The sequence below is a fragment of the Netta rufina genome, assembly GCF_964035555.1.
Source record: "Netta rufina genome assembly, chromosome: 3".
Classification (NCBI taxonomy): Eukaryota; Metazoa; Chordata; class Aves; order Anseriformes; family Anatidae; genus Netta; species Netta rufina.
Window position 1 is genome coordinate 111,251,036 of NC_140125.1, and position 144,179 is coordinate 111,395,214.

Sequence of the window (144,179 nt, forward strand, 5' to 3'; positions counted from 1 at the left end):
TAATCAGAAGAGCAGATAATTAACAGAATACAATGTTATTAATTCTACCAGCACCAAGAGCTGAGCACAGCCAGCTCCCAATGTGCCTGTTACTTGGCTCCCCCATAGGCTTAACAGCACACAGCACCCTGCCAAGACGAGCAAACCTGACCAATTTGTGGAATTGCCCGTCCAAAGTGAATCCTTTGATCAGAGTGAGCAGCCGATTACCACAACTTGAGGATTTTTAGAAATGGATGGCCCATAATTCTTTTTTTAGAGAGTAAGCTCAGGGGAGGAGACACATATGTGCTGCCTCAGAGGAACTCTCTGTAACAGTACTTCGAGGTGGCTGTGGCACAAGCTCCTGGACACAGTGAAATGGGCATTAAAGTGAACGTGATGTGGGTGAGCTTGAGACATGACAGACCATCACATTCACTCTAACACATACCAGCACAGCTTCGCCAGCTCCTTAACAACACATGTTGTTGGAGAACACCCAACCCAGCTGGACCTCTTTTCTGATGAGAGCAAGGTGAGGAGGCCTCAGTACTGCTCTGCACACCGACTTGCCCCAAGCTGTCCATCCCACACACTGTTCCTCAATGCCCTGTTTCTGCAGATCCTTATGCCGGCCCCGTTCTGCTGGATGAGAAACTGGCGTCTCGCTGTGGCTATGTCCTCTCAGAAGATGTGTGGGGCAACCCCGTCTTCCGTGCATCGGTGCTTGGCTGCCACGTGGCCAATGAGGTAAGACCTAGAAATAGCCCAAAATCCACATCAGATGGTACAGCTCCTTCAACAAGGCCAGATAGAGATATTAGATGGCATTCCAATGGCATGTTTTGAGAACCCAAGAAACAGTGAACTTGAGTTAGCGTTGATGATGGTGTGTAGAAATGAATAGGCAATGGCTCTTCGGTATGTGGTTTGTTCAGTGTGACTGACATGGGATTTCCTCTCTCCATGAAATGACACTTAGCCTAATGCTGCTGACTAGCTGCCAGCTCTCAAGCATATCCTTATTGCTGCTGCTTTGCCAGAGAGTTTCTTGAAAGCCTCTCTGGAAAGAAGTAGGCATCTGCTTGAAAAAGCAACATTTGCAATGTGATTCTGGCAGATCTTTTCCTGGCTTAATTTGTGTGGTAATGTTCCTGTTAACACATGCCTAGGAACGTAGATCACACACATCTATTAGGCCCAAATTTGCCTCATGTAACTTTAGCCATCTGAAAGATAATGTCTGGTCTAAACTGGTTGTTTATGCTTCCACAATAGTCAATGGAGAGAAACAGGCATTTACCGGAAGGTGATTCACTTCTTCCTAAAATACGTGTAAAAGTTTAGCCTGGATTTCTAATTTCTAAATATTAGTTGAGATGAAATGAACCTAGAAACAGAATATATCAGAGCAGAACTTTCATCTGTTGTCCATGTTTAGTCTAGTTGATCCTGGAAGCCCCACAGAAGAAAAAGGAAAAAAAAGAAAAAAAAAAAAAAAAAAAGGTGAAGCTGTATGGGTAAATCTTATGCTGACGTGAACCCAGGGAGTACGCAGTGCTATGCAACAACCAGAATTTCCAGACTAGACATTTCTCTGGAAAAGTTTTGCCTTTGTTTGCTTTTCTGTAGATAAAAACACTTCTATGTCAGATAGAAGCACAGTCCATGGCTTCACATTTGGCTCCTGTAGAGCTGAAGGACCAAGAGGAGCTCTTATTGGAGTCAGTCAAGATGGACACTAAACAGCATTTTTAAGACAGACCTGAACTACCTACATCAAACCAAAATCTCTGGTACTTTGCCTCCATGAAGAGGCACACAGCAGTCATGAATGGGAAAAACACGAACCATACAGTGAGGAAGGTCAGATAATGTAACATAAAGTATCTTCCCCTGATTAGCTGCACCTGAATGCTGTGGGAAGAATATTGCAGGGATTTGACATGAGGCAAAGGCTCTAAGTACTGAGACAATGCCTCTGGCTCAGAAAGCCCCTCTGCATAAACCACTTAAGACAGGCTCATATTTTGGAGGAACTTTCACAACAGCTTTGTTCTCATCCTTGTAAACATGCTCTCAGTGCTCCTCCAACCACTTTGACCTCCTCCGAGCCCTCTTGGAAACAGGACACTGGGCTGGATGGTCCCGTGCAGCTGCTCCTGGCTGTGTATGAGCTGGACCTTCCACATGATCTGCTGAATTTCCTACTTTCCTTCCCAGGCAGATGAACTGTTTTCACTGACTGTGAACATCAAGGTCTCCTCATTTGCAAGCATGAGGGCAGCTGTGACCTACACCTACCCTATGTACTGCTCTTACTCCTCCTGGGCTCCAAGAGAAATTGTGTGTGAAGAAAACTACATGGAGGTAAAAGTTTTCCCACTGAAGGCTAAGCTCCATCTATGTTCCCTGCCAAGCACCGCAACCTCCACAAACTCCCATCAGAAGCTGTTTTTATAGCATGTACTGGGTGTGCATGCAGCTATTCAGCATAGAGTGCAACAGTAGATGTTTATTAATAATACACTTACCTGTGAACATAGGTATTTTGCATGCAGTGAAATTCAGTTAAGTGTACAGATGCTGTAAGTTAAGCCACTGCAAGCAAATCAGCAGCCAGGCAGACCAGCAGCCAACCTGTTTAGCTCAGGAGAATACCTCTGTGTTATGAAGTACTGCAGCACTCACAAGAGTGTTATCCTTCTATTTGAAATAACAAAACCTGGAGTTGGCAGAGCTGCACCCCTGCAGCATCAGACAACTCAGAGGAGTGAGACAGAACCTGCCTCCCACTGGGTGGTACTAGTTGAATGCTCAACCTGCTGCCAGCAGATATGGAGGTCCTACATTTTAGGGTATCTAGTCTGCATGTGAAGAGGGAACCAGTTCTGTTAAAGCCTGCTTCCCTATAACTTCTACAGAGATATCCTGATGCCCCTGAAAGTCTCCAGAGTGTGATCTAGTCTAGAGCTTCCCAGATAAGAAACAGGACCTGGTCATGCACAAAGACATTCCCTCTTCTGTACATACATTGCTGCAGATGCCATGGCTTTAACTTCCAGTGTAAGGTCACAGAACTTACCACAGTGAAGAACCTGTCTGGAAACACTTTATTACTTCCAGTGAATGCAACTTGCTAAATCCTGACAGACACTGGAGAAGAAATCTGAAAGCCTCTCTCTGCCTCTCTCTGAATCTCTCTCTCTGCTCCCCATGCCTGTAGTAAAGCTGAAGATTTGTCTGTTCCCAGACAATCTCATCTGTGTTTCCAGGTGTCCGTGAAGACTGATGTCCCTGCAGTTTCAAATGACTACACCGTCGCATGGATGTCAGCCCTGCCAGAGGTATGAAGGGGAGTCTTTCCTAGTAGCTCCCAGCCTGCCTCTGCTTGCTAACTTCATGAGTCCTTAACCTTGGGGAATAGCTCCACCTCTGTCATAAATGGGATACAGAAAAGTCATCAAGTACTGAAAAACCTCTCCAGTTTTCTTAGAGCTCTAGACTGCAGAAAGACATTTAGGTGGGAGAGTAGAGCCATATGCTTCTTATGCTGGTGGAAGCTGAGTACAAAACCAACAAAGGTAGGTGGTTCTTCTCACAATGTGTAGCAAATCAGTCAAATGCCTTGTCAAAAGATGTGGCTGCTAAAATCTTGCTTGGTCCCAAGGTTAGTCTGGAAAAGTTCACAGAAGAGAAATCCACTGCAAAATAATTCATGCAAAGTACAAAGAAGCTACAGATCGCTTAGGAGTCTGAGCTGAAGATTATTTGAGGCTAGAGGGGAAATACATACGCTTGGGGGAAATACATATGCTTATCCTATTTTTCTCATGTCTTGCCCATGTTTAGTCTCATGTTATGTTTCTTCTTATGCCCATTTTTCCTTTTGGTTATCCACTCATATAGTTATCATTTGAGAAGAAGACTGTTCTAGACCTGTACATACATTTCTCTCACCTCATCTTTGACACAATATGGCTCTATATGATAAAAGGTGGTCTGTCATTTGGACACTGGACTGTTCCAGAAATTGACAGACACAAAGGCAATCATTTTATTAACAATATAGGCATTTTGTCCAAGGAGTTTTGATCAAGACCACCAATCTAAGTTTCTTCCAGGGCAGTTATAAGGCTATCTCTAAAAACACTTTAAAAAGCTATAGAATTCCTTAGTTTTTTATATATTGATAGTGTTTCTTGCCTGGGTGGAATAGTACTGTCCAGTGCAACACCACCTACTAAAGATCCTAGTAGGAAGTAGATGATACAACATCACAGTTTTTAAGGGATTTTGGTAGACTTTGATCTGATGCAGGTCATCTCTCTCTTGCAGACTCAAAATGTTGCATACCAGCTATGGCAACTGATGTTTGTTTCTCCATCAGGGAGAAAGAGAATAATGGTAAGCGATGCAGCAAAACTGGGCTACAGCTTCAATAACACACTGTACCGCGTGTACCTCCGTGCACCCTACCACAGCAATGAGTCTGACATCAGCACAGTAAGTTGTTGTTCTCAATTGGACACAAAACTCTGCTGCTTCCACTACCTCCCTAGAACATCAGTTCACCTTTTTTTTTTTTCTGCATCCCAAAAGGTAAATGGTGTAAATATGAACTTGGTCACCTCCACTTCCATGTACAGGCAGCGGTGGCTGCTTATGCTGATTGACACAACTGTCTCCTGTCCTCTTGGTAAGGACTTCTTCCTTGTTCATCAAAATTAACTACTTAAGAAGCTAGTAGGAAAGACAGTCTCCCTACTTCCCTATGACTTACTCTGTAAGAGTTTTACAAGCTGCCCTCCAAGCAGCACAAGCTAACAGCCCATGGCTTTAGTGCCAGACAAATAGGTTCCTTGCTGTGACACTACATTACTTGTGTTCATGGTGCAGTTGTGCCTTTCTCTGCTTTCTCAAACCCCCAAGTTACATGCAGAAGGGCCAGGGAGCCTCCCCTGGTCTAACCCCACTGCTTTGTTTCTCTGCTGTCACATAACTCCGCACAGGGGTGCAGCTCTGTATTCTTGGAACTGACATGGTCTTCTTCTGTGGAAATGTGGAACTAGCCCAGCTTTTTGCAGAAAAAAATTCTCAGATCAATTTGAACAATTAATTTCATCAATTAATTTGATTAACTGATGAGGGAGGAGGAGGTCGTAAGCTGTCACAATCTTGAAACTGTTATTTCAAGGAAAAAAAATTCCAAATAAGTGGCTCCATGTCTCATTCCTTTGCCAACAAGACAAAATTCCTATGACCAGAAAGACAATACAACAGGTAAGGGGGAGCTCAACCGTCATTTCTTCTGAATATATTAATTACTCATCTGAAAATGGTGATTCAAGCCTACTTTGAGTGTCAGGGTTCCTGTGACAGAACAGCCATCAGTTGGTTAATAGACTACAAAGTGTTTCATTAGTGAAAGCTGTAGAGGTTCTGTGGTGGAAAGGAGTCAGGGAAAGACAACCATTGCAGGGTGAACTCACGGGAAACTCCAACTGCCTGGGGGCCTTGTGGGACTGTCTGTCTAACTCAACAGATGGTACCAGTTTCACTGACACTACGCTAACATGGACTGTGCCAAGTGTTATCCCAACGTTAGTGCTTCAAGAATCCACCTTTTTGTCAAAAAACATTGTAATGGGAGTCGATGGCCAAGTCATAGTAAACCCAGAGGAGAACAACTACTTACTGGAGCACAACAAGACACACATTGGAATAACGATCCCTATTGGAGCAGAAGGAGGCAAACTAAAGGTTAGTATGAACCTGTCTCTGACTAACATATTTTAGGGGATGCACCATGGAAGACGTTTCCAAACAGTGTTCCAAACAGTGCTTAAAATTGGTGCTTAAAATTCTTACATGCAAGAAATATCAGAAGAACTACATGCTGCCTTCTCTGTATCTCAAAAGCACTTATGCAGAAATTAAGTATCTCTAATCACAAAACATGCTAGACTGTTTTGTTTTGTTTCTTGATAATCTATACTAACTACACTAAGTTAGGAGGGAAGGGATTCCTGGGCACCACTGATCAGTCATGCATGCTCTTACATTATGAAACTGGTGCTGGCATACGTCTGGCCAGGGTTAATGAGCAACTTCCCAGACAATTTCCATGCAGACAGTATGAGTTAGCAAGGGACAGGGTTTACTTCCAGAACGTAGTTTGGATGCAGCCACCTGCTTTCAACACAGTATAATCTATGTCAATCTGTAGTTTACGAGCACAGAGACAATGTCCAAAGAAATGTTCAAGTAGAAGGGAGCTGGCAGGATTCACAGAAGGCTTTTTACCAGTTACAGTTATGAAGGTGATATTGATGCGACTTTGACTTGTCCCCTTCAGAAGTTCACTTTTTGGTACACCAGTGGGCACTTACACCACAGTGTGCACAGAAATACCAGACACACACAGTCTGAAGAACGGCTGGAAGCACTGACAAACTGTCCAAGTGAACTGAGACGTGACTGGTAGCCCAGTGACTGCAAAAAAACACATGCAAATATGGTTACTTACTAAACTTACAGAGGACCTCCCAACCCCAATACCTCCTTACTGAGAATCACAGCAGTATCTTAGTCAAACATGGACCAGACAAATGGATCAGGCAGAGAAACAAACAAGCTCCCCACCTAGCAAAATACATCCCAAATTGTCCTAAAATACCATTTGCTCTTTCTAGTGTATGAATTTTAACCTTATTCACTCTTTCCTCCATCAAGGCACTGAGTTTTAAAGCTTAACACAAATTTTACCTCCTAGAGCTCTGTATCTTGTGGTGTATATGGAATCATTTACAGTATTGACTTGTTCTTGGAGCACACGTGGACAGATGCAGACTGGCAAACCACTAAATATACCGTCATCAAAACCATTACTACCCCTTTCATGCCACAAATACCAACTGTTATCAACAGTAAGTCATTTTTCTCATTGACTTTTCCCAGTCTCTTCCTTGTGCTGCGATATACCCTGGTCCATCTGACCTCTGCCATATACCTTTATTCACCATAATGTTCTCAACTTCTGCTTCCAATTTTTTAGCCAACATCAAGATTCAAGGTATTATAAGACAAAATAAATGTTTAGCCTGAATTGATGTACCATCACCTGTCTTTATGAGATAAAATGAAAATTATGAGTTTCTGATAAAAACATGAACATTTCTGTCACTCTAGCCAACATATTTTTCCAGTAGACACTGGGCACTAGAATAAAGATGCTGCATTGTTTGCTTTTAATGACATTTTCCAATGCACTAAGACACTAGTCATCTTTGGAGCTAACTGGATAACTGATATAGGGGAAAAAAAAAAAAAAAAAAAAAAAAAAAAAAAACTCCTAGCATACATTATAGTTTTCCCATATTTTATGTGGCTGAACTAGATCCTAGATTTCATTATAGTGAAGGCACAGCATGTGGTAGTGCACCTCTAGAAAGTTACTGAACCCACTTTCTGTGATGTTGTATGTATTTGTTGTTAATCTCCTGCAGCTTGAAGCAATTCTCATGTACTCAGAGTATTTCAGATCTGACTAGAACACAAACAGTCATTAATCAGAGCCATTAAGGAGATGGCTGTTGGCGAAGTTTCCTGGAACATGAATGGGAGGCCACCCCAACTGTCTTAGTTACTTGATCCACATCAGCAGTAATTTGATGTTCTCTCCCTACAGATACTCTGCCAGAGGAAAGGATATTTAATATTGCATTTAGACACTTTCTTCCTGATGTCTCCCTGGTGTCAATCACAATAGGAAATGTGCCATTTACCCTCAGAGAAGCACAGCACCATGGATATAAGATTTATGAAACTTCTTTTTCAAATGGAACAAAAGGATTTATCCTGGAAGTCTCTTTTGATGACCCATATGTTCTAAAGGAGGTAAGGTACAGCAGGCCACTTTAGCAGCTGAGTGGAGGAGGTAGAGCAGTTCCTTTTCAGAACATCTGCCTGGCTTTTATTAACCAACAACCGTTCCTCGATCGTAAAGGTGTCAATAAGCCTAAACTCATCTGAGTTAAGATAAGAGGTTTGTATGTCCCCACCTTGCTCTCCTTAGGCCTCTAGGAGAAATGCAGCATCCAGTGTGATAAGATAGTATGAAGTATGACTTCCTTTAGTCTCTGTCAGCATGGCTAATTTTCAAGAGCAACGCCCAGCAGGAAGAAATCTCTGTTAAATGTTGTCCCTTGAAGCAGAAGAGTCTTCGAAAAATAAATCAATTACTGCAATCCTGCAAACAGCAGTTTCCACCATCCAGTAGTTCCAGAACCTACTGTTTATGCAGAGCCATTTGATCGCTGGCACAGGCCATGCACCTCACAAGCAGGTACAGGCTGACTTAGGTTATTCTGAACATATTTTGTTAAGCTACAGACCCTTTTCAATCTAAATATTTGTGAAAAGTGTAAACTCACTGAGGAAATTCAGCCTCTCATTTTAGCAGGAGGGCACTTAACTGCAAGTCCTCTACCCCTGTTTCAGCTAAATCACACAGAGCTTCAATGCTATTTTCTGTTACAAGGAACAACACTGTGAACACACAGAATCAGGACTTGCACAAATAATTTTCAGACAGCAGTCAAACCACAATTAAATTGCATTAAGGATCAAAGCAAGCCAAAAATGTTCAGCAAAGCTAAGTATTCCTTTCAGGTTGGATACCAAGTTTTGCTTTGAGAGCACTTTTACTGAAGTAAATAAGTATACTGAGAGATCTCTTGTAGCGGATCCTCATACCTTCCATCCTACTGATTACTCCTTGTCCCGGGTTCAGACCCCACTCTGAGTAAATAAGAGTAAGGATTTGGATCCAGACCTCCCTCTTCGGGCTCTTTCACCAGTGGACTACAGAGGAAACAGCACCGTGCTCACTTCTGCCTCCATTTTCTGAACAGGCACTACATTCTCCACATTTATGTTTAGCCAAAAGAGCTGTTGAATCCAGTCCAGTTTTCTGAGTAGTTTTAGGCCAACTGAAGCGATGTTTTTGGAGACAGAGTTATTTGCTAGGGAGCAGAGGGTGCTGGAATAATTATTTAGTGCTGCTCGGGATATACATTCCTGTCTGTGCTGGAATCCATTGCTACTGCAGCCTTACATTTTCTCTCTCTTTCAGTACGTGAATAGAAATGAAACAAAATATACCCTCCTTGTTAACTACACCCTAAGCGTGGGTCCAGAGATGGTGCTCTATTACCATTCTGCAGAGGTGGAATGTGTGATTGCTGATATCGGTAAGCTTTGCCCCAGTATTAACTGTTTTGCATCAACAGCATGGATTTCATTGAATTCAGTGAGAATGGAGTTAGGCAGAGGATGAGAGCTTTTGGGAAAACCCCACCCTTCGATAGCTCATTATTGGTACCATAGCCAACTTGCTGCTTTTCTGATGGCAGCTCTTCTGCATACTGGCAAGACAGTCTGCCCTCGAGACACTGAGAGCAATAAAAACCAGCGTGTAAAAGAAGTTGGCTAGCAAACTCAGTGAACAAGATGCCTCATAACTTGAACATATATCTACTGGCAAAACTTTCAGACATTGCTATGAGTTTCAGTTTGTCCTCAAATGCAATTCTGCCTCTGCGTCCAGGGCAAAACTCAACTGACTCAAATCGCTGTGAACTCCAAAGGCAGCATTTCCATAAAGAGAAAATTATCTGCTAAGAGCTGCACTTAACAGGTTATTGAAACTGCCATGAGGTCCAGTTGCTATTTCATCAAACATCTTAGATTTTGGATGCCACAAAGGTGACAGAGACTGCTCACTGTCCTGTTTTTATCTTGGAAGTAGCTCTGGGTTCAACCCAGAGGAGGCTGACAAAAAAATAAATATAAAAATTACATGCATGGTTCAGCTTGCATTACAGAAACAGGGAGCAATCCTGGAAGCAAGCTGGCAGGCCACTGCTAAAGCATGAGGATTCCCGATCCTGCCGAGTGCAGGCTGTTCCACCCACATCATGGCCAACGGAGCACAGGCGATGCCAGTACGCGCGTAGCGGCACTGCTGCGGTGCCAGTGCCACATTTACCCATGATGGAGACCCATACCAAACCCTCATTCATCGCTAACTCCTCATCCCACCTTCTTGCCACAGTAATACCAGAAGCAACTGGTTACTGCGATGAAGAAAACCTGTACCTAGCCATTCCCGTTTTTGGCCTGCACCAGTACTGGAACCTGTATCTTGGTGCCAAGCTTCTGAACCGGCACACAGCGCTCACAAATGGGTACCTTGCAGCTAGCAACTCGACCCACCTGGTCCTGCAAATACCTCTCTTTGCTGTGGGAGTTATCTATGAGGTACGTGAACTGCGTAACAGCCTTCTTTAAAGCACATAGGACTCTGCTCATAAAGGCACAGCCTTGCAGTCAGATTGTAGTGCTGCAGTATTACGTGTGCTGGAAAACCTCTAGGGGGAATGACTCTAAGCCAGTGCAAGAAGGACAAGACATAACAGACACAGACCCTTCTGGTAATGTCATATATTATGTAATCTGCAGCGCTGAGTTGTCTCTAAAAGATACGCACCAAGTCTTCAACAACAAATTCCTCTGTATTTTTAGTAAGATGAGGCAAAATGTCCCAAACCGAGCCAGAAACAGTATTTCAATACAGCTTTTATGAAAGAAACTCTTTTAAAGGAACGTTTTGTAGAAATGTTAAATTACGGCAGGGAAAATTGATGTAGTAATAAATATCTGAAGCATTCTACAATAATCAGCCAGAATTTATCTCTCTGTGACAGTAACCAATTAATTCATACCAGAAAACTCGTGTTCCCGTGCTGCATGAGGTTTGAGTTGTTACATTGACTTAACTCTCATGACTTGTTGGTGTTCAAGTGGCACAAGCTGAAGAGCAGAATCTTGTACATATTGATCATGTGCCTTAACAGGAGATCTCTTCCAACCCCTCCTTCACAGGAAGTGTCCTTTCAGAAAATTAAAGCAAGGTTCGATGTTGCCCTAAGGAAAGTGAGAACTATGGAGACCTTACAGATATTCTCCGTTAGCTGCAATTTTAATTCCTCAGCATTTATAAGTAAGTTATACAGACGATCAATCAACAAAAAGATCTGTAAGTCTTCCATTGAGTTTATAACCAACTCTCTGATTTCCTCAGTATGCCACCCAGATGGTACTATAATGATATCTGCTCAGATGAAGACAGTTCCTGCCATTGATATGAGTAAAACCAAACTAAGGGATAGCTCATGCAAGCCTAAAGAGTATAACAAAGGACATGCCTTCTTCATTTTCCATGTCACCACCTGTGGCACTTCAGTAAGGGTAAGCCCATGGCCAGAGCAAATACACCTGCTGGAAGTCTCTGTCTCTCCTGCATTTTCTCATTTGTTGCCCTGCCCCAGCTCCTGAGAAGATTCAGTTTTTAATGAGCTTCCCATATGCACAGTTTGAAGGTGATCACATTGTTTATGAAAATGAAATCTCTTACGAGAGAGAGACTCTTCCAGGCTGGGGCCAGCCGAAAATCACAAGAGATCCAGACTACAGGTAGGAGCAGCTTCTGCTCACTGATGACACTCACTTTGGTGCTGGAAAGTGAAAACAAAAATTGCCCTTTTTCCTATTATAGATTAACAGTCTCGTGCTACTACCGAGCAAAAGAGACCGTGATGCTGGGTGCCTTTGTTAGTGAGCCATCCACATCACGTCCTTTTGGCTCCGGTACAATGGTGCCAAGATCAAATATTGCAGGTAGGCAATTCTCTTTCTTCATTCCAAGACTCCTGTGACTTTTTCAGTTGTAAGCTGCCTCCTGCTAAAGAACCTCACCAACATTTCCTTTTCTGCAGTATACAGAAGGATAAGAAAAGCTCTGAATGTAGTTTCAAGAGTGTCCAAAAGTAGGTGTCCTTCAAAGAAAATTGTAACATTTCCAAACATGCTGTGATTTAAATCAAATTTTAACCAATAACAAAATCCCCTGATGTTTTCTTGAGATGAGTCTTTCATGGATTTCTATGAGCCTGATGAGGCGATACTCAAGCGACCCATGGAGTCTGTGTTTCTCGAGGTGGAGCTGAAAGATGAGAGCCCTGATGCTGAGTTATACCTGGACAACTGCTGGGTGATGGGGTCTCTAGACTTCAACAGCGCCCCAAGATGGAACATCACCATGGATGGGCAAGTAGTTATTGAAAAAACAACATTTTTATCAGAGAAACACTGATCTTCTACAAAGCTTTTGGTCTGTTCTCTCAAATAGGTGTGAGATTAAAAGCAGTGAGTATGTTGCAGAGTTCCTCTCAGTGGCTGCTAGCCCCAGAGTGAGACACCCTTCTCATTTTAAAAGGCTAGCAGTGAGGACCCTGACACATCAACTGGAACAGGTAAGATTTAGTGAAAGGCTCACCCACCATTTATGGACCCTACTCTATGTACTTCTGAAGATCACTTAAAAAAACAGCCAATGTAAACACCTCACAGGCTTAAGACCTAGCCAGCATCCAGCCCAAGTAGCCTGACTGGTGTGCAGCTTTAATTTAGTTCTCTTCTCAGATCTACTCTGCAATATGATTTCAGTAACTTGAAAGTGGACTGGCTGGAGGAAACAAAATGAAATTCTGGTATATAAACATGATTTTATATGGTGTTTCTGATTTTTTATAGGGGCATTTTCATAGCACTTCAGCTCAAAATGTCTAGAACAGAAAAGTCAACTTATGTACCATAGCATCCACATGAAGATCAGCTCTCTTGTCTCCCATCTGCCCAGCCACTCAGCCATCTCCTCAGACAGCAGCCCAGAGGGCAGGGAAACAGAGACATGTGGGTCTGGCCTTACACTTTTGAGGTTCTGTCTTCCTTTAACAGGTCTAAGAAGAGCAAAGAAAGCACCGGACAGTCACCTGAGGGTGCTGTGCTCCTGGTGCACCCAGTTGAGCCGATTCTAGCACACGTACTGAAACAAGCCATGGCAGTACCCCTGCCCAGGCAGCTTAAGTAACCACGATTTTTTGACTTGGCCTTTCATGAGCAGTTCAACTTGTGAACTTGCTAGAAATGAATATGATGCAATTCTGGCATGTGCAGCTTCCTAAATGGGCAGCTGCATCTAGCACGAGATTGAGTTTCTGTCTAGCTTTGATACATAGCCTCGCTGCAGCTCGTGAGGTTTTCGTTTCTCCTGTCTCAGCCTCTCAGTTACCAAACTGCCTGAGGGCTTCTTTGACACCAAAGTCGAAATTCAAGGCAGGTTCAGCTAGAATGTGTGCAGAATGCGCCATATGCAAGCATTCAGCCAGGCCTGAGTTTAATCAGCTGCAACTTCTGCAAAAGGGGAATGAAAGACAAAACTTTGCTCTGCAAAGGGGGATTTGATATGGACCAAGTGGTACTTTTCCTTCTTCTCAGGTGTATGTGCACTGTTTGGTGGCCGTCTGCTCTCCTGGCAGCCCCTGCAGAGGACAGTGTAGCCCAAGCAAGGAGAGGAAGGGTAAGTGCTCAGGAGGAGCCACTCCAAAGCACTCCTGGCATGATGTCTTTAAGGGATTTAGGACCCCTCGTTTTGGCATCTAAAATGCCTTGAAAACAGACCTGGTAACATTACCTTTAGCTCATACTTTAACACATTAACACTTACAGTGCAACATTTACGTGTTCTTGAAAAAACACAGATACCCTGTGTGTCATTCTCATCCTTTCCAGGTCACTGTTCAGCCAGCCTCCAGGGTTATGTACTTGCTGGACCAGTCCAGATTGTCGATCCAGATCTAAGATGAGGCACATAAACTGAATTTGGTAAGAACACCAGGCCCTGTGATTTCGCCTAGACAGGTCGCTATGTTTTGTGACACAAGCAATACATAGCCTGTCCTTTGAGACCTTAGGTTCTGGGACACTACCTCCATTTTGGTCTCCTCTCTTTTCAAAAGCATTTAGGGGCAGAGGCAAAAACTAGGGAACAGGCAGGGTTTGCAGTCTCCTGGTCTAAGCTTGACCCCTAGGAGAGGGAAAGAGGAGAGCTACCTGCCAAGTCAAACACAGGTGGTATGGCTCTGGAGAAGGTGCCAGCAGTGGAGCAGTGCAAGCTGGAGTTGGGCTATAGAAGGCAGTCTTAGAAACTTGGAAGATGTTATTTCATCAGATTTTCAACTGGACTGCCCCCAGCAGTCATCACGATTCAGCTGAAAGAAAATGGATCCAAAACTTTAGAAACAAGCACAAATTGCTGTCATATCCCAAATTCTTTCCAAGGGTCCAAATCCCACAGCCTGTTAGGGTTTACCCTATAGCTTCATCAGTCTTTGGAGGACCAGAGCTATTCAGCTGTGTACTCCAGCCTCACTCCTCTCTTCACCGTCTGTGTCCCCAACAGCACCTGAAGGCTCTGCTGTGCTGGCTGCTTTATAAATGTGCAGCTAGACATGGGAATTACCTTTTACAGTGATCACTAGGATTATCTTGCTTGAAGTGAAAAGTCCAGACTGTGGGACTCAAGACAGCTCTACAACACTGGAAAGTGCGAGGGTCTGCCAACAGGATTAGCCGATGTTGTAACCTGTTGCCTTTCTGAAGTGGCTACACAAGAAAACTTGCCAGAAAATAACCCAAAGCTTCAAAATAACACTTCTTGTTTCTTCCAGCTGTTGAAATATGGACTTGCAGATCACTAAAATTATTCCAATCCTGATTATGGCTGCTTCTTGTAATACTTCATAAAGTGACTGCCAATCCCCCCATATGAATGTCAAGTGCAAATCTGAAAAGTCAAATAAAAATACATACAAAGCAATGTAAGCGCAGAACATCTCCTTGCTAGCCTGCAACAGCAACCATCTGGTGTTCTAACATTGGCTCCAAAATGTCAAGCAATCTGCTACTTAGGGCCTCTTCCACATGCAACACAATGTCATACTGGTACATTTTTTTTCCATTAGTGCAGAATTTTTGTTAAAACGTTGCATTGACCTGAGCTTCTTGGAGAAGTGTTAGCTCTCTGCTTTCTTCTCACCTGCCCATGTGTGGAAAAAGCCTAACTCTACAAAATGGGAGAAGCCAGATGCTCTCACACATTTCACCTGGTGTGTATTTTTGTGTGTGTTCACAGAAAACATCTTGTTTAAGAGACTAAAAATTAGAAGGGTTACTTTCCAGAGGGGAAGGACAAACCAGATACATGACCACCTGTAAATCACCCTTGGGATTTTCCTATGCCAGCTGAAGGTGTGACTGCAGCGTCAATCAGCATCCAACAGCAGCAAAGATGGGGCAATTGCACCCATGCTAATTCGGGCTAATGTGTGCTGTGTCTGGTGGGTTTGCACAGCTCATGCAGCCTGAGTTTAGATTGCACAGACTGATTAGCTTCCCAAAATCTGCAGTCCTGCCTGCGATTGCTGAATAAATGTAGTCTTCAAGCTGTATGTATGAAGGACTAAGTGTTGTAGAAAGGATGCGGTCGGTGCTGAGCTCCCAGGACCCGACAGAGCAGCGGGGCGATGCCCTCCCCTCCCCTCCCCTCTGCTGTATGAGCAGTGCGCTCTGCTGTCCGCAGCCAGCACTGCACAGCCCAGCAGCCGCACCGCTCCCGCTTGTTTTCCAAGGAAATGCTTTCCCCAGTACTGATGCTAACACACTCACTGCTTTCTGTTAACCTAAAAAGCGTTTTGCAATCTGTAAACTAGGATGAAGGTTAAATACTGATGACTAAATCCAGGCTCTCCTTTTCCCAGTCCTCACGGGAGGCTCTCTTATTCGACACAGGTGCATATCCAGTCCCTATTGCATTGCTGAAGTTCACTCACTTTGCATCTTGCAGAGATTTCCCGAAAACACCTCTGCAGCAAGTAGAATATCCCAAATCTTTCCCTGTCGCCCTGAGAAGCCAGGAAGGTGTCCAGCAGGGTTCCCTACCCACCCACCACCTGACAGATGGGGAGACAATTCCCTCCTGGCAGGTTGGGAGGTGAAGGGAGGAGGTGAGACACACCTGCACTGCCATTTCCACAAGCATTTCAGGCTCCCACATGCTCACAGATCAGCCAGAGAAAGTCCATGTGCTTGGTTGCCTCCTCCTAGCTTGGTTGCTCTTCTTGACATACAAACTCTTTCATGGTCAGAGTGCATCTTGCCCACACTAGGACTTGGTCACACAGTTGCATGGCGCCTTGTTTTACATCTAGGTTATCCTGAGCTCACTCCCCCTCCTCAGGCACTGAAGATGGAACTTCAACAGCTAACTTCCAGGTTTTGGTTTTCAGGCCTATGGACTTAAACTCTTTTTTAGGCTAAGCCCTCAAAAATTATTTTGTTCACACTATTCTGGTTGAGCAAGCTTTCATTATTCAACCAGTGCAGAGAAAAGGCATTAGGGAGGTGCGAAACATGTTAAATGTGCAGTAACACACACACGGGAGCAACAGTACAAGCCTGGAAAGCACTGATCAGCTTTTTTCATAGAAAAAAAGGGGAACCTTACTTGAAATCTACTGTTGTGGTGTCCATGGCAAAGATGGAACAGCTTTTCCTCACTGGGATATGAAGATATCCTTCAGGTGCTTTTCACGTACAACACAAAGACAGGAATGATGAAAAAGCTGTTGACCATGGGCCGTAGGGAGTGATGCCATGGACTGCATCCAATCCCTGCTCATGGACAAAACGGTTCCTCCATGAAAATCTTCAGAAACGGATTGGATTTCAGCCAAAATGACTACAATGTGCTCCTAGGTGGGCCTCCACCTCGACCCGATCCCACAGCAAACTTTTTCATCAAAAGCAACCAGCCCTTCCATCACGCACGGAAGCCACAGGCTGAGGTTGAACCTTTTCTGCAGACCCATCTTCTGCCTCAGACCTACAATAATCTACTAACACAGACACACACTCACAAAATGTTATTTTTCTATTAGTAGTTTTACGTTTTGGATGCTGTTTTTGCCTCCTCCTGAACCTCGGCCTTTCTGAAAGGGGCCAGCAGAGCTGTGCAGCTGAGCTGGACTGACACGAAGGCATTCATTCCCCCATATAATACACCTTTCACTGCTAATTTTTAACCTACTAAATGGGACAGTGCATGGTGCAGTCCTCACTGTAACAGCCAAAGATTCTCAGCTTTTTAATGCTGACTTACCTCTGCTGTCCACACAGAAGCCTGTGAAAAATGAAATGTATTTCTTGCCCCTTGACAACCTAGCCCTTTTCCCCTCAATGGGCCACCACTTCCCTTTCAGAACGACTCTCCTTTTCTCCATGCTGCACCTCACATGCTAACTGTATCCAAAACACTTCCCAGATTGTTCTGTGCCCTGCTTTTGGCCCGTTAGCCTGGGCTGTGGTCATCTTTTCCTACTTGTCTGCAAATGCAAGGGAAAGGCCTTGCACCACTACAAAATAGGCGAGATTTGTGTCTCCTCCAGTGTACCACGAGAAGGAAAAATAGGGTACTAGGAAAAAGCACAGGATGATGATGCTATTCTTTCCCACGTTCTCCAAGCAAGTAAGATCTTAGAGGCTGTTCCAGGTGCTAAAGGAAAAAAACAGCCTGTAACACATCAAGGAAACCAAGTCATTTTTTTAAGCTTAGAGATAGCAAATCACTGGGTGAGAAGTGAGAGTGGGTTTATAGGTAGGAAACCTTGTGCAAGTGGCTGTGAATTATTCATGTCTGAAACATCTCTGGCCAGAGTGAAGAGCCAGTCAACATAAATAAGCAGCAGCATCCCGTTGGACTTACCAGTACTGCACCTTGGCCATGACTTGCGATCACTTCACAAGGGTGATGGAGTGGGCAGCCAGGAGTGACTCAGACACTGCAGAGGTTTGCAATTTTCAAGCAGAGACAGCCCCTAAAGCCTGGTGAAGGTGTAAAGCTACAGTACCTCTGTATTGTGAAGCATCCAAAGCACACAGCCTATGCTTCTTTTACAAGCTTTCTCTGAATTTCATATGGAACATTATATAAAAAAAAAAAAATACTGCTCTCAATTAGACTTTTAATTCTTAAAAGATTATGAACAAGAAACTTCACAGGTCAAGGAAAATCACATCAAGTTTTCTGGTATTAATGTTTTAAGATACCATTTCAACAGTCCTGAGCAACAGACCACCACACAGGACTATTTAATAATGTTGGAATGAACACCCTGATTAACCTTAAATGTGAAGGAAAGACAGAGAGCCAAGTGCATGCCTGTGAAGGGGAAAATGTGTGAGAATCTTTGTGGCTGAAACTACCTTGAAAGGATTCCAAGTTATGCCAAAATGTACCACAACAATTCATCCTTTAACCAGAAAATGAGAAAAAACGTGGAGAATCTGCTACACAATTGCTTCCAGTTCAGTGAAGTATTTCTGTGCCAACAGTGGATAAATTAGAAGTAACTGAACAACATTCACAAAGCAACAGGAGGTGGGAAACATAAGGGGATATTATTACTACTGTCCTTGATTTGTTTTCCAAAATATGTATTTACTATTAATCTTCTGATTTTTATCTGTATCCTCAAACTGTTCTGTGCAGGACCACACATGACCTCTCTCAGATAAACAGTTCAGATCATATTCAACTGTCTATATTGTGTTTTAATAATTTTCATGGCCTGGTATATCAAGAACAGGTTTAGTCTTAAACCTCAAGCTCACCTTTCTCACCATCAAACAAGAGCTGATATCACGTTGGTTTTGAGACTGAGGTGGCATGAAAAATGCAAATCCTTCAATGTTATTTTGGAGACAGAGCATCAAGATATAACAATGAAAGATGAGCACGTATTTTGTATATCCGGAGAAATCCAGAATTCATCTTTGTAGAACCTGGTCATAAATGTCTCAGAACCTACTTTCCAAATGTTTACACCATCAACTATGTGAGCTCCTGGATCATACGTGGAAAAAGCCACCATAAGCAGCAGAATCATCATCAGCATCATTTGTTAAAAATATATATATATAGCCTAATGCTAATTGAGGCAATCCAGGACTATTTCTTTTATTAAAACTTTTATTTCTATGTTCCTCATAAAACCTTTTTTGATTTCAGCAACCATCCACGTAACAAATGAATCTACCTGGGTATTCATAGCCAGTTGAATCAGACAACTTTCACATTGTGTACTTTGTGCCATTGACCTTTTTTAATAAAAAGGAGAAAGCCGTAATTCCTGTTGTGAATAGCCCAACTACATTCTTTACCAATAAGGTCTTTAAAGATATTGAGATTAAAAGTACATAATTGTTTTATTCATTCAGTTATTAATTTCTGACTGTTCAATACCTTTACAATGGGATTACAAAAAACAGGTACATCCTGTTCACACCTGTTTAGGTACTCCTTAAACTACCTCTAGAATGAATTTAAAAAGGACGGAATTCTTGTATCACATTCCTCATATAAGGACAGCTGCTGTCACCTAAAAAGGTCTTCTTTTTTAAGTTTTTTTTTTCTGTATGCAGGAACACTCTGAAGTGAAAAGAAAATAATTTACTATCACATTTCAAGGATAACACCTTGTAATTAACAATTGCACATTTGTAGCTTAAATCAAACTTACATTTAAATCCAGACAAACACTAAGATCATCATTATTAAATCACAGTGTCTTTCACAAATGCCAGTCTTAAGTACTTAAATGTTTTAGTTTGATTTTTCTCCGTGAAGGACATTTAAATTAATCTGTGAAAGAGTACTGAAACACAGCTTTAATGAGAGAACTACAGATTTCATTAGCTGTTACTGACCTTCCGACAGCTTTTTATGAACTGCTTCTGTACAAAATGACAAGTATCTCACATGGATCTAAAATCAGGCCTTTCTTCAACAATGACAACATAAAAAAATATATATATTTTGCAATAATAATACATTTTTAACTTATTTACCCAAGAATGAGTTTTCTTCAGTAGGGTATAACAGATGTAAGTGTTCTTGTTTCATCCATCAATGACAAAAAATCACATCAGTGTGCAGTAAAACATTTTCACACCATTAGCTGCATTTTCAATAACCCCGCTTTTGTTTTTCTTCTTTGTCAAGAATAGCCTGTTTTAGACTTAGTGCAGCATCTTCAAACTGAGGGTTTAACTCTAAAACTTTCCTGAAATCTTTTATGGCCTCATCAAAGCATCCTGTCCCAAAGAAAAGAAAAAAGAATTACCTTTCTGTTAACTACTCACTCATGAAATAAAACAGAAGGGCTCTTAGTGCTTTCACTAACACAATGTATCAACTAACTGTACCTAATGGATGCACTACATTTGGATGGTCCAGAGATCCAATGAGGAGCCAAAGGTCTTCAAAACAAAAGCCCAAGTGCCTATTTCTCAATCTAAAATGTGCTTAAGGATTAATTTAGGCAGTTTATTCCAAGAGAATGAGCCACAAGGCCCACGCTCAGGCAGCTAACTAATAGCCAGGCTGTGTTAATGCTGGAACACAGGCGCACTGCTTCCCAGCTGAGGCCAGGCTCCATCCTCCCTTAGGTCCTGAACTTTCTAGATCCTGATAATGCAATAGCCAGGCTCCAACAAAAATGACGGGGTGTAAATTTTCATACAGCATATTTAAAATTGATGGGCATCAATTCCCCCAATGATAGCTGACCGACAGCCTGCTGCAAATTGATGGGTGCACTCACTATGATTGTACCAACTCAAGGTATGTTTTAGGTTTAACAGAAATGTTTGGAACTGACTGGCTAATGACCACTAATGCAAATTTAAAAAAAAAAAAACTGCATTTTTACCTGATGGTTCCCTGAATAGTGTAACTTTAAATGATGCAGACACTATGTGTGAGCATACAGAGGGGACTTTCAGCTAACACACCCTGCGCTGCCTGGGGATAAAGCAGGTGCCTCTGCCCCCCTCCTGGTGCGACACCCATCCCCAGACGGTGCCAGGCGCTGCCTGTAGAACCGAGGGCTGCACTTTGCACAGCGTTGGGAGCACCTGGCCAGCCACAAGGCAGCGGTGCCAGCACCCTGTCCCCTCCCGCAGGGCCGAGCCGTGCCCTCGGGGCCGTGTCGCCCTGCCCCGGGTCAGCCCGGCCGGGTGCTGCCGTACCCATGCGGTAGAGCACCAGGCCCCTGTTGTAGTAGGGCACCTCGAAGCCGGGCTGGCTCTCGATGGCGGCCGCGTAGTCCTCCATGGCGGCGGCGAACTCCACCCGCAGGTACTTGATGTGCCCGCGGTTGTTGAAGGCGGTGGCGAGGTCTCGGCTGGCGCTGCTGAAGGGGAGAGAGAGAAGAGGCGAAGAAGCCGTGAAGCGCGGCGTGCGCCGTGTGTGTCCCCCTCATGAAACCCACCCCCGTTACCCCTGGGGGGCAGCCCGGGCGCAGCAGGCGATGTAGCGGCCGTACAGCTCCTCGGCCGCCGCCAGCTGCTGCGCCGCCAGCTCCGCGTGCGCCGCCGCCAGCAGCGCCGCCGCCTCCCGCTGCATGGCTGAGGGGCCACCGGGGCCCGAGGCCGCCTCAGAGGCTGCCGGGGCCGGCCGGGAGCCGAGCGGGGCTGAGGGGGAACGGAGGGAGGGAAGGGAATGGAGGGGAGGGCCGGGGATGGCGGCGCTGAGGGGAGGAGGAGCCCGGCCGGCAGCCGGCGGAAGGCGCCGCGCCCGCGTCAGCTGCCCTGAGGGCAGCCCTCAGGGACAGCGAGAGATACAACCCCACAGATCAGAATATGAAAATGTTTAATAAAGCGTATTTTAAATACAAAATGGGGTTTACCCTGACGTAGCGTGATGGTAACAGAAGACGTTTTACCTCAGGCCGAGCAAAAAAAAAGAACCTCACATAGCAAGATGTATAAAAAAATATTTAATAAAGCATATTCTAAATACAAAATGGGATTTATTCTTACATAGGATAGTGTTAACTGAAAGACATTTTTTCCCCAGGTGTTTTTTAGTGAGCCCTCGTCCCCTTTTATCAAAAACACAGTGAGCAGAGGTGAATTTTAATGCTTGCACCCTGCAAAGTGCTGACTCGTGGAGAAAGCTCGTCAAGTGGAGAAAGGGCCTGCAACATTTCCATACAACACTACCAAAGCCGTGGCTCAAAGCTAGCAATAAAAGAGAACAGCTCAGGTCTATGTAAAGCTATGTTCCTTGAACAGATTTCAAGAGCTGAACTGTCACCCTCCTTGGAGATGAAGGTTTAACAGATGGCAGCTGCTCCCTTCAAGGTACCTGCAGGTACAACGCAGCTCATTACCAGATTCCAGTTTCAAGGTTCACATCGGTTTCCTGCACTGATTAAACACAGCACCAGAGAAAGCTCGTGAACCCAAATGCAAACTGAAAGCACTGATTTCTAAAAGTAAGCAAGTCCTTTATTACAGCTCTGGATTTAATTTCACTTGGCAAAAGAACATAGCACAGGCGTGTAACTAAACTAGTAGTGTCGCTCTAATAAAACAGCTGTGATTTGTGAGTTTTAGGAAAAGCCAATTATTTTTATGTAATTATAAAAATGAAAAAAGTGGAGTTCACTCAAAGTAAGATGTGTTAAAACAAGCCTACATTCAGTTTGCATGGTTTAGAAATTAGGCTCAATTTACAATTCAAGAAGAATGCTGCTGGCTTAAACCTTTGTAAAAAAAAAAAAAAAAAAAGTTAAAATTTTTTTCACATAAATGGAACCATTAAAGTTCTTTTTTTTGGAAACAGTTCTGTAATAGTAGCATTATCTGTGACAACACAGTATAAAAAAACATATGTGAATAACATTTTAGACAGTATGTTTGGAGATGTAAGAGATACGAGGATACAGAGACCTCTCTCCTCTGCTATGCTGAACTGTGGCACAGAGGGCAGAAGTCATAATTGTTTCTTTCTTTGGCTTTCATACAGTGCTTACACACACTGCACATCCAGAATCGATACTCCAAGATAGGGTCTCCTGTTGCAACACATATAGGAAGTTTCTCATCTCCACTGTTTAGAGAGTAAATAGAAGTATAAAAACACAGTTTTTAAGTAGCAACAAAAACTTATTTTGTAGACATCTGCAAACCACATAATACATTTAACTATATCCTAATTGTGTGCTTACAACTACTTACAAAACTGGTGATGTTTGTCTGTAAAATATTGTTTCTCTAATCAGATGTGTGCTAATTCCTTATAAGTTATTACATTATAATTATTGCACAGTTAAAAGAGACAAGTATGTAAATCTTCACACAACAGAATACACATCCAGAGAACCATATAGTCAACAAATTAGGACAAGCAGATCCAAAGATCAAGTGAAAAACAGTGAAGGATATACAAAAGTAAGGCTCAATTGGCACCTGCACTTCTACTGCATTTATTCTTCTGAAGGGTCAACAGAAGTTATTAATGAGTTTTTGTGAAGTAAAAATCAAACAAGTTAAATTCCTGTTCATTAAAAATAAATCTGATTCACAGTTTCCATACTCATATGTTTAATGCTTTTAGCAGAAAAAGATGTCAAAGACACCATTTTGGGTACAACCACACCAAAGAACTACCCGTTACACCTGACCCTCACTTTGATTCTTTCACTTGATATATTCATCTTCTCACACTGTATAGATTTAAGTAATTCACAAGACACTGTAGGGATTAGTTAAACATTCACTCATTCCTATTTGCATCACACCACAATAGTAATGCAAACACAGTAACATGATTGCTAAGGTATCACATGCCGCTAAAGTGAAGGTCCTAAAACTCTTGTGCTTCACATGTACTTTAAATTAAGTTATAACCTGACTAGGTCCTTGAATACAGACAATCTCTATTCTCCCAGATTAGGTAATCTTGTGTAATCCTTTCTGTGAAAGGGCTAACACTGGCCTCATTCTTGCTCAGTATTTGGTTCAAGCAGCAAAGCATCTAACTTGGTCACACAAAAACTGCTCAAACACAAAATATAGATCACAGCAGCAAAGCAAACAAAACAACAACAACAAAAAGGTGATTTGTTATGGTATCATATAAATATAACCCACCTCTCAAGAACATCATCCAGATCAGATTTTTTGTTATTCTTAGGACAATGTCTTGTGAATATCTCTAGAGCAAGATCTTCATATTGTTGCCTCTGGTCTGAGCTAAGAGTTTCCAAGGATTCTAGTTTAACAAAGGCTTTTGAACACGTATCAAAAGCTCTATTTGCACATGCACAGAGAGCCAAAAGAGAATAGATCTCAACTGCAGGGATAATGTCTTCATAATCTCGCAAATGAAGAGCTAAGAAATAGAAAAGAAAAAAAAAACAAGGATATCATTACATGCTTTCTGAGAAATGCAAGCTTCTACAATAAATAGTTGCTATGAGTATATAGCATTAGTCTTGCCAGTAATTCCATTGGACAATACAAACCAAAGTCTCTTCATTGACATGGTTATGAAGCGTGCATGGCTCAACACATTTCCAAAATCAATTAAAAAAAAAAAATGAAAACCAAGGGGACTTGAATGACAACTGAAGGAGTTTTATTGATGCTGCGACACTTCTCTCCCTGTCCCTCCCTGTCCTTTTTTTTTTTTTTTTTTTTAAACATGCTAGAAGTATTTGAAATGGACCTCCATTTTACTTGGAGAAAGTAGAGGGCACTATTTGCTTAGCTAACTCCCACAGATTCTTTAAGAAGCTCTACAGTGAGGTCTGATGTGAGTTAAAGAAGAAACTTAAAGTCAGAAATAAAAACAGTTAACAGAACAGATAAAAAAGCTGCCCAATTTAACAGGTAATATTTGGCAAGTTGAATTTCCATTGTAACCAATAATGTACTTTCCAGGTATCTTGCCTACAGCTATTCTCAGTTCATTACATGGCTTTGTTTTAAATTCAAAGGATCTAGCAACAATAGGAAAATGTCAGCTATAAATGAAATTACATGCTGCACAAGCCTGTAAAATTAGAACAGTTTCTTTACATGCTTAAAAACAATATCCTACCTGTTTTAAGGGCTGCATCTACAGAACCTTTGTAAAGCTGTCTTTGTGCAAGTATGAAAAAGTGGTAAGCCTCAGCTCCTCGCCAAGCATTGTCTGCAAAGCGATTAGTTGAAGAAAGAACATCTTCTTCTAGCAAACCAGCCAACGCTGAAGCAGCCTGAAAACAAGCAGTATACCAAGTAATTTTTTATATGAAACAGATACAGAAGGAAACGGGGATCTTGGTGATCATACCAACTGTTTGTGTTAGCTAGGGAAAAATATAAATACATGGACCTAAAATGCATGTTGATAGGCATTTTACACAGTGCCTAAAAGGAACATACGGTGCAGATTTTCAAAGATAAATATCATAAACTTGTACAAATATATTCTGTGCACATCCGCAGACTAGTTCATAGTTTGGATTAATATTCTATTTCAACACCAAATCTCTTAAAACTTTGTTTAACCTCTTTCATTTATGCATATGAAGATGTAAGTGCAAGCAGAAAAAAAATCATCCAATTGCTTCCTCTATACCTGGAGCAGTATCTCTCCTAAATTATAGCCAATTTAGCTTAATCTAATCACAAAATCTCACTTTGGGACTGATACTTACTCCTAAATGTTAGTAAAGTGAGAGTCTCACAGGAAAAAAAAAATCTGTATTTCTTAGTATATTTTTTGTTGTTACAGTGAGAGAAAGATTCTTCCATTACAAGAACACATTAAACATAGGCAGCGAACCATCTACTAATACAAATGATGTAAGTGTTTAAAATATTATTTTAAACAATATGCCTTCATGGAAGACTAGCTTTAAGTAAAGAAATAAAAGCTTTTATCTTGAAAGGAAAGGCCTTATTTGAAAAGAAAAGCCTCAGTTTTATTTATTCTCACTAGGTAGAACATAACAGTAAGCTTGTAGAAGTCAGGAAAAAAAAAAAAAAGACTCTACCTCTGAGCTTTTTCCTTTAACTTTTCCCCTTTGTTTATTTTGCATTTGTTTGTGGCCTTGCTCTATAAGTAAAGCTGATAATACATAAAGCTTTTTAACTCGCAAAGGCTTTGTTCTTTTCTTTGCCTCTTCATCCGCTATCTGAAAAAACAACACCAAGCAATTTACTGTAGATAGATACAGATATGGATAAAAGTCACTTAATTCTCTCAGACAGTTACACAGTTGTACAAACCTAGGAAATTATGCCAAAATTGATGGATGTTGTATTTAAACACAATAATTTGGACTGCAAACACAACTATGAAGGATTAATCAGATGGCTCATATCCTGAAAGTCTCCTCACCACTGGCTAAAGAGAACATCCATGATAACTATTTCATATAGATATTCCTTGAACTTAGAACTGGATTAATCTTGGCAGTATCCTGTATAATGGCACATGCTTACCACCTGCACATGGTTAGCACCAAGATAACACCAAGAAAATAAAGACAGCATGGAAATAACTGGAATTTTGGACTAGCTTATTATTTGATATAAAAATAAAACCTACAATACCTTGAACATGAGATTAGCAGCTTCAAAGAAATAATTGGCTTTACGATAGAGTTCTATAGCATCAAGGATTTTATTCTTTTCCAGTAAATGACTTGCATATCGGGCTAACAAGGATCCAATCTCTTTCATATTGTGATTTTTAGCCAGCTCCACAGCTTTATTCCACTAGAAATAAAACAGAAATCAACCTCAATTTTCCAATTACATTCTCAGAACAAGCTTTGCCATGAATAATCTGCAACATTTGCATGCAGTATTTCATCACTATTTAGAATGAGGCTACTATACAAAAAGTAAAAAACAAGAGAATACCAATGCTAACATCATTGCCAATCATTTGATACAGCATGCCTGTGAAACAAATGCTGGACCTTGGTCCAAAACCACAGAGAAAGAAGTTGCTTCTGCTTTGGTAAAAGCTTTTGGTAAAAGCAAAATCACTTCATTGCTGCTCTGTGGGACATGTGGATTTCAACACTTGTATAACTGAAACTCAGACTCTGAAAAGCACGTCTAGAAGAGGACATCAAACCATGAGCTTGCAGCATAAACAATTAAACTTCACCTATCCTTCTACACACCTCATTTTTGGTCCATGAATTTTCTTATCTTCAACAGTTTAGCTACTGTTTTTACGCTGAGAAGTTCGAGACTCTTGACTGAATCTCATACCCAACAGCCTTTCAGATCCATCAGCTAGGAAACTGTACACAACGCCAGCATTAACCAGCCTTGTACATCAAGCTCCTCATTGCCATTCTCACTTTCTCTCCTATTTGTGTTGATGCAAACGTCTGTGCAGGTGGATCATACTTGGGAACAGCACTAGCTGTAACATGCTGATCGTTTCTCAGAGTAGTTCTCTTCCAGCTACAGGCCAGTGCAGCCACAAGTACGTTTGCATCTGTATAAGGAAGGAGGGGGAATACAGAAACCAAGCAGCCAAAAGCTCTCTGGTCTTCCCCTCAGTCCATCAAGAGGCATGGCTGCCTTCTGCTGACACGGAGCTAACTATAGCCTAGCCCGATAGAGGCCACGTGGCCACGTATTTCTGTATGCTGAGCATGCTTACCACACACACAGAAGTAGCATTGCTGTGAATTCATATGGATTTGTCCTTTCACTGATCTAGCACTAATTTCAGATAACTGGCTTAAGAACGGAAGTATGAGTTTTCTACAAGTCCTGAAGAATCAGACAATTAACTGGGTGGTAGAATAAAAGCCTTAACTGCTAACTTACAGCTAAAGCAGATCATCTCCTGTTGTCCTACCTGGTTGAGGTGTACACAGGTATCCACTGCATCCTTTGGTCGATTGCATTTCAGAAAGGCTGAAACAGCTTGTTCACACATTCCCACTCTTACAAACATATAAGCTATATCCTGAAAAAAACATAAGCACCGCGTTAAATTCACTTTCAAATTTTTACTACATTGAATAGTAACCACAACACCATTGTATTTTTAATTCCAAAAAACTGGAGAAAGGGGCTGTTTGTTTTGTGGACTCTGAAGATAATGTGCACTGTTGCCAATCTTCTGAATGGTATGCTACTTCTCACACTAACTTCTGGAAGGTATACTGCTTCTGAATTTAAAGGAAATGCTACCTTAAAAGTTTTCTTTCAAATCAAATCATACCAGAAGTACTGTGTTATTATTTACTATCCATCTCATGAAACTTTGCAATTACAGAGATTAAAAAAAAAAAAAAAAAAAGTGCTACATCTTTCTTTGTTCAAACAACTAAAAACAAACCAAGTTAGCATGCTTTGCATTCTTCAAGCATTTTGGAGTAATCAATCATATCACAGGCTTAAATTAGTCATGACAATAGGTCATTTCAGGCCATACCACCAGCTTACCAGCCTTCCCTCCTTTCAGCAGAGGATCTCTAATTTTCACTGCCCATTAACATTCCCACCAGAGCTATTATGTAAGACATTAAACCAGTGATAGAAACCAGGAAGAATTTTTGGAGGAAAAAAAAAATCGTGTAAATTAGACAACAAAATGAAAGCTAAAGTAAGTATCCAGCCATGACGAGTGACTCAGTGAAGCACAGTTATTTTAAAGACAAAGCCATAGGTGGAGAGGGAAGCAGCGAGTTACAACTTAACCAACTTGACCACAGAACATGACGAATAACCACATCTGGGGAACTGGCCAATAAGGGAAAGGAAGAATGATGGAGAATGAAAACAACAGTATTATTTTAGGATCAACACCAAAGTAGCACCATTATGCTTAAGTAAGTAGGTCATATGCTGCGTTCTTCCTTTGTTTTTCTCTTAACCCTACCAAGATGGGATACTTTAAATAAATAGTTCTGCACAAGTCAATGAAAAATAAAGGTTCTTCTTGCTTACAGGGAGTAATTTATTATTCTCCGGAAGCGAGTTAGCAAGATTCTCTAGTCCCTGGTAGTCCTCCAGCATGTAGTAACACTCAGCTAAACGTTCCTGGTTTCGTCCTTGTACATAATATTGTACAGCATTTAACCTAGTAAAGAAAAAAAAAAAAACATTAAGTGTGGTGCTATCTGACATATAGACACAAGTAAAACTTCCAACTGGGTAAGCCATCTTCATTTGTAAATTTAAAAGTGACATTTTAAATAGGTAAAGTTTTGTAGCTAGAATTTCACAGCTTTCCTAAAATGCACTGAAAGTTTTGCTTTCAGAGATCATTATACTGAAGTAGTAGCAAGATTGATCTTCTGACTAGCATACGTCAAGGAATCAAAACCATATTCCCACACCTGCACAGATCATGGCTGAGAGTCAACAGCAACTTGTAGCAAAACTGAAAGCTTTGTTTGTGCCTCTGCACTCTAAAACATGAGTACTAAGATCTCCAAGTTCATCCACTTAAGTTCCCTAAAGCATCTAAAAAATCTGTTTACAGGATCTACTCAAAAGTTTTCACCTACTTTGGGACCCAAACGCTGTGATAGTACAATTCGGGTAATTGTGGTATGGAGCTGTGAAACACTTATCAGGCAGAAAGTTCTGGATGCTAAAAATTTGCACGGGCTTAAAAAGCAACGAGAAAAGTGTATGAAAGAAAATCTCCTTGCAGGTCATTAACCACTAAGACACCACTTCTAGTTCAGTAAGTCTAGTAAGTAGTTTTAGCATTCTAGAAAATCTATGGTTAGTTCTGAAACTGATATTTAAATACTTTTCTTCTACTTTTTTCTTTTTAAAATTATTATTATTTTTTTTTAATACTAGCCTAGATATAGAGAGTATAACTGTTTGTATAGGTATTTCTTGCCCGCCCCCCCCCCCTTCTTTGAAGGGACCAGACTTCTGACAAGACAGATTGATTTATTTCTTTTTATTTCCTTAATTCTTTAGACGGTTGATCGACAACTGCCTGTTCAAAGGTACAGGCCATGATGGAACCATAAATGGCTGTGCTAAATCTCAGAATTCTAAAATTATGTATTATCCTATCTTTCCTGACATCTCTGCCTCCTCATAACAAGTCTTGTAACCAGTTTTATTGGTTCCTTCAAATTTTCCTGCTTACTGCCTCCTTTACAGAACATACCATTTCTGACGGTCTGCAAAATAATCTCCGATAGCATTGTGTGCTTGTTCAAGAAGGGCATCATCTGAATCACCCGAGCCAGTTTTCAATAGCTGCAGTACTCGAAACCAGTCTCCTAGTTTTATCCGTAGTCCAATTGCAAGATCTCTAATATAAACAGAAGATAGCAGGAGAAAGCCCAAGACAATAAAATATCGAACAAAAATATTGAGAAAAGTATACGAAAACATTTTCACATTCATAAAGCGAATAAAGTACAAACAGGTATCACAGTGATAACTTGTACAACTTAAACAATATTTCATGTAAGTAAATACTTATAAGTAAGGGGAAAGGCCAAGAGGCAAGGAATATGAATAATGAAGGATAAAGATGATACATAATAAAATTAATTTCAGAGACTTCTCTTTCAGATTCAAGTTGACTATGGATGAAGGAGAAAGACTTGGGAGTAATCCTTCCTTTTTATTATTCACACATTTCCTACCACGTAATACTGGAATTTTGTGTGTGAAAAGGCTGCAATTCCACACGTGGATAGGAAATAAGTGGGAGAAATATACAAACCTCATTTTAAAACGCTCTAAACTTAAAGTGAGCTGAGGAATGCAATAGCAAGTCAGTGCAGTCAGCCAAATAAAGACATCTACAAAAAAAATTTTAAATGTATTTGAAAAACATGTTTCAGCCCTATTTATGGTAGGTCCTTCTCGAGTGTTTTCTAGTGGTGAAAAAGCACACACGGTCAATTACAGAATCCTATTTTTGTAGCTGGAGAATAAGATGTTCTACTGTTGAAGAAACTAGTAAAAAAAAAAAATAAATCAATCTTTGCATTCTACAGTCCTATAATGGCCAAACTTCTCTTCAGCTATGTGGTGAGGAATGTGTCATATCTAAAAAAAAAAAAAAAAAATCAGTTTCTGTGCAACTCAAGTGTTTATGAGATATTCCACCTCTTCAAAACAGCATACTCCCACGGGCTAATTATGTGCAAATTCTTCCCCTTACCAGGATCTAGTATGAATCTTCCCCCAGCTCCTGCCTTCTTACCCTTCTGCTCCACACTGGGGAAGGGGGACACTCCTCATTTTTACAGCATGAAAGAAAAATATTTTTTTCTCCTACATTCCCTACTTTTTTGCAAGACCACATTAAACAAAGCCTAAACATTTCATGTATGTAGAAGTGATTCATGCTCCTCTCCATGTTTGACCACCTCCTACAGGCTGCATCCAACAATTGCTGCTTATTACTGAAAAAGGACAATGAGAAATACACAGTGCTCTAGCTAGCTTATAATTTTCAGTATTACTATTGTTTTGCTTTGCTTTCATTCGTGAGCAAAAACCTCCCCTAGTCCACAATTTCATCCTCAGTCCTTTCTGTTTCTCCAGAGATTACAGTTAATTAAAAGCTCCATTGTTTGGATATGTAATTGAAAAGAATGTGTACTTGGCAACTAGGTAACTAAGAGCAAACAGTACTTAAATTAAACATTAGTTTGTATTTTTGGACTCCCAGATGAAATACCTACAAAGTATTTGCTAGAAACATCTATGAAACGCAGCAAAACCTAGAGCAGCTGAGATTTTGCAGTTTGTAATGCACTGATTTACATACCAAATTGCTTATCTATGGATACAACAAAGTTCTCTGTCTGATCTTGTTCTTTCTTTCCAGAAACTGGTGAAGAATCCTCAGTGCTAGATCAGCCATTCCTTATTAGTGCAGCCTTTTTTTTTTTTCCAGACATTTTTATTTTACATGCTTCTGAGATGACTACATGCAATTACCTTCTGTCCATATTCAAATACATTCTTTCAGCTTCTTCAAATCTGCTAAAATAGGCCGCCACTTCTGCTTGCTTCATTGACTCGCTCTGCAGGTTGCCTAGACGCTTTACAAATTTAATACCTTGATAATCTTTGCAGCGCACAAAAGCTTGTTCTGCGGTCTGCAGATCTAGCTTCTGAAGAGCAGCTTCAGCCAGAAGGCGCCTGTGTGAAAAACAAACATAAGACATACAAAATCAACTATAAAGTTAAATGACAATCCATTTAACCAGTCATTATTTAAAGAAAACATTGAAGCTAGTGCTCCAGTAATACTCAGTTGTATTGCTAGCTAACTTTAATTTTTTTCCCCAGTATGTTCTGTGATCTAACATGCAATCTGTACTTACCCTGTACTGATTCAAGGAAAGATATTCAAATTGCTAATATTCTTTTGTTCAGCAGACAGAATGACACTGGATTGGTAAGAAAGGACAGTATTTGAGTGTTACAATTTGTGTGAAATTTGTGGGTAGTCTCAATGCAGCAGTTTAGATTTTTCTGCCTATGCATATCATAACTTTAGACCTTGATGGCAACTTCAGTACACAGGCTCTAACTAAATTGGCTGTGAAGAATAAATTGTATTTCTAATCCATCTGGATGTTCTTTGTCCAGTTAGCACAGCAGTTTGGGAGAGCAGAACAGTTCAGGAAATGTACTAGTACTGCCTATCTGGTTGAGTTCTGCAAATAGAAAATTCCTACCTTCAGACTAACCTATACTCATCAGGTGGTTTGCAAGTTCCTAGAATTTTCTGCAAAAATATGACTAGGTAAATTTAGATTATCTGCTTGACATCTTAAAATGAAGTTAATGCAGCAGAAAACTAATAAATCCAATATTATTATTGCTGTACTCAGCGATGTAAGCCATGCTTTGGCGGTATTAGCTAAGTAGTTTTGCATCAATTTGAGAAGGTTAATATCACTGCAACTCAAATGCTCATCACTGACATCAGTGAAAAAATTATACAGAAATTTAATCAATGATGTGCAATACAATTCAGCCTTTTTATTGAGCTTCAGCAATAAGGGTACCATCCTGTTTTCATGTGGAATATATCTTCCATATAGTCAGCATTTCTAGAACAAGATTTCAATAAGGCCAAGTGCGAGGCACTGGATCTGGGCCGGGACAAGCCCAATACAAACACAGGCTGGGCAGAGAATGGATTGTGAGCAGCCCTGAGAAGCCCCTGGGGGTGGTGGTTGATGAGAAGCTCAACATGAGCCAGCAATGTGTGCTTGCAGCCCAGAAAGCCAACCGCATCCTGGGCTGCACCAAGGCCAGGCTGGACGGGGCTTTGGGCAAACTGCTCTGGTGGCAGGTGTCCCTGCCCAGGGCAGGGGAGTTGGAACTGGATGAATCTTTAAGGTCCTTTCCAACCCACACCATTTTATGATTCTGTAATCAGCTCTGTATACATGTGACATCCTATGTTTCCTTGCATACTGAAGGTCAAGCTAATGGCAATTTTGGAGCAAGGCGTTTTGTTTTATATTTAGTAAGTGGATGGTACTAGCAAAAAGCATGAACAACTTAAAAATTCCAAAACTTTTCAGCTAGTTCAAAATATTAGCAAAAATGAGGACTAACAAAAATAACACTTGATCATACATCCTCAAGCTAACAGAATTACAATAGCATTACAGAAGCTATCAAATACGTAGCTATCAAATCCTGATTTTCAGAAAGTACATTCTGAAAGCAAAACACAAGTAGATAGCTAAGGAATGCTTTTGTGGACAGACCCTTAAAGCAAGTTGTCCTAAAATTACTGAAACACTGGCCTAATTCCATTCCAAACTGTTATAATTAATCAAGCTCTCAAACTCCTCCAACTCAAGCCAAATGTCCAGGATTTAAATACAACTGTTAACTTCAAAGAAAAACCAAAATTACTACAGAAAGGCGCAGATACAAAAACAATCTCCAGAGAGTTAAAGAGAACTGGCATCATGCCACAGTTAACTTCGCAGTGAGTTTTAGCTTCTATTACTCGTTTTTCTTTAAATTATTGACTTACCTTTTAATTAGATACCGTGGCATTTATTCTTCTAGCACCTACAATATGGGACATTAAGTAGACTTCCAGAACTCTGTTTTTCACATTTACTCTTTCAAATTTGCTGTACAGAAATTAAGTTTAGCTTAAGAGTTGAGTCCCACAGCTCCTTTCCACAGATTATTTCCTTCTGAAAGCCTGTATCAAATCATGATTGATGTACCCTCCCCTTCATGACCTGTCCAAAATGATGCATGGTTAATTATACATGACTAGGAAGAAAAACTCACTTTCTGGAAAAACACACCACATAGCAGAAACTGTCCAAACACACCAGTTCCTAAAGATGTAGGGAGCCAGGCTAGCAGGGGACTGAAAGATTCTCTTTAGGCCTTACATAAACAGTAAAATACTCTTTCTAGGTGATTCAGCCTCAACATGAAGACATATTCTCATTTAGAATAACAGCCCTTCAGATTGCAGCTGAGCACTGTTATAAAAAAAAAAACAAAAAAAAACGATTCGCCTTGAAGTGTATAGTGGTTGGCTGTTCTTAGTCTGAAGGTTTTTTTGTGTGTTTTTTTTGGTTGGTTGGTTGGTTGGTTGTTTTGTTTTGTTTTTTACTTGAATAGCTAGTTCTGTCTGAATAGGAAAAAAATATAAAAGAAAATAAGTTTAAACAAAGAAAGGTGGTTTATTAAGAGATTTTTACCAAAGCCTGGGATGTGGATTATCTTCTATGAATTGGGAAGATTCCTCAATCCCAACTTCTTCAATCAGTGCTCGACTGTCTCGCAATGACCGAATCTCAAAATTGATGATGTAATCTTTGTTAGGACGTTCAGGATTCTAACACAATTTATAAAGAAACACAATTTTATTTTATGTTACATTTATTTTCACCTGTTAATATCTACTGTTCAAATCATTAAGACAAACACCATTCCTGCAAAAATAAAATTAATTATACTTACCTTTAGTATTTCGTCCAGAAGAACAGATTTGATTTCTAAGTCTTCAAAGTTGCAAATATATCCAGAAGTTTGTATAGGTTCCTTAAAGTAAATAAGTTAAAAGGGAATTAACCCATATTCCAATTAAATTCTAAACAAACCTGGTAGGTATATGTAAAAAGACTTCCTTCTTGTCCAAAGTAGGATTTAATTGCATTTCCAACAGGACATGAATACTAAAATTCTTAGCGAAATTGGTAATTCCATGTGAGCTAATTAAAAATCCTTGTTTTCTGTAACTAGATTATGAGAAAAAGATAAAGGAATGCCTGCCAATATACAGATTCAACAGAACATTGATCTACAAGTAACTTTACTAAAATCAGTTTATATTTTCCAAAGCATGTAAGAAATATGCTACTGAAAATGTCATAAGTACAAGAAAAGTCACAGCATTTTTTTAATCTTTGTAGGTGCGATAGTTCATTTTTATAGATGTTTCATCCTAAACAACACCCTCACATTAGAGTTGATTAGATTCTGAGATTTCAAGTGATCTATTTATATGAAGTTCATATACATGAACATTTACCTAATTAAATTGTAAACACAAGAACAACACTATTCAACATAGAGCCATTAACTTGTAAGTGAATTTATAATATGAGTAGTTATGTTCATATTTACCTCCGGATCCAAGTTTCTGAAGACATACATTCTTGTTTTCTCCATCATTGCAAACAAATCTGGATTATCTTTGGCCCATTTCATATCCCAGACATCTTTGCGTTCCAGTTTTAGCTGTTCACCTATGACTTGCTGCCCTGTACTGTCTACTACCCGTGCATCCAAGTCAAAGAAAGTCAAAACACCTGAAAGGTCGATGATAGCAACACGACTGGGGGAACAGGGGAAGAAAAAAAAAAAAAAAAAAAAAAAAAAAAAGACTTCTAAATAATACTGTTCAAAGCTATAAATCTGAAATAGTTTCCTGAGCTGGCACACTTGAATAAAGTTTCCCCTCTAATCTCATTTGATGCATTCAGACGCATGTGGCTTTCATACAGCAGAGAGAGAACAGACACAGAAGAAAGCTATTCTCAAAACCAAGCTTTTCATCTGCTCTAAGGATCTGGCCCTGGAAGGTTCTGAAAAGTGCTTGTTTTTTATCCATCATTTTGAAGATGTTTAGTACTGCAGACAAAAAGTTGAGTAAACTACAGGTTCAGCCCCTCAAACTGCTTTCCTTAAAGAGACTAAAATTAAAAATTGAACCTATGTGCTTTTCATTATTTACTAGGAAGAAGATTCTTAAATTAAAATATAGTGTGTTCATCTCTAAAACAGGATTTCTGATATTTCTACAAACAGTGTTCTTGATTTCTTTTTTTCTAGACAATAAGAAGTATAATCCAATTAATCTTTTAAGGCGTTTAGAAATTGAATTTTCCACATATTTTGATGTGTTACAATTGAAAATTTCTAATTACATACATTGTCTTATAGCAGCCTGGATTTACTGTTAGTAATTTACGACAATGCCATTTTAAAAGCATTTTTAAATAGTGGAAGGTATTTAAGACACCCTAAATCCTTATTAAAATCTCAAAAGCAACTCAGACAATTAACTTCAAAACACTTGTGGATCTGAACCTTTTCTACTAACACAAAACCATTGAGGAAGGTGACAGCTTGGGTTCAAAACAAGACTAATGCATCTATGACTAGACTGCGTTGCCTTTCAAGTAATCTATTTTTGGTCTATACCTGAAGAGGCGAACAATCTACATGCTCATTACAAATTTTGCTTGAAATTGTATTTTTTTTCTGAAGTGATTAAAATTGTCTTATGAGTGCTCTTTGTTCAGTGTACTTTTTCCTTTTCTGCCAAGACTGATACTCTCATACAAAAAAAAAAAAAAAAGTTAAATCTTCCTGGTTATCTACCATGTAGAAAGCATCTTCAGTATTGGCACAGCTGAAGCTTAAGGAAACTAGTCTTGGTAGAACCTTTACCATCAGCTACAGCTTGTAGCAGTGAAAAAATTAACATGGGATGAACAAACTTTCCAGGTATTAGAAGGAAAGAGAAATAGGAAGAAGCCTTAGAGATTAAAAAAAAAATCTTCATCAATTCATGATCACAGAATGGTTATGTTTGGTTCATCTAATAATACAAAGATATTTTCCTGTATGTTTCCTTAAACCTCCCAAATACACCTTAAAGAGTTTCATACACAAGGAAGCTCTAGTTGCTCAGTCTCTCACAGCAACATGATGACTGGCCAGACTGATTACTAGTACATCGTTAAGCAATCATTAATGCCTAACAAAATAAGTAATTTATACTGAAGAAAAGCTGTTGCCTAATTACTAGCATTTTCACCAAAATCTGTTAGCTGTGATGATAAATGTGATGTTGCCTGTGACTTACCTGGAGTTGCAGTTCAAAGACAGCTGATAAGGCCAGCAGTTCAGGGTATACTTCTGAACTATGCCAACAGTAGGAAGACTGTACCTCTGAATAGTGCCAGATTCTCTGCCCTAGAGAAAAGCAATGCTTGCTTATTTTTCTACAAATACATAGCTTAACAAGATTTTCTTTATATGCTGTCCTAGACTAAAGAGTTGAGTCTAGGACTACTTTAAGGTAGTCCAAACTTCATTCCTTTTCTTTTTTTCCTTGCATCCAAAAGGATCTCCTAAGATCCTCATGTAAATTGCCCTTCACGTTTGACATATACTCGATAAACCGAAAAGCAGATTTGGCCAGGAGAGTCAGAAAATTTTGACCACTGTAATACTCATCAACTTTAACATGCTATCCAGATCTGGTCTCATATGTATTTCCTCTCATTCCCTTCTTTTTAACCAAAGTCACTGATTAACTACTCTTTTCATTTGTCTTTCTCACTCTTACTCTTAAAGCACAAACAGAATCCTACAGTCAACTACTGACCCTTATACTTTCTTCATTTGTTTTCTTTCCAATCACTCACTGATTTTGTTGAAGCCATTCAAAAGATGTCATAAAAATCACTGGAGTAGGAGCATAGGAAAACATTGAGATTTTTCTTTGGGGGATGAATAAGATGAAGAGACAATGTTCTCTTCATATTTTTGTTTTCCTAGGTTAGTTTGCTTTACAGCCCACCCAGTATGTCTGTTCATCTAATGAAATCACTCCTCTCAGATCAGAAAAAAAAACACACATCAGCTGTATGGCACGATACAATACCTCACAAATTACAAACGTATAATACATAAATGCATTAATATATATGGCAAAATATTAAAATGAAATATTTACAGAATCACACAGAATGGTTGAGGTTGGAAGGGACCTCTGTAGGTCATTTGACACCTAGCACAGACTGCCCATTTTTACATTAGATGGTGAGCTTTTTTTGCAATCAAAGTCTGGGAGGTTTCTTTTATCTCCTACCTACAAGCCCACATGAAGAAACAGAACACAATAATGCCATTAACTGCATCACCTGTTCACAGAAGAGGCCAGCAGCTGCCTGGAAATTAATTTGATGGCCCATGACAGTCTTATCACCATGATAGGTAACAAAAATTCACATCATCATACATAATATCATTAATTTGTAAATAGGAAAACTTTGTAAATCTTTGGGCATTACATGCAGCCTAGAAGAGACTTCCCAGAACTCCAGTCGTAGAATTAAATCCTGACCTGGACTTTATTGAAATAATGGTAAATTAAACCCTACCTTTAAGTACTAAATTAGGCAACTACTCTATACTTAAATTAGAAGCAGTTAGTAAATTAGGTCTCCTAAAGAAAGAGTCCAGGTTAATGGAAAAACCTGTAGAGTTACCTTTGAAGACATCTAAAAAGAGATTTCATCTAGATAAGTTTAGGTACCTAAATGCATTCTGAAAGCCAATAAAAGCAGCATGTCCAGCCTAAACAGAAGTTTAAGCACTTAGTAAGGAGGACCACTCCATCTAAAACCCAAGTACAACTCTGTTACCTAAATCATGCAGACTAACCCACTCTGAATTCGAAAAAACATTTGAAATTATGACTGCTTATGTGTCAATTGCAGTAGAGTGTCCTGCCTACAAGAGCATGTGACAATTATGTGATGGTTTTACTCAGCTGTGCAGCCAAGCTCCAGAACAACTCTCTCACTCTCCCTCCTTAAAGGAAAAGGGGGAGAAAATACAATGAAGAGGGCTCAAGGGTTGAGGTAAGGACAGGGAGATCACTCAACAATTATCGTTGTGATGGGCAAAACAGACTCAGTGTAGGAAGATTAGACAAATTCATTGCCTATTACTAACAAGCTAGAAAATTGAGAAACAAAGAAAAACCAAAAACACCCTCCCCCATCCACCCTCTTCCATCTTCTCCCCAGAAGCAGCACAGGGGAGCCAGGGTTGCGGTCAGAAGCTATTTTAATCCTGTAACTTACCACAAGTAGTATCTTATCAGATGCTGTTATTGCACAAATTGGATCTCTTGTTCCCTGAAAGTATACAAGCCATAACAACAGCAGTTTTAATACCACAATAAGAATGTACCTCTAAAGAAAAGTCATATTTAAGTATACAAGAATGTTGCCAAATACTCACACGAAAAGGGGCTATCAAACTTAATCATTGTACAGTAAATGGATTGCTTATGATATTAGTAACCTTTGGTATAGGAAACATAACAACAGTAGTAGTAATAGCTTCCTTTCTTCTCCTGCCCCTCCACCAGAAAAAAAAAAAAAAAAAAAAACAACACACAATAGAAGAGATATTTAACATAAAACACAAGAAGGCAACAATCCCTGACTTGAGACCTGTACTTAATTTCAGAAATATAATGATGTGCATGTGTATGCTTTCAGAAAGTGAAAAAGGCCAAAAATACTAGAATAGATTACAAGCATTGGAGTTTCAACAAGCTTACATTTTGCTGAAGCAAGCTGCTTCTCAGCTTCTCACCAAGAAAACAGCAGGGGTCCATTAACTCTCCACAGTACAGTATAAACTTGTTCCTAAGTTCCATAAAGTTTAGCGTACATTTCCAACAGTACATAATGATAAAACAACAACATACTAACCAGAAGGTAGAAAACTAACACTTACATACAAAAGGTAGAAGTAAAAGAAAGTTGACGTAAAGTGACTGCTGCTAATAATGAAAACCTATGCAAATGCATAAAGAAACACTACCTACTAGTCTTTCAAGCTATGAGGGATACCATAATAAGCTAGTTAAAAAAACAATGCTCACTTCAACAGCTTTGCTGTAATCAAGTTGTCTATCTGCAGATCCTGAAGGTGTGTCATCAATATGATAAATCCTGTAGAAACAAAAAACAAAAATGGTTTAGTGGGTGACATTGGCAGTAGGGTGATGGTTGGACCAAATGATCTTGAAGGTCTTTTCCAACCTTAATGATTCTATAAAATATGGTCACAGGAGATAGTAGATTTATAGAAGGATGCAATAGCATCTCTATGAAAGAAAATACTTAAAAAAAAAAAAAAAAAAATCAAAGTTGCAAGCCTGCGGAGGTGACAAATGTTAATGCCACTAATGAGCATATGGGAAGGAAATATTCTGGAGAACAGATTATGACAACTTTGGCTTGTTAAGTCTGAGAGAACAACAGCCCATACAGGATTACAGGTCAAAGATGCAGTCAGACAAGACCGTATTTAAAGGAGACCTAGCTGGATAAAATATGCCTTAACAGCCACTGAAACACAAGCAGCAGTTAAAGTTATCAGAGTGAATATAGCTGCCTAGAAACTAAGGATACAGAGTAAGAAAATAGAATTTAAAAAAAGCATTAGACATGCAGCTAGAATGTTATCCAAGAGACTTGGATAACAACCACACACTTGTCACTATAGGCTTGCAAGTCTGAGTAGAAAAAATAATGAGGAGTTCATATTTTAGGTGTGGGATAGTCCACCTTTATCAAAAACGGTATTTACGTAAAAGAAGGAAAATGAAAAAGCTTGAAGACAAACCTTTCCCTGCCTTCTTTTCTGGTCCGTGCTACCTGATTAATTTCCATTGCTGTGAGCTTCTTGGCCACACGATATTGCCAGACGTAGAACGCTTCTTTTGAAGCTGCTATCACATGTGTTTTGGTCATTGTGACAAATAACGGCCCTGTTACGAAACCCAAATGGTTGTGAAATTAGAGTAGCAAGTATTGGACTATATGCTAATTTGTAAAATTTCTCCCAGGTGGATGAAACCATATCTCCATAAGTTAAAGGACAAAAGTTCTCATTAATTGAAAAGAAATTTCACTGTTGCCTTGTTCAGAGGAATGAAGAAATTACTTCAAGGCTCAGTTTTAAAATCAATACTTTTCTCCCTATTATTTCAACAACTTTTCCTCTCTTAAAGAAGAGGGTATAAAATACGTAATTTTTTTTTAGGATAATGCTCAATTCAGGATCTCTCAACTGTCTAACAAGACCTGTATAACGCGGAACTATTTTAAGTATTTGTAATTACTCGTATACAAATAAATAAAAAAGACTACGAAGTTGACAATGGAGAAAATATTCTTTGATTAACATGACTTCAAAACAGTTAGCAAATTTCAAGTTAGTCAAGACTCAAAAATGCTATTTGTATCTTAGTTAATAGCTGGGCCAAAGAGCAATTCTTCACCTGCATTGCAGTATATTAAATACTTACTAAATACTTACTTTATAAAAGGATGAATTACTTTATAGTATTCAAATGTCACTGCACAGGAAGGCAAGATATGTTTTTTATTTTATCCCTAAAACCATATAGGCACTTAAACCATTATGTTATTACTTATATATAATATATAATAATACTGTCTTGGCTGTATTATGGCATTTTTTCTTTCAGAATTTTGTTTTATCTTCCTCAATACCAGAAAATGCTTAGAAAATACATAGAAAAAAAAAAAAAAAAAAGAAACCACCTCAGAAACCTATTAAGTAAATCCCTCAACACCTCCAAATTTCACAAGTAAATCAGCATGCCACCAGATGAACAGGAAAATTCAAGTTTGTAACGCAGCCTGTCTGCTAAATATGTCACAGAGAACCTGCTGTGAGCACAAAATTTCACTCTTTCACAATGAATCTCCTCAATTTTTCTGTATTTTAGCACAACACAGAACTCTGGAGGGAGCTATAAGCCTGCTCTAAGGTAGAACAGTCCTGTGACAGGCAGATGGGGAATGACTGCTTGAACAGATTTCATTTTTCTGAAACCAAGAGGATTATAATAAGCTACCTAGCAGCTGTAGAATACTTTTTAGTATAAATGTAAATACTGCATGAGGAGGTTTAGTGTTGATGCTTAGCATGTGAGCACTAGTATAGATACAACAGTTGTTTACATTATAAGTAAATTAACTGGTTGCACATAATACATTCCAATAATTAGTCTTGTACTTAACACCTGAAGGATACAGTCCCCTCAGATTCATTTATTAAATTTACAAGTTTTACATATTTGCTCTGTTCTCCTATTACCCTGCAGCTGCACCTGTCATAACAAAAACAAAACCTTTATCTTTCAGAACAGGAAGGTTTTCTGATCTTTGAAGGACTAACTTTTCCCTTTGTTCAAATCACAAAATTGTAGTACTAAACCTCATATTTGCGCTCAGCTTAGTCAAGACTTGAACATCTTCCTCCACGACAATGTTAAACCGAGCCCACATCTGAAGGCTATGGGCATTCCTCAAACACACCAGATGATTCCCCACTAGACCTACAGCTTACACAGAGCCTTAACTTACTTATTTGTGCATATCCCAGAGTACCCCCACCTTGGAAAAAAGGATATTCACATAAGCTATACTGTCATCCAGAAATAAGATGGAGACACACAAATGTGTGTCCAGGAGTCAGATGAGTGAAGCATTTTATGAACGTGCCTAAGACTTAAACTGATGGTTGCTATCAAAATGCAGCTGCTTTCCCACCTCCCACTTCGCTACCACTTCTTTTACATCAGCTTTAGCAGTAACTTAGCCACAGAGTAAATTGGATCCATTTGTTAATTGATTTGACTGAAAGCTAAACCAAGAATTAAATAAATAAGATTAGTTTACATTAGATTAAAGAGAGAACCACAAATACTGGACCTAACATAAAAGAGAGGGCAGGAAAAAGAACCTAGCAAAAATGGTAAGGACCTTCCCCTTCTTTGCAACAGCAGGCCAAATTATGGCTGGGTTGAAGCCAAATATGAACATTTCACCCCGCACAGACACAAACATCAGGATCAGAATCCATTCAAACACACATCTGGAAGAGAAGCATCTGTCTGTGGGAAGTGACCGTTTTGCAAAATTGCCTACATAACAAAAGCAATTACACAATGGTGGGACGCAGGTTATTTTTTTTCTAGAATTGATTAGATGCTTTATACTGGACAATCACTGAACAGTCAAAACACCAAACCAAAAGAGACAACAACCCATGTAGAAATATCTGGGAGTAGGGAACTAGAGCACAAATTTCTCCCTTCCCACCTCAGAGCCTTAAGCATTGGGCTACACTGCTCCTAAAACGCTTTCCATCTTGGCTGCAGAACAGCCTAGCTTCAGAAGGAAAGAATGTCCCAGTCACCCCACATTTGGGTTGCTGCTGGGCAGGGAAGGAAGGAATGGCTCACATCCTTTGTGGAAAGGGAAAGATGCTCATTTCAGTCCTTCCATGGACTGAGGAAGACCTAGAATCCCTTTCTAGGCAGCTGATGTAACTACTTAGTTTCCTAAGTATTATTCCTAAGAGTAGGAAATTATTATCTTCTCTTACAGTGACCTCAACTTTAACAGCAGTTGATCTTTGGAAGTTAGGCATCAGCGCCCTTCAAAGAATTCGTACTTTTACTCAAGCAGACAGAAAAGCAAGCACATTAAGTCAGAAGGCTGCAAGACATCTGGAAACTCCTCTGTGCAGCATTTCTACTGCATAGCAGCTTCCGTGGTAAGCATGGACTTCAATTTTGTGGTTCTTTCCATTGATACTGGGCATAGCTAACTTCAGTATTAAGGTCTTATTTTTCAGATTTTCAAAATATGTATGAAATACATTTAAACAGGTGTTGTATTTTTCAGTGATCCAATACTAAAAAGGATTAACTACACTATGCCACTAAAACAATGGCAGCATGTGAAACAACTGCCCTCTACATTTTCTAGGGCCCCTATGATTCTCTTTGACACTCATTTCTCTTCGCTGTTCCATCACAACACCTCCTCCACGAAAGAAAGCAGCTTTATTTTCTTAGATAACCAAGAAACAGAGAACACCTGCTTTCATGTCTAATCTTCTTAAAAAATAGTAGATGAAAAAGGCACTATCCATGACTATAGTACTTTACTGCATGAAAAAGCCAACATACTTTTTAGTGTATGGAATAGAATATACAAACACGAGAGAGACAAGTAATCCCATCTAAATCTGATGGAAAGGAAGCGACCTGACAGAGACACACAAGAGGAAACTATGTTTTCACACGAGCCTCTGTTACAGCTGCAAAATCCTGAAAACTGGAACCAATTCAGTCCAAACAGTATCATCTACCTAATTTTGGAGCTTGATTCAAATGTCTCTAGAGGAGAGATATGAAGAGAAGAAAATAGCGTGCAACAGCAGGGACAACTGAACTGCACACAGAACAACTCCTGAATTACCACAGTTTACAGAATGCTAAGAAATTCTAAAAATCACTTTTAAAAATGAATAACTTTAAAATGACCAGCTGTAAATGAAAGCAATTCAAGTGCTGTTTCGCATCTAGCTCAGCCAACCTTGTTAAAGTGGCTAGGAGGGAGGCAAGACAGAGGTGGTTGACACCCAGTGTTCAGAAGGCATTTGGACGATGCCCTCATTAAGATTGTTTAACTTCTGGTTAGCCCTGAAGTGGCCCAGCAGTTGGACTGGATTTCTGAAGGTCCCTTCCAAGTGAACTATTCTGTTCTATCACAGCAAGGCCATGACTCCTTCAGCTCTCTGCCTCTAGTCTGCCCATATGCTGAGCAGCCCGTTTTATTCATTTCACTGGGCACTAATACGCGTGTGAAAGATAACACTTAACTGTCAATGCTCCTAAGCATGTGTAAGATGACATAATCCAGCCCGAGTGACATTTTCTTAGCAGATACCATCTGTTATGTTTCCATTAAAAATATATTATATAAGAAGATATTTAACCTCCTGTAATTTATGTTTAGTTACTCGTGAAAGGACTTTGACAAAAGGTCTGTAAGCCTGTGAAACAAGCACAGAAGGAAGTGTTGGTTAATTTTTGTACCTTTGCAGGATGGGATATTATGCTAGACAATTAAGAAAGGTTTAATTTATAGGCTAGCAAACACTAGCTATTCTGGAGGACACTATTAACACAGCACGGCAAACAAAGGAAGAAAGATGCTTTGGACAAAATAAAGAGGAAAATGAGGTAGGGCTTTAAGGTGTAACCATCAATCAGTGTCTACAGAAAGAATAAGGACAAAGTGATAACCTTCCACCACATAATGACCGATTAATCCCTTTTAGCCACCATTAGCAAAAGTAAACATTAGGAAGGTAATGACATAATTAATAATTTAGCAGAATAAAGGGAATAATCCGAGTTTTTGTTAGTCCTTCTTAAACTACTGGGTTTTGAGCCAAACAATGTAAGATTTGCATCTCCTGAGGACATTAAACATTAAATCAAACATTACACACTGTCAGTTACTTTATCACTAGGAGATCACTTTTTGAAATAATTTAATAAGATATTATAAGAATTAACAATGCATACAAATTGTGTTTTAACACACATTCTCAGACGCATAATTCAAATGCTTTGTCAGCTACTTAACATCCCTTGATTAGGGGTCTTTTTTTTTCCTCCACTATCAATTTCCTACCAGGTTGCAGCCCAAGAGTCCTGCAGGATACTGAAGACTCAAGGAGAAGTAAAATCTTTATGCTCAGTAGAGCATCAGGTGTTCACTATTTCAACAAGAGGCAGTCTGGAAAAGCCAAAGATACTTTCTGTTCAGTATGCAATAATCAACACAATCATAAAATATAGTTTAGACTCACAGGAGTCAAGAGCACTCACTTAAGAGGAGCAGTAAGTAAGCTGGAGCACAGAAATACCAAGTGGTCTGTTAAGGAACTTCCTATCACATAGGAAGGCATTTTTCACAAACATTTGTGAAAAATCAAATAAATCAAATTAAATAAAAGTGACAATATCAGCATTTTTAAACATATATGAAAGATGGTACTTTTAATTTTTAACGAAGAGCTCAAAACAAGTTAACAAAATTATTTTCTGAACTAAATGCAGAGATTTATTCTTTCATTAAGAAATGAAAAATTGTTTTGGAAAGAAAAGAAACAAGATTTTCACAGACAGCATATTTTTCACAAGTCAAAACCAGCTCTCCAATAATCATGGGTAAGAGATATGCTAATTTTGTTTTCATAGTGCTTATATCTTATAAATAATTACTCCCACCTGATAAAATAATTATAATTAATGTAAAAGCTGATTTTCTTCATTTATTGACAATTCTTTTCTTAGAAGTTATGAACAAAGTGGAAAAAAACAGAGAGTTAAGTTACAGCCTTCAAAGTTGTGCAAGGTCTCCACTCTATACTGTCCTCAACAAGGCAATCCAGCTGCTTAAGTTCAGCACCCTGTCCAACTGGAACAATTATACCTTCTGCTACCAATAAGCACTGTGACAAACAGTGCAGTATACTGTATATGCAGACCTTGACTGCATACTAATACCTATATCATATAAGGTCAGTTTGTACAAGGAAAATATTTCAAGTTGTTCCACAACGCGACAACAAAGGAAAGCAACTATGATAAAACCAATGCAATGTGTTCTGAAAGCATTTGAACTTACACGTTGGCTTTTCACTTTACCTTCAATCCCTTCTCTAAGTTTGGTGGGCTAACTTTAAAGTCTTACAGGATGCATGTATTAAAAATAAAGTTGAATCTTTGGCTGTGGTTACTATACGTAAATGAAAGACTTGCTTTTTACATCTGAACTACTGAAACTATAAAAATTCTTCAGGATTCCTCAAGCATGCAAATAGTCCTAACCTCAAGTATTTATCCTTCTGTGAGGATGAAGACTGTAAGGATTTTCACACATGAACTCACATTAGCAGAGAGCGTTGTCAGCCTATGTACTAAATCGTCTGACACCAGAGGGAATGGTAGCAGATTATGGACAACTTAGTTAAGCTAAAGGAAAGAGAGAAGCTTCTTCCAGATTGTTTCATCTCCTCAGGAAAATTCAAATACTGTTGCAACAACTGTAACTCTTAATTAAGTGTCATTTCTCTAACTGTTTTCAGCCACTGGAGAAGATTCTTTTGTAGAGATGGTTGTAGGAGACAGGTAGTAATGGGGGAAAACAAAGAAACTGCTACCTTTTATTTATTGTCATTATAAACAAACAATCACAGATTGTTTTAGAAAGCTCACATAAACAGAACACAAGAAAATGGAAAGTTTAAAAGCAGAGTTAGAGATGTACACACAAAGCTAATTTTAACTGTTTGAGTGGGATCATCTCATCTAATTTTAGACATCTCTGACAGAGATGAGCTGGTTGCCCTGGGCTTCTTTGTATCCAATGCAGAGGGAACAGGCCCCTTTCAGGAATGATTCATGCAACTTATTTTAGATGACAGCTGTAAAATGAGTTAAAACGTGCCCTATGAGTCCCTAATTCCTCCTCCCCTCACCCCAATCCCACCTGTCAAGGAAGTCCAGGAGACTAGTAAGCAATACAGACATCTTATGGGGGGCAAGGGTGGGGAGACACCACACAACAACCCATGCACATCACCACCATATCCACTAACTTCAGTTCTCGGTTGTTTATTTTTTTCCAATCCATCCACTGTAAAATTTGTGTATTGAATTTCCTGAGCATTTTATTCCTGAAGATTCTGATGTAACACCACGCTTGTAAAAGGTGGCAAGAGGGAATCAAATTGATGTGACTAAAATTATCTTCTCATTTAGTGTCATCTCAATTATGAGACTAAAAAATACCACAGCATTTCATACCCATTCCATAGGACAAGGAAGTCATTTATCAGAGCAGAATACTTTACATTTTAATTACAATCTACAATATAGGACATGAATTTTGCAATACGTGTATTTGACTCAAGGCTGATTTCCTCCTGCTATTACCAAAAAAATGAACAGTGAGTGTTGCAAATTGCTTACCAATATCAATATATTTTGGGTCCAAGGGAGTACCAATAGAATTGCAGAGAACCAGCACATACTGTAGGGAAATAAACATAAGTATTATTAACAGCACATGTTTCTGTAAATTAGTAAGCTGTACAAGGCTGTCTGCGAAGGCATATCTCATAGCCCACATTTCACACAACCTAACACTGATCAGCAACACAAAACAGAAGGACTATGGCTGCAGTAAATACAAAGATGCTTACATGATAGTAACGTGTTATTTGCCAATTAACACTATAAACAAAGCCAAGCACGAAGCAGGAAAACAACCAGCTGTTCTAAGCACAGGAGCAAGTCAATCAGACAACATACACTAGGTAGGATGTACCACCAGTGGGGTCCACAGACAACGTGCTAGTGACACAGCCAGCTTCACTCCCCTGCTCTGTGGAGCACACACTGCACTGACATTATTTACTAGCATGAGCAATACACTAGCAGTTATTCAGCAACTCAGCTCTTGCCTAGCTATGTATGCAAAGGATAATCTGACAAACTGCAACAGGCCATCTCGCCAGCCCACAGAAGTAAGGGCTCTTGTTCTAGTCTTAGTAGAACTTGATGTTGAACCTCCAGAGGGCTGGATCATAAGAACAGTGAGTAGGGCTATCCCTCCACCAAAATGTAACATAGGTGCTGAAAACTGACTGGTTTTGTTAGTTTTGCCCCTCATGTAATCCTGCTTTGGAGAGCTTTAAGTCAGCACAGATATCTCAGACTGGCCTGTTAAATTCAGGAGGATGAAAATACAAAAAGTGCTTAGACACCAACACTCGTTGGTTGCTTCAGTGTGCCTGTGCATGCATTTTTCCAGATATGAATCAAGGGTTAAATAGCTTTATTACCATCACACAGGGAAATACAAGCATTTTGAAAGAGAAACATGGACATTAAGTAGCAATTTCTACTGCAGACTCTAAATTCAAAAAACAGTGCTGCCACTTGAATCACCTAAGAGCTGGCACTCTGACTCTCCAGGAAAAGGAAGATAATTAGCTGTTCATTAGCTCCTTTGCTATCTGGCCAATTAATGTAATTGTGTAATTGCTGTACATCTTACGCTTTAAACTGCCAGATTAAAAGCTATCAATAATAAGAGAATAGCAGACTTTACAGAATTTAGGGTTTTGTCTACTATATGAACTATATTTTTTCAGAGAAAAAGATCTAAACAGGGAATTATTTTCATTAAATTCTATTTTTTCCTGGTAACAAAACCAGAAATATCCCTCAAAAATATTTTTTTTTATTTCTTTGTCAAGTTAAACTTTCAGCCAGTATTCTCAGTTTTCCCTTTTCTGAAAAAAATACATTGAGGCTCCACCTCTGTAGGAGGCCACAACTGGCTTTTTAACTGCTTACTGCTTGTTTCTACTACATTAACATAAATTGAATAAAGAGTGAATGCTGGAGAAGAATTAATCTTTTATGCCCACTTTACTTATTTCTGAGACTCGAGGTCAGCAGATCAGAGACGACCAAGGAATGATGGAGTGACAGAGACTGCATGAGCTACACCAGGTGGCGTTAGGACCAAGCAGTTTGCACTGTCCGATTTGCTCAAAGCTGAAGCCTCACTGTGGGTATCAAAACTGAGTTCTCTGTAACTTACCAACACTCACTTCTTCCTGCAATGCTTTTAAACAGTTCCTGCCAAAATTAGTCTTTTTTGCTCCATCAGCTATTGCACAGTTTGCCCTCTTGAAATCACAACCCTAATGACTGAAACTTATTGCAAAACACATCTGTTTTTTCAAAAAGCAACTCTAATGAACTACTACCAAAAGGGTAAGTTCGTTTACTTCAGTTCCTAAAAGCTGATCCCCATAGCATTAAAGATTAGTCTGGAGCCATTTCAAAAGAATTTAAACATGGTAATTACCATGTAATTTTCAGACAGTAAAATTAAATCTCTTATTTATTTTCAAGAAAGTTACACTAAATCCCACCACTCTTTGCTTCATGTTTTAAAAATGCAACCCAGAAAATCCCATTTCATTGCACTCAATTTCACCAAAAGGCCTTGTCCACGTGTACCATATTTTCAGACCTTATCATAGCATGCCATTTATTACACAATCAAGCAAAGCGGCACTAAAACACTTTTTACCGTGGCGCCAATTGACTCCATCTCATGCTCCTCCTTTGTAAGCAATATAGAAAATAATTCAGAAATGAACCCAGTAAGAAAATCTGTGACAGTTAATGTTAACTGAATATACATTATCCAAAGGATATCTCTATCCTATAATCTGTCACTCGATTTTTTTTTAAAAAAAGCAATTTGTTGTAACAAGCATTTATATCACCTAAGAGTTGTCCCTTTCTTAATTTCATTTTTCCAGTTCCAACTATTAAATATTTCTTAACATCCCAATGTTTTCCTACTTCTAGTGAATTTATTATTTTTAAAATATGTCTAAAGAAACAGCCATTCTGAAGGCTGCACTTTTCATTAAGTTACTAGTGGCTACAAGGAGGCAAAAAAAAAAAAAGGTAGTAAACAGGTTCTGCACATTTTTGCTATTATTTTGTTGCTTTTCTTTGTTTTAGACATGGAACCTATTCAACTGCCTTTCCGTCAAATGACAACTAGTGATACACACTGAGACAGATTCAGAATGTTACATACCACCTTATTCTAGCTGTAAAACACTGCCATGTGCAACAGGGTGTTTCAAGTGAAATTTAAAAGAAAGATTATACCTGAGGTTGATCTTCATCCGCTTTAGTTGCTAAAACACAGAAGTCTCCATAAGTCGTTATGGAAATCAGGCTCTTGACATATTTCACGTATTTCTCATTGTTTTTTGTATCCCAGAACACTACACAGTACTCTGGACGATCGGGTCGGGTGTATGCATAAACCACCGTATTGGAGCAGTAACCCCACTGCCAAAGAGAGACAACTTTGATAAATCCTGCAAGAAATTCCACTAGTTCAATCATTCATTTTTCACAGCTAAGAGAAAGTGTTTGTTTAATATACATGATCAGCATTTCATGTTCTTTACCTGTCACGTGATGACCTGATATTTAGAGTATATGAATACAGTCCTGGTAATAATTTATTTGCATAATTTGGGAAAAGAAGCCTTCCTATCACACAAAATAACCTGTCCCAATCAGAATTGGACGATCATTCTCAAATTGAGAAGACTTCACTTTCCCTTGTTTCTTCCTTGTTCAGAACACAGAAATACCCACTGTGATGAGGGCTTTGTCATGAAAATGTTTACTCTGACAAGTGATTTGGAAAATCAACATTAATTTCCTGGGGGAAGATAGCAAACACCTCAAACAGTGCAATTTCTGAAGCAGACCAAATAAGCAATTATATTAGAGCACTAAAATAACTCACATCATTTCTTTAATATTAACAACATGAGAAAAAATCCTCCCCTCCCCCCTAGAAGAACAGAACTATTTATATTGCAAGGAGGGAAAAAAAAGGCAAAATGAAAAATAGAACATTCAAACACTATAAAAAACTATGAAGATGTATTTGATTGCATTCAACTAAATTATAGAAATTAATAATAAAAAACATTTCCAACATATAAGAAACAGTTTGTAAAACAGTTACCAATATAATCAGATAAGAACATAACAGTAGTAAAGTGTATTATTCATTGGAGGATGACATGCATCTTTCACCATAAAAGTATTTAACATTGAAGCTGGGTATATTACCAACAGATTAGAGTTTATTTGCTACAGCAATCATTTGAACACATCTTTTTTTCACTTTAATGTAATAATAAAAAGGAAAAAAGCCACCAGCTTACAAACGCTATTTCTAAAACTGAGGTTCCAAATTATTATTAATTTGAAAACCATGCCTGATCCGGAAATACACATGGTCTTGCAGATACTGAAGTGTTTAGGAAAAGCAGTATCTGTATTCCAGACGTGTGTTATACACGTCCCAGCACAAGCATCAAGTAGCATTTCCTGCAAGACTATCTTCCACCTCAAATTTCCAAAGCTTCTTCCAGCAGACTTGTAACAAACTATTTGCTTCCTGGATTGCTTCCTGGCAGCTTTGTTTTTAAAACTCACTGACCAGTGATGTTCCACTACCACGTGGAACAATATATTTAAATACAGGTGCACTATGTTCCTCACATAATTCTCTCTCTCTCTTTAATCACAGTGGTTATGCACCGATGATTAAAGAACATACTCTGTGCTGGGACAAAAAAAAATATACAATACTGTACACGGGACAGTAACCACTTAAAAAAAAAAAAAAAAAAAACACAGAGTTAGGACTATTTTACTTACAGTTTAGAAAAACACCAACACTGATTTGGTAGACAGATAAAAATATTCTTTAGGCTTGGCTGAATACAGACTTGCAAGTTTATTGGGAATTTAAATATAAATAGAAAATACACCTATCAGGTTGCACTCATCTCCACTGTTCCAGTTTCTACACATCCCTCCTGGTTCAAACTATCAATTCACCGCCACAACATGACAGTAAATGTGCAAACAATTCCTAGTGTGTCACTTAATTCAATCAGTTTGACTAAAGAGCAATGAAAATACTAGAGCCATTCCTGTAGCCTTACCTACAGGACAGCCTTAACCACTGCCAAATTCAGCATCATGCTCAATTCTGTTAATACTAACAGAGCACACATTTCCTTACTATGAAAATAGAACCACAAATTCATTATAAGAACAATCGGTAAGTCATTGCATCACCAATAAAGTCACACACATTTCACTAAAGCTTCGCTAGCGTTGATAAAATAGAAATCATAAATTAAGCACTGATTTATATGCTAGGCTTCAAAAAAAAATGTAGTAATGATATGACCTAGTCAAAAACTCCATTGAAATTTTAATTAAAAGCTGACCTGAATAAATCCAAAATCTGGAAAAAGTTACTGGTCACAGACAGGGAAAAGAGCATGTAAGAAACATTGTCCCTACATTAACTTATGGTGTGGTCTTAATCCAAAACTCTAACAAGTAGCCAAATACCAGAGTATTAGTTTTATTTTTCTTGTTGGATTAAAAAAAAAAAAAGTTTGCTTTTAAATAAAAGATCTGAAAAAAGTCACTCTATTTTGCATAAATAACTAAAAATAAAAGGAAAGACCAACTCCACAGTGACTACGGCACCTACCCAGCACATAGGAAATGTTTCCAATATGCTTCAGTAAATATTTACCCAACCATGCTAACACCATGGAACAACTCCAATAGGAGAGAGTGAAAGAACTGTGACACAGCCACTACACTTCTGTTCCTTGAACCTTGGTCTTCTCAAAGGAAGACTGAAAGTGGAAGGAATAAAACTTCATATTGTCCTCTGAGTGCTCCCCTTATCACTGACTAGCCCTAGGCCTCTACCCAGGCTCTGTCTTTGGAAAGTTAGCCAAAGCAATTCACAACAGAGCTCAGGAATGGGATCAGCACACATGATAAGGTTCCAATGCTTCAGTTTATCCGCTTACCTCTTTTCACATAACTGTAAACATGCGCACAGAAACCCATTTCATAGCAAAAAAGAGTCCATAATACAATAACCTGAGTCTCCACATTACAGCTATTACAGGACAAGAAAACTATTTCTTGCCCAATGAGAAAAAAAATTGCCAGTAAAAAGACTTGTATTTTGCACTTACCTTCCACAAGTAACTTCTGCATTGTATCTGATTGGCTTAGAAATCTATTTATCACCTAACTATCCCTTTATCCTCTAGTTAGGCAGCATCTTCTTTTGCTTTCAATCAAATTCCCTAGTCAGATTTCCTAGTCAGTTTCCTGCTAGGTGCAACATAACCACTTACCTTATAATCTGGCCGAATGTTTGCAAAATATATGTAAGAATCAACAGCTAGTGCAATTTTCAGTCCACTTCCCTCCCAAGACAAGGCTGACATCTGCTTGCCGGGAACCTTCAGTGTGCGCAAATGCTTGTTGAAAAAAAAATAAAAAGATATTGAACATATCTAGGAAAACTGCTCCAAAACACAACAGTTTTGCTGTTTCATGAAATACAAACTTGTAAATTTTCTTTGCAGTACCTCGTAATGACTCCCAAATTACCATACACATGCAAACAAGGGCAGGGTATTTAATATGCATAAGCATTCATTTGTCTTTATCATTCTTTCTTTTTTTTGCCAGAAAGAAAACATTTAATTTGCATACCAATTGAGTCATAGTTCAAACTTAGAAAAATAAACAATACAGAATGACAGTATAAACATTTTTCCTTTGGTTGGTAATCTAAACCACCTTTATTATTTCAATTACTATTAAAATAAACACAACAGTACTGATACCTGACATGCCTCAGAAGTTTCACTGTCACTGGCAGTAAGTCTATAAATTATATTAAGTCAGTTGACGTACAACACCTTTAACTACAGCTGATAGTTTAAACAAATAGAGATATATACCTGATCTATATCAAGAGCATACATTGAATCAGCTGCATACATACGGAATTTGCAGTAAGGCAATGGACATTTTCTTTGTCCCTGTATCTCCTGCCCTTCAAAAAGGCTAAGAAGGGTAGTTAGATGTCCATTTAGCATTTAATGGCAAAGAAATATACTTCCCTTTTTTTAATAGATCTTTATTTTGTTAGAGTATCTGAAGTTGAACAAATGAATTGAAAGAAATTAATGTTTTCAAACACTATAACCATAGTCCCCAGTCGACTTGTTTGTGGGAAGCTCTTTGGTTGCTACTTCTTAATTCCTTTCACAACATAGCTCCCTGCTCTATCCTTAACATAGTTACCCTGATGGCTGACCAGATATTTCCTCTGTGCAAGGGACAAAGCTTCTTCACACTTACACTTAACACTAACTTAGTGGTTTCTAGATGTAGTACTAGAAGGGCAAGTGAAAGTAATGAAATTACATTCTAAAGCAAAAATAGCATTATAGCAAAATTGCTTCTCAATTGTTGAACCTTTACCATCTTATACAAAAAGATAGAAATACAAAAGCTTTCAGAGAACAAGATCCCCAACATGACAAAGATCAGAAACAGCTTACTTTTTGTAAGATTTCTGAGCTCTTAGTGATACCAGATGCCATTTTCTCAGTTTTACTGATTCCACAGAAGGGAGCATTCACTGCCCTATTGTAAGCTCCTAATCTAGAGATGCCTGGGTCTCTTACAGAGCTGGCAGAGAAAGACAAGCAATTCCAGGTTTGATACACACACATTAAGTTAGCTTCATAATTGCTGCCTAAACATTCCAAGTTATTAACTGTAGCGCGAATTCAGATACCTAAGTCAGGTGTCCAAAGTCCAATACTATACACATCCTACAATTTAGTGTTATGTGAGATGCTCTAGGATTTTCCATCTGGCCAGCAATTTGCTGTTCTAAAAGGGGACCCAATCCTCTTTCATGTTTCCAGATCCAAGTGGATGTCATAGATACTTAAGAGCAAGTTAAAACCACTAAACATTTTGGCATCCAAGTACCACCAGTAATGAACACATAGGCAAAACAAGCTAAAATAAAGAACATATTAGGCTGTATAAACATATTAAATATTTTTACCTCACCAAACGGAGTGTAGAACTGCACAATATTTACATTGTTATCTTGAGAAGTTGCTTTTAGGGAGCCAGCCACTGCCAACACACTTCCACAATGGTTCCACTGAATACATACTACATTCATACCAGTGTCGATCAAGATAGGATCTAGTTTTTAAAGAAATAAACATCAAAAATCTAAACACATGTAGACATGTTGGGTCAAGAACAGCTCAGTAATTAGCATCCCACGTTTTGCACCTACTCTGGTCATTCTCATCTCTCATTATCTGGCATCTTCCATTATCATAACAGACAGCGAGACAGGGACAATCTGGTTCGACGTAGCCTTCTGTACCATGGTACCAATGTATTCCAGCAATACGGAATGCTCCAGTTAAGTTTGCCAAACAACTCAGTTTCATTTTCACCTAGGCAAGAATGGTTAATTATTTAAAGTCATACATAACATGCTATTTAGAGGAACAATTTATAGGTTAACTGATATACTGCAAAAGAGAGTATATGGGCAAAACTGTTCTCCTGCACAAAGAAAAGTTTTGACTTTATCAAAAATTTAATAGTTTGAAAGAGTTCCTTATTCAAGGCTGGATAAGACATAAGAACACATTTAATTACAAAGAAGAACTTCTGGCATTTTCACACTTTGAAAAGTAACTTAAAAAGTAAACATGCACTTGCACAAAAGCTGCACATGACCACGCAAGGAACCCCACTGGAACTCCACAAAATATAAAAAAGATTTCAAACCACTCCTGGCCACAAGTTCTGTTGTTGTTGTTATTTTTTTGACTATTTTTTTAAATAACCCTCCTGTTACTTTTTTTCTAGGCAAAAGACTCTTATTTGATATTCTAATTTGGGTATTATTGTTTCAATTATTTTAAAATATTATTTAAGGTAAGCTTACTCTTGTAACAATTATAATTAGTGTGCATCCTTCAAAGAATGCCCTGAACAGATAAGAATGCATGTAGATCACTTTGAAGGGGGCTGCCAGGTAACTTAAGGGAAGAATTAAGGAAAAAAGGACAAGTGTAAATATTGTTGAGAAAAGGAAGGACTGGTAGGACAACTTATTTAAGGAATCTCAGTAATTTATAGCACATGTTAGAAACATCATAATACACACAGCAGGAAGAAACAAGAGCGGATTAAAGAAAAGAGCATGGGAAGGGTAACAGCTTCTCATGGAAGGAAAGAAAAAAGAAAATTCACCATAATAGCATCTGAAAAACAAACAATATGGTTTCAGATACATTGCTCTTCCCAAAGTGAACGTTTTACTTCTGCTTAGTGTTTTATCATAGTTATTCTAATATTCTAAATAAGTAGATTAAAAAAATAAGTAAACAACCACTGCAGGAATGTAGCAATATTGTAGTTATTTCCACCATTTTTACCGCTTATTACCAGGTTTCCTCTGAAGCATGCAACATTCCTTACATAATGAAGAATGACAGGATCAGTAGGAAAATAAACTAAAGCTTTATTCTAAAAGTACACTAGTACTTTTAACATGAGCTTAATTTAATTTAGATACTATCACCATATACTATCACCATACATATTTTTACATTTTCACTAACTATTGCAAAGCAAAAAGGCATTTGCTGCCATGATAATCATTTCGCTACCAAGAATAAAATATTTATAATGTACTTATTTTCTTTAAATATTTTCATTAAAAATGAAGTGCTGCTGCAGCAAGTTTGAATATAAATACTGTACAAAGAACCACACATGAAATAAATTAAGAGGAAGTAAATTTTTATGCATGTTAAAGTTAATATCTTTATTATACCAACCATAAACTTACAATAAAATTTCCCTGACTGTCATAAATGTGAATTTCTCCATTTGACATTCCAAAGAGTAAAACTTTGCTATCAGAGGACCAGGTCACATGGCACAGGTGTGTACCTTTCAAGTCTTTCCCCCAGATGCGATTGCCTGTAACATAACATTTATTGTACTTAATAATTATACCACAAAACTAAAAATAAGATGCATGTTAGCAGTATAGAAACTGAAACCGCTGAAGTTCAAAGCAACAACTATTAAAGTAAATATTAATTGTACTTATATGCATAAACAGAGCTGCTACATACATGACACTTAAAAATGGAAGCTATATAACACCACAACAATTAGCAGAGCTTAAGTTTTACCATCCACAGATCCAACAATCACAGCTCCATCTTCATACACAATACAAATCTTCTGTCCGTCAGCATTCCAGCTCATACTTCGAACAACAGATTTATTTCTGTTGTTAATCATCTCTTCATACCAAGCACCTATTAGGAACAAATGAAAAACTGAGTCATACTTCTAATTTGAGAACCCTCTAGCAGATTCAAGAAACACGCTATCATTGAATTCAAAGAGCAAAAACACTCTCAGTTAAAAAGATAATGCAAATTGGATGATAACAACATTTGATACTAACATAAATTCCAGGAGTTGTTAAAAACAAAATAGTACAAAAACACAAAAAGTTTATAAGAATTACCAACAAATTAAACTAGGTATTCAATAAAATGGAAAAACGTCAAGTGTCTGCTTATAAAAACAAAGACAGGACAAAGACCGGATAACAAGTTATATATGATTGCAATATAATATGTAATAAAAAGCTATAGGAACAAACTGTTCTGGAAAGGAATTAAAAAAACGTTGTTCCACCCATTCTGTAAAAACTCCAGCAAGACTATACCAGTGTGAAATCCAGTGTTCAGGTGTGAGTTACTTATTCCCCCCAAAAATATCGACAAACAATAAATAAGAGAGGGGAGCCAAAGTTTGAGAGTACGAAGTAATTTACAGGTTCTTCTCAAAAACTAGAAGAGATTATTTATGTCCTTCTTTTTATTGTTCAACACATTATTTTTCTCCAAAGAAATAAAGTAACAGATTTAAAATAAGAGATCTGTAGCAGTTTAACCAAGCACATGGCTAAGCACCAGTATCTTTTCCTAAGATACCTCTGGAAGACAGATTCCTTTTCATAAGCAACACTACGAAAAATTTAGATGACAATTACAATAAGAACTTGGAAAATGTTTTATATCTATTTCAGGTTTTAAACTCTGCAAAATAAGAACTCTGAAAAAGAACCATTAAAACTGCTAAATGATTTCCCACAAGTGGAATATTATTCAGTCTCAAAGTTGTCCTGTAGCGTACCTTTATACATCATCCACACGATGATGAGCCCATTTTGATCACTGGTTGTTAGTTTGTGATACTGCTCATTCCATGTCACCACTTGCACAGAACCTAGAGGATTATACAAATCTTGTGTTTATGCCATTTAAACACATTAAGGAAAACCACCACACACAACTTTATCACTCCGGAGTTTACAGGAATTTGCACTGCCGAGATTGATTTAGTTTTAGGCATTCTTATTACACCACTCCTTTCCTCTTCCAAAATTCTGCTCTAATTGGATCCTTCTGGTCCTTTATTCACCCACTTGAGCAACATCCTCTCTAAATTCTACCCAGAATATTGTTTCAGTAAGCAAAACCCAAACCATAGTTTTACAGTTTGACTTAAGAGACTTTTTGTCCTCCTCTTCAAAAAATAACTTGATCCTCAGTAGAGCTGCAGTTTGAAAACATAATCTCCCTCCTGATTACCAAAAAGAGCACTCTGCACACAGCTCCTTCAGATCAAGTTTCATGTGGGATCCTCCTCACGAACATTTAACGTGACTTGAAACATCTTCAAACAGTTTTTTAACAACCATCTTATTTCATCAGTTCAATACTGGGTATGAACTTGGCCTCTTCCAGCATCACAGACTTCCACTTCTTCACCAGTGGTTATGCATTTCCTCTGTATCCTTTTCATTTCTCCAAATTTCAGTCACAAGCTTTACCAACAGACACAGTCAAAGATATCCCGAATGTCAGAGATTTTTGAGGGGAACAGTAAACTATTTCACAATCAAAGACATCCATTCAAAATATCCACTAAACCAATTCTTCAAAATTAATTTCTTCCATCATGTTTAACCAGGCCCCTAAAGTAATCTGTTGCCAAGTTTCAACTACAAATAATCATAAGAGACCATTCCTTCTAATTTTCTAAAGATTTCAGCATTCTCTTTGTATCTCCCTTTCTGTGGATGATGACCATTTAACATGTAAGAGTTTGATTCCTCCCTGACTTCCCTGTATTCAATGTTTTCTTTCAAAAATACTTCAGCCTGTTTTCTAACCTCTGTAAACTTTGTATACCATGCTGCAGTCTACATACATATGTAATTTGTCAATAAGAAGAGAAAATAAAGACATTTTGAAAACAGAGATGAGATTTACTGAATTGTGACTTCTTCAGAAGAAAATGTAAAGCTGCCATAACATAAGCAAATCTTAGATATTATCAAAAAATAATTAAAAAAAATAAGTTCCTCTGTGATAGAACACATACAATAGTATCATCCACTTTAGTATCAATCAATTCTTCTTTTTCAGGAAAATGAATGGGGCCCAAGTAATTTAGAAAGTCACACAGATTAAGCTGAAAGGTCAAAGTTTATAAGCCTAACCATGGAAAACACATCAGCAAAACGTAAGTTGTTGTAGGCAGAACCTGGCTTGATTTGTGCAGCATGCGTTGTGCATCATGCATACCACACCAGCCAGAAGAATTGAGGTGAGGTTACATCAGTCAAACCCGTAATTCATTCACAAATCATGAAAGATTAACTACAGGTCTTTCATCAGCTAACTTAGTAAAAGTAGATATTCAACCTGTTACATACGTGATCTTCACGCTGATATCCTTTATTTTAGTCTTTTAATTAAAAATTGGAGAAAAATTACTCTATCAACTTCCCCAAATCCTGTATTTTTCATTCTAATCAAAATACATTAAATGCTCAAGGAGACTTACCACTATGACCTTCAAGAGTTTGATTCATAGAAAGATTACTAGGAGCTGCAAGTCCCTTTATTTTTGCTTCATCTAAAAATAACAAAAACAATTATAAAATAAACCTAATAAAGCATACCTGTTACTGTAATAATGCTTCAGCTCTAATTACTGGTTTTAATTGTTAAAATAATTCCCCTAAAAATAGACAGAAAGTGTATCTATAGGATGGATTTTTCCATTCCTCAGTTCAAGGTATTTGCTACCCATATCTGTCATCCAAATTCGGATGCTCACTAAGCCTGAGCAACTTTTCAGAAACAAACCAAAAACAACAAAGAAAACATATGGCTATCACAACTTATTTACTTTTAGAAAGAGTTTTAAAAGAACTAGAAAATTAATTGAAGTTCACTTTTCTCAGAGCATACTCATCCTATTTCAAAGGAATATACAACTTTTTCCTTAGATTAATGGTAGAGAACATTAAAAAAAAATAGTGAAATGATTATGAAAATAAACAGGAAGTCCAGATAGCAATAACAAAAATGAAGCGTATGCCCTGAAAGAAGAAGCACTGAAGAGTTCAGTAGATATAAAACTACTTATCAGCTAGACAAGTAGTACCTATAAAAGCTAGATAAATGACAGGCATATCATGTGAAACAAGCTAGAGGAAAACAATGTTCAGAAGAAAGCAGCAACACCTTTGACACTTATACAAATCTATAAACATCTGCGTACAGGCTTCAGATGTATGCCATGCTGTTAAGTTAGAGAATTGGAAGGAGTTGTGTTTTCAGAATACTGAAGTGTGGTGGATTTTATTCTTAAGAAAAAAAGAAAAAAAAACTCAGTTACCTGTCTGTGTTTCTAACTTTAAAACTTTCAGTAATCCATCCTCTCCGCCACAGGCTATGAACCCTTCATTCTTATTCCAGGAAATACATCTTAACTGAACATTACCAGGAACCGCAATCTGAAAAAGAAATATTTTGCGTCTGCACCTTGTTAAGAACCAACTTTTAGTTTAAACTCCCCCGAGAGCACCTCAACAGAGGCACCTATGAGAACGCAGCAGCGAACTACGGACACATTAGCACACCCGGAACGACAACAGCAGTCAGTCAGGCTTATAACCCAGCCCCGGCAGCACCTTCTTGCACAGGTAGATGAACATCGTGAGGGGGGAGCGGCGGCCGAGGGGCTCCGAGCGCCCCGCTCCGACCGGCGGCGTTCCCGGGGCCTGCCCTCACTCGGCGCCGCCGTCGCCCTGGCAACCGCCGCCGGAAGCGCGCCGCGGGAGAGATGCTGCCCTACTTCCGGGAGGGCGGCCCGCCCCTGGCATGGCGGGGGGGCGAAGGGGGTGTGAACAGGGGAGGGGACTTGGGGTGGTCTGCTTCGGGGAGGAGGTGGCGGTAAGCAGTTGGTAAAGGGCGTGCTGCTTTTAAATAAAGGAAAATAAAAGTGTTTGTGAATTACTTGTGTGTCGTGTTTTGGTATTGTTTGACAGAATCACAGAATCATCTGGGTTGGAATAGACCCCAAAGATAACCGAGCCCAACCTCTGACCTAACACTAACAGTCCTCCACTAAACCATATCACTAAGCTCTACATCTAAACGTCTTTTAAAGACCTCCACGGATGGTGACTCCTCCACTTCCCTGGGCAGCCCATTCCAATGTCTAACAAACATTTCAGTGAAGAAGTTCTTCCTAATATCCAACCTGAAACTCCCCTGGCGCAACTTTAGCCCATTCCCCCTTGTTCTGTCACCAGGCACATGGGAGAGCAGACCAACCCCCACCTTGCTACAGCCTCCTTTAAAGGTACCTGTAGAGTGTGATAAGGTTGCCCCAGAGCCTCCTCTTCTCCAGGCTGAACAAGCCCAGCTCCCCCAGCCGCTCCTCGTAGGACTTGTTCTCCAGACCCCTCACCAGCTTTGTTGCCCTTCTATGGGCTCGCTCGAGCACCTCAATGTTCTTCTTGTAGCAAGGGGCCCTAAAATCACAGAATGGTTTGGGTTGTGCGGGACCTTAGGGCCCATCAAACTCCAGCCCCTGCCATGGGCAGGGACACCTCCCACCAAAGATTGCTAAAAGCCCCATCCAGCCTGGCCTTGAACACCTCCAGGGATGGGTCATCCACAGCCTCTCTGGGCAACCTGTTCCAATGCCTCACCACTCTCATTTCTATTCCTTATATCTAATCTAAACCTACCCTCTTCTAGTTTAAAACCATTATTTTTAAAGCCATTATTTTATTTTAAAAGTTTAAAGCCATAATTTACAGCAGTACATGCTGAGGATTACCCCAACCCCAGAATTAGCCCAAGCTTCACCACTGGTTGAAGTAAACGATGGCTGGCAGCGCATGTTGCATGACATTTTGCTCCCTCGCAGTCACTGCCATGCACCCACAACTGAATTTACCACTTAATTTATTGTAATGGGCAGTTCCATGGGCTAGTACATGTACTCAGTGGGTTAGAGGGGGTAAAGGAGACCCTTTGTTGTGCTGGGCCCATACACAACACGGAGCAGTGCAGAGGGTGTGGGATCAGGCCCAGGCCCATGCTGCTCCAGGGTTCCAGGCTCCTCAACAGTGCGGCCAGAAGGCAAGTTAGATGGGACCTGTCTGTGAAATGAAACATTTTCATGCTGAAGCTGTCTTGTGATGGACAGAAAAGGTAAGCCCAGGCAACCTCTTCGGCATCCCGCTCTAAACACTCGCCAGCTTCATGCAGTACAAATGCCACATCTCCAGGGTATCACCCTGTTTCACAGTGGCTAAGTACTTCACATTGCAATTATCCACAATGCAAACACTGAAATATAAGCAATGTTCAATGCCATCCATAAAGGAGGATCTTGATGAAGCCAGGTTCACACACGTGCATATTGTCAAGTTTGCTGCCATACCCATCATCTGAGAGGCTATCTGAAAATGTAAAGAAATAGAACCATCCATTGGGTATCATCAAATAATTTTATTGAAGGTACATTTTTACATGTTTATATACCTTCAGGCACTGACCGTCCAATTTTTTAACTACTGCCAGTTTAGAGGCATATAAGTAAGAGAACTATGAAACAAATCAGGCTGAGCTCCTAAAAGTATCTTAAAGCTGAATATGATGGCTAGAGTTAAGTTCAAAAATGTTTTAAGCAGAATAAAAATAATTTTAAAATATCATCCAAAAGATGTTTAGTCCTTGTTTATAATAGTTCTTTGCATTAGTCAAGTTCTATTGCCTCAATAAGTGAAACAGTATAAATACTCATCCATAAAATGAATACATCTATATTTAAAATAAAATAGTATTACAAATTCACTTAATAGGACGTGCTCTTATGTTCTTAAAAAAATATGCTTGTATCACCTTGGAATTTTGTCTGGTGCTCACAAAGTAAGACAAGATACTTGCTCAGAGGAATTGAATGTTAAATACTATCATCTGCAAGGTAGAATGACATTATGAATACTAGCACGTGAAACAAAGCCTGTCCAGCTCTTTTAAGGCAGATCTGGCCCCCAGGACAATTTTCCACAATCATGTAAAATTATACATCTCATTTGACAACCAGCCCTAGTGTAAATGGGACTAATGTAATACAATCCCAGTTGCCAAGAAGTGGAAAAGTCTTGCATTAGATTTATAACTTGTTTATACTTACCAATTACGGAGGCCAAGGCATACTTCTGGTCTTATAAATCCTTATATAATACCCGTGTTCCAGCCGAGGACATGAAAATAAGCAAAGTAAAGTGCTGGATATAAAACTCCACAAGTTACAGAAAAAAATATGCACGTACAGCTCTTTGAGGAAGCATCTATAGCACAGCTAGGTTGTCCCATGCTGACTGTAATTGAACGGCAACAAATTAGTATCAGTGGAGACATACCACAAAATAGGCATTAACTAGGAGAACCTCCATGTCAGCATAATTCATTCATAATTGTATGTGCTCTCTAAGTGAATTCCTGCCTGATTTTCCTTGAAATAGTTTGTATGTACAACCTGCAGGGTATGACACGAGCACAAATGTTGTTACAATATGTCCTTGGCATACCATCTACTGATTTAATATTTCATGTAATTTATTTTGTATGATTACGTACAAAATTGTGATTGTGATTTAGTTGCATGATTACACATGCAAGTGTGCTAAATAAATGGATTTCATTTAACAGTGAAATTTGTAAATTGTCAGCTTCTGCAAGCCCAGCTGGCACCAGGAAAGTCTGTAGAATGACAAGAGGAATGACTGATTGCTAACGTAAGTAAATCTTGCAGGATAAAAACCTTAAACTGCAGCGTGTATTTCATCCTTCCAAGTGTAGAACAACTTTGAAATAACTATTAACCCTCTTATCAACAATAACAAGGAGTTGTAGGTTTCAAAATCAAACTGTTCTTTTTCCAACTGTGTGACTCAAGAACAGTGTCCTGTTTAATTATGCAGATTTCTTCCATTTGTGCCTCTTCTATCTTTGAGGTTTTGTTTCCTTGCCTTTGTTAAACTGTTTATTTCATAACACACATACTTTAAGTTGTATATATTTTTTTAAAAAAAGAACATCAGTCTGCTGATCATACTTTATTTTATTAAAATAAGTTACAAGACCACAAAGTACTTTCCATTTTAATGGACAAATGCCAGAGGCATAATTTTTACTCTGCCTAGCCATTTCACAGTTTTATATCATGTGAATACTTTTCCATTCCTTTCTTTCCTGTATTTACTTTTAAATCAGAGAATAAAAATGCAGTTACTGCAGAATGACGGTACCTGCTGTACTACTGGCAGTACAGACTGAAGCACAGCAGGTATAGGTAGCTTTATGGTTACAAAGTGACCGTACATGAAGATCCTCAGGGCATATTTTCAAGACGGTTGTCTTCCCGAAGTCTTCTTGACACTTGTCAATAATAACAAACCAAATGCTGTTCTGTAAGCTGTGCAACAAATTAAAGCTTGCTGAACACAATAAAAAATAATTGCTTCTGGAAGATCATTTGGGGATCTATCTAAGTAGAATGGTAGCTCAGACAACCTGCTGTCTCTCTTGATATGCTTGCAGCTTCTCAGACACTTCGTCTAGTGGTCATCTAGTTAAGGGCAACACAATAGGTGGCTACGAGGTTTGGTTTATTTATGTTTCTCATTACTGCATTTTACACAGAAAATCAGATTCTAAATGAGATCAATGCATGCTTGAACTAGAACTTTCAAAACATTTTAGAGAAAGGTTAGGGTTTGTTAACTTCCCAAATTTTCTCTACAACCCCAATTTCTTATAAGAAGTTAGAGCGAGTGACATTCAGAGCTGAGGAGTAGCGGGTGATGCTGCTTTTTCCAGTTTGGTTCGAAAGGAAGCTAGGGATACAAATTGCTCAGCAAAGAAGGACTTTGAAAGAAAGCATCAATTTTTTGTAATGATTGTATTGCTAACTTGAAACTACCACCATCTCATTTAACATTAGTGCTTTGGGGCAGAGAGATAGTCTGTTCTTTTGAGATAGATATTGTGCTACTACCAAGATGACATTACAGGGTTAATTAACTTGGCACTCAGTTTTAATTACTTAGACTCCCTGGAATGATGTATGATCCAAGGAAAATTAGATTCTCGCCTTCACCCTTCCCAGGCAGATAAAGTGAATTCAAGGGACCCTACAAAGAGAGGGATTTACACTTAGACCTATAAAAATAACTTTGAATTTGTTCAAGAACTGGGAAAGTTGTGTATTTGGTAGAAGACTTCATATGGCTTTCAGAAAACTTGGTGAACTGAAGAAGCCATTTATCTGTATAAATGATGAGTTAATATACAAAACTTAGTAGTCTCCCGCTTTGATTAATCTGAAATAGCCCCCTTCCTTGATTTTGTAGCCCCAGGGATCAGGATGACAACTACAGACCTAATACTCCCCTACATTAATTCCTATTTGAACAAGAGCACCTTTCACAGAAGAAAAGAATGTAGTCTCAGAAATTTCCAGCACCGAAAACCTACCCCAACCCTTGGTAAACGGTCACCGTGATCAACCACTATCACTTTTAAAAATTGTGCCTGATGCTGAATCACAGCTTGTCCAACATCCATTTATTAGTTCTTCTCATTCCAGCTGAGGACATTTATTGCAGCATTCAGGTTTGCTACCACACCACAGAATTCACCACTTTTATTTTTCCTCCCACATGTTTGTGAAATGTCTAATCCGGGGGCCAGCTACATTTCTCCGTGCTGCCGCTGTGCAATGAATGAAGCCAGTGAACCCTGCAGCCCACGCCTGGGATGCGCTGTAGCCTGGATGCTCGCCCAGTACCCCACATTCAGCACCCTGCCCCGCAGCCCTCCCACTCTGCCTGATATCTGCCTGATATATCCCAGCAGCTGGGTAGTAATAGGCTAGCAGTTTTTCGCACAAGAGAACATGCATGAAAACTATTTGGGACCCTGCCTGCCTGTGGAGTTGGAAGCCCGACCACAGCTGGTCAGATGACTGTCATTGCTGCTTGTGAAGGTGTCCGAAAATTTGGGGACATACACAGACTACTAATAGCAGAGCTCAGAAGTGAGCATGTGCTGTAAACGTCCTCTGAAAGAATTACAAATAGAGCAATGTTTGATTTTCAATGTAACACATATTATCCTGGTGACGTGAGGATGTGCATCTTATCTGTACCTTGATATGAAAAGGAAATATGAAAACGTAACAGTATTGGCAACATGCAAAATTTCACTCCCTGATGTTAATAAAATCACCAAGAAAATACTTTCTGTTGAGAAGCGTGTTCCCCCCCCCAGCTTGTATCAAAGCAGCTACCTCCAGTGAAGAGCTGAACACATAAGAAAAAGGATATGTTTTGTGGACAGAGCTTGGAGGCGTGAAGTGACCGAGTCCTGCAGTGCAGCTATGGCTTCACACTTACAGGCCTCCTCAGTTGTTACAAGACTGCTTGTTGAGGCTCCTAAGAGAGAAAACAGCATTTAGAATACTTAGGAAAATATTTAAAAGCCAAGAAAATGCAAGATTCTGCAAGGGGAGCTGAAACCAGGCTGTGGGACTGCAGCCCAGGGCAGTTGGGAGGGAAAGGTGGCAGAGATGGGGACCAGCATGTAGCTGGAGGCATATGTGTCCTATCTCCAGGAGCAGGACAAGCACTTTCGCCACTTTGTAAATAATGCAAAATAACAGGAACACGTGCATTCATTTTAAATAGTAAACAGTAGAGTTTCAGCTGTGTCATCAACGTGTTTCACCTCCCAAGTACTCTTGGTTTATAACAGTGGCAATATACATGCACAGGGAGTATCGTTCCTCATTCATCAGGAGGTGTGGACATGAGTCCATCCAATGTCACATCAATATATATGGAGGGAACAACAATGGTCAAAGGGGTTCAAATTAATTTAAAATCTAGTAGGAAAGCACAGTGATATTAATGGAGGAGTCAGTATGGAAGAGAAGTAATCAGCCTCTTAGGGAAGAGGAAGCAAACATTGCTATCCTTTGCAGTGATTCCAATTAATCTGTTTCTGCTTCTTGCCCTCAGACTTGCAGGCTTACCAAGGACCAGGGCCTCAGCTGTCCTCAAGAATTCTTTTTTCTCCATAATCCACCACAAAAACAGGGATGTTCATAAACAAAGGGCTCAGAGATGTGACAATTTGATAGTGGCATAATGACATGTCAAGCATCAGCTAATGACTGTGAATTCTTATCTCTGTGAAAGGCAAGTTAACTTCACCTACTCCATAAAGGAAATATATAAGCTGCACCAGTTGCTTCAGGTTAAGAACAAATAATACCAACAACTACTGAAGCACTGCTAATAGTGAGATTACCATGTACATCTGAGGCCAGAATACTAAGCTTCCAAAGGCAGCACCTCTTTAAAAGATCTACAATTATGAAATACCCTTTCAAAAAGAGATAATTTGCATGTAATTGCTGTTTCCTTATACACGTTTTTAACATTGCTTGCAAGGGCACTGGCAGAAGATTATTGAATTGTAATTTTTTCATTTTTTTTTCAATCACTAAACAAATTATGAGACCATTTTAACGATAAAACAATAGAAATACTATACCTGGAGATAGTTTATATTTTTTTTCTTAATTATTTTGGTTTCTCTCTTTATTTATCATGCCACTGATATTTCCATTTTGCATGGAAACTGATGACTGCTTCAGAAAATGACTGAAAGTTTGTCCATTCAGTGTTTCACTGAAAAAAAAATAATCTATGAACAGATTCATTTCAAGCAGTGCAAAAATTCATTTGCGAATTTCACCACAGAAACTGGTGTCTTCTTGATTCCACTGAACCTGTATTTGTTCAGCTCCCTATTTTGAAACATCCTGCCGGCTTTATGGCCGATGTACAAAGAAGAGCTGTTCAAGATTCAGCTGGAGGAAGGCCAGTTCAAAATATCACACCAACGTGGTTGGTTTCCAACTGACTGCCAGTGAAGTTTGCATGTTTGCATTTAAATTCTCCAGTGACAGATACTGATCCTCCTTGAATTATGTCTGCTTTAACCGAATTACTTTTACATACGGCAACTGTCCAAGGGTATCCTGAAGTCTTCTGCAGAGCTTCTGTGAAATTTAGAGTCTTCCAGTATTTGATATGCAAAATCTTGGGCAATTCCACTGCTACTGGGATGCCCAACGAGTCACACAAAACATCCTAGTTGTTTTTTTACACTGTATTTATGTTTAAGTCCAGACCTACACAAATTACTGTTTTGGTAGATGGTGTTTAGCTACATCCTTATTAGCTATATAATAGACATTATATAAAATGTCTCTTTTTACACATTGTTTTTACACAGGGCAACTTCATGTAATGTCAGATCATTCCTGCTCCAAGCAGTAGTAGATCAGACAAGATACCTCTAATGTCCTTTCCAACCTACCTTAAGTATCAAATGCTGCAGAGGCTCTGCAAATAGTTTATACCTGTAGTGGGTTTACGTGGCAAGGTTTTGGTAGCAGGGGACCATAGGGGTGGTTTCTGTGAGAAAGATCTAGAATCTGCCCCGTGTTTGGGAAGGGCCCCATTGTTTTCCAGAGCTGAGCCAATAAGCGATGTTGTTTTGCGCTTCTGTGAGAGCATATTTAAGACAGGGAAAAAAAAACACTGCGCCACACAGCAGCCGGGAGAGTCAAGGGAGTGAGAAACAGCCTTGCAGGTGCCAAGGTCAGTGTAGAAGGACGGGGAGAGGTGCTCCAGGCGCCGGAGCAGAAGTCCCCTGCGGCCTGTGGTGAGGACCATGGTGAAGCAGGATGTCCCCCTGCAGCCCATGGACTACCACAGTGGAGCAGGGTTCCACGCTGCAGCCCGTGGAGGAGACTGTGGTGGAGCAGGTGGCCCTGCACCGACGGAGGCTGCCGCCTGTGGAAGACCCCTGGCGGAGCAGATTTTGGGCCAGACCTGTAGCCCGTGGAGGGGAGACCACGCAGGAGCAGGTGACCTGGCAGGAGCTGCTGCCCGTGGGGGAGCCAGGTTGGAGCAGTTTTCTCCTGAGGGATGGACCCCGTGGTACAGACCCATATCTGGAGCAGTTCTGGAAGAGCTGCTGCCTGTGGGAAGCCCACGCCGGATCAGTTCATCAAGGACTGCATCCCGTGGGTGGGACCCCACAGCACAGGGGACGAGAGTGACTGAGAAGGAACGGCAGAGAAGAAGTGCTGTAGACTGACCATAACCCCCATTCCCCCGTTCCCCTGCGCCGCTCGGGGGGAGGAGGTGGAAGAGGGTGGATGTGGGGGGAAGGTGCTTTTGGTTTCTTTCCTTTGTTTCTCACTTCTCTAGCTTGTTAGTAATGAGCAATAAATCTTACTATCTTCTTATGCTGAGTCTGTTTTGCCCGTTACAATAATTATTGCGTGATTTTCTCGTCCTTATCTCAACCCTTGAGCCCTTTTCACATATTTTCTCCCCATTCCTCTTTGAGGAGGGGGAGTGAGAGAGCGGCTGTGGTGGAGCTCGGCTGCCCACTCGAGCGGAACCACGACAATACCATTATAGCCCATGCAATTGGAGGAGTGGAAAAGAGCATGGGCTCTAGCATTGCAGTTCTTCTGACACCAGTTGTGTTCCCTTCCAGCCCCCACTCTCCTCTTTATGCTGGTACACAATTGAGTCCTATGCCTCAGAGACAGATGCCCCAAAACCCAACCTTGCCAGTACTCCTAGTTACTCATGTGTCATAAGGAAATGCAGATTATAACAGATTAAAAAAAAAAATACAATGAAGTCCTTAAATGTGTGGTGATAGGTAAGAGTCAAGTGCAGTTTTAAATACAGTAAGTGCTATAACTAAAGAAGGATCAAACTAGCTCAAAACATTATTGGAAATAGAAAAGAATGAAAAGGGATTATACTTTTAGGGAGTTAGTGAGTTGACAAAAAGTTTCTCATGGAGATTGAAAGGATTTAACACATTAAAGAGAAGTACTTCAATAAACATGTTCAGAATAAAAATATTAAATCATTACTTGAGCATGTTTTCTCGTCTGGGTTTAAGGTAAAGCCTTCGTAGCAGTCACAGGTGTACGATCCCTCGTTACTCACACAGACCTGCTCACAGTCATGGGTTCCTGGTGCGCACACATCGATTCCTACAAAATGCATTTTGGCGAAGCAGTTATCCAAAAATATTAAAACCTTTTAAAATGTTTCCCAATGGCAGTACTTTTCCATGCTGGGAACTTATACTGCAGGAACTCTCACCAGCTGCTGCTGAGATGTGTAACTGATGTTGCCTTGGGGCAGTGACCTAAAACCAGTTGTTTTACTGGGGTCTCTCTCGGTCCTTACTTTTACAGCCTGTGATGCTGACCACAGCTCTCTAACCTAACCAGTTGTGAAGCACCAGCTCACCTCCAAAGATATGCTAGGAAAGGCTTCCAGTACACGGTAGCTTTACATTGAGGATGCTGGGCAGGAAAGGAAGGCTTTTAAAATAATAGCATTTTTAGCATAAGGTAAGGCAACTGAGAAGCTAAAGAAACAAACAGCGAAATGAAATTCAGCCTGGAGGGAGGACATCGCCTCAGGCTGTCTCCTGCATGATGGCATACAGTTTCCACAGCACTGCAAAGTGTGTGACTGTGTGACTAACCCCAGCTCTTGTCTCTTCAATTATTTCTCGGTTCTGGGTTTGCTGAGTGTTGTATAATTGCACTTAGTGAAATACAGTGAAGGCCTTCACGACAGGGTGATTAGGAAGGAGCAAATGCTAGACAGCTAATGGCACTGGTGCACATGAAGTACCTGATGTACCTACGTGATCACAGAATCACAGAATCACAGAATTTCTAGGTTGGAAGAGACCTCAAGATCATCGAGTCCAACCTCTGACCTAACACTAACAGTCCCCACTAAACCATATCTGTAAGCTCTACAATGATGCTCGAAGAGGAAAAGGCAGAGTGACACAAAACTGTCTTATAATGCTTAAATGCACATATAAGTTTCTTAAATAGATACAAATACATTAACCTGATAATGAGAGTGATTTCAATACATCTGCTTGGTTGGGGAGGGGGGGGGGGCATGGGGGAACAGGGGGCAGCAATCTGGACTTACTTGAGCATGTCTTCTTGTCTGGGTTCAGGGTGTAGCCCTGGTAGCAGTCACAGGTATAGAAGAGATCATCTCTAACACAGACCTGCTCACAGTCATGCCTGCCAGGTGCACACATGTCGGCAGCTAAGAAAGGCATTGGAGAAGAATATTAACCAATACCTACACTTCAGACTGTTTATTTGGCATCAGTAGTTCCCATCTGGATTCAAACCAGGACGTTCTCATTGCACATCAGCACGCTATTAGCTGCAGTAAGGTATACAGAGTGTGTTCTTATCTGTCTGTCAACATCACGAAGTTCGTATGATTTTTTGGAACTGCAGCAACGCTTTTTTTGTGTTGTAACAGATTGCAGAAGGAACTGAACTAGCAGTGACCCAGTTACAAAATAATTATCCAAAGGAATTTCAGGGAACAAATATCTGGGTTTTAAGAGAGCATTTGGCATTTTTTCAGCTCTGATGGAGTTGGATAAGACACTGTTTTATGGAGTGAAAAGACCATAAACAGAAGAGTATACATAGCTGCTAAAAAAAAAAGAAAGACGTGGCACCCACTGCCAGTTACAAAGTGGGCACTTTATGTGTGAGGCAGAGGTTTTCTGCCAAATTTAACACATCAACTCCAAAAAAGCAAGTTGAGGAGTTCCTATATTAGGATATTTTTGCAGTAAGGAGGTCCTGTAAGGCAAAAACAACTGAAGAAAGAAAGGAGAGAAATAAAGAAATAGAAAAAGGAAGAAAGAAGCAAGTAAACAAGAAAGAAAAGAGCCCCTCTTGGATCTATGCTATTTTTGTTATATCACAGAGACCTGGAGGTAGTTGAGAAATCACAAGCAGCCTAGTGCAAAATGAGAGTCGACAGAAAAAAAAAAAAAAAGCATATTGGAGACATAATCTGAAATTTGAGTATGCAGGGGGATGATCATTGCTATGAAAGGAGATTGAGGACTGGACTCACAAAAGGGATGCCTCACTGAATTCACATTCCTTCACAGATGTTTACAGTCTCTATGTAATACCAGCTGAGAGTTAATCTTAGGAACTGATTTACAAAATCAGCTCCAAAACTAGGCAGGAAGAAATATCAAGAAAACTTTTTTGCCTCTTTGAGATGCAAGAACTGTGAATTAATTGGAGGGATTTGCGTAGGAATTTCCTGGAATTGGAAGCCTGGGTTTGTCACGCAAAATATAGTAAGGAAAGGGATTATGATAAAAGTGGAAAAAAGGGTTTTATATAAATAAATCATCAGTGAGACATACAAGGAAATGAAGGGTGAACTTCAAATGCTAATCAAGTGAAAATGATACAGAATACATATTAAGCCATATGTACCATATATTTATATATACATCCTTATGTACCAACCATGTCAATGCTTCTGTTTCTCCACAAGAGACCAGCACTGGGAAAGAACATTTCTCTCCAGCCTCTAGAGCTGTAAAGCCGGAGTATTTTTTAAGTTCCAAACACATCCACCAGGAAGAGTGATTACACTCATGGTGTGATTACACAGGCTGTAGTCTGTCCTCCAGTACAGCCCCTGCTCTTCTTCCTCTCATTCCCACATCTTCGTTATGCTTATTTGCTGAAGAGCTTCCTGAGACAGGTAGTGCATGTGACATATCCCCACCAAATATATTATCCTTCTCCTCTCTCAGGTGGATAAGGCAATTCGTGCCCCTTGAGAGTGAAAATATTGCAAAGTCCCCAGGGAAATGCCAAGTGGCATTTTAATTACAGCAATTACACGCTTCACACAGCTGTTGAAGAGTCACAAGTCTCAAATTATTACTGGAAACATGAAGAAAACCTGAAGTTGCACTGTGCTTTCAGGAGTCGTACAAACTCTTGCATAACTTATTAGAAAAGTAACATAAATAGACCTGACTTCGAAGAGTTATTTGATGTTAGCTGAACACTGTATTTCCTTGACCAGGTCCTACCTGAGCAAGTCTTCTTATCTGGATTCAGAGTGAATCCTTCAAAGCAGTCACAGCTGTAGGATCCATCCGTTCTCCGACAGACTTGTGCACAGTCATGCCTCCCAGATGCACACAAGTCCATGGCTGTGGAGGACCATGTTTTAGAGAAGAAACCAATTAGTCTCTCACTGACACTCAAGTACTTTAAATACTTCAACATTTATAAACACAATTTAATTAGGATTCAAAATAGGATCCAACCAGCGCCTTACTGCATTATCATATTATGCTGCAGACAGCTGAATTCGGTTACTGAGCATTTAATGCAGGAGGCGGATATCTGGGCTCCAGGACATCACTACACCACGTCTCGCACAGGCTGATTTCCATCTGCAATTCTGGCTGCCTTGAATAACCCCACACAGGCTGAAGCTAAAGCACCGCACGGAGACGGGCAATAACCTGCCATGTTGTTGTTTCGTGCAATATTAGCAGGAAGCATAATGAACCCAAATTCATACTCTCATCTGAAGGCCGGCACAAAAAGCTAGGGAGGTCATGTACAAGTACTGTTAAATGGCAAGGAGATATGAAACCTAGTTAGAACAACAACAGTGCCAAAAACGAAGCAGAAACACTGGGAGGTTATGTTCTTTCTTCAGAAATAAGAGGTATGAAAACTTCAGTGAGAGGTATGCTTATGTGTTCTCCAAGGGAGAGAGGCTCTTACCAGGTACAAAATAGCTACTCCAAGGCTGGTGCTGCTCAAAACTTCTGGATTTAAAGGAGCAACTCCAGAAAAAAAAATATATGGGGAAAAAGTTTTTATAATAAGCTAACTTTTCAGAATGACAATTCAAGGAGAAGGAAAGGATGAAAGTGCTTATGGTGAAAGGCTGGGGTTGCTGTATTGTGGAGCCCTGCATAGCTTAGAAACAGAAGCAGCAAGTTGTAAAACAAAACAAAACAAAACATCAAGCAAACAAAAACACTGAGTTTTGACAGGGGAGATGGAAGGGATGTGGAAAAATAATCAGGTTTTAAGTTCTCTATGGACCAGTGGCACTTGGTCTCCAGTGGAGACACAGTGCTGGTGGGCATCTCTGGCTTAGGTTTCTTCTCTCCCAGGGACTATATTTATGAAGTACCATGAAAATCATAAAATGGTAGGTCAATGGCAATTTATTTATTTGTCAATTTATTTTAACTCAAGACATTTAAATAAAAGTACAATTTTATTGGTATTCGAACCAAGGGGAAAGGCTACAGGTGAATTCTCATTTTAAGAGTCGATATCTGCAAGCAGTTTTTCAACTAGAAGCCATGAATATAACTTGGAAAATATGTCCATGCCTCCATAAGTTTCATATATTAAAGTAGCCTTTAATTCTTACCTGAGCAAGTCTTTTTATCTGGGTTTAGGGTGTAGCCTTCATAGCATTCACAGACATAGGACCCATTGTTGCTCACGCAGATCTGATCACATTCATGTTTCCCAGGTGCACACACATCCACAACTGCAAAATGCATGCGAGAGGAACATTTTCAAATGCATTTCCATTTGGAATCAGCTCAGAAATGGCAAGAGTAATTGAAGGAATTAGAGTAAATGGTAGGAGAAAATATCTATATGGTGTCCACATCTGAAGACTTTGTTTTGGCATCTGGCCCTAATGAATGGTTCTGCAGGCATAATAAAAAGGATGGTGAGGCAATCAAACTACTTCTCACCATTGCTTGCAGAAGACGTATTTATTTATTATTTATTATTAGATTTATTATTGAAAGGGATTCAGACATTTGCTGTTTCAACAGAAGTACAAAAGTAGCTTCTGAAATCCAACTGTGTTATTAAAAAGAGATTTATTTTTGTTTTCTGATTTAATTAAATTTACTAAAGGAGTAATACCTGAGCAAGTTCTCTTATCTGGATTCAGCATGTAGCCTTCAAAGCAATCGCAAAGGTAGGATCCACCGTTACTCACGCAGACCTGCTCACAGTCATGGGTCCCAAGCGCACACGTATTCGCAGCTACAGAGGGCGTTTACAGAAAAAGCATTTCAGTCATCCCAAAGGAAAGAAACATTCATTAATAATTTACTCTTACAAAAGTACTTCACATCTAGCACTGTCTGCTGGATTAGTAGGGAATTTCAGTACTGTGTCACTATCACAGAAGTTGCAGTCATCTTTTGCATCATTTGGTAGCCAGAAGAAAGAGGTCATAAATGACCCCAAAATAGCTCCACATCTGAGGGGGCAGAAAGACAAGATTGATCTGCAAAAGCAGGGAGACAGGGAGAGATTTTAAGCATTTAGGACTATTATGTTGGAAATGGGAAGGTAATGAAAAAGACTTGGTTTAACTTACTAAACTTTGCTTACTGGCATACAAGCTGATTTATGAATTCCTGCTGTACTGTAAAAAGCCTCTCATGTAAAATGAAATGTGACGGCACAATAAAATAAACTAAATTACAACAGAAAGAGCATCAAGACGAGGAGCAACAGAAAAACAACTCAGAGGCACTAGGATAACAGGCTTAAGGATAGAAAGAGTGTTTGTGGAACTCTGGTCCAGGTGGATCCACCACCGAGGAACCCAGGCAGTGCAAGATGGGCATGTGAGAGCTGCAGCTGCCTTGCTCCATCAGGTTTAAAAAGTCATGTCCAAAAGAGGATATGGAGGGAAGCCTACAGTAAGGCAGCTTTACAGGCATGGCAACCTCCTGGCTGAAAGACAATACAGAAATAATGCCCAAGGCTTAGAGAAAATGAAACTGTGTGCTACAAAATGAGATGAAATTTGAGCAGACTGGCTAATTCCCCAGCAGACAGTAAGGTTATCTCATTGGAATGAGAAAACAGTGATATGAAAAGCAGCATGATGGATGGCAGCTGGATATAAGTTTGCTGTTGTGACAGGGCAGACAAAATGCCTGTGATAACACTGGGCTGTCTCTGCAATGAGCTACATGTGCTGACAGTCTTTTCATTCACAGGTCTGACCACCTAATTAATTAACCTCTGTCCAGTTTTTCTCAAGTGTATTTAGCTTTGGATATGATGCCTCTGTGCCTGTAAAGGAAACCTGGATACTCACTTAAACTTAGATGATTTTTAAATGACTAAATTTAGGTGAGATTAAAAGGGGAAGGGAAGATGGAGGGAAAGCTGAAAAAATGGGAGAAGGCATAAATGGGAATGAAAAGGAAGATGGAATCAAAGAGGAAAAGAAAAATGAAGAGACAAGCCTGTTGAGTTATTACCTGAGATACTACTGAGATGAATAGCTGCAATGTGGATCTGGCATAATGGTAAAATCAACTTAAAAGCAGTAGTGGTGAGATAAGAAATGACGAACAAGAGTTCTTGAATGTTCTCATGATTTCTGAATGTGAGGCAACATTTCTTGTTTTCTAAAGTGTGGAAGATTTAGATATCCCCTTGTAAGACAGAAAGTGTGTCTCATCTATTGGAAAAAAAATCTGAAACCAAGCCAGGGTCTTTTCATTCTGTTATATTCTTGGGAATAAGAAAATTCGTATGAATGATTTATGAACAAAATCTGTGGGTGATATTTTCAAGCAAACTGAGAAGCTCAGATTCAACTGGTCAGATTTTTGTGGTAGGAAAGGCAAGCTTCCACTGACTTTGACACCAATTCAAGGCTAAGATTTTCCATCTCCAGGATGGTCGCACACTGAATGATGCTCTCAATGCATCAAGGACCTGATCTTAGCCAACTATTTTGCCCCTGAACATTAGTTTTCCTGTTTTCAGTTCACCCCACAAACAAACTTGTTTGGCTTGGCCAACGCAAAGAACATCCTAATTGTCACTGGTGAGTCCAGATTTCTGTCTGTCCAAAAAGCAGTTTGGAGCTGGAAAAGACTTGGTTTACCCACACTATATAACAAGACTGTCTCAGATTCGTTTGGTTTGTAAGAGCCTTTTGAAAAAGCGTGGCCTTTACCCCGTTTTTGTTCATGAATCCTACAGATTCTGGCTAACTGCATATAGGATACTCAGAGTTACACTGGAAATATGTAAGTGTGAGCTCTCTTTGGTATATCCTCCAGCTTAACGGGAAAATAATTCCTATGCCTCATCACAATAAACAGTAGTATTACATTTCAGAACAAGAGATTTTTCTTTGGTGCTATGAAAGGACTCGCTTTCACTAGAACATTGGTGGAAAATAAACGCTATTTTCACAGCACTCATACCTGCATACCTGTCCAGGTAGGTGGGAGCTTGTACCCGCGTCCAGCTACCAGAAAGAGGATGTGGTCACACCAGCAACACAACATGATGTCAAGCCAGACCTCAAGCATTTCCTATGTTAATTATTGGGCAAAGTGTCCTGCCTACAGATGGTCCTACACATTTATTTCATACCTAGAGAAAGAAGTCTATTCACTCTAAATGTATTCAAAAGGTACGGTGGTAATTTTTAGCAAGGCTCTGAAATAACGAAGTAACACATTCTTGCCAGCCAAGTTCCTGAGGCAATGGCTGCTACTTGAATTCTCTCACAACGTTCTTTACACATGATTTTACTTGCCAGAGAGTTATTTTACAAGGCATTTCCTTAGAATTTTACTGGAAAAATCTACTTAATATGAGTTCCTTTAATTGTCAAAAATTCATTGTTTCTTTGTGGGTAGGGCTGTGGCATAGCTGTTTATGGGCAAACCTCAATTCTCCAGGTACACCATAGATTTTTGCCAATGACAATGACAACCCACGCTGGCCTAGCATTGTAGTGGAGTTCAAACCATACACACATCCAGCCCTCAAAGAGCAAAGCTAATTTGGCCCAGCCCCCAGGAGCTGCTGAAGCAGCTGTCAAAAATCAAGTGGCATAGGAACAGGGAAAGGTGGAAATCCGGCACACCAAAAAGGCCCAGAAACGCCTGCCCAGTGAAAGCTCATCCTGAGAGAACACATAATTTGTCCTACATCAAATTTCTCAAGCTAGTGCAGCAGTTCACCTGATTTTTGTACTCTGAACCCATGAGGAGCTCTTCAGAACCACACTTCCACCCTCCTTCCTTCCTATCCAGACAGGAACAGAAATGAGCAGCCTGCACAGCTCCAGCGTGGGCCCTCAGCATGTCACTAACAGGACGTAGATGAATCCCAGCCAGGCTGCAGTGCCTTCTCATGCGCTAAATCATGCCAACTACACAAGAACATCCCCTGAAATTGGTCCTGTTCCTTGCACGGTGAGGTTACTATTCAAAGTGAAAGGCGATTACTCGGTCTCCACTGAATAAAAGGGTTGACTTGTTTGCCCAACTGATGGCAATGGAAATATGTAAATGCAATACATAACACTTCTCGAAATAAAAACTTCTTTCTTAGGGAGTGGAACCACAGTTGGAGCCAAAAGGAGCCAAATTACACTACCGTCTTGGACTGACCACCTTACCGCAGAAAGTCTCTCTGAACTTGGATGTCAGCTTTTCAATCACACCATAGGTCTCCACATAAAAGACGTGTTCATCCAGTGGCTCGCTGGCCATCACCCTCAGGGACTGCATGTCGGCACGATCTACCCCAACGGCGTAGATCTCAATGCCAGCTGCCCGGGCGCTCGCTGCCACGTCTTGAACCTGGTCTTGCGGCCGTCCATCTGTCACGACAATGACCACCTTGGGGATATTGAAGCTTGCTGGCCGGGTACCCATCTCCTCGGTGAAGACTTCATCCATGGCAGTTTGGATGGCAAGGCCAGTCATTGTGCCAGCAGACAAAGGCTGAATGTGAGAGATGGCCTCCTTCATTGAGGCTTTATCAAAGTAGGTCCGGAGGGGAAACTCTACCTTGACAGTGCTGGCGTAATTCATGACTGCCACGCGGGTTGTTCTTTCACCAACGTCCAGAGTGTCGATCATTTTTGATAGAAAGACTTTCACTTTCTCAAACTCTTCAGGTCGGACACTACGGGAGCTGTCTATGATGAAGACAAGGTCTAGGGGCCGGTTCTTGCAGGCAGAGTCTGTCAGGAGGGAAGGAAAGCACGTCAGTCATCTGCACGGGACTGTGATGGCAAACTACCTCCACCAGATAAAAACAGACACCCTTCATTCTCTAGGAAGAGTCTTAAAATTATAGGGGCAACTCAATAGAAATTCTTAAGTAGTCCTTTTGACAACTAGTACATGACTGAGCACTATTAAGCATTTAAAGATTGTCACATTGAGCCCACAGGATAATGCCCGACTATCCTTGAAGCAAGAGGTTGTAGTTCGCATGTAGCAGCCTACACAGAAATGTTTTAATGATATGTAAATTAACTTACTTCTTCTTCTTACAGATAAAGCTTGAATTCATTTTTATGAGAACAGAAATAAAGCAGTAAAACAATGGGACAGATTGCATAGCGAACAGATGTTAACAATATTTGTTAGCAGTAGCTGTTAACAATATAGCAGATCGACGACTGGAAATTATTTCTTGTTTGTAATTCACAATCCAAAGTACACAACAAGAAGAAATAAAGACCAACAGGAACATGATGCAGGCCATGCTGTGATAAATGCTTCTTAAGCAGTTGTTACTGCGTTAAAGCTTCTATAGCAGTTATTATATGTAGAAGTTATTATTCATGAAGCAATTTTACATGTCAGAATGAACATTTACACACACATTTGTAGCTTCTAAAGTTTCTCACTGGCATAGAAATCTAGACTGAACAGAAAAGCCATAGCTCAGAGTGAGGACAAGCATCTCTGCAAGGAAAACTTAGAAGAATTGAGACAGCAACAGCAGGCAACCAAAGCTCAATGCTCTCTGTCCTGGGAGCTTGACCTTGATGCAACCATGAACTTAGTTTCTATCATCAAGTATGGATTTATACTACTGGTTTAAGAAAAAACAGACTGCCCAAAAGCAGAGTGTTCCTACAAAGAAGATGCTCCTGCTCAAGTATTATTGCCTAGCAAAAAGTGTTCAGTCAGCTTGAATATACTTCATGAAGAGTAACTTTTGGAGCCTGATACACATCTCCCAGCTACAATCAGGATGACTTATTATTCCATTCCAGCTTTAAGAAAAAAAAATAATTAAAAAAAAAAAAGACATTTTCTTCAGAAGTCTCTTAAAAGCAGAGATGAAAACAAAGCTTGTTTTCCAATATGTTAAAGAACTTTTTTCTTTTTTGCAAGTGTACATCTTACTTCAACCATGAAGCACAGCAATAGAGCTGATTTTGCTTTGGGACAGAAAAGTGGACTGCAAGGATCTAAGATCCCATCCAGGTACATTATACATAATTCTACATGCATCCCATAGCTCAGAGTTTGCATAAGCATTGAGAAGAATGGCTTTGTGCCTCTTGTGAAGCTTGGAGGAATATGAGGAAATATTTGTACATGCACATGTATCTGAAGAGATGAAAGAAAAAAGATGCACAATGTTCATCCTAAAGAAAGTGTAGAAAAATTATCTTTTTTAGATTAGGGAACAAAACTTTTCAGGAGCCTAGTGTTGCTATGAGTCTGAAATAGAGATGGTTTGAAAATTAAACAGGTAGATAGGGAGAAAAGAGGGGAAGGGAAGGGAAGGGAAGGGAAGGGAAGGGAAGGGAAGGGAAGGGAAGGGAAGGGAAGGGAAGGGAAGGGAAGGGAATCACAGAATGACCCGGCTTGGAAGGGACCTCTGGAGGTCAGCCGGTCCAAGTGGTTGCCACTTCTGCCTACAAGCACACCCTTGGACCTCTGCAGCTCCAGCAAGACGTCCCCAGCACACACCTTTCCAGTCCCCCTTTGCAAAAGCAAGCAGGGAAAAAATCCCAAAGAGCAGCCAGGGCAGGCAGCACCCGGAGAGGCCGGGTAGCAGCGAGCAAAGCAGGCAGCCAGCGAGCTCCAGGCATCATCCCTGGGGCAGGGCAGCCCCCAGCAGAGGAGGCAGCTCCGGCCGGGGGGGACCCGGGGGGCAGCAGGGCCGGTACCTGCCGCGCCGTGGCTCCCGGAGAAGCCGCTGCCCAGCGGCTGCCGGCGGAGGCGGTGCGGGACGCTCCGTGCCCCGGGCTGCAGGAGCAGCAGGAGGAGCAGGAGCAGCGGGCAGCAGCCCAGGATGCCGAGAGGCCGCCGCATCGTGCCCCCCTGCCTGCCCTGCCCGCCCTGCCGCCACGCATTTAAAGCCGGGGGGAGGCGGCTGCCCCCGCCTCGAATGGGGCGTGAGGGAAGGGAAGGGAAGGGAAGGGAAGGGAAGGGAAGGGAAGGGAAGGGAAGGGAAGGGAAGGGAAGGGAAGGGAAGGGAAGGGAAGGGAAGGGAAGGGAAGGGAAGGGCACCGGCCTTGCCAGCAGGGAGGAGAGGGTGCAGGGCTCCGAGGGTGCAGATGGAAAGGGACCCGTGTGCCTGCCGCTGAAATCTGGCACGGGTCTGCTAACTTCACGCTGTGGGGCTCGAGTGTCCCCAAGGCAGAATTTGCAAAGAACAGGAGAGAAAGCTCACAACGAGGCACACAAAGATGCCTTTGTTCGCAGTCCTAAACCAGGTTATGCTGTCCCTGGCTGCCTAAGTCCCACCATTTTCTGTGGGAAGCTGAGCAAGGTTTGGCAGAACCACCGAATCGTTAAGGTTGGAAAACACCTCCAAGACCATCTGGTCCAACCATCCCCCTACCACCACTGTCACCCACGAAGCCACGTCCCTAAGCACCACATCCAACCTTCCCTTGAACACCCCCAGGGACGGTGACTCCACCACCTCCCTGGGCAACCCCTCCCAGTGCCTGACTGCTCTTTCTGAGCAGAAATGTCTCCTCATTTCCAACCTGAACCTCCCCTGGCACAACATGAGGCGATTCCTTCTAGCACTAAGAAATATGGCTTATGGCACAAACCCGCACTGAGCTGCCAGCCCTTTCCTCCTTTAACTGAGCTGGGAACAAGAAGCTCCAATGCAGAATAGGAACGAGCCACCACACCCTCACAGCTCACCATCAAGTCTCTGGTAAGAATTAATTCCCTCCAGCAAGTGCCATCTTGGCAGCACTCTAGGAGAAGTCACCATCACACCTGCAACCCATGGGGCTGCAACCCCCAGCCTCAAGTTCTCTGTCCCCGTCCAGCCCCTCCAAGGCCCTTCAGTGTCCATTCACAGGGGACAAAGCTAACAAAGGAGGAAATGTTTGGCTTCGTTCTGTAACACACACTGACTCTCCCCAGCGGTGATGGATCCATGCCACAATACATACACTGGGATCAATATTGAGAGGTTATTGATATTGGGAGCCTGTGCAATACATAAAAGGTTCAGCTGTGTGATTCTTAGACCAGTTTAGTTTCATATATGCCTAACTACGGGAAAGGAGATGGGAGCAAGGAAGGTGTTGGTCTCTTTTCTCAGGTGACAAGTAATAGGACACAGTCTCAAGTTGTACTAGGGGAGACTTAGAGTAGTTATCAGGATGAATTTCTTCTCAGAGAGAGCGGTCACACAAGGGAACAGGCTGTCCAAGGAAGCGTTGGAGCCTCCATCCCTGGAGTTACATAAGGTGTGTGGACAAAGCCCCAAGGGAAATGGTTTAGCGGTGGGACTCGGTAGGTGAGGTTGACAGTTGGGCTTGATGATTTAGAAGATCTTTTCCAACCTAAAATCACAGATCCTTTCAGTTTTCCTGCAGAAACTAAAATTGACGGCATTTTAGCAGTCTGCAAGCACCTACAGATTCCCCAGACCCACAAGAACGCAGAAACTGGGTGCAGTTTAGACACCTGCATGCACAGGGTAACGAAATGCAGGCTGCAGGACAGCAGCACAGGACATTCACATACGGATACAGCGTAAGGTGCTCTCACAGATGGCAGCTAGGTAACAAGAAAACTAAGGAACCTATGGCTGAAATTTGGTAATGACCAAAGGCATTTTTAAACTTCAAAGGGACAAGGAGGAGGTACATACTCCAGGTGACTAGAATAATCAAAAGCCTGCATGCTCCAGTAGTGTTAATCCTTTCCCCTGGTTTAATCACAGATCCCTTTCATCTGCCGTAGTAGGAAGCCGGTTTCTCTTCAGCTATATTAGCAGATCATTAAAATAGCTTTTATCTGTAACCACAAAGAAGGAAGAGTAGAAAGATTATTTTTTTTTAAAGAACACTGCTGAAGCTATGGCTTACATCCAGCAACTTTGGACATTCTCCAGTGGAAATACTTTTTAGTCCTACTTGTGTCTGTCCTGCTCTTACCATCTGAGCTTAACAGACACCAAATTTGCCCAGAGGGCTGGGCACCTGAGTACAATTCCCTCTTCCCAGCTTACGTGAGTAGCAATCAGAAGACAGTACTTAAACTGCAACAAAAGCTGCAAAACAAGCTTACACACTAAAGGGAATCCATGCTCTCCACCCAAAGGAGGATTTGCTTCTACTGGAGAACACAGATCAACCACCAAACCACCCTGTAGGAAATCAGGGTTCGCTAAGCTGTATATGGGATTAGCTGCAGTACACTGAAGCACTTCAAATAAAGTAATTTTTTTAAAAAAAGGAAAAAAGGCAGGCCAGTCAAGGCTACTGGTAAACATTTCGTAAAAGATTTATTTAAGTATCATTTATCACAAAGAAGAAAATACATATAAGATTAGAAGCATGCAACCATCATCTACATTTCTATTTATTTTTCTTGCACTCACAGTACATTGTAATACAACTCCTGTGCCAACCTCGCTTCTTCCTGAAAATACTGTGTTTCAGGACATGGGATAAACAAAAAACAACACAGGAAGGTAAGATAACATATGAGAAAAGTGCAAAGTAAAAAAATTCACGTATATACCACATTCAAACCCCTCCCCCTCCAAAAACTGTATAAAGGCAAACTGTCATTCTGCTGCACAATCAGATTGTCTTTATGAACTACTTTACAAAAAAATTAATATAAATTAAGGGCACGATCCTGCAAACACTTATATTTGTAGCTAACTTTAATCATATATTGGCTCAGTTGATATTAAAAGCCACAAGTTAGTCACATGAATAAGTTCTTGCAGTATAAAGCCCTCAGGCAATAAAATGTTTAAGAGCATTAAGGAGAACAAAAATTAAAGCAAACAAAATCACTCCCAGATGTTTTACTTAGTAAGTTTATATCAAACATTTTAAACAGAACAGTTTGCTCCTAAAGCCCTGAATATTTCTAGTACTTAAGCAGTTTTGCAAGATTAAAAGACAAAACCCCCAAGAAGCTGGTACAGATGTTAATTAACATAAAAGTTGCTTCAGGCAGGTATGTAGGGAGGTGGAGGTTCCTTCTCAGGCATCTTCACTGCCATTTCGTAGGTTGGCAGAACATACTGGAGAGAAGACATTTTGAGGAGATTAATGGCGAAGGTTGAAGAAAAAAGCATAATAAAAACATGCATACCACATCAGCAATTTAACTCCCTATTGCAGGCAAATATTTTTAAGAACTTACTGATTCCTCTAGTAAGCTATTGAGGAAGTGAAAGGCACACTGTTTAGTGCTTCACTGAACCTAACCCTAGGTCATTAACTCTAACCCTCTGTCTCTTGGTTTTGCAAGACAGAAATGCAGGTTTTTGATGTATCCAATCAGAAAGCTTCCCTCCATTACAAAACACTTTTTTCTCTATAAAAAAACTCCTATTTTATGAATTATAAGGTAACTCAAACAATCTATCTTAAAGAAGTTAAAACAGCTACTGTTAATCTTCCCAGTCTTAGTTTAGAAAACTGGACCAGATGTGTAAACATCCATGGATACTGCATTTTTCTACTTCAGAATTAAACGCTTCTGGTTCCTTCAACCTAGAAAAGGTTTTACCTGTGGAGGAGCTTCAAATGCAGGGTACACAGCTATCTCTGGCAAATTTCTGTTGCTGATGTATTTATAACAGTTCCATACACAGTTGATTAGATACGCCTGAAAGAAAAGAGATTTCTCTTCTTAAAAACCTCATATGCATTAGCCGATTCAGAAATTAGATGCCAGATTACATTTCGATGACAAAAAAGGAGCATAAATCAACTAAGTCAATATCTATCCGAGGGATGGTTGCTTATTAACAGATTTAGTCACACATGTATATTGTTGCTGTTCAGTCTTGCTGTCACAGTGACTCAGAGAGGATGAACCCCACACATTTCAGCAAAAGAATTCAGAGATCCATCCAATTAATCTGTGTGCCTCAGCAGAGCTAGGCAAATTAATCCCTAATTGGCTTATGTTTCTGTGGATCTCAGTCCAAACTTGCTTGCAGGAGGACAGGCCAATAGCACAATCCTGCTCATCCCTAAATTAGCATTGTTATTTGTCCAACGCATGGGCAAAGGAGAAAACACACAGCCTGAGGTGCCAAGAGAGGAGAGCAGAGGAAAACAGCCCAAGCTTTAGGTTAATGTTAGCTGCTGTACGAAGATATACCATCTGACAGTCAGAGCATGATTACTTTTATTGCTATTAATCTGTACAGTATTGCTCTATGTAGTTTTCACTGGCAAATTAGTAGCTAGTTAATATACAAGGTACCAAATTAAGGTCCCAATCACTATAAAAATATGATCTACTATGTTAGGCTTCCACTCCCTTCCTCCTCTCAGACCCTCCTCTTGGAGAAAACAGAGAAAATGAGAAAACATTCTTTTCCATGACTTTTTTTTTCTTTAAGTTTAATGTAAATGCAATAAAATAATATTGTCATGGCCGATGCGTATCACAGACTCATTTGTTTAACTTGCATGTTTTGCCTGCATATCATTTTTTGTAATGCAAATTAATTTCTATTTAGATATTCAAAAAAGTAGTAACTGGTAATATCACCCTTCTCTAGAAGGATAGTGCAGCTCTGAATTAATTACTATTTCCTCCTTCCATCATCTCCTTCCTAAAGGATGTGTACTGGTTTAAGAGATTTTTAAAATTTAAGTTTTGTTTAGAAACCTTGTATGCAATAACTCAGTTCTGTTTCACTACAAGCTTATTTATAAATATTAAAGTAACTCCACACATGCAAAAAGGTGGTATTTGAAGTCTTTGCATATTTCTACTTTCTATTCAGAAAAAGTAGAGCTGCACAAACATGCTGTGCTGCACACAACATACAAACTAGTTGAAGAAACAATGTAATTTTAATCATACTGGTAATTGAATATCCTAGCAATTCTGCTCAAAGAAGTTCTTAATTCAATACATTCACATATACCGATAGCATCTTAATGTAGCAACTCATGAAACGGACACAGTTAAATTGTAACTTACCTTTAGAATGATAAATAAAGCAAAGAATACCAGAACAATAAACAAGAGACAGCTGGAATCCAGCGAAAGAAGGTCATCTTTGTAAGGGAAATCCGGCTAGTTGAAACAAATAGGGTGAGGGGAGAAAAAAGGGAGAACATGAGTGTGAGCAGCATACATTGACAAATATGAGAGACACCCAAACTTCACCCCAAGTGAATTGAGGTCTTGTGTAAACAACTCTTTCAGAAACAATGAAAAGTTTGGTTTTTCTGTAGCTCCTTCTTAATCCTCCCACAAAACACACCATTTATCCTGCATCTGTCCTGCAAAAAGAGATGACTACAGAAATGGGCTACCTGTAAGGAAGCCTTGTAACTTTTACACTACAAGTCATTTCCTCAATCTCATGCTAATACAAACAGCCATGAAATTCCCTTTTTAACAGCTGCAGAACATTTGCCCTCCCCGCCTGACAACTCTACTTCTCACCAGTCCAACCAGTTACATGTACACATGCAAACTAGAAAGCACGATTTGCCCCTGAACTTCACAAGGGGCCAAAACACACCAAAAAGCTTCTGCACATTTCAGACTCTTCCTATTCCCTGACCACAGTAACAAAGCCTCTCCTCAGCATCAAGCCATTTTTTGTTTTCAGCAGGATTTTTAAGCATCTACTTGCACAGATCTAAACACCAGCCAGAAAAGAGTTTGTGATCCATGCCAACAGCTGGTATATTCTATCTACTGAGTCTCCTAACAGTTAAGAAAACTGAACAAAAATAGGCAGCATTAATGACCACTCCATTGCAGTCTCATCAGAAGGCCTTGCTGCAAAACAAGAGCCACAGAAGACGTAAAAAGGAACCCCCGATTCCACCCCATCATGTTGCAGACCATACATCACATCACACTTGTGCCACGTGTAAACTAACTACGGGCAGATTAAACCAACATCTCCTTTCACAACTAATTCTCTCCTCTCCCTAGCTTTCCATTTAGAGAACACTACCACCTTCTGTCCTTCCACCTCTGATAAGCTCTCGTTCTCACAACCACCCCAGCAGGTATCGTCTATGGTTGCTGCAGCCCCAGCTCCTCTTTTAGGGACAGGAGGATGGAGTATAGCTCTTATAGCACTTACCAAACCAAAGTTTAATTTGAAATGTAAGTGGTAGCACGAGCTGAACAAGTACTTACCAACTGATCCAGGTAATCCTTGATTCTGGGCAAGTAGGTGAGAGAACTGATTGCAACCAGACAACTGAGCACAAAGTCAAAGAGCTGGTAACAGAAGAACGGGATCAGCCAGCCTACACGATGCTAAAAAAAGAAAAAAAAGCTGCTTATGAAGTATTTTGTTAAAAAAATGAAGTAGCAAGTTAAAAAACGTAGACTATAGGTATACTTACAGCAATTGCACCGTACACCATCATTGCACTGATTGTGAACATGAGGAGGGAGATGGCAAACAGAACGCAGGCATTTTCTGCATTAAAAAAAGGCACCAAGTTAAGTATCAGTCATTTCCTAAAGTTACCACACTGCACCTGACAAGCACACAAGTTTTATCTATTATTATGATCTGTTCTCACTCAACTGTTTCCTCTGTGCAAAATGGAAGTTGGGGGTTTGAGTAACTCAGTCTTCTACTGAAGGAAAAAGAGCTGGTTCAAGAAAACCTGCAGGCATTCAGAAAAAAAATCTGTCTTAATCGAAAGCCTGAATAAGGCTCAGACACAGTTAGAAGCCTGACAAAGTTTGACTGTAATGCAACATAGTGACGCTTATTTGCATTATGTCAGTGTTGAAAGTATGTGGGTGATTAATTTTACAATTGGAAAGAGTTTTAAGTGAAGTCAGCACACTATCAACCTTTCTACTTGAAAACAGTTTGATTATATAATTTGGTCATTGGCAGGGGAAACGGCACTGCTGCATAAGTACCAGCAAGGAAAATAGGAAATGACTGTGTGGAAGGTATCCTACTATTTACAAGAAAAAGCAGCTGAACAGAAGCCAAGTCGTAGCAGAATCCAGGACACTCATGAAAACTGAATGATAAAGATTCCCTCAAGCATTAGGGTCACTGATGACAGAAGCACAACTGCTTTCCACAAGTTAGATTACACTAACTCTCCTACAGCAGGCACACTTTACATTTTTAAACAGACAAAAAAAAAAAACAGCTTGTGAGTCTATAGATGCTGTAAGTTCATTTTTTTTAATGAAGCTGAAGCCAAACTCTTGTGGTTCACATGCTTATAAGAGCTGATCTGCAACTGATCTGAAAATTACACTACAGAAACATTTGCATACCTAATTCATTACACGGTCTATACACAGATGGCATCAAGGAGGCCCTCGTGTATCTAAAATGCATTGCCTTGATCAGAGATCCTGAAGTACTCGTGAATAACCAACAAGTGTCATACCAGTAGTGACAGATTCTCAGAAGAAAACCCACACACTACAATTTTCATTGTGAGTATGGATGAAGTCCTTTCACAGGCACAAAAACTTTCAGTCCATACCAGAACACAGGGAACAGAAGTCTATGCCAAGAAACAGGCAACAGCCATTTTACACTAAGAAGTAGTGAAAACACCTTCAGAAGCATCTATCAGTCACATAAGCTTAAGGCTACTACACATATCAACATTCACTACAAAACACACACCATTTTTACAGTTACCTGTTGTAACTTTATTTAGTACATTAGCTTTATGAAGCATCTGATCCTTGTCCCCGCTTCATTTCATTACTAATGAACACAAGCCAAAATTACAGAAGTGACAGTTCCTCAAGTCAGATCATGAATGAGGAACGAAGATCGTAAATTGGAACTCTCAAAATTCAGACCTGTGCTGTACTATTCATCTTCACTCCAACCCTTGCAAAATTTTAGTATAATTTAACAGAAGGAGACTAGACATATTAGAAGTACCACTCATCGTACGGCTACACACTTAAAAACAAGTGAAAAAACACATTAAAGAGGAAAGTACACAAGATTACACATCATATACTACACTTAGAAACCCTGGTCATTAAAGACAAGGGTTTGACACCAGCTACACTTGTAGACATCACACACTTCATCTGTAACAATACACCAGGAAGTAATTTTAATTTTGCTCATAATGCTCTCTTCAAGTACTTGGCATTCTAATTTTTCCACTCAGAAAGATGGCAAGCTTTTTTCTTAGCAGGCTTGCACACAACAGCTGTAAAGCCCTTTCCTTAGATCTGTGACAACCACTTATAAAACCTAGACACTTCTGAAGAATAAGCTGTATTTTTGGTTTTATTGACCCAGCAAGAATAGTAAATGTTTGTAGATAATGCGAATTGTTGATGTTCCACATGCACTAACACTGAGTGTTGATGAAGGCCAAGAATTTTTTAACAATCTTATCATTTAAGATGCTTAATGATACGAGGTAAAAATAATATTGCATTAAAGTTTCTTTTATATTCATAGTAGAACTCATTAATAATTGGAAAGACATTCAGAAAGCAAGAAAACTCTATTTAAAAGCTACATGCATGTATCACACACTATGGTAAGGCACACACGCTATGATACTGCATGGTTTGTTTTTTTGTGGGACAAACGAGCCGTGCACCTACCAGCCATCCTCTCAGAAGCATAGTAGTTCCCGATGACTTCATACTGGATATCAACAGTTGGCACTATGTTCGGATGAGTCACTTCCACAGTCAGCAAGATGCCCATCAGCAAATTCACCACCTGAGAAAGATCACAGTTACTTGGAAGTTCTTCACACTGCTACAGCTACGGTCATTTTAAGGATATTATTAAATCTTTCAGTTCAGTTAGAAATAAGCTCTTTGGCTGGGGGGGGGGGAGAGAGAAACAGACAACAGAACCATTTAAGATGAGGTTTCAAGCTGATTGAGTTAAAACCCTACCAAAAAAAAAAAAAATGCACTACACGGATGCTAGTTTCAATGACTCATAATTAAGTAACACTGCAAATGAAGAGGACAGATAGGGTTTGTAGGGATTCAAGTGCCCTGAGCTGATACTGCATGATCAATATACAGCTATGTGGACTGGAAAACTGGGAACAGAAAAAGAAGCAGGAAGGAAAAGGTACAATGGTGAACAAGGCACATTTACAGAGTTTCTGCTTCCTCCAACAATCTCAAAGGCAAAGCTGATTTAATGCACAACTAAGTCACTGCACCCTACTCTTCGGAGCAAGCAGTGCAAGGAGATGTGCAAACACAACACAGTAAATACCAGCCATGAGAGAAAAGTTAGGTTACAGCTCGAATCCTCAGCCGTAGCTTGCTTCCTGTTTCTCCCCCATGTTAGATTTAATAGAAGCAGTGGAGAACTGGCTCTCCCCTACCTAGATCATTTATTAAAAACCTCTTCAGACTGCCTAACCAAACACAGGTGAAATTAAAGAAATTTCACACTAAGACTGAACTCCAAAATCCATAAGCATCCAGCACTGGCTATACGCACACCAGTCCCTTTCCTTACCCTGCTGTTGAAGACTATTTCTGTTTCTCCATTTTGGTACATACCAGAAATGCTTTCAGTAACAGTAAGAGCTCAAAGAGTCAAAAGCTGCTGAAACCTCTGGAAAACTGCCTTCGCAGCATTTAGAGCCTATTCAGGACTTACAGGGGCATAGTTTCTGTTACTAGTATCTGGAGAGACAGGCCAAAGAAAAAGGTTTCATAATAAAAAAACCTTCACAACAGCATTTTCAAGCCACAGTCATTTCTCCAATCAGTATTCAGCACAGTCACTACCACCAGCAGGATCTTTTACAATTAGCCTCCGAGGGGGAAAAAACAACAAAAACACCAAACCACCACAAATTGGTTCACAGTTTCTCATGACGTAAGAACATTTGCCAAACATTTCTTCTTCTACTGCCATGGTTCCAGGGGTCTACACCACCAAAAGCAGCAACTCTGTGCACAGCTACTGAAGTTTTAAGTAAAACAGTTTTTGAATGTTTTAAAGGAGTATTAGGTTTTAAGACTCACAGTTCGTACTAGTTTCGTTATTGTTCCCCCTGCCCTTTAAGTTTCAGAGATATCCTAGAGATAAGTTTACTTACACTTTCTCCAAAAAGAGCCCTTCACTGAAAGCTGACAGCTTTGTAGGAATAGCACCGTGTCATCAGCTTTAGACAAACTTATTAGAAGCTCCAGCTACTTGGATCCTCAATTTTGTGCTGTGGAAGGCCAAATATAGTACACAAAAATAGTACAGCTGACAGTAAATAATCACATTTAGCCACCAGTATCTTCGGTCTTGAAATACGCTTATTTTTCCTCTCACAAGAGGCTTCCCACAGGGCAAACTGTAAAGCTGCTCACCTGCCCTTTGCTTAAATCTTATTTTGTTTCACCATTGTTCAAAGGTATAGAATATGATCTCTCACCACTCGTTTCCTGCTTCTCCACTCTGGCTTTTAATGCCTTCTCAAGCTTTTTTATTTCCTCCTCTCTGCAAATGAATCAGAGGTATCAACCTATACTTTGGAAAATGACTTTTGTCTCTACTTATTTTAAGCAGCTTATGTCGAGGTCCAGGTATCTGGCTGTTGAAACACGAATTTCTACTTAGTAAAACACAAACAGACTTGGTCAGTTATTGCCAGTCCACTTATTATATACAGTCACCCTTTTAACTTAAATACTGAAACAGTTGAGAAACTTTAGCTGCTAGCTTCATCTTTAAAAATTGGAAGCTTTCATGCCTTAGAATCGTGTCTCTGTCATCCTACGACTGTCACTGGTTTTTATTTTCATCCTACCCACGGTCCCAATTTAGCATACATAATTCTTAGTAATTTCACTAGTTAATGAGCACAGTTCAGAGCATCAAAGCTTTGTTTTCTCATCCGGAAATGGTGTGCAAGGAAAAATACAAAATTAGAGTCATTTGAAATCCAGCCTATGCGAACAGTATTTTTACTGTCTCATTGATCCTAACTTGAAACAAACAAACACCTCTGCCGATGAACGCCCCGGGGCTGCCAGGATGCCATCACTGCTCTTTGTGAATCATATCACAGTGCTGAGCAATTCCTCATGTACAACATATGGATGGCAATTAGGAGGTACCGACAACTCCAAATTAGCAGTGCTTTCAAGCAAGAAGCCAGAGCTTGTATCTAACTGCAGCCATTCCTCTCTCACAGAAGCCTGATAACAGCAAGATCACAAGGCTCATTTCAACTCCCCAGTCAGCACGAACAACTGCAAGAGTACGGTTTGGATTGCAAGGCATCTTCACAGTTTTTAACTGAATTTACTCACTGTGAATAAAATACGCATTCACGAGCAGTCTGCACAGAATAGAAAATGTGGTCTGAAAACACACATAACACGGATAAAAACCTGAGAGCAATCTAAATATGAATAAATAAATAATAAAAATAAAGAAGCAAGCCATCACCCCTGACAAACCAGCCCTCAATGGATGGTGCCCCATTCGGAGTTGACACCTCAGAAATCCCAGCAGCCCCCTTGCTAGGCTTGTTAGTTAGGAAGTAAAAAAAAAAAAAAAAAAAAAAAAGTTCAAATTCTTAATCAAAAGATGGTTCTATGAAGATTAAAAAAATTAGTTTAGTAGCAAGCGCTACACTGAACAGTTGGAGAAGCGTATATTGCTTTTAAAACCAGAATAACTGAGCTCAAGAGAAGTTCAGTATAGCTTATATATATATATTAAAAAAAAAAACAAAACAAAACAAAAAAAAAAAAAACAACACAATAGCTGGTATTGAAGTAAAAAGCCAACACTTATTACAAACAAATACAGAAATACTAGCTCTCCATACAATCAGAACTCAGAACACTATGGAACTATAAAGAGCAATTAGCTTTTTAATTAGCAAGCTCTTATCTCTGTGGTATGTATACTAATAATCACATATACCTGCTAATCATGCAAGTGCTTCCTATCTCTGGAGGCCTGAACATGAAACCTGAGTTTCCCCAAGCACCCTAAAGTCCAAGTGCCTAAAAGTCTTGGATGGAAACAAGAATTCCTACTGACATTCCTCCTTCTATGAGCAAGAAAGGTTGAAAGAAAGTGTAGTTGAGCCTTGCAACAACTACACTTTCCCACTTCTCACTTTTCCAGTATTTTTCTTTAAACATAGTCTTGAAGAAACAAACCAAAGTGGCTTTGTTTTGTTTTTCTTGCTGGTATACCGAAAACAGGGTATTCCAGAGCTCCTAGCACTGTCGGGATCTGATAGAAACCAGTTACATTTCGTCTCTTTTGGAAGTTTTGTTCAGTGAACAAACGTCTCCAGAGATCATCCTGACCCTCCCCATAAGCAGTAGCAATTGCATCACTTTGATTCCATCCCTGAGGTTTGCTGCCAGGACGCAACAGCCACTCCCTCCAAAACAATGCTCGTACTTTCAGACTGTTTATTGAGCTCTGATCTGATTTTGCCAATGTGTTCACGTTTCCGGTTTCTGGAAAGCACTGTGCCTAATAAGAAAGTTTACAGGAAGAAAACTTCAAAGCCACATGTTTGCAATTACGAAGCTGGGAATAGGAGGTTTCCTTCCCTTCCTACACAGGCCAGCAGCAAGCATTACAGGGTAAATCGAGCTATATTAGCCCTGAAACTCAAGTACAAGTCCTCTAGGAACGCTCTGAACTCATTTTTTCCACAAAGTTTATCTATTTATCAGAACCAGTGGCAGAAGAGGACTGAAGCATGCTTAAAAGAGGGAGTTTAATCACAGAGCACCAACAGACATTTTATAAGATAAGGCTGTTGTTCTCTCTAGCCTCACAGAAGCAGACAGAAAAGACGGCGATACAGAACTTTTAAAGAGGAGCAAAGTTCATTTGATGCAAGATTTAGAACTATACGCATAGGCAAAGAACAGGAAAACGCCTAAAGAAACAGTTACATAAGAACAACGCAGATGTATAATGCCAGAACCCTTATCTTACTGAAACATCTGGAGTAGATTGCTACAGGACTCCATTTTATACTTGGTATCAAATTCCTTCAGGACTGCAGAGCACGAGATCAGTGCATTAAGTAAATACAGGCTGACCAAGATCTTCACTAACACAAAACTTCTGCAGAGCTAAGTGTTCTCCTCCACAAAGAACTGCCTCCCTCAGAAACGAGAAAAGTTGTTACCTCTTGCCACCATAATTTAGAGGTCTAGATCATTAAATCGACGTAGAAACATTCATTTCAGTGTTTCAGATGCTAGCTTGTGATAAATGATACGCATACATGGTTCACTAATTAACACATCTGAACAAACTGACACACCACAACCCATTTAATTTATTGAGGAAAAAATTATCGGCAGAAACATTAGTTTTATTTTCACCATCTGAATTGTAGTCAGCCTTCAAAAGGGATAAATTATAACTAAGTTCCGATTTAAAGCAACAGGCAGGACAAGATCACTTCAGAATTGGAGCCTTCCTTCAGCTCAGACAGCTAGCAGGTGGCAGACAGGTGTGTGTCACCTTCTCCCAGCAGACCAGGACAAAAGCTCCAAGTATGCTGCGCCAGAAAGCACAGCCATGCCCCTTCCAGGTTCCTGGGTTTCCACACACTCCTGCTAACAGGAAACGAAAGTGGGGAATGCAGCAAGGTGTGTTTGTTTCATAACAAGCATGATTGTCTCCTGCCTGTTAAGGATTTCTGCTGTTCCTTGACGTACCAGCATTCCCCAAGTTTGACAGGATTCCCAAACAAGTCCGATATTCAATACGGCAAAAAATTAAGTTCTAATATTAGTTAATGTAAGACAGAAACTAATCAACACTAGGTCAGCTTTCCAGTTTTTCAAACTTGATTTTTTTTTTTCCTCAAAAATATTAAGATATCCCTTTCCTTGAGTTTTGTTATACTTCTCACACCCTATCATGGCTTTTCTCACGTTGTTTTCTCCTGCCATTTTATCACTTGCCAGAAACACTTTCAATCCCTGTAAGGGCTGAGAGGGGCAGAAAAAAAGGGGTAAAAATTAAAAAGATAATCTCTCAATACTTGCTGAAGAGAGACCATAGGCTCTCTGAAAGTAAATCCTCACTTATTTCTCCTACTGTAACAGCAGTTTCTGTGCATGGCTCCTCCACACCAAGGCATAAAAATGCAATATTCGCTATTTTTACCATCTGGGGAGGGGTAAAGGAAAATACAGGCTTTGGTTACAGCTTTGGAGAATAGAAAAGCTCTGATGCAACATGTTTAAATCATCCTCACATTTCTACTGCCCACTAGGGTAACAGGAAGGAAAGATGAGGAAAGGACTTCAATAAAGGGGAACTTGCTTGGCCCACGTCTTAACTCAGCGTTACTGCTTTCACGTTTTTATTTCACTCTAGTTCAAAACCATCTTTAATAGCCGAGCTCTCTCAGAGAAAGAGTCAGAAAACAGGAAGTGTTTTGGAAAAAACAGACCTGTTTCTATAGCTCCCCAGCAGCCCCGTGGAAGGACGGAGAGCTCCCCTTTCCCACCGAGCTGCTCGGGATGACCTCGGTACCGGCTTGCTCGAGACCCTCACCTCCCCCTCGGGGGTTACACGCCGGTGAGGGAGGCCGTTTCTTATCGCCTCACTCCCCGCGTGCCCCACATTCCAGCCTCCCCGCGCACTTTATCAGCTCTCCTGCCAAGGACACCCTCAGCACCGCCCGAAACGCGTCAAGGCGGCACCCCTCCAGCCTCAGGACGGGGACAGGAGCCAGGACCAGCAACAAGACCCTGAGCACGACGCCTCAGGGCTCTGCTGCCCTTCCCGTTCCCCATGGCCGAGCCCTGACGGGACCAAGCCCCCCTCAGTGTCCCCCTCCCCTCAGGAGCCCCCCCCCCCCCCCCCAAGTGCGCATGCGCGCTGCCCCCTCCTCACACACCCCCCTCCCACCCCAGACCCGAGGCGCCGCGCATGCGCGCTCGCCCCGCCGTTGCCCCCCGCGCCGGGCGCAGCCTCTCACCATGTACCAGGTGCCCAGGATGATGGTCCCGGTCCGCACGTGGCAGCAGCCGCAGCAGCGGGTGCTGTAGAAGCGGTCCCGGCTCCGCTTGAACGTCATGGTGGCAGCGACACCGCTGGCCTTCCTCCCGCCTACCGGGCCCGCCGCCGCCGCCGCTCGCTCTGGCCGGGCTCTTCCCCCTCAGCTGGGGGCCGGAAAACCCCCGCTCGCGCGTCACCGCCGCTCCGGCCAATCACGAGTCGGCAGAGGGGGCGCGGAGGGCGGGGCCTGCGGGAGGGCCCACGCGTTGCTGCGGCGACGGGAGATTGGCGGCGCGCTGGGCCAATCGGCGCGCACGGGGTGCGACGCCCTGGCGTTCACCTGCGGAGGGGCGGGGCGGGGCTTACCTGAGGCACGGTGTGCGTCGGTCCCGCCCCCCCACACCCCTCGTCCGCCATTTTGGGGCGGGCCGGGAGCCCCCCGGCCGCCATTTTGGGGCGGGACCCCCCGCCCCCTGCGCTCACCTCAGCGCCCAGGCTGCCCGCGCATCGGGAGGGTTCCGCAGCTTCCACTGAAATTCAGCCAAATTCTAGCGAGTTTAATTCGCTTAAACCCTTTTTTCCTGATTTTTTTTTTTTTTTTCACGAAATCCTCGGATTAAATTACCGATGTTGTGCGTTACGTGCTGAGAGGCTATGGGATCAGGGCGCAAACAGAAGAGGAACATGTTAGTTCACAGAGACTTTTTTTTTTTTTTTTTTTTTTGTGAGTCAGAATCCCTGTTCCTGAGCGTATAGTATTAATCACTGAATCATACAGGTTGGAAAAGACCTCCAAGACCACCTGGTCCAACCATCCCCTACCACCACTGTCACCCACTAAACAATGTCCCCAAGCACCACGTCCAACCTTCCCTTGAACACCCCCAGGGGCAGCGACTCCACCACCTCCCTGGGCAGCCCATTCCAGTAATATCCCAACATTTAGTCTCACTGAAAGTTGCAGGTGCTACCAGACACACGTGTTAATGAGAAATAATGTGTGTAAATCTGAGTGCTGCCTCCATACACGTGATAAGAGACTGCTCCAGCATTTAGCAGCAAAAGCTCCTGTTCACATGCAGAGGGGGACCCATAAACTTCCCCTGACCCGGTGACATCAGTGGGTTTTGCAGCCTCGCACTGTTGATACAGATACGCACACAGTTTATTTTAACCCTGGTGCAGCTGCGAGTATTTCCTTCTTGGCTGCACACAACTGATTTGAGACACTCATAGAACATAAATATTTGCTGTGTGTGTATATACCAAGATGTATGTTATCTGCCAGTATTAATACTGTTTTTTCACTCTGAACAATGAGAAGGTAACGAGGGTGACTGTGCTTGTCCTATTGATACATTCCAGATCCTACAATTAACGCATGTTATTGTTTTAGCTACTTAGTCTATTTTTAAACATGAACTGTTGCTGAGTCGTTTGAAATGATTTAGTTAAAGGCTTTAAAACTGACCTTTTTATTTTAAATCCCCTGTGTTCCATAATTGGTGTTTTTCTTCCTGAGGGCATATTTCATTTTTGAATAAACATATTGTAAGTGCTGCTAAGACTGCTCTAATGGTCCTATTACAAGCTATTGTTTGTTTCTTTAGTGCTCCTAATGTTCCCTGTGCACAGATGCTTAGTAATCAACAGACTGATTTAATGTAACAAAACCGGACTAATTTTAATCAATAAACATGTACATATGTAAATAAATACAAAAAGAATGTGCATTTTGTTGCAATCAGTCATTTTAAAAATAATTTTCCTCACAGATGGCATATTGGGAAGCCTAAGCCGACTATTTCTGCAGCATTCATGTCTGAGCTGATCGCGTCATTGCTGCAGAGCTGGGAGAGACTTTGCTTCCCGTAGGTCTTTCCCTGCGTGAAAGATGAATTCAAGGGCTAAAGCGAGTCCCAAGAGAAAGCAGGAGTTTCTTGCTTGGGTTAGGACGTTCACTTGGAAGCACCAAGATCCCATTCTCAGTTTAAAGAGGTGTTACGGTCTGTGAGGGCAAGTTCTTGAACAAGGATCCTCCAGATGGACACTTTGCCTTCACCAGTATCACTGGCAGCTCTCATGTCAGGCTCGGATCTTCAGGGCTATTTCTGTGAGATGAAAGAAATCCTAATTAAGTGTTCATATCTTTGTCTGCCAGGCTTGGAATAAAAACCGATGCTATTCCCATGAGCTTCACTGCTTGTTATACCCTGCAGACAACAGAGATACTGAAAAGAATAATGTGAATGTCATTTAACATCACAAAGCAGCTTTCCACAGCTGGATAGACTGATGTGGAACTATTGAGCGAGCAAAAAATATCTCTCTATCTCTTCCCCTCAAAAAAAAAAAAAAAAAAGATTAAAAGACTATTTTGAGAATGATAATGATTGCATTATTTTCTGTAAATGGAGGAAGAGAGGATAGGTTAATGATTTTAGTCCTACTCTCTGTGAAAGATACTGGTTCTTCCATGCCACAGGCAGCCCAGATGACCTCAGGCAAGACGCTTCCTTCTCTTTGAGCCTTAATTCTCTTCTTTTGCTAGTTCAGAAAGGATTTGTGAAGCTAAATGTATTAATAATTCTGAAGGCTCAGTTTATAGCCATGGCAGCCAGAGCAAAAACTCAGAGAGACAGAAGGAATCAGTGATAAATTTTTCTTCCTAATTAGCAAAAAGACCTTGACATTGTGAGAGCAAATTATCCACTTCCACAATGGTAAGAGCAAAAAGCATTACACGTGCTAGCTAGTCAGAAGCCGCTGCAAAAGGGTTCTGATTCCTTTACCAGCGTGACACTCCTTCTCTCTCAGCAGGTACGGAGGGAAGGAGTTTTGAGATCACAGCGTGGCTCGTTAGCCAGACTAGTAAGGTGTTTCAAAATCTGTGTCTAGACAGGAGATTTTAACTTCTATCTTGAGAGTGTATGGCGATGTTTAACTAAATGTAAAGTATTATTTTTGAATAATCATATCCATAGGTATATATATTTGGATATAATCATATTAAAAATAATATAAAAACATGACAGCAGCATAGCTAGGATCATGTAAATGAGACGCCAGCTTTCATTCTCCTTCAATCTTCTCTGTGATTCAGCTTCTTAAAAAAAGTAAATCCAACACCTGTAAGCTGCCAAAAGATCACTAAGACTGTTTTATGCAGATCTTTGTTAATCCAAGGTTTCTCCCTTTTGTGCCATTCTTCAGTCTATCCCTGGCTAAAAGGTGTTAGTTTAGAGTGATGTTGTAATCGTTATTTAACATCTGCATGCACTGAATTACTGGATTATTGTCAGGTTGCATATGAAAGATGACGTGCTATTCTGCTTCAACAGTGTCTGTTACTGCTTGTGTGAGGGAAAACCTGCAGACCATGATCTGATAATTATGTAGCCTCCATGGACACTGTTCATATCTCTTTATAATGAGTGTATTGTGCTTCCTGGGGTTGGGGAAACCGAGGAACAGTGGGATGAGATGATGTCGCCAATAACAACGGCTGGTGAAAGTGATAGGAACATCAAGCAAATCTCTTGCCCAGTGGCTTCTTTACTAAGGAAAAACGTTGCAGTGAAGGACATGTTTTAAGTCTTAGTTCCCCAAAGGAAGGTGCTTCATTACAAGGGCAGGAACAGCCTAACTTTATTTTTTTTCATCTCTTGACTCTCTGTGTCTGCTACTCTACCTTATCCAAAAACAAACAAAAACAGGAAGGGTGCTTCTCAGACTTGGATATTTTCTGCAGTGAACAAACATTTTCAAATTTTGAAACAAAAAAGCAAGTTTTTAAACATCGTAGAGAAACTAATAAAACTAACATCTTTACATAGATGCTGCAGTATAAAACAATGGATCCCTTCAACAGAATTTAGAAAAATCAATAGAACTCGTGGAGAAGATGTGAAAATACCTGGGCTGAGAGCATGGATTGGCTTTTTGCTTCCTTAAAAAGGATAAGAATGTATTGGAGTAAAAGGAGAGCCTTAACATATCAGTGGGAAAAAAATAATAATAATAATAAAAACAAAACAAATTAGTCAGGAGGAAAGCTTTCCTGTTGGTGACTCACACAGTGAAATCCTAGATATCCTGAAGTCAGCATTAACAAATTTTCCCACTGTTTTTCTCCAAGATGGATGCTGCAAGAAGAATACAAGCTAATCCAAAGATTCAGTGATTGATTGTAAAAGAGATAAGATCGTATCACAATGAGTTTTTTGGTTATTGGATTTTACTTTTGTTTATTGAATTAAGCAGCATCACTTTGGGATCCCTAATGTAACATTCCAATCATCTACGTTTTGTTCTGGTTGATTGCTGTTAACAATATGAATTATGTTTTACCAGCAAGAGTCAATTTAACTCAGTTCCAAACTTTTAACTTGTAACAGATGGATAAGAAAGTCGGGGTTAGAAAAGCAGCTAAAACATGACAGCATGATGTAAAACTTTTATTAACACAAGAGTCTGTTACTGGGTTACTTGTTGTACTCTCAGGTTTTCTCGGTATCAAACACTGAAGAAAAGTTCTCATATTCATTTACAGAATCAAAGTCTGCTAAGCTAGAAGAGCCATAGTTCATTTCCATTGTACAGCTGAGGAGCAATAAAAACGTCTAAAAATAACATACGGCATTTTCCTCAATCTAAAATGGTACTTGCAAGTCCAGATATCTCAGTAATTTCACATATCTGAAAGTGAGTGCTGGCTTCCTCTGGAGACGGGAAACGTCCTTTACTTGCTCCCCTTTCCAGCTCCAAGCCCAGAGGTGCCTCTCCACAAATTTTGGCAGGATTTAGAGAGGAGCCTGGGAATCTGAATGCTGCCTGCTCAGGGAAGAAGAAAGAGTTACCTTCCGGTGATTTGTTATTTCTTTAAACATCGGCTTTTTGAATCACTTTGCAGTCTGGGACATTGGAGAGGAGTTCCAGGAGCACAGCAGCAGGCAGCTGATGCACTCAGAAGTGCTTGATGAAGTCCTTTGTCATTTGTCTCTGTAGCTTAGAGCGCTCAGAACCACTGCCAAAGGAAGACAGTGCAAGCATGCAGAAATCAAAGTTTGACATAAAATGAAGTTTACCAAATTTCTAATTGTTTCCTAATGGGACAGTAGAGGGGTCAGTTCTTGTTATGGTGACGTTTTCCTGGGAAGACGCAGGGAGTTTATTTCTGAGCCCAACGCACCAGTGTCCTTCAGTAAGGGAGGACACTTCCTTCGCAGATCAGAACATCTGCGGAGCACAATGTCAGGGGTGGCACATGCTGGAAAGTTCAATCTGTCTTGAAGGACCCCCAGGTCTGGGTCAGTTCTATCACAGAAGGACAAGATTTCCCTTATCTAACCTTTGTGGCCCATAACTTAAAAAACCCTCTCTCCTCACCAGGAGTCAGCTATTTCGGCATTATGCAGCAGGCCTTTGTTGTAAGCACAGCTTATAAAAAGCAAATAAATTATTTTCTGCCAGGCAATTAGCGTGTCTACCTGATACTCAGCTCGTGCAGATGTGTCAGCTGTGCCTCTGATGTCCGGATCGGGTGGAACCTTGATAATTACAGATAACTGCAATTATCAATTACAGATAATTATGGAGCAGGAGGCCAAATTTCTCTCTGTGGTTGCTCTACATAACCCTGACTTTGTAACACTATGGTTTGAGTATGAAGCAAAGCTTCGCAGATCTGCATCTGCAGCCTGCCTGTGAGTAAACACAGCTTTGTAGGTCAGGAGTTCATCGGTTACGGCATCAACCAGCTCCTAATGCTTGAGATTCTGTCTCATGGACCTGGCACTTACCGCTACGGCCCTATCATTAGGGACACAGCCAACCCTCCATCTCCAAAAGGCTTCCCACAAGAAAGAGCATCGTTACAAAAATAGAGCAGACTTAGTTTAAGAGAAAGCTGAAACTTAAAGCAGTGTATTTCATCATTTGCAGCTGCTGCTGTAACAATTAATTGCTCCTAACCAGATCGCAGATACTCTCCCAGCCACACTTCACCCCGCTTCCCATGCTGTGGCTGCCCCAGAGGCTGGATTTCCTGCTGTTACTGCAGCGTGTGCCACTCGAGCACCTGAAAAATCACTCAGGGAAAAGGCAGGAAGAGCCAGCTGGGTCTGGCCCACGAGCTGGTAATTGGAATACACTGGGTTAATGAACAACCAAAGAAGATACTTTCGATTTACCCCTCTAAGAGAAGTTATCTGGAGGATAAAAGCATCCAGCTACAGCACAACCGATGCTGGAACTTGTTAGTGGGATGTTGGATCTCCTGTCTGAGGACTTACGCCAGTCTCCTGTTAGTAAAGATCAGACAGAGCCTACAAAAATTGGAGTACCAACCACATTCATTTAACACTCCCAGTGCCAGCAGCAGCGTAGCAGGCTGATGATCTGAGCCGTCGGGGTACACAGAAGAGAAGGCGAGAGATGTCTCAGCAGCACAGAAACCAGGCAGTAGCCTGAGCATGCAGTGATGAAAGGAAAGGGAATTTCATAAGGGACTCAAACGTCTGCTTTTCAAAGGCAATGGCCATCTGCAAAGGCCATTTGTTAAACTGAGGGATGGTTCTGCAGCCCCCGAGGACAAGGAAGTGAAAGAATGGAAGTTAGCAGCTGCTGAATGCTTTGTGTTTTTTGCTTTGTTTTGTTTTAAACTCCTCTCACTGAGGAACCACTCTCAGCACACTTTCCTTGGATCTCCAGGCCATCCTTGGGAGCCCATGTAGCAGCAGCACTGGGGAATGCAGCAGAGGAAGGCTCCACACACGTTAACCAGACATAACACCCTTTCCACTCCTTGCAGGAAGGGTACTGGTACAGCAGATGAATCGCACAAACAGTACGTTGCCACCAGATTTATCCTCAGTACAGCTTTGCAATTATTTAGGAAAGCCTACGACCAACAATATCTAGTTGTAGGGGTGCCTTTCCTTTGCTGAGCTGTTTTCTGTGTTAGAACATAGCGCTAAATAATTTGCTGATGCAAACTACGGAGCCCTTCTGTATGACAGCGATCTCTTCCCATCCGTGAAACAGTGGAGCCAGAAGTAAAATAAGCATTGCCAATGCTGCTGATGTCAGTAAGAGCAGTACTGATGAGTTTGACAGGAAACCTGGGTAATATGATTTGCTGCTTCTTGTCATCAGAATCACAATCAGCTCATCAGTGTTACAGGAGTTGAATTTACTTTTATTCCAACAACAGAAGAAAGTTAAGAGGTTTTCATAACACCAACAGGATCGAGATGAAGGAAATCTCTTAAAAACCATTTACTGTATCTCCTTAGAAGCTTGAAATAAAATGTTTTTAGAGAAAAACGCTTGCTCTTACTTGTGCACATGCAAAGTAATTAAATAAAACTGCTCACAAGTGCTGTGTTTTGGGCAAAACTTTTGAATTCTTTATTACAAAATCAATGAACACTTGAAATACTATAACATGTTGAAATAAAACATGATTACACTGGCATCAAAAAGCTTGCAAACAGATACAGAGAAAAAAAAAAAAACAGAAGAAATGGGAGTCTACCAATACTCTAAGTTTCTCTTTATCTCCTTCATTAAGCTTCTTTTGATTTTTTTGATGGCAGAGGTTACCTTCAATGCTAAACAAAGACCTTGGGCAACATCCTGGCTCCAAGTAGGTCAATGAATGTTTTCCATTGGCCTCGGAGTTAGAACTTTACTCATTACCTTCATACTCATTAACACATCTTCTAAATCCTTGAACTTGCTATACTTGTTTCTCTGGTGAGGCCATGCATTTTTCTTCTTATGCATCTGCTCCAGAACAGTTACTTTCCACGTAAAAGCTATTTGGTCCATTCACACGTTCATAAATTGCCTATATTTCTCTTACACGGATATATAAATATCAAGAAAGGCATATTTTAGACAGTGAGCTGCTGTGTGGCATCAGTTAAGATTATCCCTCACCTGCCTGAAACAAGCCTTTTTTGCTAAACTTCAGGGCACACTGTACAGCTAGCAGCCCCCCAAAAAAAATCACAGCAGAAAAGAACTGTCCAATTCCAAACACAAACACATTGCTGCGATAAATTGCTTTTCTGAAGGAAACGGCTGCTCTGATATTTGCTCAAAGGATGAAGACTATGGGGTAAAAAGTCTGAGCTGTGGGTAAAGCTCAGACAAGCCAGTAGCAGAGGCTGGATGGCTGGGATGGCAGAAGCACAGAGCTCTCCTCTGGCTGGGTAATGCAAAGGGGAGTGCTGCTGTAGCAGTTTAAAGCCAATAGCATCCACGGTTACTCAGTGTCCTGTGTGAAATATGTGTCATCAGCCCGATGCCTATGACGAAGCAGTTTAACATGCAATAGCGATTGTGGCCTTCTCACACAACCTCCAAAGGCACAAAGTCCAGTGCAGGTGGAGATTTGACAATCATTACCTCATCCTCTGAGGTAGCACTTCTAAGATGGCCCAGGGTGAGGCACGGTCTTGGGACAGCCTGAAGAACCCCCACAGCTCCTGCCAGAGCTCTGCAGAGACAAAGGGCTTCAGCTCTCACTGGCCTAACCTGGGCGCTACTCACACACCACAGAACTTGCTCATAACACATTCCCTCCACCATGCCATAAACCCTCTGACAATAAAAAGCGCACGCTCTTCGGTAAATACTAAATGACACTTCTAAAAGTTTCATTCACAAATTCAATTTATATCAGAATATTCAAATAGCAAAATTCTAAAAACTTCCAGACATCAGATTAGAAAAAAATATTTCAAAAAGTCACTTCAGTCTACTATACGTACAAATGCAACATGCTTTGGACATACAGGCTTTACACTTAAGCCCACCACAAAACTTGGGAAGACAAAAGGGTTTATAATGTCTTTCTAAGTAAGTTTGAAACCTCCTTGAGAAATTTTCCCTTGTGGAGCAACCTAGCCTGACATGGGGTGAAAAGCATAAAAGTCTGACTGTAGCAGCCAACAAGGACTTAAAAGATTTGGGAGGTTTGAGAATGATCCGTATTATTTTCCTTTTGTCTCTGAACAATGCTTTCTTCAGTACATTACTAGCCTGGTGATGAGCACATCTGTGAAAACACCAGGGGAGACCAGACTAGCTGGTGGATCCCCCATGGAACTCAAGTTGCAATCATGGTTGGCCATGTCCCAGCCAGTCCTACAATGGCATAAAACATTACAAGTTGACAAACAATGCGACAGTGAAAAACTGAAAGGTCTTCATGCCACCGGTCAAAACCCATTCAACAGTTTTTAATCAAGGGCAGCAATTTGTTATTAACACCCATTCTGTTTCAACACCACCTCCGGAGCACAGTGCTCCTTCTCTCCTTTCTCTCACACACTCACACTCCGTTGCTCACTGTTCCTCTTTTCCTCTTCCCCTTGCTGGGAAGTCTTCTAGATCCTCTCTTTACTTTGTGCTCAGCGCGGCATCACAGAAAGGAGAATTCTTGCAGCTCATCAGCATGCCTGCCCCCATTTGGTTGTCACTCCGGCAGCTACACAGCTCCCTCAAGTCTCTTTCATCTTCCTCCTCTTCCTCCTCTCCTTTTTTCCGGGTACATCTGCCATACAAACAGGTGACATTGCACAAACATCCACTGCAGGATCATAGCCCTAGGAACCGTTTGCTTTCCACCTGAAGCAGGCTGCTTTGTGGTTCCTAGATGTGTGTCACAACGGCCACCTACTTACAAGGATAGTACAAAGTCATTGGGTGGGCCCTGAATGTTTTAGTGGGCTCTGACACATGCATTTCCTTCCATTTCACTTCTACAAGTGCTGTGCAAAAATTACGCCCACTAAATTTAATATAGTTCTGCTCATTAGCTCCACTAGGAGCAGGAAGGTATTTGTCACAGACACAAAGTATTACAGAGCCTCTGTAAGAAGTAAGACATACAGCTAAAGGAGAAACATTTAGCATATTCACTTAAAAATGCATTTCTGAACAGTTTTCGGGTTATGCATTATTCTGAAATCAAAATTCATGAGATGTACAAAGCCCATCACTCACTGTTAGCGTGTGGATTATTGGGAACGTCCAAAGGTTTTCTGGAGGAAGCACAGACTGCATCACTGCCATGTTTCGTAGATATCAAGTCCCTTGGGCCTTCTTCCTCTCTTGTTTCCAAACCTTGCTGGGGTTTAATTGAAACAATATGCTTCACTAAGCATATGAGTAAAACGAAGCATATGCAAGCACAAAATATGACAGAAAATGTAATTATTGTAGGGAATTGGTATATTTAAAGAAACTGCAGGACAAATTAGGTTTCAAATGATTAGACTATTCTGGCATGTCATCTACCTGCCTCCTGTATATTTGTCTTAGGACTGAAGTGCTGAAATTGTCTTTCATTACCATCTTTTCTCGTTTTCTTTAGTGAACAGAAGAACAGCAAGGGGAAAGCGCTGTAACAGTGTAGTGAGACTGAAGACTGAGATGTGCCCAGTGACTGCGAAATGATCCGTCTATAGAAATCCTAGGTGTAGCACTGAGAGCGATGAACAACTTTATCTCTGTACCTGACTTCATCATTTCTTTTATTCTTTTATGTACATCTCCAGAGGATGAGCTTGCACGGCAGCAGACACCAGCATTTGGCGCTCACATGCAAAACAAACTCCTCCTGGCTCATCTAAACACGTCAGTAGGAACAATGCTGTACTGAAGAGCCTGACCAGCACTGTTAAGATTCTTCATTAAGGTACGTACAAAGCTAGAGCAACTAATTGGATGTGCAAGAGAGGGAGTGGCCTGGCAGCACTCTGGTGACTCACAGGCTGTCCTAATGATCATTGGAAGGATCGTGGGCCATGAGTTACCTACATTTTCCCCTTAAAATGGGGACATCAGGAGTTCAGGGAACAAAACTGTCTCAAGGATCAGAAGAGACCACAGTGGGTGTGAGGGATGACAAATGATACTACGTAGCCATGAGTCCAGAGCAACATATTCAGTGACAAATGAATGAAAAACAATTAGGACACTTTGGGGGGTCCCCTCTATGTCTCATTTCACTGAGCAGTGAGGACATCACAGCCAAATAGACGGGTCCAAAATCCACTTAACATTCTGTTCTTTTGTACTTCCCATCCCAAATGAGCTGACATTTTCCACAGCCTTCCTCTGTTGCACTCTGAGACTTTTTTCTCTCAATAAGCTTTTCACTAGTATAACAATGGTCTCGTTTTATCTTCACTGCCTTTCAGGAACCACCTTTGCATATTGTTAAAAATACCTCCAGGTGACCTTTCAGCATAGATAAAACACAGCCAAGCTGTACAGTAAACTTGGAATACATTTGCCTGAGAAAGCATTTTTCTTCCATGATTAAAGCCATCTGCTCCTGTCTGCATTGCAAAATCGAAGTGTTTTGTAAATATGTTAGGGAATACCATATTGCAAAAGCCCACCGGTCATTGTGCTTACCCTTCTTTTATGGCAGGGCAGGGAGAAAGAAGAGAAAGACATAAGTTGGAGGGGAAGACAGATCTGCCCTGGTCACGTCATCCTAATGAAAAAGACACCCCCCTCCGCTCATGGAAAGCTAAATGCTACTCTGAGAACACAAAAGACTCACATGCATCAGTCCAGCTGCACCCCTTGCTTCCTTCACTTCATTTTTCTTCTTCTTCCGCTGCATTTTGCTTTTGAGTCCAGAAAGACAGAAATTAATGCCTTCTTTGCCTTTTGGCAAATCCTGAAAGCATGGGAGATTTTGTAAGAGGAGGCCTGGGAGAGCTAATTAACTGGCTACTTTTTTTTTTACAGTAACACTGATTACCTCTAGGAGTGTGTGCTGACAGTGTACAAGCTTCCATCTCTCTCGGATAAAGTACACACCTTGGCTTAAGACAGCTGTTTGCAAAGAGCTCTGCACACTCTCCCCACTGCTGCCAGGGAGGGCTGTTTCCCTGGGTTTCTAGAAAGTGGCTAGATGGGAAGCCTTGTGCTTCCATCTCTCCACCCAAGCTATGACCATATTACTATCAACAAATCCTCTCACTTAAATAAATAGATCTGAGCCCCCTGGGATGGTGTGAAGGCTGGTGTTAGCAGTGGTCTCTAAACCTGCTAAGACCCAGGTATTCAGGAAAGTCAGCTGCAGGAGAAAGAGTTCATTTTTGCAGTATTGCTTAGAACAGCAGTGCCACCTGGATGGTAAACTCCCAGAACCAGCCACCCCATCCCACATGTCCTGTGAGCTCTGGTTGCCACAATGAGATCAGAAGAACGATCCCAAAGACAGCAGGTCTCCCTCGGTCACCAGTGCCACCGCCTCACCTTTTCTCTCTCATCTCCTGTCTGATGCTCCTCATCTCCTGTCCAGTTTCCCCACTCTTCTGTGGGAGCCTTCCAGTCAGAGTCCAGGTCAATTGCTGAAGGATCATCTGTTAAGGCAACCACATGCATGAGTCATGTTCAAATCCGTACAACTTCCCAGACTCATACTAGTAATGGAAACTCTGCAAAGAATATCTGTCATCTTACCTGCCTGCTGATGGGGTGGTTGGGTGTGCACGCATGCATATGAATCTTAAATGCATTTTTAGAAAGGAAGTACCAACTGCTAATCACAGTAAGTGATTGCATTCTTCGGGACAGGAGTAAAATTAAAGAAGGGAAGAAAAAGACAATCTAGCAACAACAAAAGCCCTTTCAACCTGTGCTTCAGTAAAACAAGCTTTACCAAAATGATAGTAGCACGGCTTGTCAAACATTTTCTTTTAATTTCAGGAAGAAGGATTCAGGCATATCCAGAAACACTGGCAGAGACTGCAGGCTCAGTGCTACATTTTATTAGCAGGACTGTTTCTCAGCCCATCTCCTCTTCCACTGGCTGCAACACACTGACCTCAGGGCAATTACTTGTATGGAAGAGTACTATTAGTAAAGGATTTGTGCATTTGTTAGTGCTCTTGTTGGTGCTTTCTTTCCTACAAAAAATAGTACCAAGTGCACTCTTGACTTCAGCTTCCTTTTCCATTTTTTTTTTCTTGAATGTAAGCCAGAAAGGCACCATCGTGGTGTAGATTTCCAGAACTCCCTGACATGCAATTCTGAGCACGCACTAAGTAGATAACACCTACCTTGCTTTGATTTTGATCATTTCAGGGGGGGGCAGGCAGAAAACTTTTGAAAACCTTTTAGGTTTCTGTATCTGCAGGCATCTGTTACTTTAAAAATTGGCCTCAAGCCTTCAGCTGCCTCTCCACAGAGCACTGGCAAATGATTCTCAGACAAGAAAGCAAAACAGAGCAGTCTAATTTCTTTGCCCAAACTGAATGAGTTGCAAAAAAGCAGATAAATCAGCATGAGATGTTGAAAGGACCACTTGATTATTTTTTAATGGGTCATGTCTAACAATCTTAAGTCTTACCCTAACAGGGAGAAAGACTTTGAGAACACAACATATAATAATAACTCTTAGCTGATCACGTCTCTTAAAATAAAAACAAATATAAAAAAATCCCAAGCTGGATGGAAAAACTTCTAGTTGAAGCAGGGCCAAAACCAAAAGCATGCTGGGGATGATAAAAGACAACTGTTTCCAAAAGGCTGCTCTATCCAGTTTGCTGCCAAATTTTATAAACATGATTATAAACATTGCTCAACTTCTCAGCTTAAAAACCATCCCCTATACACAGACAGCATTTCCCTCCTCCTTCAGAAGGGACAGGAACAAGTACTTTCTAATTTATTTCCCAATAAAATTCCAGTATTTCAGGCAAATGAATGCATCTAGATTAGAGAGAGACACAACATACATGAGTAAGTTGTACGTGTCAAGAACACTTTGTGCAAGCTGTAGTAGGGGATACCATCACCAAAAAACTTCTGCTCCTTCTATCTAGGTTACATGAGATTTGGGCTCAAATTCTGGAGGATTCAACTGCACTGGTTGAAGGCAATACCAGCGGGCACGCTCCACCCAATATCTCCAGTCCCAACAGCGAGTGGGGGTGAGGACACAGCAAGTCCCAGCTCTGCAGACTCTGCCTCTGCACTAATATACCGCTTGCAAGCTGTGGCAGCAAAACAATAGGCAAAATCATGCTGCTACTGCCAGAGAGGAGGCAAATTCTGGCTAACAGGGAGGTGCACGGCATTACACATAGACCAGCACAATGGCACAGAGTCTCCAGGAATCACAGTCCCTCCCAAGCTGCTGGCAGCGATGCTCTCGTGGGCGTGCAAGTAAAACGGGCTGTAACTAGAGGAACATGCGCTGGAGGCCACAGCTGGCACTATTGCTTTTTTAAGTTGCGATCTTTCGGTCTGTTTATGTACTTATTTTTAAGCATAAAATAGTTTTAATGGCCAACTTCCCGCAATGGCCTTGTGTTCATGCTTTGCCCTCACCATGTGGGTAGGCATGAAGCTCAGCGGTGACTCTGTCTTGTCTCAGAATTGCTCTTCCCAAAGCATTATGTCCTGGAAGTGTTGAATCTCAACTCAGAGTAAAACTAAATGCAATATAAGACTCTTTACAATTTGTTTGATTTGGTGGGAAAATAGGATTAAATGTGTTTAACCCAGAGCTCTGTTTTAAAACCTCTCCTGTTCTGTAGTGTGTTCCCTTCCAGCAGTGGGGTCTGGTTAAAGGGAAGAGTCAGCAGGTTCCCTGTGCCAATGGATAGAGAGGGTAAGGTAGAACATCCTACAGGCTGAACCTTATTACCTGGCCTGGAAAATGAAGCCAGAAAGTACTTCTGCAAAAGTCAGTTTGTGTCACCAAGAAAAAGATTATATTTTTTTTTTTAGTCCAGAGTTGTAGCATTGGGACTATATGCTGTCAGGATCTCTCTTGGGCATTCTCCATTCTATTAGGGTCGGTAGAAACCTAAGGGAGAGCAGGTCTTCATGTGGCAGAGCAAAATCCTCTATGGACTATTTATTGTCTATGGTGCTGAATCCTTCTGTGGTTGGTGTTGTAAAGGGCAGGTGGCTGTGTAATGTACATGGTCCTTACCCATATCTTTGCTGAGCTCTTGCACATGGAAACCATTCAGTGCACATGGATAGGCAATTTCCAGCCGAAAGCTTACATTTACAGTAGAAATTTTACAGGTAGAAATTATTGCTCCTACCAGCTGGGTGTAGAGTTCCTCATTTGGCATCTTCCTCTAGTATAATTCAGAAGATGCAAAAGTATCAAGTGAATCCCAGATTGAAGACTTTTAATCCAAAGAAGCTGCTTATTCACATGAAACCAAGGTATTAAAATTCAGTTTAACCCCAGAACAGAAGGAAGGAAGTCATGAGACACGGAAGCTTTCTGAAGATCCCAGGGAAAATGTGCCTCAGCAAACAAGAAAAATGTGTTGGGAAAATGCCAAGTCACAGGTAAAAAGCCAGCCCTCATGGTAATGAGATGGACATGCTGCATTTCTGAAGAAGGGTGCCAGTTCTCAGAAACTGCCCTGACAGACCAGTAGCCTTGCAGGCTGTCACCAAAGCACAAAACACCAAAGCACACTTGGTAGCAGAAACACGCAATAAAATATTTTCTTGCCTTAAAACCAGACATCAGAGCTCTAACACAACCCCGCCAGCAGCATTGTGCAACTTACACATTTTGTAACAGCATCAGCAGCCACAACATATGTGTTTTGAGAGACAACTAAGCAGAAGTACAAAATACGTCACCAAAGGGGAAGAGGGAGACTGGTGGTAAGAGACAGTATTGGGAAAGGCACGCAAGCAGTAAAGCCCACGAGGTAAAGCGGAGGAGGCAGGGCAGGCAAAAGAGATGTCTGGTGGAACCAGGACAACCCTGCAGAGCAAGCAGGAAAGATGCCTGGCAAAACTGGAACAACTCCCGGACCTGGAAACAAAGCGAACTATGCCAAGAGCACAAGAGATTTTCACCCCCTTTCTCCTCTTTCACATGCACAGATGAAAAACATGCAAATGCTAATGGTGAGCAAGGAAAAATGAGGAAGAAATAAGTTGTCTTTTCAGCACCCTATTCCCTCATCACAGAGCCTGTGAGCCTGGCCACCTCACCTCTGTGACCACCAGGGACTGAAGCCATCAGTGTTAACCAGGTAACTCCAGCTCCAAGATACTGAATACCTCTAGCTAATTAAGGGTAAGATTGCTAGGGACTAATTGTTTGAGTATGTAGAGCTGATGACTGAGGACAGAATGAGAATTACAGAACCACTGAGTTCAGAAGGGACCTGTGGAGGTCGTCTAGTCCTACCCTGCTGCTCACAACGAGGTCAGGTAGGAAGGCTGCTTGGGGCCTTATCCAGGCAGGTTTTGAACACCTCCAAGGATGGAGTCTCCACAACCTCTCTGTGCAATCCATTCTGCTGCCTGATTACTCTCACCATAAAAAAAAACAACTGGAATTTCCCATACTTCCCTCTGTGTCCATTGCCTCTTGTCTTACTGGGCACCACCAAGAAGAGCTTGGCTCCACCTTCTGTACTCCCCCATCAGCTACCTCTCTCCCCCTCTCCCCAGAGGTATATATACTTTGAATTGCAGCCCTCTCTGTCTATATGCTTTGAATTGCAGCGAGAGGTAAGCCCCAGAGCCCCCATGACTGTCATTGATGTCACTGGCACTTCACAAGATGGCACCCGGCCTCCCGCTCCCCCTGCTCTGCTCTGCTCGGCCCTGCCACCAAACAAAGAGACTCATTAACTGTTCTGATCTGGGTTTGATAAAACGACCCCGGCTCATATTCAGGTTATGAATGGCTTTTTTTTTTTAATTTTTTTTTTTTTAGTTCACAGGCCTGCAAGAGCTAACAGGCCTTGTTTGACTGTCAAAGAGCTCATTTTGCCTGCAGCGCAGGCCTTACTGCCAACCATTACCTCATCCAAATTCAGGGAATACACGTTTGCGACACTCCCCTCCACATCAGTATCAAGGCTGATGATTCAAAGGGAAAAACCTCCTACTACTTAGGAGAAAGCTGTAAGGCAGGCAGAAAACCTCCCAGTCCTGCTTTCAATCAAAATGCATCTGCTTAGACGTTTGCAGGAGCAAGTTGCTGAATTTGCCCCCGTACGCTCTGCTCTCGGAGAGACGTGGCATCGCTCTGCTGAAAAAAGAGAAGCTGTGCAAAGCCCAGCAGAGCAAACCCAGGGCACGCCAGGGGTGATGTGTGCCAAATGCAATCCAAGGACACACTGCTGAAGAGCTGCCGGCATTGCCTCCCGCCTGCCTGCACCAGAGAGCCTGGGTTCGGGAATTACAAAGAGCCTGGCACTCCCTGGCAGCCTCACAGGGGTCAACAAACACTGCACCAAGGGAGGAGAATACCTTATTTATTTATTTATTTTAAAGCAAATAATGTTATTTATAAAACCCTCTGATGGCCAAGCTCATGTGTCTGCTGCAGGATCTCAGTTACTGCTGGGCAGGGAAACAAGACAACTGCAGTTTTGTCTCTTCTCTGCTTTCATCCGCTTTGGGTGCTCCTTTAATTAAGCTAATCAGGGCTGCAAGAATAAGAAGGGGTCGACTGCACTCAGCAGCCACCATTCCTGCAAGAACAGGGTAAGGTCTCCCAACAACAGGGGTATAAATAGATACCGCACTCAATCCTGACCAAAAGGTCAACAGAAAAGGGCACCTAATGCTCATACTGTTCATGCCAAATCATTCCAGCACTCAGGATCTACCCTGGCCTTTCCAACAGATAGAAAATAAATAAAAAATTACCAGTCTTAAAAAGACTGAAGTCCCAGCTGCCACCATACACTGGTGTTTTGTCCTGTGCTTCAAGGTACCCCATGTGGGCTCTGGATTTAAGGAGATTTAAGTTTTGACAAAAGCACCCTGTGCTCCAGCAGTTCCCTGTTCTCCCCAGGGACATACCCCACGCACCACCAGCAACCCCACTGGGCTGGCAGCTGCCTGGATGGAGGCTGCTCAGCTCCACCTTCCCAGCTGGACCATGGGAGAGGGGGAGATGCAATGCTTAAGTTATGAGAACCAAACCTAACTTTGTTTTGAAAATTTAGTAATCTGAGATGATTGCTAACACGTGTTTTGGATTTTTTTTTTTTTGAAATGCAGAGCCCATATTGTTGCCTCTGGCTCAAGATGTCCCTGAACCACTCTCCGCTGGGTGTGGAAACGGACACAGGGAGTGATTGCTCTATGCTTGACCTGTTCCTGAGCCTGTCTGCCAGCAGCTGCTATGTACAACTGTAGGAGAGAGGACACCAGTCTATGGGAGCCCTCAGTCTCACTGCAGCTGCTCTTGCTGCCCAGAAGCTCTAATTACACTTTGCACAGCAGTATGCATGCACAAAACAAGACTATACCTACTTCCTCCCTTTTTTTTTTGTCTCCATCGAGATAAAAACACTAATAAAGTACATGTTCTCACCATTCTCAAGGGTGCCACACAGGGTGTCTGCAGCTATGAGCATAGAGCAGTTCTGGGCACCTGCCCATAACCAGACCCAACTTGCGTTTCACTCTCACCAGCCTCACGTGAACGAGCAGCTATAAAAGTGGGCCCTGATTTTTGCAGCTTATAAAACAGTCTGAAAAGGGCATCGGCATTAGTGTACCCCTCTTTCACTGGCAAATGAGCAAGCAGACGTACCCTGCTCCTGCCATACATCGTCTGCTGGACAATGGAAAGTCAAGCTGGTGCTCCAGCAGCATCTTGAAGGACTGTCCTCAGAAGATTTACTCTTTATATTATCTGCATACAGAAAAAACATGCTTTCTAAAAAAATAAATTAAAAAAGAAGAAAAAAACTAAAAGATAATCACATAGCTATATTCATGTTATTAAAACTAATTAATCATGTATTTATCAGCATGTTATGCCACGATGCCTGGATGTTATGTAATTTAATCCATACATTAATCTATGCTGCTCATCACAGCGGATTTATTAAAGAAGGCTGGACGAGGACACTACACACAAGTTATTAAAAACAACCCGCTCAGGAGCGGCTACGCTAACACTATTCAGAGATATAAATTCCAACAAATCTCTGTTGAGCATGTAAAAAGGGAGTTAAAGATCCAACAGCACAAAAGCCACATGAAGTGAAGCCAGCTCCAACTCCCACAGACTTTAGTGAGAAAACTTCTGCTCACTCTAACAGTAATTCAGATAAAGCCATAAATACCAAATGAATTACTCAGAGAAAGAGCACAGATAAAAGAGAGCTGGTGGAGGAAAAAAAAAGAGTTAAATGTTTTTTGGATAATTATTTTCAGCAACTAAAGTAACCATTAGGACTCACACGTTTCCCTGAATGAATTCATTCAGCCCCTTTCTAACACCAGTACATAACAGACTAGCATTTTCTTCATATCTTTCATACACAACCAATTTTTTCTCTACATCTTTTTGATTTTTTTCTTTCTTATTTTCACTTAAAGAATCTCCTTGTTTATGCAGTTTTTCTCAAGTATCAGCTTGATTTTTTTGCTGCACAAATGCAGATGTTAGTAAATACTTGTACTTGTTACATGAGGAACTGCTTCATTCTGCTGATGCAGTGTTGGAAAACAGATGACCAAATATGACAAGTATTACATTGACTCTAATGTTTGGCTTTAAAATTGAATTCCATTGTGCTGGCTTACTTCATACAAACTACGTTTTGTGCACGGATGTCCATCTCTGTGTATCTATGCTTGCACTTAGCATCTCAGAACCATCCAGGATCAGATTCCGCACTCAGCTGCTCAGACCTCCAGAAGAATTGCAGTTTCAGGCAAGCTGATGGCATATGAAGGAATCTTCATATTTCTTTCAGAAATAACCATCAGAGCGTACAGAACAGGTGCGTGCATCACATCACAACAGGAGCACTCGGAGCTGGGCAGTGAGAGGTACCGACGGTTACAAAGAGGCAAAGGGAAAACTAAAAACAGGGCCCAAGATTAATGCAAAACCCAGGAGACACTTCTTCCTTCTCCAGACCGTGCATGGAGAGGCTCGAGCTGAAAATCTCTTGCTGCACAGGAGAGGAAACTGCTGGCTAAGCGGCTAAGCAACCTCTCACAGGGCCCCTCCGGCCTCGGCATTTGCTCCCTCCCTCGCATTGAAATTCTCTGAATTTGCTGGTCATCAAAACTTATTGCAAATCTTCTGTGTGAGTAAATCTAACCGAGAAGGAATTTGCTGGGGGGGGGGGGGAAGAAGTAAAGGGGAGGCTTTTTTTTTTTTAATTTATTCCAATAAACAACGGTTTGGAAAGCGTTCAGTAATACATTCTGACATCACTCCCCAAAAGGCTGATGCACTGGGCTGCAGATGTGAGCAAGCTATAAAAGAGAGAGTGACTAATAAACCGTGGTTGTAAGGGAAAAGACCCATATATGACCAACAGGAGTACTTTTAAGCCGAGCATCTAACAGAGCACAAGAAGAACTTTGAAGGAAACAATAAAAAAAAAGACCACAGAGAGAGCACTCACCTAACTCCTTTGACAGCTCTATTAATGTCCCAGAAGTCAAAGGACAGGGTTTTACTTCTGCAATGTCCCACGTTCCTGCATTTCAAAAAGCAAACAACCAGTAACACAAAATGTGGTGTCATGTTCACAGCTGGCAACTGCAGTTTCGGCCTGACACTCCCCATCTCCTTCCATGTTCTCACCATCCTGCAGCCACTTTTGTTGCTAAAGAATCAAGGAGAAATTATCTTCTACAGACAAAGGGTCCAGCCCAGGTGCTATTTACACCTTCTCATCACTTCAAAGTGCACATCACACCAGCATGTTTCTTTGGACTTAGTCAAATTCCTCTCTTTTGGACTGTTTTGCCCTTCGTGCACAACTGGCAGAGGTTGTTGTCATACATCAGCCTGGAGTTTGGCCTTCTGAAGGCAAGAGAGTGAAAAATGGTACCAGTGACCTTCTGCCATTGACCCTGTACTCTGCAAAAGAAAGGACTCCAGCAAAGAAAGCAACCAATGTAAGGGCAAGCTAAGACCACTTTCTGAACCACCAGAGTCCAGGATTACTGCTACTGAAGGTGACTTGTTGTATGGCCTTACACACCAATCAATCCAGTCATTAAGCTTGATCAATCAGTGAGATCTTAATGAAAACCAAATGCTTTTGGAAATTAACCAAAAAGCAGTATTAACTATTTTAACTTGTAACCCCCCACCCCCAAGAAGTTAGGAAGAGAGTCTAAAAGATACAAAGGTCCAATTTCCACCCAGTTATTAATTATTAGTGCTGCTCTAGAATCTGCAGGATCACCCACGGTAAAAATGCAATGTGAGACACGGCTTTGCCATAAAAACTAAGCCATGATGGAAAAGTCATCAAAACACTAGTGAGAAAGCTGATATCATCTCTTGATCTTTAGCCTAATGGCCTGGCAAGCCATCCCTTCACTGCTTTAAAGGAGTCTGAATATTTAGAAGCACAACTTCCACCTTCAGCTTAGATTATACAGAGAATGTCCCAGCAGCACAACCAAGAGACTCGCAGTAGCTCTTGGTGATTTTGTTTGGATACCAACGTTGGGTTAATCAGCTGGGAAGCTGGGAAACTGTGTCAGTACAACGCAGTACTGCCATGAGCACACTGCTGCCAACTGTCAAATACCCAAGCTAATTTAGGAATACCTTGCCCCATATTTCTTTGGATATACCCAAAGCCTAAGTCTGATCATGTGTGTGCAACCTTGGACTTTGCAAAGGAACCAAACACTAAATACCTGTGGCTAGAAAGCTGCATACACCCATCAGGTAGTCTGCAATACAGGAGAAATTCCTGTGCCAAACACTTCTCTTTTCATATTGCCATCATGCTAGAGAATAAAGGACAGCTAACAGGGTTCAATGCAAGCGGACAACGCCATGTGTGCAGGATGAATGCCAGCAGGCAGGACTCTCTGAGGCAATGTATGCTGCAGGACACTATAACTCATGAAACTTTCCCTCTACAATGCTCCCTCTGGGAACATAGGCACTCACCTACATTGGAAAACACATCCTCTTCTGACTGGGAGGGCACAGATTCCTCTCTGGTAGCTTCTGAGGCCTTTAGCACAGTCCCACGCTCTGCCCTGGTGATGAGAGCACCTTTTCCACGGCCACCAGTGTCCTCTGCGAGTGGCCACCTTGTTCCCTTCTCATCCCAGTCAAAGGCCGGCTCAACCACCGAGCTGCCCTGTAATGCTCTGCTGGCGTCTTCTTGGGAATAAACATTATCACAGGGTTACAAGCATTCTTAATTACAACAGATGATACAGGGAAAGAAAGCCTGATCCAAACGCATCAGACATAATGTCCAGATTCATGATGAAATTATTTAGATGCCTTGGGCATCGCTCGGGACCCACAACAGTAAAGGGAGCGAAAGAGGACAGCAAGACTTCCAAGGGAAAGGAAAGAAAACCTCTTGGATGTTGGTAGTCCAAGTCTGCTGAGAAATCAGTGCTAGGCATACACACAGTAGAAATCATGACAATTATCTCCAACATCTTTTGTTCCAAAGGACTCCCAAAGCACTTTACGACTCCAATCTTCAGAATAGCAAAGCCTTTTCCTGATGCTCTGGTGGGCAGGGGACCAGTGCTGACATCAACCCCACCTTCACACAGCTTAATGCTGCTGCTGCTGCTCATTCCCTGCTGGGAAAGAGCCGTCAGCACTCAGCAGGGTTAGGGCTTCTTCCTGGAAGTGGGAAGAGCAGATTTCATTGCTCTCTAAATGTTATCACTAAGAGGGACCAGCACCATCAGCTGATTTAACCCATTGCACAGCAAAGGTTCCTGCACTTCACCAGTGACTTCGACCGCAGCTTGGTCCTCTGAGCTCCCTCCCTCACCCTGGGCCAGCAAAGCACGTACACCTGCGTGGGTTTAGGGTTAATGCACACTTCCTTCTGCAGAGGCAGCCAGCACCGCTGGTGCCAACAGGCCAACTGACGTGAACAAAGCCAAGTGTGAGCCCTTATGCTTTGCTGGAGGCCACGCAGAGACCTCAGCACTTTAAGCCCTTAGAAACTGTCATGGAGATATCTAACCCTTGGCTTCTGTAATCTAGATGATAAAGTGGTCCCAAAATGTCTGCGTATTTTTAGATCAAAATTCGCTGTTTACTTGCCCCGATCTTCAATTTTAGCAGGGCTTCTGAGGTACTTTACGATAATGTCTTCTTGCTGACAGTGCACAAACATCCGTATTTACCCAGCTGTGTGTCCCAACTCCAAATTTCTTAGCTTCTAAATTGCTCTAATATGTTTAACTTCATAGGTTTCTCCATTATACTAATGGTTTTAACAAAGATAATTAAATTATCAAGACATTTCCAAACATATTAATTCCATGACCTGCTTTTATACAGCAGTCATAATAACATAACCAGTAGCAATGTATATAGGCATAAGTGCATGGCGGACACTTTGAAATCCCCACAGGAAAAGTGTGGTGTGAGTGCATAATGCTGCTCTATTTTATCTCATTAAGATAACAGCACATTTCCCTTTTATAGATGTTTATTCTGGGCAGCCCCGAATTAAGGAATCTGTTTGGAACTGGGCATATAATGCAGGTTTACATTCATTGTTAGAAAACATCTTTTGTCAAGTAGCACAGAACAAACTAATCCCATCACACCACACCTTTAGCAGATCTCAGATCTAATGGACATTTGTTTTCAAAGTCCTGTGGTTAATAATATGTGTTGTAATGAAAGCCTGGAATAAAACACAAGGCTCGCCAACCTGTTTTTTCCTGAGTAGGAGAAGGCTCAGGGGAGATCTTCTTGTACTTTACAATTACCTTAAAGGAGGTTGTAGCGAGGTGGGGATCAGGCTCTTCTCACAAGCACCAAGTGATGACGGGAAATGGCTTCAGGTTGTGCCAGGGGTGGTTTAGGTTGGACATTATGAGAAATTTCTTTACTGAAAGGGTTGTGCAGTGTTGGAACGGGCTGCCCAGGGAAGTGGCTGAGTCACCATCCCTGGAGGTTTTCAAGAAACATGTAGATGTAAAACTTAGTAGCATGGGTTAGTGGTGGGCTTGCCAGTGCTAGGTTAAAGGTTGGACTAGAGGATCTTAGAGATCTTTTCCAACCTGAACGATTCTGTTCTATGATTATAAGTAAGCAGTCTAAATGTGTGCAAAGATTTTGCTGTCTAATCATGAACAGAGCAAACAGAAAGACTCTGGGAAGTTAGGAGTAAGAAGCCCAGTCAGATCAGGTGTGCAAACTCCCCATAGCCTGTAAATTTACCTTTTTGTTTCAGCCTTTCCTTCCTTAAGTGTCTCTTTTCTCGGCTGCTGATCTTGGTCTGCCAGACACCTACAACAGAGAGCAAAGGTCACTGTGATTCATCTTAAGTTAACAAGAAACTTCCTCTACTGCCTGTACTGCTTACAAGGCAAAGTGTTCTCTGCTCGTTTTCCATGCTGGCTGTAAAAGTGCCCCTGCAGCGGTGCTGCCCGGTCGTATGCAGCATCTCCCCTGCACAGTGCTTGCTGCCTCTGCAGAAACACAGGCCACGTTACATAAGAAATCCCCGTCGCAAACCTGTCTGTCATGTATCCTGACTCATTTAACTGCACATATTCTTCTGTCCTTTGTGTCAGCCTGATAATGCAACACCCCTTTCCCTCGGGGGAGATGTCACAACAGAGCATCAACAGCCTCGTACGTCTGACAGCACAGGGAAGTTCATGAAGAGCTTAACCATCAAACACGGCTTCGATTTCCTGACCTTCTCTAGCCCTCAGCGTACCCTCAGACCTGGTGTGTGATGTGAAGACCCGCTGCCATCCGGCTGACTTCCACGTGCACTCATTCATACCAGTCAGGCCACGCACTGCCTTCAGCTCTGCTCTCCACAAGCTACAACACGACAGGAGGGCCTGCCAGGAACGGTTAACAAAGAAAAAAACACCGTCCCCTGATTTCACTGAGACAAACATCTTTCTCTAAACATCCCTGAACACATGAAACAGTTCAGCTGGTTCATCTGTCCAAAAAAACTAAACAGCCCTTTGAAGAAAGCCTCTGCTGTTTCCCATCGTTCTCCTGTGCCCTTGCAGGCACTCGTTGCTCCTGACGCAAGCACCCGCAGGGAGGACTCCAGCCCAGCAGCAGTGAGGGCTTCTCCTGCTCTCACCAGAACACTAATCACATTATAATCTTTTAAGCCCAGAAAAGCTTAGATTTGCTTGTTTTCAATATGACCCCTGGTGGGGGGAGACTGACAGGCAAGAATGGAGTGTTACGTATTTTCCAGTGAAATTATAGCTGCCTGAGCCATGCTAGCCTCTGCCAGGTTTCTTTGCAGCTTTGCTTGTAACCAAAGATCTTGGCTCCCTTCACAGGCGTAAGGAATTGGCTGTGTGTTATCCATGCGCCTTTTCCAGCCTCGTCCGTGGGCCCAACAAAAAGCTGCCTGGAAAGACCACAGCTCCTGCTGTGGATCAGCATGGCAAAAGCCACAGGATTGGAGCAAGAGCAGAAAGACAGGACCCTGCTCCCGGGTGGACCTCTGGCCACTTCAGATATGCTTTCGCATCCACAGATTTGCCATCTCTGTGAATGCAGGAAGGACCTGAGAAGTGTGGCAGGAAAGCACACAGCCCCTATCTGTGTAGTTACATGTAGAAATGAGCAGATGATAAAAGCCTTTCTCAAACTGGCTATTTTTCCCTTTGATGAAGAACACAAAAACGGTAGAGAATGCCTCTCTTTTAAAATATTTCGTCCCATGTTGTTTTCTGTTAATATCAATCAGATAACAGAACAACCACAACTTTTCTTACCTTCCTCCTCTTGCAGCTTGTCTTTTTCCACAGGAAGCAGATCTTTCAACGCCTCCTTGTCTGAGCACTGGGCTTTCTTCTTCTTCTTAGGCTACAGCATCCAGGAGATGCACAGCAGAAAGATCAAACAGGTATTTGTTACATGTCATCATGAAGGAGTCAGGGCAATAGTTTTAAAATGGAGAACACACACTGCTACTCCAAGAGAGAGCATGAGGTTGCTGGATTCTCTAAGTGAGTACAACGCTGGTCCTGAGCACATTTTATTGCAAACTCCAAGCTCATTAATGAAACAACTTTTGTCCTACAAAAGTAGACTTATCTGCCCGGTTAGAAAGCCCACATTGTAATTCAGCCACCTGCTCTAAATAAAGATTTGCATTTATCATTTTGAAGACTATAAAGGAGTAAAACCTATTTCCCCCCTTTCCAATCAGTAACTCTGAAATCAACATTAACACGCTGCTTATGATTAACAAAAAAAAAACAACAACAAAAGACATACAATAATCTATTTTTAATGAAGGTATCTGTAGTGATCACTGATCTAGAAGGACACAGCAGTGGCTCAGGCCATTTTCATATGGCTTGGTGAAACAGTAGAGCTACCTTTAAGCCTTGAAATTTGAATGTTTTAGATGTAACACACTGGTTCTTGACTTTTGTAAGGTGGGATACTCCCTGCCATCAACATGCCTCCTGCCCAGGCTGAGGGCTGCTCCTTGTGAAGGCAGAGTGGCTGTAAAGCACGAATACTTTCTTCCCTACCAGTACAAGTGCACCATGCCCAGATAAGACCCTTGCCCAGACACAAGGAAATGTCCCGTATCGGAGCTGGAGCCAAAATACAGGAGATTCTAGCTCCTGGTTTGGGGTGCAGACCATGAGATCATCCCACTTGTGGCCGTAGTAACAAGCACCACAGTGTGACCATGCCAGAGTGTTACTCGGTGTTATGTTCCTCACTCTTAACTTCTCCATGAACAGGAACAATAAATTGTCTTTAAAAATATCAAATAAGCAACATTCTTAAAACAAATTTCTCTTGAAAGATGTTATATAAACTCTAAAGCTGTTACTGGTACCTTAAGAAGCTTTTTCTCCCTGATGTTGGCTGACGTTACAAGCTGCCCATTCACTGGAACCTAGAAGACAGACAGCAAAAAAAGCATTATGGAATATGTATGTGCATGTGTATGCATAAATATGTATGTGCATAAAATTATGTTAATACGTATGATATGCTGAAAGACATAGTTAAATAACACCCGGTACAAATCTGGACTAGAATTTATGGCCTTTTTCCAACTTGAGTTAATTTATTCCAAATTAATTAGTGTTAGCTAAGCCCTCATGAATGTAAATCCAGGAACACCAGGTAGATTTATTCCAGAGCAGACATATTTGTGGTTTATCCTAAGATTTGTCTAGGATCAAAGTTGTTTTTCAGATAGGGTAAGCCTGCCTGAAAAAAAGCAGCACAGACAGGAGAAGGCTGATTTTGATTCTTTTTAATGAACGGGAGCTCACTGCACAGCATCCCCCTTCCTGGCCCAGGTTGCCCTGGTCAGAAAGCATTACTCAGGGGATGTGTGCTCCCAAGTAACAGGGAAATTTGTTTCCTCTTCAGAGAGATGGTGGCAGCGGGCAGATGGAGCCGCGGATGTGATTGCAGGACCGAAGAATGATGCTTGCAGTTCATGAGAGAGAGAGGGGGAAACCAGCACACTCTGCAGAACACCGCAGGGTGAGCGAGGAAAGCTAAAACTTGTTCCTAAGAAAAAAGAAAGGCTCACTGGGTGGCCGTGTCCTTTTGGGCTACGGGGACACAACCCCAGATGTGACAGGCAAAGACTCGGAGCCACCTTGTGACGGATGAGGTTACAGCTCCTGCATGGCCACGGGGACGTACTGAAACTATTTCCACTGAGCAAGAAGTTTTCATAGGGTCTCCCAAAGGCGCTCTGCAACATCATTAGGACATAAAGCTAATTATTCTTTGAGATGAACCAGCATTATTTCTTCTATGCCTAGTTCAGGTACGAAATAATCTCCCCCAAATTCTGTACTTTCCAACATGCCACGCTCTGAACACACAGGCGTATTTCTGGGTCTTCTGGGAAAACATCCCAGTAACTGGAGCCAAAATACCTGCCCCATTGCATCACCAATTTCACCAGCTTTCAAATTATAAGCTTAAAGCAAGTGGTGCACATCTCTTTTGTCTCCCTGAGCTATCATTTGGTAGCTTTATAGTTATATTCTTCTGAACAGTCACTAGCTAAATAATGACCTCTGTGTTAAAACCCTGCTATGTTTCGTAATGGTTAGCAAGACCATCCTTATTTTTTCCCCAAGAGCAGTCATCTCTCTTCTGAGAACCTCATATTCATCTCCTAGAGGTGTTACACAAACCCTACCACAAAAAGGACCACCTTCCATATCCACTCAAGGAAAAAATCCCACTCTGCCTAAGCATCCACAGCTTCTCTGGGCTACCTGTTCCAGTGCCTCACCACCCTCACAGCAAAGAATTTCTTCCTAATATCTAATATAAACCTACCCTCTTTTAGTTTAAAACTATTACTCCTTTAGTTTAAAACTATTACTCCTTGTCCTATCACTACAAAGAGTCCTTCCCCAGATCCCTTTAGGCACTGGAAGGCCGCTGTGAGGTCTCCCTGGGGCCTTCTCTTCTCCAGGCTGAACAACCCCAGCCTGGCTTCAGAGGAGAGGTGCTGCAGCCCTCTGACCATCCTCGTGGCCTCCTCTGGACTCACTGTAATAGGCCCACATCCTTCTTGTGCTGGGGCCCCCAGAGCTGAACGCAGGGCTCCAGGCATCTCAACAAACCCTACTAATTTCCCAGCACTCGTAACAAAATATTTACTGCTTTGCAAAGGCTTTGCCAAAGAACCTCCTAAATAAAGCCACTTTCAGCCACCATCAGTGACAGAAACTGCAGCACCAACCTAGGAGGCAAGAAGAAGGAGGCTTTTTTGCCACTTCTCAAGACAAACACAGATGACAGGAGACATTCCACCTCCTTCTAACCTCTCTTCACATCAAGACACTTCTGCAAGCTTGAAAGAGTACACACAGAGAGACAGGGAGGTGTCAAGATGAAGGAAATGCACCGTCTCCCTCCCCCAGACTGCCATAAGCCAGCACAGCCTGAGGCTGTACAGAGCCCTGGCAGAGGCAGGGAAAACTCCAGAGGGAAAATTTTTAGTGCAAGAGAAAATTAGGGAAGGTGCAACCTCTACTTGCTCTGACAGCGTAGCCTCGGCTGGGGCAGGATCACGTTCCTGGCTCTTTTCTCCACATAAACGAGAGCAAGCAACAAGCTGGAAAAAATACAGGACTTTGTTTTAATGTTTTGCCAGTCTGACTGCTATATGCTTTTACCAGATGAGTGCAACATTTCCTACTTAAATGGTATTTCATCTGCTAGCCAAGGATCCCTCTTCCTCTCCATCCATGAATAAGAGGTTAAAAATACGCTGCTGGCAGCGTATTTTTACTGCATCCCAGGGGTCTTCACACTGACCGGCTCCTCAGCCCCAAATACCCAGGTAGGACTCCAGAACCTAATTACATCCTTCCTCAGGGGCTGCTGAGTGCAAGGAAAACACCAAATCCGACCACTGACCGAAGATCCCCAAACAGCCCACCACTGTGTGACAGTCTTCTCCCAGCCCTGTGGTATCTGCTGCTCCTCCACCGTCCCTCGGTAGTGACAGCACCTCCCTTCCTTCCATCACCAGGGACTTCTACCGGGTTCAGCTTCCTTCCAGTGGCAAGGTATTATTCCAGCCCAACCTTTGTGTTAAATCCTGCCTTTATCCAGCCGCTTTTCTCACTGTAAGCTGGCTGTAGGGCTGAGGAGCCCCACCCTGCCCTATTCTTCCCTTTGGAAGCCCTTAGGATACTGAATTAGTCACGCCTCTTTATCACGGGCGTTTGGCCATTCTGAAAAGAAAAAAGGAATTTTCATTATTTATTTCACTTAACTTAATGGACTCATTACGGAGAAATGAAATTTCTCGGGGTAACTTTTCCTGTAAGGAAAATGAAGTTTTGTACGGGGAGAACACATCTATGCCCGCTGAATTTAGTGATCAGATAAAGCCACCAGTACAAATCCAAACATATTGAATATGTGCAGACTTTTACTGGTACCAGACTTAGCATATTAATTTGTGCTCACATTGTGGGGAACAATAGAAAGATTATTTTTAGTTCATGGCCATTTGGTTTGTGACCCAGAGGAACAGGATTTCCCCCCCCACACCCTGCACTTTTTTCCTTTTGACATAACCTAAAGTTGTATTTCTGATGATTGCACTGAAATCTCCACACTTTTGTGTTTAATTTATGTGATGCTCTTCATGTAGATCGACATAAAAGTCACGAAGAAAGAAGGCACAGACGTAGGTTGAAATGTTAAAAAATATCAGCTTTAGCCATGAAAATACAAACCATGTGTTCAAAGCCATAAAACCATGCCCCTATACGCTTACCTTTACCCATTTCAATCGTTTCATAAGAACGATCCTGTTTTACAAAGCCAAGCACCTTTTTATAAGCGTCTTATCAAATCAGGAAGCCTGCTTTCAACTCTCAGTGCCACCAGCTGGCCACAGGTTTAATTAAAAATGGCATGAATGTTATCTGCAGCTTCGTGCACTTCGTCCCGCTCGGGGAGGTGCTGAGCATTGCCTGCCCCAGGAAGGCACGCAAAGGCTTCCCCAGCAGAGGGATACCAGGACAAAATAAACTCAGGGTAGGGAACCCAAGGGGAGCTGTTACATGCTTCACACACTGGGAATCGGGGAATTCATTAAAGAACATGAATAAAGATTCAGAAAATTCTTATAGGCTACCACTTTCTGAACACTTGAATTAAGTGGGTTGGGCACTGGAAATAAAAGAAAGCAAAATTACCCCATGCTGGCAAGGGAGTCTGTGAACAGAAAAACGTTTCCAGATTTAAGAAATAATTCAATTAAATTGCTTCCTAGTGCTCGTTCCCAGTGCAAAAGCTAAACTATTTTTTCTCACCTTATGTTATGGACAAGATAAATGTGGAGGCTTTGGGCCAGCAAAAGAAACACCAACATGCACTGAATTAAAAAAAAAAAAAGAAAAAAGAAAAAAAAGCAAACAGAAAAGGACTTTCTGAAGAACCTCCCTGAAGCATGCTGTTACTGCTGAACGAGATATCGCTGCACTCTTCAGCTTTCTCAGTAAACCTTCAACGGGATGAAAACCGAGTAGGACAGCTTCACTTCCCTCAGCATCCTCCGGGAGATGTAGCGTTGCTGCTGACACCAGGCACTGGTCAGGATGTCTGCCACGCCACTTGCTGTCCAGCATTTGCTCTGGGTGCTCCTCTTCCCTGCACAAAAGCACAGGCTCTGCCACGGGGTAAGCAACCCGGAGCTGTGCTGCTGCAGGCCAGCAGCTTGCATTGCTCCATCAGCAGACAATGAGCAATCGGCATGACAAATGCGTTGGGAAATAAGCAGCCCCGAGTTTCATTAACTCCCAATCAGATTTTCATAAATGGAAGCAGACATCCTGGCCGGTCTCGCTCTGCCACGTGGTCCCGTCCCGGTGGGAATGTTTCTCCACTGAAATGTGGGAGACGTTTCCCAATTCAGTGGGAAATGGGTGAAGGAGAAACTGCATCTCTGAGAAGAGAAAGGATGGGGTTTAGGGCTGAGCAAGAGTCCACCAGGGAAACGGGAAGGTACCAGCATCAAAGAAAATTACTCAGTTGCTCTGAGTTGCTCAGAGAAAGGGCAAGACAATGGTAATTTCCACCAAGGTGACAATGGGAAGCCACAAAAACATACTGTGCTCATTAGCAAAGGAAACAGAGAGGCTCTTCACGTGTGACAGAACACAGAGAAACTTCTCTGGGCTGGGCAGCCGCAGCACCACATGCACATATCTACAAATCTGAAAAGAGGGCTGGAGCCTGGTAGTGAGCTGTAGCACAAATATAAATCATCTTAGCATTAATGTGCACTAATACGAAGTTTTCCCTAACAAAATCACTTCAGACGTATTCCCAGTAGGAAAGAAAATTATCTGTTGGAAGGGAAAGTTACATGGGAAATGCACACGATGAATACACTGAATTATATGGGAAATAGGTGCTGGGAATGGTGAATTTTTTCACTTCTGTTAGGGAGGCTGGCAGAGGAAAGGAAGAGATGGTGCTCCCATCACACGTGTGCTCCAGGAACCTCAGGGAAAGGAGCTGGGCCATCAGCCTGGAAAATCTGCTCCTCTGTACTTATTCCCAGGGATGAAGTTGCCTGTAGGAACCCCCTGGGGAATAACCCCCAGGGGAAGGTGGCAGTTACCAAACTCCAGCACCTTCCAGGAAACCTACAAAACCAATTCTCATACAGCTACACGGAGATAATCGTGCAGGGGTGTTTCACTGGCACGAAGAGTACCATCTAATACGAAAGGCAGGAGTAAAAGGTCTGTTTGCACACCTCTGGAGCTGAAGGGACTGATTTTTATTTCTGCTGCTGTTAAGAAACCCCTGTGAGAGGCAAAAAGTATCTCCAGTTTACTAAAACACTTAGGAAAAGCAGAAAGCTTTCTTTTGGGATGTATCTGGTAATACACATTTTTACACATCGCCTAAATACGATGATATCACTACATCTGTGCAAAAAGCTCTTCTTTTGAACTGTCCAATGTGAAGAACAACCCCCAAAACTTTGAATAAACACAACCCCCAAAACCCAATGGCAATTCAGTTCAGACAGATGTCTTCTGTCAAACCTTGTCAACAGTTTCCTAAATGACTCTTTATTAGGGAAAAGGCTGTGCTGAAAAGGACTAAAGCCTCTAGCATCATTTTTTGGGGCCTTTTTTGTGTGTCTGACAATAGTCAGAATGTAAACTGGTATAAGTGATGTATATAATAGATTATATTAAAAATCTGCTTGTATGACTGAATTGAGGCCATGCATACATTTGAACAAACTTTGTTCACCGTACTTATTTCACACGGGCTGTGAAACAAATCCAGACTGTCTAGAAGTGCACAGCTTGCTCCGAGACCTGTGATTGTTCCATCGTGTCGCTCTGCTACATGCAGTTAGCACAATGAAACAAAGCTGCCTTCCACCAGCGCTGATGCTGGAAGAGGCTGGTGCAGTCCTGTACAGTGCCAGCATTTTTCCTTTTTGTGATTGTGACCTGGGAAGGGTTCAGAGGCGGCTGTGAGGTTTGGCTGGGAAGGAGCCCTTCAGGGGGCAGGGCTGCAGCCTCCAGCAGAGGCACCCTGGGCCAGTGTTGGTTGCCTATTGCTGTGGGGATGTCCTCTGCCTGCAGAAGAGAGGAGATCAGCCCAACATCAACATCGGAGGGACCTGCAGCCCTGTAAGCGCAGATGCCCCGCAGAGGCAGTCTCACAGCCCACCCATGGGGCAGTGGCTGGGAATCACCAGCAAAAACACATTCCTAAACTGAAAAAATAATTAACCACCTAGTTTCTTTTAATTAAGATCTCAACTTATCCACCACTCCGGGATATGCAGATGTTTGGCTGCTAGGATGTATCAACACACCTGAGCACTGGAGGCGATTTGTCTCTTGGCTTCGTACCTAGCAGCAAGGGGCTCCCACCCTGCAATACCTGCACACCCTGGTTTTTGGTATCGGCCACGTCTCTGAACTGAATACTCTGCTATTAATACCCTTTCTGATGCTGTGTCAGTAGAGATTTTCAGAGGCAAATATTGGCATCTTAAAGGTGTTCTGCTCTTCTGGCATTCTTGCATCAGCTAAGTGCCAAAGCAGCATGCAGTGTTTTACACTTACATAAGGAGATAAAGTTTTTGCCTCGAGGATATGATGTTCCAAAGACAGAGATAACGTGATGGGAAATGACAAGGAGTGGTGGAGATGAGGGGTGAGGAAAAGGAAACAGTATAAAGCAGAGAAGAGAAAGGAAGGACAGGGTACTGTCATGGGAGGACAAGCCTGCCTTTTTCATTTCATTGGCTCTGCAAAATCTTAACTTGTTCTACAGCCAATTTATGTAGTATCAATGATTATAAAACCATAATTAAATTGTTTCTAAAATCCCTCTTCATCCCTTGACACAGATAGGTCTATGAGGACTGCTGTTTCATTTAATTGCTCTTCACTAATTCAAGGATGTGTATGCTGTCAGGCCGAGGTTCTGCTCACAGTGATGAAAGACCAAAAAAAAAAATAAAAAAATTGAATTTCAGTGGCAAAGTAATAAACCCCTGAAAACTAGTGTTATGATGGGAAGCCTGACACATTTGAAGTCATGAAGAACAAAACCGCTTATTTTATAGCCCACCTAAAAAAAAAGCCTTGCAAATTAATTTTGTTTTGCCTATCTCAGAAGAAAAAGATAGAAGATATAGTAACAGGTACAAGTGTTGGAAATGCTTGATGTATGCATTTTAAATACAGACTTACTTCAGTGTGTTCTCCTGAGAACTTACTTTGCTTTCCATACCGCGATATCCCGGTGTGCGATTTTTTTTTTGGTAATTTTTGCTGAGATTTCCTGCTGCTTGCAGCAAGTCAAAGAGACACAGCCAACCGTGACAATGTCATACGGAAACTTCATCACAGCACATCGCATCAAACCCTCAACGTACACGCAGCAAGGTGGCCACGGTCATCAATGGCCAGTGGTCATTAATGCACCTTGTAGCTACTACCATGTATTAACGCAGTCGTAATGAAGCTCTGATTGAGAGTAAAGGCAAATAATTAGTATTCTTTATTAACAGCAGGGCAGAGGGACTCTGCCCAGGTCCTCCGTCGTGCTGTGGCGGGCATTATCCGGAGTTTTCTTAATTCTTTGCAGGAGGGATGAAGCCCGTGTGGAGCCGGACAGGCGGGCAGCACCCCGGGGTGCTGCACCTGGAGCTGAGGGGGGAGCTCGGTGGGGAGCTCAGTGTCCCCCAGGGGAGCTTCTCCTGCCCCAGGGGGTCTCTCTGGATGAACCCCAGCCCCAAAAAGGGATGAGTCGAGAGGGAAAGGTGCCGGAGGGGGGTCCCGCTGGGCAGCACGCTTCATGCCCCCCTCCACCTCCCTTACCTGCGCCGAGCTCCTCGCATCCTCCCGCTGCTGCCTGGGCTCTTCCTCCTCCTCCTCCTCCTCCTCCTTCTCCTCTTCCTCCTCCTCCTCCTGCTCCGTGGCTGGGCCTCGGCGCAGCCCCCTGCGGACCAGCAGCGCCGCCGCCGCCGCCCCCAGGGCCAGCAGCGGCCAGAGCAGGGCGGGCAGGGCGGCCATGGGGCCCCGGCCCTCCGCCAGCCCCGGCTCCTCGGCGCCCAGCGCCGGCCCCAGCATGGCCCCCGGCACGGCTCCCCGCCGGGCAGCCGGAGCCCAGCAGGCTGAAAGGGAGCCGGGCTGCGGCCCCTGGCCCCGGTGGAAGGGGCTGGAAGCCTGGGAGCGTGTGTTGGAGGGGCTGGGGTGGTGGTGGTGGTGGGTGGGGGAAGGAGGTCGCCGCGCGGAATTAATCTCGTCTGAGGTAAATAAATGGCAGGCGACGGTCCCGGCAGATGTGTCGCTTGGTCTCGTTATCGAGCAGCCTCCCCGTGATGGTTACGAGAGATGATGAGTTCTCATCTAGCAGCGATCCTCAGAGAAATAAACGCTTATTACGGCTACGCAGAGTGCCTCAAACCGCATGCCTCTCTGCTTTGCTCCGAGGAAAAATTTCTCCACACGCCTGATGCGTAAATGCAGGCGATAGTCTCAGAAAGTCGCATTTTTCAAGGTGGCAGCGCTGCTTTTAAAGTGACAAGTTGTATTTTGTCTTGGCCAAGCTAAAGGGACGGGTCCTGAGGGCTAAGAAGTGAACAGCACCGGGGGAATGCGATGAGCCCCTACCTCGAAGCGTGTCTTTGAGCCCGGCCTACACAAGAAGACAGTAGTTAAATCTTATTTACCTAGAACAGCATAAAAAGCTGCATTTGTTGCATCCAGCACAGAGAAGAAGTTGAAAAGGGAATGGCTTTTATCTGTCATAGCTTTATTTCACAGCTGTTTTTTTTTTTTTTTTTTTTTTTTTCCACAGATTTCTGTGCTCCTTGCTCAGACTGACCCTGGCAAACGCTCAGCCCAACGCGTACCAGTGCAAGGTAGCAGGAGGGGAAGGCTCGTTAGCGACCCTTCCATTGAATTATCCATGCCTCAGGGAAGAAAGTCTAAATATTTGCATGTCCTGGGTCTAATTCTTGTTGGTTCTGAGCAGGTTTAGGTTTTAAAAGTGCACCATAGAATGCTTTGGGTTGGAAGGGACCTTAAAGATCTTCCAGTTCCAACTGCCCTGCCATGGGCAGGGACACTTCCCACTGGAAGGTGGAGAAGGCGTTATGGGAAGAAGAAATGGGAATTTCCCCTTTCTATGGGAAGAAAGGAGAAATACTAAATGCACAGGAAAGGGTCACAGGGGTATGGTGGTACTTGGAGGACTATTGGTGAGATTGGAAGGTCCCATTTAATCATGGATCCCCAGATTATCTGTACTCTGACTGCCTCTTCTGCTGATCTCGAGTCTGGTGTTCAGCCCTGACTGATATCACTCCAAGGTCTGAAGCCTCCAAAATGTTTTTCTATTCCTAGCCCCAGTATGGATATCTTACAGGAATATACCTATCTTGTACCTGTCTGGAGCCATAAAATGATGACTGAGCAGTCCTGCGCAAAGCTGCCCGAGATGGGGTCTTCCTCTGAAGTGAAAAGCTGGGAGTTAAATTATTACTTTTATGACATTTTAATTTAATATTTGTTTTTTAACGTTATGCTGTCTTGATCTCTCTGTTCTTAAAATGAATCTGTATATCTTCAGATCTGAACTATTACAAAGCATACAATCTATACCTCAGATCATAAATAAATATCATTATTCTAGTGCATGTAAAGTAATTATTTTTTCTTTTTGGCAGGGAAATGTAAGCTGAAAGACCATTTCAGGACTCAGCATTGCTTAATTGACTATGAGATTACTGCCTTGCACTATTTCTTTCTATTTTTTTTTCCCACAAAATAAAGACAATTACTGTGGCTGGCCTGCAATTGCATTTATCATCAAAGAAAAGCATCACCATATTAGATCTTTTTCTAATATTAATATGGGCTTATCTGACAGCATCTCCCTTACAGCATTGGTCTATGAAAATAGCACAAGTTATCATGATGCCACGTTATATGGAAAGCCTGAAATTTTATTGCAAGCCCAAGAAAATATTTTTCTATTTAGGCATGACTGAAACTAATGGCAAAAGTCTGATAGGAAGTTATTCTCCACTCAGGCTCAGAAAGGCAGCCCAATAACCAGGAGCTGGAACCACCTATTTGTCGCAAATCAAACAGCACTGCCGTACACTGGTAAAATAGATGCACTCCTCAGTGCCTGATGGACCATATTTGAATCTGCCTGGTTGTGCATGTGGAGTTAGTCTTCTGAGGTGTTGAAATGATGAAGGCAGGCTTTGGGACTTTTTCTGGGTCTATCTAGTCTTGTGATAAAAGAGATTACAATAAAATTAAAAAAAAAAAAAAAAGCAAAAATGTTGTTTTGAACAAGAGTTTTCATTCTACAAGCAAAGCAGCGTTTTCTAGCTGAAATTAAAACATATACTTTTATTTCTATTTTTAATTTTTATTGTATATTGAAAAAAATGAAAAATTGTGGAGAAAAAAAAAAGAACAAGGAACAAAATTATTTTAATAATATGTCATAGAACTTACAAGATCTTGGCTTAGTGTGTTTGCAAGAGACTTGAGGATTCACCCACTGTAGCTAAGAGAAGTGCCCTGAACATCTGCAGCCTCGCTCATGTTTAATCAACAGCACCAGACGAGATGGAAAAATGAGTGATTTCAAACAAGGCAGAGATGTACAGAGGAAGCTTTTAAACTGACTCAGCAAAAACACCTTCTGAGGGGCAGCAAGAAGACCTCTTTGCAGTACTTAATACATTTTTATCAGCTTCCCTGAGCTGACAGTTTAGAAAACTGCAGCTGTGGCGAGACAGGCAAGTTTTATTTGTAACAGCTGCTCTGAAGGCCTTGAGTAAAGGGAGAGAATGAGTTTTTCCCTCATTGTTAGAAAGCCCCAGCAGTGGCTGGGTTGTTCAGAACAGGCTGTTCTCATAAAGTTGTCCTCCGCATCCTTCCTGCTCTGAGACTGGGGGAATGTCGAGTAGCTTCATGGACAACAGTGGGTTTGGCACCAGTGTTGAGCAGCGTGGAGCAGCCCTCCTTTCCGTAGCTGTTCTCTGAGCTCTGTGCCAGGATTTGATCCTGGGGGACGTTGAGATGTGGCCAAGATCAAAGCTCAGATTTGCATTTCAGGTATATTTGGGTAACGTAGTGCAGAGCGAGGATGTGTCCCTGGGCAGCAACTCATGCATCAGGGCCCCAGTCTGTGCTGTCACCCTGATCTTCTGTAAAGAAGCTTATTTACAGGCTGAGATGATTTTGCACCCTGTGGCTTATTTATGGGCTCGAAGGGGCTCCAAATTGCAAGGTTCACCTGCCAACGTGCAGGAGACAAATTCATAACATTGTGTTTTCCAGCAGAATCACCAACTTTTCCCCATTTTGTCACCTCTCTGAAGGCATGGTGCGCTAGCAGCTTTCCGTGGACACGTGTGAAGCTGAAGAACCACCAAGCTTGCTGAGCTTGTAGGTGAGGAAACTGAGGCATGTGCTGGCTGCACATGGCCAAAGTGCTCCCCGCCAGCTGCTGCCCTTTGCGTGCTGCCCACACAGCCATTAAGTACGATGATTAATGCCTTGACAAGTTGCTATCTAGCCTAGCAGGCTGGTGTTTCCTCTTGATATCTGAGGCTGCTTTGAGGATTGCAGCTTTTAAGATTTTTACTAATTATCTAATAGGTTTTCAACCTCTTGTTTCAGTACGTGGAACTGGTGTTAATTAGTTACAGGTCTTCGGCATACTGTTCTTAGCAGATCCCCCAGGTAAATTTGTCTTACGCTCGCCTTGGTTTCCCCTACATGATTCCCTCAGCTGGTAAGTGATCCATCTTTGTTGGCTGTCAGTGTTTGAGTTGGAAGAGGACTTTCATCATGTTAATATACAGAAGACAGAGAAGAAATGAAGTGGAATAAGCACGCGGTAGTAATGCAGTCAAAGCAGAAACGCGACTTAGGTTTCTTTCACCAATAAGAAATTGCCTAACCTTCCATTTCCCTTTCAGTTTCATAAGGAGCACACTGGAAACATCTCCTTAGCCATACAAGTGAAATTGAAACAAAGAAACAAAAACATCTTAAAAGGCGGAAAGAAGACATTTTCCCAGCTTATGCGTTAATTAAGACCAGTCAAAGAGAACGGCTTCAAAAGGGAGAAGGAAGCCAGCAGTAAGCACGGCTGCAACTGCTTTTAATAGGATGTAGCAATGACATGTGTGGCAGACAAAATCATAGTAGGATTAATGCAACAATTTCAGTTCAAAGGGGACAGTGAAAAACTCAGAGGCAAAACTGAAATTACTGAATAATAAAATTGTTTCACTAGTTGATTTGTCAGCAACAGTATGGGACAAAGGAACTTGTTTAGCAGAACACGATCATCTTCAGAACTATAAACACTGCTGGTTTAAAGATAAAATCAAAGGCCTTGAGAGCAAAGCAGAAGTAGACATAAAAATATGCACGGCTGGCTTTCCTGAGGGCGAGGAGGTTTGCATCCCTGTGAAACGATGCAGAAAGAAGCTGCTGCATGACCCAGGTCACTCTTGCCCCCTTAGCATCCACTTTTCCCCTGGCAGAAAGCCTGCAGCAGTGTGCAGCAGCACTGGTGGCTTTCCTCTGCATCCCATCAGCAGAGGAGATTGGAGAGTTGGGCAGTAGAGTTTATTACCCTCTCCTTAAAAAAAAAAAAAAAAAAAAAAAAAAAGCTGAGTGCAACCTACTGCATATCATTATAAATATTTTATACAATTAAAAAACTGCATTTGTTTAGCAGCAGAAGACAGGACTGTTATTATGTTCTTTGCATGCATTTTTGGTCTCACTGCTGTTCCGCCTGTGTCTCTGATCCAGCTGTCTGAGAAACCAGCTGGTAATTTTCTGTTTCTTTGATGGGCAGTTCAAGCTCTTGCTTTAGGAACTTCCTAAATCCCTTAATCTGAGATCAGCAGCCTGTATGTGTTTCTTCAAGATAATGGTGACGACAAGGGAGTTTCCTAAAATCAAGATAAGTGTCAGTCCCTGCTTTATTCCAAACTGGCATACGACGCAGTGAGCACAGTAAATTAGTGATGACATGCAGTTTACTGCTATCACACGCAGCACTTGGAGAGATGTGACTGGGACACTGGAGGGAAGCGACTGTTATCCTCGGGAAGGCTTTAGTGTCAAAAATGTATGAATTAATGGCCACTGCTAAGGCTTTAGTGCCAAAAATGGAAGGCTTTCGTGTCAAAAATGTATGAATTAATGGCCACTGGTAAGTGTGTTGCTTATGTTTTGGTGTTCAGACAATGCAGTCATATATTCTTGTATGATTTGGGTAGCAGATGCCACCAGATTTTACCTAGATCTGCTCACGTAACCTCTGCATCTGAAGAGGATCTTCCACGGTGCTCTTTAGATCTGAAAACATGCAGGTCTGAAAAAGGCACCACATCCACCACATCTTTGTAGTTTGTTCTCGTGTTTAGTCATCCTTGACATGAAAAACCCTACATCTTGGTGCTAACTTAATGTTACCTCATTTCAGTTCCCTATTGACAATTTCTGTGACTTTCACTGGCAGATTAGACACCCTTGTATCTGTTGTACTCTTCTTGAGAATGTGCTCCCCAAAAGGCCTTTCCACCAGGATTCATGCTGGTTTTGGAAGGTCGTATTTTGCACATCCCCCAGACATCCTTTTTCTACATCATCATATGGCGACGTATATTCAGCTTCTTGAACCTGTTCACTTGTTCCTAGCATACATATTCTGGGATCTTTTCAGCTCCCTTTTCCACACCAACACATTAGAAGCTCCAGTGGAGCTGCCAGCTCATGTTTTTCCTGTTTCCTAGTCAGTTTACTAATTTCAATTCAGTAATTGTTGGGTCACTGAAGTGAATGACATACACAACCAGCAGGACATGCTGCCTTCCTCCGCGAAGGAGAACTGATGTTTCTGCAGCACTTTGTCCAGTCACTTTGGACAAATCTCATCACAACATTGGAGAGAAGTTCTTATTTAATATTTTCATGATTAACAGAGGATCTGGAGCACTTAAAGATCCATTTTTGTGAGGAAACTGAGGAGATTTATGGTTGTTGCATAAACTGGTGGCATGGGTTACTGTGACGTTAGCAGAAAAATCAGTGATCTACTAGTGTTGCTCACAGGTATTCTGTCCTATTGTATGTGTATATATCAGGTGTGGTCACTAGGTTAAAATTTGCTTCTGTACTATTAGCAGTAATGAAAGATTCAGTGAAAAGAATTATTATCAATGTATTTGAGTTCCTGTATTCTTGGCATACCTCCTGAGAATAGAAGTGGCTTATGGAGGCTGTCTTTGTGCAGTGCTCTGTAGGTGCATGCCTATTTGTTCTACCTGCAGCTGGTTGAGCAGACCTGGCTTATGTTCAGTGTTTTCACATTGGAGGGAAATAAATCATGAGTTTGCCTGAAGAAAAATAAATAAATAAATTAAAAACATAGCAAAGTGCCCAGAGCTGGACCATCAGCAGCATAGATGGCAGGAGTCTGGGTTGTCTCCAGGAGAGCTCAGCATCATTACCTGAACACTCATGATTTTTCTACTCAAAAGCTCACAGATCTTGCTGGTTTCATAAATTATAACCCCTGTGGTCTTTCTGTGCTGACTTTCCACGAGGTTAAATCCCAGGCCAGGGATAGGATCTACATGAAGGTACCCTAATTTAACCCTAAGTGTCTGATAACCAAACCCTTCATACCCAGGTAGCCTCGTGGCCGTTGTGTAAGACAAAAGATGTGACAGTTCCTTCTGGGGAAATGTCACAGCAAAGGAACGAGCGTCTTCTGTGCTCTGCAGTTGTCTGGGTGGGCAGAGGTAGCACACAGGCTTGTTTTACAGCAGGCTCTGCTCTGTGAACAGCCAGCCTGAAGACTTGGAGTCATCATGATAGAAGTTTCTGAATCTGGCTCTGCAGAAGAAACCTCAATGAATGACTGCACTTCATCCCCATCCACTTAACCCCTCAGGTTTTGCAGTCTGCTGTCTTGTGTAGATCCAAGCTTATGTTCCTGAGTCTCGAGCTGTGCCCTGACATTTTGACCTGCAGGATTTACCCACTGGAGCAGGGTCTGACCCCGCTGCTTTCCCTGCCTACCCTTCTCCTGAACACCCGCCTCAGGCCTGGGCTTGCTGCTCCTCCGTTCGCCCTGCCCAACAAAGCACAGCCTCTTGGGATGAAGCCCAACATTTTTTGGCTTCTTCCATAACCCGGGGAGCCATGACTTCACCATAAGGCATGTGACAATGCAAGAAACGACAGCAGTGGCTTCTCATTTTCTAATTGCCATGGCAACTGTATTGTAACTTAGACCGTCAACATTTAATTTCTAGGCTCATCTGTCTTCAAACCTGACAGAATTAAGCATTCAGCATCCAAAGCCGTCCCACCACCCTATTCTCATGCCACCCCGTCAGCCACCACACACAACACCGGGTTGTTGCAGCAGCACTATTGGAGGCTCATCTGCACAGAGTTCCTTGTTCCTCCTCCTTTGTTCCCATTGTGATAATGGAGCATTTTAAAAGGGAGGGCTGAGTTTGGAAGGTATTTTTCAGGAGGAAATAATCTGTAATTTTCCAAGCCCTGCAGGAGAGTGTGTTCAAGCCAAGCTCAAGTCCTTTAGCTGTTCCCTACACCCCAGGTTTCTCTCACTTAACATTTTCCTAAATTTAGGATATTTAGCTTCAAATCACTGTACAAGGCATCTCCAGAGATGGGATGGCTCTTTTCTCACCCATCAATAACTGCTTTGCCCATACCTTAATCTGGTCATTAGACAACATGCAAAACATGCAATTCAATGTACACAAAACAGGAATTTGCCTAAATAAAATACATTTTATTTAAAATCTATTCTCCAGTTTGGCTTGGTCTCTAAGCACCTTTACCCTTCACCAGGGGGTCCCTCTCCAGCAGGAGCTCACCTTCCATCACAGCTTGCTCTCTCTGGAGCCCTTACAGTTGAAAAGTCACAGCCAATTCTGTCTCCTATTTTCAACTCTCCTCTTTCATTTGTAGACCCACCATTGATCCAAGGCCTGCTATGAAACCTCCTGAAGTCAGGGAAATTAGGAAAGATCTTCAGCATCACATAATCTCTTACTGTCTCTCTTCTAATTAGGCTCAGGTTGCAGGCAGCAAGGAAGAAGGCATATCACACAGAAAAAAGGGCTGGACTGGATGCTTTATCCTGTGGGAAGAGCAAAAATATTGGAGGAAATGCTGGCTGTCATTGTGTCACAGGTCTCTGCTGGCACATGACCATGTTTCTGTCTGAAAATGAATCATTTATTGTTATAAGCATGTCCTAGGATGATTAAATGAAGCAGAATAAGGACAGCAGTATTGGACACATTTTCAGCCTGTGTGGGGATTTTTTTTGGTGTGCTTTTTATATTTTCCATTTATTTCTCAACTAGAAAACATGGCTTTTGGGTTTGTGTGCCACTCAAGGGCTGTGCTCACCTTCTGGCTCTGGCATGCAACTCTGGCCAAGCCATTTTGGCTCGGGAGTTAATGGTTTTGCTTTCACACCCTTCATCTGCTCATCTCCTCAGGTCAGCATTCCCCCAGCCCCACCAGCCCAAGGGCTACAAGAGACAATAAGTTTTCCAGGCAGCACCCAGCTTTGTTTTTCCTTTGAGCTTCAGTATTAACTTCTGAACTTGCTGTGCCTGTGAGTAGCATCGGAGCAAGCTCCTGATAGTAATGACCATTATTATTTATAACATGAAATATCTCTTCTGCTCAGTATAACAAGCCATGGGACAGTGTGCCCAGCAAGGTGATGTACCATTGTGGGAGGTGTTGATGTGAGGATTGGACCCTAAAACCTTGGGTCCTGATACTTGAATGATAATAGATGTCATGCCAACAGTGAGTATTAATGATGCTGATTGACCTGGGAGTCCTTCATGCTGCGGAGGAAAAAACGTGCCTTAAAAACTGCCTAAATCTTGATGCAGGCCAGGGCTGAAGGGATGTGTCTCTTAGTCTTTTTAACCATTCTGTTTAAAGAGCTTTTTGCACAGTGTGCTGGCCTTCCTTGGTTTGATGTCTATGCCTATAACTCCTCCTTACACAGTCTAGATACCAGGTCCTACAACTCTCAGTAACTAAATCCTCATATTAACTAACTATTAGCATAATTCTGTGCCTGAGTAAGATGCGAGACATTTCATTTCCCGACAATGTCAGCAGATAAATATACTAGTGATGTGAGGCACTCAGAGGTAATTACAATAGGAACCAAAGGTGGGATTTAAAAGCTTCAGGTCAGTTCTGTCTCCTGAAATATGACTTTGGCCCCCTAAAGAGCTCGGCTGTGTACCAGCCACCTGACTTACTGAGCTGCCTGCAGCACTTCTGTTCTGTTCTTTTGTTGAAATTTTAAAATTGAAAGTATGTTTGGGATGATTTCCCCAGCCAGTCTTCCCTCTGAGCTCAGAAATGCTTCTGCAGAGGCTGCGGGCTACCCCTGTAAGGAAGCCAGCTACCCAACTGCAAAGTCATTTTCAGTTTCCCCAGTGAAGTGGCATGGCTTTCATGTTGTCAGATAAGAGAGGTTTGTGGTTGAGTGTAATGTATTTTCAATAATAAATATCCCTATTGTTCAGTCTAATTTTTGGAGCTCTGTAGTTCCCGTAGCTTATGAAGAATGGGAAGTGAAGTACAATATAAGCCAGTGGTGGGAGTTCATTCTCAGTCCTCTTGTTCTCACATACAAGCAGCCCCTCTAAGGCACTGATCTACAAATGTCACAAATCTGCATCAGGCTCCAGGAACAGAAACTAGTACTTTATTTATTTTGATCACCAGCATCCAATTTTTAGGCTTGTTTATCCCCCTGCTGACCAAAGCACCACGCCACGTTAGCACTTAGGGGAGGGCACTTGGATGCAGTGGTGATGGCACCACCTAAGCCCCAAATCAGGTAATACTCACCCCAGCAGGGTGTTTATCCCAGGAACTGATTTTTCAGAAAGCTGATGGCATTTTTAACTTCGTTAATGCTTTTTGACTAGGAATTCAACCTGCCCTGATGGTCCCATCCTCCTGCGTGCTGACTGTGTCCCAGCCCTGATAAAAAATGCCGGTTCCCGGTGGAGAACATTCAGTTTATGTCCCTGCCACATGATTAATTGCCATAATAAAGCTATCACAGCTTGCTCCGGATGCACAAACGTGGTGTCTATGTAGCAGGACAAAATGCTGCCCAGGGATGCTACACTGCTGCTCCGTAGTGTGACTGCACCAGCTCTGCATGTGCTGTCTGACAGCCCCCCAGCAGGACTAATGATGTTGGCTGTAGTACTGTGATGATGTGCCTGTGCTGTTTCCAGATCAAGACATGGTTTGTTTGGTGCTCTCATAGAGGTCTCTGCACTGGACAGCCCGAAGAGGTACCTTGTGCAATGTGAAGCCGCCAGCTGACCATACAGTGCATGGGCCTCAGGGACTGGGCACGCAATGCATTCAATGCATGATCCCCCGTGAATGCACAAAGAGCAATCTTCTGACACAAATTAATATTGCAGAACACAGTCCCACATGTTATGCGTCATACTGCATTTGATAAAATTACTTCTGAGCAAGATGGACAAATGGAGACCTTTAAATATCTGTGACGAAGTGGAACCCTTTAAAACAGAGGACTAAATGGTCCTGGGAAGGTTCGAGCCTCCGATGGGAACAGCAGGCACAGTTACCCTACAACAGCATCTGTCTCTCACTTGGGAACAAATTGCAGTCACTGCTCAGCCAGGCTGTCAGAGCCAGCCAGAGCTTGCACATGGTGCAGACTCAGGGAAATTTGCAATTCCAACAGCAGATGGCACAGTCCTAAAACTAAAATCAGCCTCCAGTGCAGCCGCGGGGAAACGTTGCCTGAGCTACAAAGCTGAAAGCTCCTGGAAAGGATCCTACCGAGTAAGTTTACTAATTTGTCAGTGTAAGCAAACGGATTCTGAAAATAGTGTATTTTCTCTTCACGGGAAAAAAAATTACAAAAGAAGTTACATTTTTGGGACAAATTTGTAGAAGTTGAATTTATTTTAAGACTTACAAGTACAGCTGTCAGTTTAAATGTAATTACAATAAAAAAAAAAAAAAGTGCATACATGCCTCATAAGACCATCTTTTAATTGTCATTATATGATGTAGAAACTATTTATAGTGGCTATAGATACAAAGAAATTCAATTTAATGGAAAGGAAGTGAAACTCCAGGACTATTTAATTGAACACCTAATTTGCTTCTGTGCAGAGCTAATCCTTTTGTGTTTCTTAGCCATCATCAAGCATCTGAAAGAATTAGGCATGAGCAAAATGTTTCTTATGTTTGGATTTTAGGACCTAAGTGAGAATGGAGTATGTTAGCCCCCAAGCCCCTAGCCCTGTACATAAGAGTGCAGCAGACTTGGCATTAGCATCACGAAGACTGTTGGGCAACTGCTCTTATTTTGGCACTTACTCTACAAACTTGCGGAATAAAACCTAGAGATCTTCCCTTAATTGGCAGTATGGGAAGTCTGGATGTGTAATTCAGGACAACCATTTCTTGAGGTTTAAGGACTTAAGAAGCAGCTAATCCATTCTTGTGATACACTGAGGAATTGCTAGAGGAACTGTCTAGTGGTTAGATCAGGAAACTATGAGTCAAGGAGTCTGTTCCCCACTTTGTCAGTGAATCATTTCCTTTCTGCAGGTCCCACAAAACACCCAGACAGGATCTGTCCCCAAGTAAAATAAACCCTTGACCAGGTTCAATCCCCATGCAGCTCCCAGGCTCCTGCTTGCAGTTTGTGTTAGAACTGGAGAGCTTTAAATATTGACAGAGAGAGTTGGGTTGTGGTCCTGTACATGAATTCTCTCCCTCTGTGGGTTTCACAGAGTCCAGAGCTCTGCTACCAGTAATCCCATGACAG

The 144,179-nt window shown here is 41.4% G+C and overlaps 4 protein-coding genes across 5 annotated transcripts; all 4 read right to left on the bottom strand.

Annotated features, from left to right (window-relative positions):
- Window positions 1-19,030: 19,030 nt before the first annotated feature.
- Window positions 19,031-21,511, bottom strand: TTC32 (tetratricopeptide repeat domain 32). Of its 2 annotated transcripts, none has more exons than XM_084285022.1 (3): window positions 21,285-21,511; window positions 21,034-21,194; window positions 19,031-20,097 (listed from the first exon to the last, which is right to left on the bottom strand). In XM_084285022.1, exons 1-3 carry the CDS (start codon window positions 21,407-21,409, stop codon window positions 19,970-19,972), a joined length of 414 nt encoding a protein of 137 aa, XP_084141148.1. In that variant the 5' UTR covers window positions 21,410-21,511; the 3' UTR covers window positions 19,031-19,969. The 2 variants fall into 2 exon arrangements, with proteins under 2 accessions (XP_084141148.1, XP_084141147.1); XM_084285021.1 differs by having other exon boundaries at window positions 21,034-21,197.
- Window positions 21,512-22,752: 1,241 nt separating this feature from the next.
- Window positions 22,753-61,643, bottom strand: WDR35 (WD repeat domain 35; the record flags this gene model as incomplete). The annotated part of the gene is made up of 28 exons (XM_084283998.1): window positions 22,753-22,900; window positions 23,944-24,184; window positions 24,896-25,052; window positions 25,836-25,976; window positions 26,398-26,562; window positions 27,671-27,781; window positions 28,768-28,900; window positions 29,957-30,103; window positions 31,753-31,956; window positions 34,512-34,648; window positions 34,774-34,854; window positions 35,440-35,650; window positions 37,187-37,296; window positions 39,198-39,251; window positions 40,010-40,079; window positions 40,756-40,900; window positions 48,002-48,062; window positions 50,142-50,174; window positions 50,738-50,923; window positions 53,839-53,964; window positions 55,578-55,723; window positions 55,821-55,986; window positions 57,396-57,529; window positions 57,748-57,876; window positions 58,766-58,858; window positions 60,485-60,556; window positions 61,325-61,442; window positions 61,620-61,643. The coding sequence occupies 28 exons, from the start codon at window positions 61,641-61,643 to the stop codon at window positions 22,753-22,755; spliced, it is 3,543 nt and encodes a 1,180-aa protein (XP_084140124.1).
- Window positions 61,644-63,309: 1,666 nt separating this feature from the next.
- MATN3 (matrilin 3) lies at window positions 63,310-82,110 on the bottom strand (the record flags this gene model as incomplete). The annotated part of the gene is made up of 10 exons (XM_084284473.1): window positions 63,310-63,404; window positions 65,259-65,425; window positions 67,301-67,445; window positions 70,985-71,107; window positions 72,078-72,200; window positions 74,026-74,148; window positions 75,399-75,521; window positions 75,914-76,036; window positions 79,443-80,012; window positions 81,966-82,110. 10 exons carry the CDS (start codon window positions 82,108-82,110, stop codon window positions 63,310-63,312), a joined length of 1,737 nt encoding a protein of 578 aa, XP_084140599.1.
- A 2,424-nt stretch (window positions 82,111-84,534) lies between these two features.
- Window positions 84,535-97,402, bottom strand: LAPTM4A (lysosomal protein transmembrane 4 alpha). Its single transcript, XM_084283474.1, has 7 exons — window positions 97,209-97,402; window positions 90,856-90,976; window positions 88,635-88,711; window positions 88,423-88,545; window positions 87,241-87,336; window positions 85,807-85,905; window positions 84,535-85,315 (listed from the first exon to the last, which is right to left on the bottom strand). The coding sequence occupies exons 1-7, from the start codon at window positions 97,305-97,307 to the stop codon at window positions 85,241-85,243; spliced, it is 690 nt and encodes a 229-aa protein (XP_084139600.1). The 5' UTR covers window positions 97,308-97,402; the 3' UTR covers window positions 84,535-85,240.
- Window positions 97,403-144,179: the final 46,777 nt, after the last annotated feature.

What these genes read in the sequence shown, in the direction of transcription:
- LAPTM4A (XM_084283474.1), bottom strand. Translation starts at nt 97,307, where the DNA reads ATGACGTTCAAGCGGAGCCGGGACCGCTTCTACAGCACCCGCTGCTGC. An exon ending in TGGTGTACGGTGCAATTGCT is followed by an intron (nt 88,546 to 88,634) that starts GTAAGTATACCT and finishes TTCTTTTTTTAG; the next exon opens with CATCGTGTAGGCTGGCTGAT. An exon ending in CTTTATTTATCATTCTAAAG is followed by an intron (nt 85,906 to 87,240) that starts GTAAGTTACAAT and finishes CTTTTCTTTCAG; the next exon opens with GCGTATCTAATCAACTGTGT.
- TTC32 (XM_084285021.1), bottom strand. Translation starts at nt 21,409, where the DNA reads ATGCAGCGGGAGGCGGCGGCGCTGCTGGCGGCGGCGCACGCGGAGCTG. An exon ending in GCCCGGGCTGCCCCCCAGGG is followed by an intron (nt 21,198 to 21,284) that starts GTAACGGGGGTG and finishes TCTCCCCTTCAG; the next exon opens with CAGCGCCAGCCGAGACCTCG. An exon ending in CCTGGTGCTCTACCGCATGG is followed by an intron (nt 20,098 to 21,033) that starts GTACGGCAGCAC and finishes TCTTTGGGACAG; the next exon opens with GATGCTTTGATGAGGCCATA.